At 36.8% G+C, this 108,650-nt stretch overlaps 5 protein-coding genes across 5 annotated transcripts; 1 reads left to right on the forward strand and 4 right to left on the reverse strand.

Moving 5' to 3' along the window:
- Positions 1–839: 839 nt before the first annotated feature.
- On the reverse strand, positions 840–15,719 carry LOC110378273 (synaptic vesicle glycoprotein 2B). Its single transcript, XM_064037907.1, has 11 exons — positions 15,562–15,719; positions 8,621–8,782; positions 8,019–8,181; positions 7,229–7,350; positions 6,618–6,853; positions 6,083–6,234; positions 5,600–5,732; positions 5,161–5,277; positions 2,152–2,318; positions 1,358–1,642; positions 840–980 (listed from the first exon to the last, which is right to left on the reverse strand). The coding sequence occupies exons 1-10, from the start codon at positions 15,677–15,679 to the stop codon at positions 1,528–1,530; spliced, it is 1,485 nt and encodes a 494-aa protein (XP_063893977.1). The 5' UTR covers positions 15,680–15,719; the 3' UTR covers positions 840–980; positions 1,358–1,527.
- Positions 15,720–18,146: 2,427 nt separating this feature from the next.
- Positions 18,147–24,657, reverse strand: LOC110378272 (uncharacterized). Its single transcript, XM_064037875.1, has 11 exons — positions 24,483–24,657; positions 22,723–22,853; positions 22,189–22,350; positions 21,542–21,704; positions 20,797–20,918; positions 20,465–20,700; positions 20,047–20,201; positions 19,662–19,794; positions 18,988–19,265; positions 18,498–18,625; positions 18,147–18,271 (listed from the first exon to the last, which is right to left on the reverse strand). The coding sequence occupies exons 2-11, from the start codon at positions 22,844–22,846 to the stop codon at positions 18,222–18,224; spliced, it is 1,551 nt and encodes a 516-aa protein (XP_063893945.1). The 5' UTR covers positions 22,847–22,853; positions 24,483–24,657; the 3' UTR covers positions 18,147–18,221.
- An 8,532-nt stretch (positions 24,658–33,189) lies between these two features.
- On the reverse strand, positions 33,190–64,190 carry LOC110378263 (synaptic vesicle glycoprotein 2B). The gene is made up of 12 exons (XM_064037886.1): positions 63,824–64,190; positions 54,340–54,393; positions 39,110–39,271; positions 38,531–38,675; positions 38,029–38,168; positions 36,834–37,081; positions 36,301–36,500; positions 35,790–35,922; positions 35,375–35,498; positions 34,919–35,078; positions 33,675–33,802; positions 33,190–33,313 (listed from the first exon to the last, which is right to left on the reverse strand). The coding sequence occupies exons 1-12, from the start codon at positions 63,837–63,839 to the stop codon at positions 33,255–33,257; spliced, it is 1,569 nt and encodes a 522-aa protein (XP_063893956.1). The 5' UTR covers positions 63,840–64,190; the 3' UTR covers positions 33,190–33,254.
- Positions 64,191–71,002: 6,812 nt separating this feature from the next.
- Positions 71,003–81,325, forward strand: LOC110378258 (synaptic vesicle glycoprotein 2A). The gene is made up of 10 exons (XM_049836858.2): positions 71,003–71,219; positions 72,638–72,841; positions 75,856–76,018; positions 77,353–77,534; positions 77,835–78,019; positions 78,378–78,529; positions 79,352–79,567; positions 79,966–80,151; positions 80,500–80,627; positions 80,881–81,325. The coding sequence occupies exons 1-10, from the start codon at positions 71,105–71,107 to the stop codon at positions 80,934–80,936; spliced, it is 1,587 nt and encodes a 528-aa protein (XP_049692815.2). The 5' UTR covers positions 71,003–71,104; the 3' UTR covers positions 80,937–81,325.
- A 2,667-nt stretch (positions 81,326–83,992) lies between these two features.
- LOC110378250 (mothers against decapentaplegic homolog 6) lies at positions 83,993–108,373 on the reverse strand. Its single transcript, XM_021337434.3, has 5 exons — positions 107,978–108,373; positions 96,187–96,240; positions 87,062–87,142; positions 85,425–85,618; positions 83,993–84,448 (listed from the first exon to the last, which is right to left on the reverse strand). Exons 1-5 carry the CDS (start codon positions 108,252–108,254, stop codon positions 84,104–84,106), a joined length of 951 nt encoding a protein of 316 aa, XP_021193109.2. The 5' UTR covers positions 108,255–108,373; the 3' UTR covers positions 83,993–84,103.
- Positions 108,374–108,650: the final 277 nt, after the last annotated feature.

Here is a 108,650-nt window from a genome sequence, read left to right on the forward strand (position 1 = left end):
TATTATTTGATATTCAAATGTAACTGAATTACCTTAAAACTCCAAAAGAACCCACATATTTACCTTCATGTAATGTACCTAACCAAGAAAAAAACAGGATATAAATGGAACCTACACTATTCATTTAGTTGGAAATGAAAGGCCTATTTCCGGGCATAACCACAAAATACCATGTAATAATTACCGGCGTAAATCCTTTAGTTTTACGGCAGTTAATCATGTGTGTAACCAAGAGACATTTCACTACAATATTCACATTTACTTGGGTTTGTTTTATGTTACGGTAACCCAAGTAACCATCTCAAAAAGCAAAAAAGGCATGTTTTTTACCTACTTATTGAACTTGAACTCAATGCAGAGCTTAAAATTCAAGATTAAATAAAGATACCTTCTCATAACGGTATCGCAGTGGGTCGATATTCATTTGAAAATTATTACCTTCTTACACGATTTTCCTCAATCATTGTTCATTAATTCAATATTTTGTTGCCCTTAAGTATTTAAGAACATGTGAGTCATCTGAAGGGATAAACCAGTTTTAAGGCTGAATATGAATGTAAAGCCCGTTATTTTTGGAAAACAAACCTTTCTAAAAATTATTGTTGAATTATATAGTACAGGTATGTGTATGTAGGTTATTGTAACAGTATTTTGAATCTGGATTTAAGTGCGCTTTCACACTTATGAAGTTTTTTACGCTCGACGTGTTTCGCGCGTTTAGAAGACGTTGCAGGTTTTAGGATAATCTAGTATGTAGTAAGTAGGTGCACTGTCGATACAATGAAACTGATTACTTTGAACAAATAAAAACCACGTAAAATAACATTATTTATTTTTATAAGTAACTAAAAGTAGTAAATAAATGTGTATAAATTTTATATTTTTTATAGAGACTATAATAACAGGAGGGTACCTACTTAATTACTATCAAGAATGTATCTTGCTATCTGAAGGTAAAAATAATGCAGCTACAGCACCGCCTGAAAAAAAGGAATATTTAAATAAAAACTAATTTAAGTAAAAAGTGTAAAACTTTTTTTACATTTGAGCAATATTTATTATTAAAATACCTTCCGATAAAATCGTCAAAAAATATATTTCAAAAGCTTAATTAACTTTTACGACTAGTAAGATAAGATAAAGATAAAAAGTCATTTATTCAAAGTAGGCTGAAAATCAGCACTTTTTGAAGGTCTTTGTAAATGACAGCTCCCAGAACGCCTGCCCTTCACCACTTCGTGTGTATTTTTGTTTGGAAGAAGAAGAGGTGGGATACAATTCTGTCTGTATGATTTGAAGAACCAGTTATATACAAAACATTACAATACAAAATTTAAAACTGTTGAGTGTAACTTACTGAGTACGATCCCTGCGCCTGAGTACAACGCCACCGAACAGTGATCTGTCATGGCGCCGCTCAGTATGTTAGTGCCGGCGAACGCGCTGAGCCGCGCCACCATCATGCCCAGGCAGGCTATCATGCCTCTGTAATGTTCAGTTAGTGTCATATATCATGCCCGAGTGTATCTACGTATATAGATAACACACTGAGCAATGATCTGTCATGGCGCCGCTCAGTATGTTAGTGCCGGCGAACGCGCTGAGCCGCGCCACCATCATGCCCAGGCAGGCTATCATGCCTCTGTAATGTTCAGCTTAGTGTCATATATCATGCCAGAGTGTATCTTCGTATATAGATGAGCAATGGCACCAAATATCGAGCAAAGTTTAAAGAACCAAACAAGCCCATTTGACAGCTCCTCTCTAGAATGGGCCTATATCTGAATGACTACCTCGTTGGTCTAGTGGTCGCAAGCGCGGCTGCTGTGCTCGAGGTCTCGGGTTCTATTCCCGGGTCGGGCCGAAATCGCTTTGTGGGTTTTCTTAAACTTTCACTAAGCAGCCCGTAGTCTGGAAGTTGGTGATTGATTCACCCGTGCATCGTAGAGCAGGTAAATAATGTCGGTCCTGCGCCTGATTTCTTTCCGGTCGTCTCGGATTGCCGTCCCATCGGGTTATGAGAGTGAAGGAATAGGGAGTGCACCTGTGTCTGCGCAAATGCTCGTGCACTATAATATGTCCTGCGCAGCTGGCTGATCTTAAATGAGAACAGCCGCCGTTTTTCATATCCGAATATTACCGTCAACTCACCTGTAAGACGTAGGATACAAGTCGACGAAGTACGAGGATATGACTCCGAAGACCATGGCGGTGGTGAGGAAGATGTAGAACAGCACCAGGCCTGACAGTGCGTCACCAGTGTTGTTGATGCCGGCGCCTGCTGCCGCTGCTATCACCAGGATTATGATGGTCAGGGGCTGGGGAACAATCTTTGATTCATGTCTACTCAAAAGCTGGATAAGGTCGTAGAATAGAAATCTTAGTGGGTAATATTGCTTTGTAACTTAACATTGTCACAAGTTTTTAATTAACTACCTACTCATTGTTTGTTAGGAAAATTATTATAAGTATCCTTTTCCTATCTTTTAATTGACGGCATGTCACTGAATGTCTAATATCAGCTTAACACTGTATAATTGAATCATCTTTACAATCCTTTTACTTTAATAAGAAATACAAGTCACAGGGGCAGACGCTTAAAGCAATCAACTGCTTTTCTCACGGCCAATTATATGTTCCTTTATCAAGGGTCAGCAACGCCTCCGGTCTTTCTAGCGCCTGAAGGAAGAATCTCAAATATTATATACTTATTATATACTTTGTTATATATACTTGTTTATAAATAAATTTTTCGAAAGAATTTATTTTGGAAAATGGGTTCTTAGAATTCGACATCACACTTTGAAATCTTTGATTTTGGTGACCCCGTTATCGCTGGCATAAGCAACAGGATCCGCGTACGAAGTCGCGGGCAGAAGCTAGTAAGAAATATTTTTCATTGGTATTTTCTTTGGGATTCAGAAACTAGTGTTTTATAAATCCAGACTACAATTCACTGCTGGTAATAGCTAGCCCGATATAACGAACATTCCTTTTTAAAATGTCGCCATTTCAGAGATCATGAACAAAATTCAATTAAAATGATCCAACCCATACTTACTAATACTATAATTTTGAACTTAAAACTAAATACCCAAAGCCTAAGTAATCGATTCTACAGTAATCAAGTAATTTGACGGTCATTAGAACTAAATGATTGGTGAACCAGTTTCAAGGTAACTTACATATGGGGTCACTAGATCTAGCCCTGATCTAGCCTAACTTGTTCTTAGTCTAGATTCTTTAATGATTTTGTGCCTTAAATTGCTGTCTTCAACTTGATAGACCCTAATTGATGCCGTAAGTGGTTGAATTTTCGTATGCATTTGATTTGTGTAACCGAACCTGTTCTTGTGTTTTCAATTTATCTATAAGTACACAGAAGGGGCATATAATTGCTACTTTTTACCCGGTTGTGGGAAGTGAAGTCCCTGGAAGCGGATGATACCGTGAAGAACAAATAGATTCTTCTACATTCCACTCAACCCCACACTTGTGCAACAATTTTCAAGTACCTATAGATAGGTACATGAAAAGCATGGGCGTAGCCAGCTTTGGGCTCAGGGTGGGGCAGCAGTCAACCTATCCTCCGGGGGAGAGCGGAGCTCCTCCGATTTTTTGTATCTTGAGCCATTAATTTCAAACTTGTTAATCTCTTAATTTAAGAGGTTAATATTTTCAGGTACAGAAAATAAACAATCACACACAGGACAAAAGCCAAAAGCAAGGGCATATAGTTTCTGAATACGCGAGCGAAGCGAGCGCGAAATTTTTATCGGACTTAAACCAAATATTACGTAAAGTTTAGCCCAAACGTACTTAACTTTTTGTTTGTTGACAAATGCAAAAACAAGGGCATACAGTTTCTGAATAAGCGAGCGAAGCGAGCGCGAAATTTTTATCGGACTTAAACCAAATATTACGTAAAGTTTAGCCCAAACGTACTTAACTTTTTGTTTGTTGACAAATGCAAAAACAAGGGCATACAGTTTCTGAATACGCGAGCGAAGCGAGCTCGAAATTTTTATCGGACTTAAACCAAATATTACGTAAAGTTTAGCACAAACGTACTTAACTTTTTGTTTGTTGACAAATGCAAAAATAAGGGCATATAGTTTCTGTATACGCGAGCGAAGCGAGCGCGAAATTTTTATCGGACTTAAACCAAATATTACGTAAAGTTTAACACAAACGTACTTAACTTTTTGTTTGTTGACAAATGCAAAAATAAGGGCATATAGTTTCTGTATACGCGAGCGAAGCGAGCGCGAAATTTTTATCGGACTTAAACCAAATATTACGTAAAATTTAGCCCAAACGTACTTAACTTTTTGTTTTTTGACAAATACAAAAATAACATCGTTTCTGAATACACGAGCGAAGCGAGCGCGTAATTATTTTTTAAAACTTAAAACCAAAAACTACGTAAAATGTTACCCAAATATACATTTTTATGAATGGGGGTACTAGGTACGACACACCCGATTTACGTCCATACGAAAACCCCCTCGCTCGTATAGATAAGTCGATAAAATAAAGTTAGATACCTAACGTATAGCAACGTCGCGCAGCTAAGCTTCGCGGACCACTCGGAATGCCTCCAGGGACCACCAGTGGTCCGCGGACGACCGGTTAAGAACCAATGTGCTAAACGATCGTTCCATTGTACAGGTCGTACATGGCTGGGCAAGCAAAATAGCAAGCCCGGTTTTTACACTAGGATAAAATTGCATTTCCGAAATTTTGATCACTTTCACCAGTTCCATCTCCTTCAATGCAATATTTTTTGCATTAGATGACGCGCGCACCGCGCACGTTCGGGAACTCGAGCGTGTATTTTGTTTTGATCGCGCTCTTTTCAAAGTTGACAATTTTTTTGTGCAATAACTTACGGATAGTAAATATGATTGTTGAAGTTGTTAGTTAGAGTTAGTAAAAAAAACATTGTTTAATCAATCAGACACCTTATAGGTCAGAGCCAGGGCCCAGGGTGGGGCAAGTGCCCCAGCTTGCCCCAGTGTGGCTAAGCCCATGATGAAAAGCAAGATAATTACTGCCTTTTCTTGACCAAGTATAACCTTTTCGTAGGCAGAACGACATACGGAAGTTGTTACTATGTTCTCACTTGAGCGTATTTGACTTATGAGCAATGATACACACCTTTCTCCTGCCAGCACACTGTGAGATGATGGCATTTAGAACAAAGAATGACATGCCGTGTGCACAGCCCGCCCAGATGGTGTTGTCTTCTATCGTGTTCTTGCATTCGGACACCACCTGCAGAAATAAAGGAATTCTTAATAAATATTGTACAAAGATGAATTAATAAAATAGTTGCTAGAAATAAACTAGTTGTTAGAAATGCCAGCAAGCATCGTAAAAACAGCTGAAGTGCAACAGATATTTCTCATTCGAACACTGAAATTCGAACTCATTTCTATGTGATTGGTACGACGTGAAGAATATGTTGAAGATGTGTAACATACCGGCTGATCATCAGCGGCAGTAGTGTTGCTGAGGTGGAACAGGTCGCAGAAGGAGGCGTCGGCCACACTGGTGGCGTACGATGTGAAGAATATGTTGAAGATGTGTAACATACCGGCTGATCTTCAGCAGCAGTAGTGTTGGTGAGATGGAACAGGTCGCAGAAGGAGGCGTCAGCCGCGCTGGTGGCGTACGATGTGAAGAATATGTTGAAGATGGTCGGCAGGATTATTGCGAAGCTGTTGTTACTGAAAGAAAAACAATGGACATGTAGGAATAGGCAAATAATGATAAACAATAATCACCCTGAGGTTTAACTGGAGAATATATCGCTCATAAACAACTTGCTATTTTAACATAAAAGGCGCTTACAAACCAAATCTATCTAATAATGATAAAAACACTTTATTTCTAGATTATCTTTGAAAATAGAAGCAGCATTCAATAGAGGCAAGGATAACTAAAAAGCCAAAGATGATACAACCCTTGACGTAGTAGATATAGAAAACCATGAAAGCAGTAAAAGTAAGTAAATACAATCAAGTTATGATAACTCAAGTAAATATTACTTTACTTATGTTATTAATGATGGTCTTACGCGATATAAGTGACGAAGGTGAGGTAGTACAGGAGTGCAGTCTTCCACAGCAGAGGCGGTTTGAACAGAGGAGCGATTTGAGTCCAGAGAGACTGCAGGGAGAACACTCCCACCTCCTCCTTGTTGCCGTCTTCTAGGTAGATCTGTTTCACCTAGACAGAAGAAAAACATATTGCATAAAAAATATTTAGTGCCTAATTTAAGTTTCTTAGCAAAACATTGCAAAGGTTAAGTTGTGACAAAATCTTAGGAGCAATATTGACTGTTAATTCACGTAATACATGAATAGTTGTCCGTATGCTTTCTCCTATTCTATTGCGAAATAAAAGCTCACCTTATTAAAATTAAAGACACGGAAATTTAAAATCTTTGTTATAACATTACTGCTTTAGACTTTAGCTTGCTAATTTTTGCTTTAGACTCGTGAATCGTGTTGGAAAACCCTGTACAGTTAGTAAGATTTTTCCTCCGTACGTTCGGGTAGTTAAGATTCAATGCGTTAACCTTTAGTATACACTAATAACTTAATACTAACAGGAAACTTATCCCCATCATGTCCATTAGCCACATAGATCCTCTTCAGGACTTGCACAGCCTCTTCATTCCGGCCGACATTGGCGAGGAACTTGGGGCTCTCGCTGTAGAACCACAGCAGCAGCGCGCTGAGGCCCAGTGGGAGCGCCATGATCAGGGTCAGGAGACGCCAGGGTCGGTAGCTGATGCCTAGCAGGGGGATGCTGAAGTCCAGCTTCATTATTAGGAAGGCGGTTACTGGAAATGTAAATGGTGTGATTAGTATGTTATATTCTGGTGGTGGAATTTAAAAATGAGTGGTATATGTATAGGACACATAATATTGAGGACTTACGTTGGAATCAAGTATGTATGGCTATTGTTTAATCTGAATGAGATTTAGACCAAGGCTAGCGATATAGTAAGGTAGCGATATATTTAGTTACGTGAGGTTAGACATAGGTTTTCCGCCTATGAACTTAAATAGCACTGTTTATTTTATTTCTTTTCTTTATTTATTTTTATGAAATGGAAGATTTAGAGAATGGGGTGAAAACTAATGTAAGATGACTCTTGCTCACATTGAAACCACATTCCTTCCCAACAGCTCCATAAAATAAAAAAGCTACTCACTATAATACAGCGCAGGAGTAATCATAAGCGCACTGGTGATGAGCAGCATATACTTGGCGCGCACCCTGGTGCCGCAGCACTCGCCAATCAGCGCGTAAGTTGCTGACTCTGCTGCACTGGATCTGATTGAGGAGGAAGCAGATCTTTAAAGATAAGGTTGTATTGGAGTAAGTTCAATGTGATCAATGATTCGGGGGAGTTATTGCTATAGACACCTGATGAGACACCACACATGATGCCAGGAGTAAAAGTGATAGTCGAGCTTTGAGCAAAACAAGCACAACTTAACGAATAAAACATGTTGCAAACGTGTGGAAGAATCTAAATAAAATTTGGTTGTCGAAAATTAACATGTTTTTATTACAAGGACCAAAATTTTCAGCACTTAGACATTTTGAAGAAGTGGTGCTCTCTCACGTAAAGGCAATTTGGTTACCATGGTAACAATATACTCACAAAGCCGAGCTGATGAACCTGAGCGCAGCCAGCACCTGCCACGTGGGCGACAGGCTGCTGATGACGGAGCTGATGAAGCTGCCGCCCATGGCCCACATGAGCACCAGCTTCCTGCCTCTCGTGTCCGACAGGTAGCCCCATGGGTATGACATTACTATTATACTCACAAAGCCGAGCTGATGAACCTGAGCGCAGCCAGCACCTGCCACGTGGGCGACAGGCTGCTGATGACGGAGCTGATGAAGCTGCCGCCCATGGCCCACATGAGCACCAGCTTCCTGCCTCTCGTGTCCGACAGGTAGCCCCACGGGTACGACATTACTATTATACTCACAAAGCCGAGCTGATGAACCTGAGCGCAGCCAGCACCTGCCACGTGGGCGACAGGCTGCTGATGACGGAGCTGATGAAGCTGCCGCCCATGGCCCACATGAGCACCAGCTTCCTGCCTCTCGTGTCCGACAGGTAGCCCCACGGGTACGACATTACTATTATACCTGGAATGAAAGGTCAAACAATTTAGTTTTCGAAAGGTGGTTTGAAGATGCAGGAAGTTGTAAGGTAAAAGACGCATAAGAGTTGAGAATTAAGTATATGATACACGTTAAGGGAGCTCTCTAGTAAATATGCATTATGCTTACAATGATGATACATTCATAAAATTGGCCTGTTTATTGGCTGGATCCTTGATACCTGCTTACATCAAGTCAGTGATGAATTTTAAAGATTAAAAACTCTATCTGTTAAATGATCCGTTCGGAATACTAGCGGAATACTATGCGGTAGCGCAAGGGATTTTCTAAACCTACACAGATTCTACTCTTCTAATACCGTCAACAAGTGCACTAGTTTTAGTCATTGCACATTTTGAAAACTATTATTTGCATCCAATATAATTTTCTTATTGTTTAAGTTACGATTGAACTCACAACTTACCAGCAAAAGACATAGACGACAGTATCCCAATCTGGCTGAGCGTGAGGTCCAGGTCACAGGTAGCCGCTGTCACAATGATGCCCAAGCCGAAGATGTCGATACCCATCGCGATGATGAGCACGAAGCATGTGATCAGCAGCCCATAGTTGTATCTGCCATGACCTGAAGTCAGGGTAGAGTTTAGTCAGTTGCGTGTAACTAGGTAGATGATTTTATGTGGGTGTTTCTTTTTTTCCGATCTATCAGAATAAAAGATGATCCGTTGTGGGTTAGCAGCAGTGAGGGAGAGTCAGACTATAACTGGCTAAAAACCCATCGCGTTCCTTCGTAGGCCTTTTATGTACCAGGGCCGCGATAACTCTTTTGAATCATCCTGCAGCTCCAAGTGGGTGAAACTGCGGTGAAAAGCTAGTCTGTATTAATATTATAAAACTGTTTCAATACCAATATCAGATATCCCATTTATCGAGTAAAGCTATAGGTCTTTTATTTAGAACCCAAACTATCCCATAGTTCGGGTTACGCGGTCCCCTCATACACAAATAACTCCAGAAGGAATGAAGGTGGGATGTGGTAAAAGTCCAACATTTCCTTGCCGAATGGTCATTTAATTACTTGAATTTGGGATATTTTTATCCAGCGTGCAACAAAATGTTAAGTTCCTCAAAATATAGCTGAAACTGGAAAAAACTAATTTAGGCTCGTGTTTCGGAAGATAACATGTGAAAACAAAGCCTTTGATAGTATCGTAATCTTATTGATCAAAATGATAACTTCTCTTGAAACTGATAACCTGCTTGAATCACATGAATGATAAGTTTTTCTTTGTTATTAACCGATTTGACATAAACATCTTGAAATATCAATCTCTTAAAAATACAAAGTTCATATTCTTACTCGTGCCAATGAGGCATGTGTATCTGGTAAATATAATGTATCATCATCCTCCGAGCCTCTTTCCTAACAATGTTGGGGTCGGCTTCCAGTCTAACCGGATTTAGCTGAGTACCAGTGCTTTTCAAGAAGCGACTGCCTATCTGACCTCCTCAACGCAGTTACTCGGGCAACCCGATACCCCTTGGTTAGACTGGCGTCAGACTTACTGGCTTCTGACTACCCGTAACGACTGCCAAGGATGTTCAATGACAGCCGGGACCTACGGTTTAACGTGCCATCCGAAACACAGTAGTAAATATTTGTAAAAAGAAATATTATTAGAATTGGTAGGTAAATCGATTTAAAATCGTCAACCATCTCCCGAGCCTTTTTCCAGCTATGTTGGTGTCGGCTACCAGTCTAACCAGATTACCAGTGTTTTACCAGTAGCGACTGCTTATCTGACCTCCTTAACCCAGTTACCCGGGCAAAACGGTTCTTATATGTATGTCGGAGACGGTCATTAGTACGGACACTAAACGAGACGCAAGCGCGCCATCTGGTGGCGTTTCCGGTGAAACAACATTTTGGCGCGCTTGGCAGAGTCGTGGTGGTCAGCGTGGCGTCGACGGAGCTCAGTCTTCGTTGAGTCGTCGTGTTGCACACATCTCGAAACTGCCCTACGTCACGTCTAGTGCACCTAGTGTTATTGCTTAGTGTTGTAGTACCGTTGTAGATCCATATTGTAAAGTGTGTAAAGTGTCTTTTGAAACTAAAGTGTAAAGGTTCTTCTAACCTAACAGACAGACATGTGTTGCTGGGGAGTTTGTTCCGCCACTTCTTCTCCCCAGCCAAAACACATAGGAAGTGGCGAAGGGCGGGCGTTTTGGGGACTGTCTTTTGTTCTGACTAATTTGAATAAACGTTTTTGAGATTACAGTGTTTTTAGTTATCTCTTTGTGCGATTACCCTAGCTGGTGTCGGACATTAGTGCCATCCTGATGTTTCGTCGCCCAATCCGACATGTATATATTAGCAAATAAACAGACTGACTTGCTTCTGATTATTACTACTTTATAATAATTTTACAATTGTTCATTGATAACTTTACTGTGATTATAAGTACAATAAGCCGTCAGTAGGTATATAAGTTATCTCTGATAAAGGCAAACATTTACACAATGCAAGTTTAAGGATTTTCATTTAGCACTCCAGTGCTACAGGAAGAAAATAGGGTCATTTCGCCTGTTCGCGACCATCGCCCAGTTCGCGTCCATTTTGCCGATCTCCTTTAAAAAAACTTCGAAAACAAGATAATTAACACACCAATCAAACGAAAGATCATTACCGCTAATACGTTAATGTATAAGAGGCACGCACAGATAGACAAAAGTTCTGTGCGTCCAACCAATCCTTTTAGAAAAAATAATTAGTCTAGGCTCTTCAACAAGAAAGCGCAAACACGTTGAATTTTAGATAAAAATTAGTGTGCAGCGGCGTGTTTGATGGTAAGTTTTATATTGTTTTATGTGAATTTTAGGATAGATAGCTATTTCTACAGTTTAATGATGAATAAAGGTATAATGTTTTTTATGAATTTGGTAATGTTTTTTTATATTTAACGAATAAAATAAGGTGGACGCGAATTACTACATCGAATTTTACAAAACTTCCACTTTGCGTCCACAATGGACGCGAACTAAAACTATCCTCTATACTAATAAACCAAATTGCGTCCACTGTTTTCGTTAAATACTTGCTTATAAAAATAATTAAAACATGGGTACTGTTTAATATATTAAGATTAAACAGTAATTTTTTAATTTTTTTTTGTTATTTTAAATTAAAAATCAACATTATCATCATTTAAAATTCACTTTAAAAAAATAAAAATATTTTTCTCAACATTGGTTTAAGTAACTTAAAATTAGGCAATTAATTTTGCAACTTGAAAAATAAACAGTAATCAGTTCTGTTAATTTTACCCTAAAATCACAGGGAAAGACCCGCGTTGATTATAGTAAGTTTTGGCCATATTAAATTAACAAAACAATATAACAATTTTGTCTAAACATACAACTAAAAGAATTGTTGAGTCAATAAATTATCAGACAAGGCATATTCTTTGAATATTTTTTTTATCGATTTATTCTTCTCTCGAATATCATTTAATGCTTTCTTTAAGTCTTCTTCTGTGTATGTTGTCTTTTCCTTCTTTTTTCCTGTATCCGAAGAACTTATCTTAAATGAAATTACTTAATATATTAAGATTAAACAGTACATTTTTTTTATTAAGATATATACGTGGTTATTATTAAATTATATTTTTTTTATGAAGATATATACGTGGTTCTAATTAAATTATAATTTTTCTATTTTTTTATTAAGATATATATATATATATATATACGTGGTTATAATTAAATTATAATTAAATATTTAAATTATAATTATAATTTAATTATAACCACGTATATATCTTAATAAAAAAAATTACTGTTTAATCTTATTTTAAGTTACTTAAACCAATGTTGAGAAGAATTATTTTTATTTTTTAAAGTGAACTTTAAATGATGATAATGTTGACTTTTAATAATTAAGTTTATTGTTAAATAAAGAAATTGATCTAATACAATCTTTCTTTATTAATTCTTAAAAAAATCACCCCTATATTCCTTTTCTAAGCTACTGGACGCGAACTGGACCATGGGTGGACGCGAATTGGATTTTGTGGACGCAAACTGGGTAAAACGCCTAATTTTGAGGTTTATCGATTTAAATAGAAAACGTAAGATATTTCTAATACAACTGAAAGTTAATCTTAAAATAGAGTATATAAGGAATACATTACACAAATTTGACATGGAAATGAGTGCTGGAGCATTTTTATTATCGCCGTCAAACTTGCCAACTGCACTAAATGGTCGCCAACAGGCGAAATGACCCTAGGTAGGTTCTTGAAATAATCTTATTTCTTTCAGTTTTCAGTTTAAATTGTGTTCGGATACCACTTCAGTACCGAATCACTACAAAAATAATATTCATTAAATCAAATCTATCTTTCGAACGTGGGTCTCATCAGTCATCCGTGTGTCACACCTAGTCATGTTGTTCTGGTAACGAAACCATAGCGCGATGCAGGAATCACACGCTTTGTGACAACGCCATCTAGCGAACTCAAAAGTAAACTTGACTTGCGAATTGTACCTGTAATTGTGTTGGTAATATTGATAGCAAATGAATTAAATAATATTCATTAAATAATATTTTTCAAATAAAAAATCCTAAATAAGGATGTTCTCAATACGACGTATACACGACGTATAAACATTAGCACATATTATAGTTTCAACCATTTATTCACAACATTAAGTTTAGTCTTATTATCTAAAATCGGTTGCTTAGATTTGAAGATTTAAGCCTACAATGGGACATAGGGACAGAAAAGGCGACTTTGTTTTATACTATGATGATATGTAGTTCTAAAATCATTACAGCATGAACCTTTTATCAGGTCCTTTTTATTTTCTTTAAAAATATAGTATTTAAGAAAACAAAATTGCTAAAAACGTATTCTTGACTTTTCATTACAATATTCGTTAGTTGAAAACCTTGACACATTAGGCACGGTTGTTAATGGCGTTCTTTACATAACTAAGAAGCTAAAATGTATCTTTTGTTGAGGAAATTGATACGTAAAAACAATAGTAACAAGGCCGGAAAATCCACTACACATCAGTATAATTTTTGCAAATCTGCGGCTTCTACATATTATATGTGTCTTAGTTTGTTTTTTACATGGACTGTTCAAAAACTGTTCTCACATTAATAATTTGATTTGCAAAGCAATGACGACCTCTGCGCTACGTCTCAAAAAACTAGTGCGTCTTTTGAAGGTCGTCAAATTAGATAAACTAGTTGGAAACCCGAATCAACGACTATTCAACATTAGGAATACTTTTGGAAATTGTGAGATCGCGTATTGGTAGAGCAAAGGTGGCAGAGTATTAATCACTTAACGTGAACTTTAAGTGTTAAGTATAAAAATATGTTTGTTTCTTCAATTGCTTACACTATCTTATGTAAGTATTTAAGTAACTGATTCAATAGTTTTTGTGCCTGTAATCGAGGTCGCCAATTCAACGTGCACTGCATGCTACAATGCTACTTAATTCGCAATGGTAATCTTCACCGTTTATACCAAGACTAAAAACTTTATGGTTTATACAGAGATTGACTAAAGAATAGTAGTCCTACAGTTAAATCAGAAGCAATATTCCAATTAAAATGCAAAAAAAGTCTAAACATTTCATACATTTTAAATATTTTTAACTAATTGAACTGGCTTTAAGATGTATTTTCAATTAATCGTCATTCTACGCTTATTTCATAGCAGCATTTAATTCTTGTCTGAGGTCATCTCGTAAGTACCTAGGTACCTAACGTTCTTTCTATCCGTGGCTTTTCATACAATCTGTACAGTTCTGTGAATGATAATATTTAGCTTAATGTTTCCTTTTCTATTGGTTAAAAGGTCTATGACCAGTGGCCAATCATTGCAATTTTCATCTAACCGCGAGTTCTAACTCGATTAACTTCATATTTCTTATTGTTCATCCCCTTATCTCCCCTCGTGATAGTTTCGTGACCTCTCTGTCTGTCTGTATGTCTGTTATCAGCTAAGTGGGTACTCATCTCATCGAATCTCTTGATCTGGTTTTGTTTAAATCAATTGATTTGTTGTCAAATATTTGTTTATCTTATCAATTGTCGATTTGTTTGAGATGTTTGGTTTATATGTCGTAGGCCTAAGTTGGGAACAGAATTCAGTGCTTATGCACCTGGGCCTATTGTTAACATTATAGTTATACTTTTTTGTTCTCGTGGCAACGCTTGATGCTGACAGTGCGTGGAGTTGACACTTCTCGTCATCTTGTCATGACGAGTTTCTTCGCACTCAACTACACCCGTTTAGCTGGAATGTACCTACTGTTCTTATCCTAGATTTGATTTCCAGGCTGGACATCTAGGTAATATAGATTTGTATATTATAAAGAATGGATGTATTTGAAATATTAAAAAAATAAATGGTCAATGACCTATTAACTTTTTATTTCGAAACATATCAAAAAAACTTGAAACCAGTTTTTGCAAATTTTCCTTGTTTTGTATGCACGTGTTTAGAAACACGATATTCACAAAACATTTACATACAAACTTACTACATCTCTGTTTTCGCAACTCTGTTTCATTTTTGGTCCGATTTTGATGTTTCTTGGCATACCTCGATGTTTGACTCCGGCGTTATCAAAGTAAAGATGATGGAGCCCCGCTGACAGCGACGAGGTATTGGTTCTAGGTTCGTGGGTAAGTACACAAAGGATTTCAGAAGGAATAAAAGGGAGTTTTAGTCAGTAAAAGTCTAACATTCTCTCCCTTTTGCTCTCACAGTGTGAGGGGTCGTTTAATAGTTTATAACGTAGTTGGATAATGTAGTTGGCTGCAATATTGTTTAATTATTAGTAATTATTTTTGTAACATTTATATTGTAGCTGTTTATTGTCCCATGATGAATAAAAAAAAAATAAATAAATAAAATAAAACGTCTTCTCAGTTTGTTCGTTTGTTTGTACCCTAACAGCTCCGAAACTACTGACCTGATTCGAAAAATTTTTTCACTGTTAGGATGCTACACTTTTTCAAATAACATAGGCTAGCCTAGGCTATTAACATATCCCGGTACGGTGGCAGTTCCCACGGGACGCTAACGAATCCGCAGGAAAACGACTGTAAATGAAAAAAACAGAAGGACCTTTTCCGACTTTCCACAGAGAAATGCTTTTTCTGACCAGAAAAAAATGTATAAGTAATGGTTCAAGTTGTCCTTCTCCGTGTGAGAGGAGGCCTGTGCCCAGCAGTGGGACGATAAATAGGCTGTAACTAACTAGAACTAGAATGGTTCAAGTTATAATTAAATGTTTGTTTACCATATCTACACAACTTATTGATATTTCCCTGTTAATAATACCTTGTCTACTTAATTATCCAGTAATTTATTAACTCACCGGTGATTTCCAATGCTTCTTCGTAACTGTATTCGATTTTGCTGTGATCTACAGAATTCATTTCTATATTGTTTATATGACTTTTGTTAATATTATAACTATTTTTTGAAGGCGCCATTTTTATTGAAGATTTTAAATTTTAATTAATTTTTTAGAGTAAATCTTGTTGTTAAATACTGTTTTATTGAATAGTTAAAGAAATAATAATCTGGTAACCATATTTATTGATTTTAATTAACTATTTTACGATAATTTTCCTTCAATACAAAGTTAGAACACTAAAATCTTAATCTTAAGTCAAGTTTTTATCGTCATAATCACTGTAACACAATTCTGTGGCCTTAAGCACTATTGTTGATGTTTTTACAATGTTTTTGTTATTAACAATAAGCAATATAAGTGTTTCTCAGTGTGCACTGAGTTGGAGACTGATCAGAAACTCAGTATTAAGTGGAAGGTCGGCTTATCTCATCGTTGCGATATTGTTTTTGTAAGAAATGGCGGGGTTTTGTTTCTTTCTACATAAATTATTTTTTTATTTTAAGTACAGTAATATGGTATTATTAATTTGTGAATTGTATAAGTGTCGTTGGCTCTTTTTTTGCGTAGTAGCTGAGTTATATTTTTGTAACAAAAAACACAAATTAAGAAACCATTTGCGATGCAAATGAATTAGCGTTTCAGCCTAGTAAACAGGTAAAACAGGTTTACAATAATTTCAATTTTATTAAGACCCGCTGTCTCCTAATCTATTCACCTGCACATTGGAGGAGGTTTTCAAGAAACTCAGTGTGCCGTGGACATCTAAGGGTATCGTCATCGGAAACAAAAGGCTGACCAATCTGCGGTTTGCTGACGATATAGGTAGTTCTTTTTGCATCTACATCAGCAGAGCTCCAAGAAATGCTCCAAGATCTGAGCAGGGCAAGCCAAGAGGTTGGACTTTAAATGAACATGAGCAAGACACACACAATGACCAACAGCACGAAACGTAGGGTCGAGGTAGATGGGCAAGCTCTACACTATGTCGACGAGTACATCTATTTGGGCCAGATAGTTTCTTTCGACAACAGGCAGGAAAAGGAGATCGATCGCCGCATAGAGAACGCCTGGAAAAGCTACTGGTCCATGAAGCAGTACATGAAAGGGGACCTTCCCCTTTTACTCAAGCGAAAATTAGTCGACATGTGTATCTTGCCCGTCCTAACCTACGGTGCACAAACCTGGTCTCTCACGGAGTGTCAGAAGTCCAAGCTCAAGGTTTGCCAGAGAGCAATGGAGCGTAGCCTTTTAGGCATTAAACGGACGGATCGCATCCGGAATACCGTTATACGTTCCAGAACAGGAGTCGCGTGGGCCGAAAGGCGGTAACATTGAAGTGGAACTGGGCCGGACACGTTAGCCGTATGCATCTGGAAAGATGGCCACTATTGTCACCCAGTGGACACCCCAGGATGGACACCGCAGGCGGGGTAGGCCCCGGAAGAGATGGCGTGACGAACTCGACGCCTACTGTCGGGACTGGTGGACTCGATCGAGGGATCGAGAAGTGTGGAAGCGGGATGGGGAGGCCTTTGCCCAGCAGTGGGACATTATAGGCTAGTAATAAATAATTAAGACTCAGACATCAGAATAAAATAGAGCTGGATGCGAGAAGCCGAAAATCGATCTCTGTGGCGTGCACTTGGAGAGGCCTATGTCCAGCATTTCCCAATTTTTGCTATATATTTATTTAGGAAACATAAGTATGTTAAAACAAGAGGAATGAGATTATCTTGACATAATAGTGTTAAGCATCAAACTGAGATACTTCTGAATCTAATAGATATGCGGAGAATTCAATTTCTGATCGACAAATGAACAATCAGTCCACTATGATATACTATATTGTAAAATCTAGACTATGTCATCTCACAAAAAGTGGACTTTTAGGTCACTATAGAAACTGGTAGGTATCTCTTCTATTGTTATATTTTTTCTCCAATCCAGATTCAAGAATAGTCTATTGAAGTAATGGTATTTTTCGTGCAAGATCTCATATAGGTGATCAAAACTGTATACTTAGGTAGGTAGTTAGTTTCTTACACACATGCCCTTATGTAGCTAACCTACCAAAAAATAATAAATTATTAATAAAGAGTCTAGTTGCCGATCTATGAAAGATAATTTTATTAGGCTGCAACTGTTTTCTGTGTCCAGCTACTTAAGTAACTAGAATTACCTATTGTTTATTTCAAAGACAAACAAATCGCGGACGTTTATTTTGTCGGTGAATGAGTGAATGGGTCTGAATCTTCTACGTAATCTGTAAATAATCATTTGTTAGGTTTTGTCTCAATAGTGTAACAAAAGCGCTCAATTTTACACAGGCGTTGACGTACTTAGAGGTCTTATTTTGATCTTTTCAAAAAGTATTTGTCTGAAAATACACGTGTTTCCGTCTTAGTTACGGTACTTACATGGCAAAATTAAACGTGACTAATGTGTATCAAAATATCCTGTAATAAATTATCCGATGATTTAAAAATAAAAACAATCTAGCTAGACAGTGGAAATTGTGAAAGAAAAAAACAATCAGATTGGTCTGTGTTTATTTATTTACAAAACAAAAGTAAAAAAATACTTAAAAATAAAATACTATGGAATATGTATCACACGGTTTATTTTTTCCGTATATCTGGCGGCAGCAGACAAGCAAATGCGGCTGCAACTAAAAAAGAGAAATAGAATACATGTTTTTTTTTTGTCAGTAAACATAATACATGGGTCATATAACAGCAGCCAACTAATATATCCCAGTTCCAAGACTTATTAAAATTTGATTTGCAATTAAAACCAATATATTTCTAGAAATCAATCAAGATCTCAAGGCTGATCATCAGCTTGTTTCAAAACAAAATACACTCTCGCACAGTAACAATAAAGTATAAACTTACTCATCATCAGTCCTCCGCAGACATAGAACACGGAGCTGCAGTGTGACATGATGAAGGCGCCGAGGACGTTGACCCCGCCCAGCGCGCTCAGCCGAGCTACCATCACGCCTATGCAGGCTGCCATACCCCTGGATATGGAAGATAGGGAAAATTAGACGTGGTAAATTATTGTATTGGTATAAGGGTAGAAGTGAGAAAAGTGATAGCAATTTGTTGCTTCCTGGATAGTTCGGAAAAGAAGGTAATGTGAATTCGACAGGCGTAAAATAATGTCAAAGATCTAAAATTAGTTACACGAGTACAGACTGAAGGGGATATCTTCTTTTAAATAGCAACTGATGTCTGAAATATTCAAAGTCCCAAAGATGGGAGTCTAAAGTTGGTACGATACTGACGACGAAGCTGAACAGTGCGTCAAGATGTATCTATTCAAAATCGAAAATGTTAAAGTGAAAAATTGAACCAAAGAGTAAACAAAAATAGTACTCACCTATAAGAAGTAGGATACATATCAACAAAATACGTATAAATGATCCCAATACACAGCTCATTGGTGAGAAGCCCAAAGAACATGATAAAGCTAGTGATATTATCCTTCACAAGGGGAGCTCCCACTGAGGAGACGGCAGAAAAGGTCATGATGATGATCATGAGAGCTTTCTTCCTGTGCGCCAGCTTGGTGATGACTAGCATGATGATGACGAAGGTGACGCCTTGCGCGAGGCTCGACCAGACTAGGCTGATGTCCATTGTTGATGTGCATTCGAACTGAAATATTAAATAGACTCTTTAGTCAAGTCAAAGTCAAAAGTTTTTATTTCATATAAACCTATTGCAGGTGCTTACGAAACGTCAAGGGCGGTTCCAAAAAGTGGGTCTTATGGAGAAGAACCAGCAAGAAACTCCATAGTGATATTGTATTGTCATGTGGAATACTGGTATACTTTTCCTGACGAGAAATACATCGCCCATATGCGTTCTAACATGACTATTTTACATTTAAACCTGAGAGTATATGACGAACTTGTCAATTCTAACTATATGTTACAGAATATGTAAGTTAATTCGTCACATTTAAAGCCTGGATTAGCACATAAGAGCTATTTATCTAAATATCTAGAAAATTCTACAGTTACACAATAATGACATAAAATTAAATCTTACATCTTCAGCAGTATTATTGCTATTGCTGGTGATCATCTCACACATGCCGGTTGCAGCGCCGGGATCCTGGGAGTTCAGGCCCTCAGAGAACTTCTCCGCCAGGTAGGGAAACCAGATGAAGAAACTGTTGTTACTGAAAAGTTTAAAGAAGCTTGAGATTTAGAAGGTCAAACCATAAGAGCATTTACTACAATCATGTAAAGTCAGAGAAAACAAAATACCTTACTATGAAATAAACTTAGAATTAGACCCTCTGGGAATTTAGTGAAACCTACAAGTATGTATCTAAGTACTACTACTGGCGATCGTTAGGTAGATATCACATTGGGAATGTGATGAACAGTACTTCATGTTGTTGTTAAAGAAACCGATGATAAATACTTACGTGCTAAAAATAACTGCAGTAAAGAAGTACAACAGAATACTCTTCCATAACAGTGGGGGTCTGAAAAGTGGCACTATCTGCTCCCACAAAGACTCCATTAAAGAGGCATCCTTACGACGATCATTGCCTACTTCATTCAGAATTATTTTCTTGCACTGAAAAACGGGAATAGTTGTTGTAAATTCGTGAAAAACATCTGAAACTGTATCAATTATTTGCGAATATGATACGTCAAATAATGCAATGGAAAGTATGATACAAACTGTTCATATCAATCTATCAATATCAACAATTATTTTCTCATTAAGTGTTTAAATAATAATCAACTACAATAAGAAAACCGATATGAAGTCAAGTTAGTGAAACAGAAAAAAACGTAGATAAAATACACAAGGCTATAATAAATAAAAATACTAACAGGATACTTCTCTCCCTTTCCATTATTTCTCTTCCATATCTTCCTCAGACAGTCCACAGCCTCGCCTTCCTGGGAGACATTGACCAGGAACTTGGGGCTCTCGTAGAAGAACTGTGTGCCTAAAGCTCCGATGCCCAGGGGCAGAGCCAGGGTGAGGGCTAGGAGACGCCAGGGGGTGAATTTCATGATGACCATGTCGTAGGAGAAGTCCAGGTTCAGGATCCAGTAGCCCACGGCTGAAAAGCATGAAAAAGGTCATAGCACAGCAGAACAACCAGCACGCATTTTAGTTATTTATTTAGTTGGTTGCTTCATTATTTATTTACTCTTACCAACATAAGCAGCTAGGCTGAAGTCTAGAACACTGGTCATGATGAGCATGTAGGAATCTCTCACTCTCTCTGCGCAAGATTCACCTAGCAGCGTGTACGATGCTGACTGCGCGCAGCTGCAACTGTAATGTTAAGTTGATAGGGTCATTGATATAATTTCCGAGAGTCCTATTAGAATAAAGCTTTAGCACCCTATTACTTCATAGATAGAACTTTAGCTAAAACATAGATCAGAGGATCTACTTACTTAACCGACATTGCGGAATTTAAACTATTTTAAGAAGTTAATAAATTAAACAAACCAAGTTATATAAAGCAAAAGAAAAAAGAAATAATAATGATAACAACATGATAGAGCAAGAACATTAATGAGAACAGAGATATTCCTAGACAGCCTGCCAGTCGCCAGGGAAGCCACTCGTGCAATGTAGGACTAACGCCATACATCCTTGTCGTCAATATAATCTTTGATTTTATAGTATGCTCTCTTAATAAGAGTAGACTTGACAACATTCTTGAATTTTTTATCAGTAAGGTCTGTTACACATTTAGGTAGCTCATTGTAAAACCGAACAATATTCCCTAGAAACGATTTGTTTGTTTTGCTTAATCTAAATTTTGGGACGACTATTTTATGCTTATTTCTAGTTTCATCAATTGTTCAAAAGAGTTACCGCGGCCCTGGTACACAAAGAGCTCAAGAATGAAACCTTAAAACTAAACGAGTTAATTGAAGAATACTTACAGACTAGTACTGACAAACTTGAGGACTGCCATCACCACCCAGTTGGGTGAGAAGGCGCCGATGGTGGACACCACGAAGCTGGCCCACATGGCTATGAGGAGGCTCTTGCGACGACCCTGAGTGTCGGAGAAGTAGCCCCAGGGGTATGCCATTACTATTGGTCCTGGAATTTAAAAGACGTACACCTTATAAAATGTACCACTTGTATAACATATGGATAGAATGCTAATAATGAATTGAGTATTGAGTATGCAAGTGGGATACTTAAAACATCCATATACTTAATAAACTTATATTATAAAGCTAAAGAGAGTGTTTTCTTGAAAGCACTAACTTCAGATTTGAAAAAAATATTTCAATGTTTTATGGCCCATTCATTGAGCAAGGCTGTGTCGCTAATTTTATCCGGATGTGGGAAGTAGTTCCCACAAAGTTAGTAGGTGTACATATACTAATCCCATAGATATGATAATTCTCTGAAAAGTATAAGCGGGTTCTCCCTCCCTTTAATTTTTATGACATATCAATCTATCAAAATTACCAAAACAACACAATGAGATGTTTGACATGGTGTTAAAAATACTGCAAGTCAAAACCATAATGTTCAGAACTGGTAACAGCTGTCTGCTATCTATCTCTGCACGTACCAACAAAAGGCATGGACAACAGCACACTGGTCTGACTGATATCCAGCAGGAAGTCGCAGGTGCAGCCGCTGACCACGACGGAGAAGCCGAACATGTCCACTCCCATGGCCAGGGTGCACGTGCTCAGGGTTATCAGCAGCCCGATGCTGTACCAGCCGTTACCTGGAACGAGGGGTTTACGGAGTTAGGAAATATTGTTTGCTTTAGTTTAGTTAATATTGATGGTTGTTTTCTTCGCTTTTTCTGGAGGTCAAAGGAACTTGTAGCATCAGGTTAGTTTATACAAAATTTCGTCTGATTAAGACAAACCAACATCCCGGTTGGATACCTGAAATGTCTTAATAATGAATACCAGAGATATTAAAGAGCCAGTTTTAACACTGGCAGACTAAAATTTTAAAGTGTGCGAGGGCTAAAGGACCGGCTTTAGTGATAAGTCTTCTATTCTATTATCTTGAACTAAGAATAAGAGGTTTAAACCTAGTCTAAAGCCGGTACTTTTCAAAACAACGTTTTATTATAAGATGTACTTACCAGCTAAGTTTATAGCTTCACCATAAGTGTATACTCTATCTTCTTGTGCATTGCTTGTGATAGTTACAATACTTTTAGGTAAACTGTCTCCTCTATTCTGCTTGGTGCCCGTTTTGTTTTCCATTTTCACTCTAGAACATTAAGAAATTAAAAAAAATCCTTGTGTAGTGTAGAACCTTAACCAAATTAGTTCCTAATTATTTGTTTGTGTATTTTTGATTTAAAATTAAATGAATTTGTCAGCCTTTTTACCATGAGTTATATAGAAATAATAAAAAAGGGGTATATAAGCTACCTAATATTTTAAGAATTTGTGCCAACAATTCGATAAGCACATACATTTGGTGCTTACGTCTTTTTAGAATACACCGAATTTCAATGATGAAATTATGAATGAAACGAACATAAAATATGGGTGCCTTAGATTTTAATATACTTTTATGTAAAGTAATAATATATGCAGGTTGAAAATACTTATGAAATGTTGTCAATTATTTTATTTAAATGCTGTGTTCATTCCATAAAAATAAAATCTATTATTAACACATAATAATATGTACATATTATATTTAGGAGAACACCTGTCTAACGTCAATACATAAATTTATATTATTCGCCTCAGAGTTCAAATATTTCATGTTATGTATAAAATAGGCTTTTCAATTAGTTTCAAAGTGGTTTTCAAACTGGCGTGACTGATGATATAATAGAGCATTTACCAAAATAGTTATTATTTGAATGACAAAGAGCTGTGGGTGTTAATTAGAACCGTGTTGTATCTCAAATTACAGGAGTCACAATAGTACAGAATGATAGTAAAACCTCCATTCGGCAGTCGAGTAGGTAAAAGTCTAAATCGATCTTTGAGAGCTTATTTCAGAAAATGGACTTTTGAAACCACGGGAAACAGCTAGTAAGTATGAACTAAGCAAAAATACGTACTTTCAGAAACTAAACAAAAAACCTACCAAAAGTATCTTATCATATTGAATGGGAACAGAATTAGAATATAACATTGAGTTGGTAGTTAAAAACGTTTTGTATAACTTATAGCAAAGTGGATTAACGTGGCCTACAGAAGATAAAACAGGTCTTGACAGTATTTCTAACACCTGAAAAAATAATAAATAAATACCTACTTATCCTAATGAAATAAAAAATAATAGAATTTTATAGTATGTATTAGTTACTCGAATAAAAAGCCCTATTGTACGTTTTCACCGAGGCAGGTTACATTTTTATCATTATCTACAACAATACAACCACTAGCTGTTTCTCGCGGATGTCCGCATCCAGAAGAATTACTACTCGTACCCGGATAAAATATAATTTATGTCATTCAGGGGTAGTGTAGCTTTCCAATAGCGAAATATTTTTTCAAATCTGTTCTACTCTGAGCCTTCAGGACAAAAAAAAAATATTACGAATAAGCATTATTATGCGTAAAAACTTGTGACTTTAATAATCATAACATAGGTAAATGTCTTCTAAAACTATTGAATAACTAGCAATTAAAATATAATTTAACTGTCATATATAGACTAATAACAAAATCAATTAGACTTGGTCATGATAAAATATGACATAATGATATTATCACTTATAATACAAGTTCATTTCATATTATTGTAAAAATTTTCTTAACAGCCTTGTTTTTTCAAGTGCAATATTTTTTCGGAATGGCAACGATAAACAATTAAGAAACAAGGAAAGTCTTTATTAAGATTGATTAATAACAGACCAAATTATTTAATATTTACCTGAACAAAAACACGTTTCGTCAAACTTTAATTAAAATTAAACTTCATACATTTTCAAATTCACTGACTTAAATCACAACACACAAATAATTTAAAAAAAAACACTAAAAAAACAAAACAATTGTTCTAAATTGGAAAATATCCGCACATTCTAGGCACCGACTCCTGCGCACTGCGTCATGACAACGACTGCGGTTACAAATTAAAATTATACTTATTAGCGTTTTCTGAGCAACCTTTTAACTTTTGTTATCAGGTATTTATTCACCTTAGAATATATTTATTTATTATAATTATCCCTATCTAGGTATACCTAGATACTTTTTTTTGGCAAATATGTTTCTGTAATTGGGCGCCAAAACCGGGTATAGACCTAGGTTAGTAGTGAGGCCTTTCATAAGAAAAATCTTTGAAGTGTATCCATACTGCAGACTAAACAGTCGGCCGACAGTTCACCCGATGGTGGGCAATTTTTTAAAAATAAAATCTTGATTCTTAACTAAGTTTGTCGGCCAAATACCTGATCTTAGCTATGTGCGTCTCCGTATATTTAAATAAATAATGTCGGGACACCTTTTCACACACGGTCGGTTAGCCCCATGGTAAGTTATTAATTAACTTGTGTTATAGGTGCTAACACAACTGATAAACTACACATAGCTACATATATACATATTTATAAATACATATTGTAACACCCAGACCACGGTAAACAAGCATGCTCATCACACAAATGTCAACCGAACCGAGAATCGAACCCGGGACCTCAGGTTCGGCAGTCCGGCATGGTGACCATTGCGCCATGGAGGTCGTATATGATGCGCCCGATCTAACTGCCAGCCAACTTTAACTATGCAGTGTGCAGGTACACTTGAGGCATTTTTCTCCACATTATAGTACATTTGTCAAGGTAATTGTTTCTTAAAATGGATTCGTTTCGTTATTAATTTCCAATCGTCCATAGCAAGAATACTTTGAGATTTTTACAATAGAACTACTAGTTTAGATTATTAAGTCAAAGCTATAGGATCGGTCGATCACAAAGTTAAGCAACGCTTGGAGCGGTTGTTCCGTGGTTGGGTGACCATCTTGTCATAAAGCGTTCTTCCGTGTATCGGAAAGCACGATAAACTGTAGGTCCCGGCTGTCATTTGAACTTCTTTGGCAATCAAAGCCAGAAAGTATGACAACCAGTCTTAGCAAGGGTTGGCAAGGGTTGCCCGGGTAACTGGGTTGAGGGAGGAGGTAGATAGGCAGTCGATCTTGTAAAACTTTGGTAATCAGCAATATCCGGATAGACTCAGAAGCCGACCCCAAGATAGTCGGGAAAAGGCGACCCTGGGTTCCAAGTTAGATATATTTGGACCGAATTTTATCTAAAGTGATTCTGCTAATTGTAGTTTGGTGTATAAGACAGACATATAGATAGATAGTTATTTTCGCATTGAGAGATAGTTATTTTGGAAGGATAAGGAAAGGTACAATGTATTCTTTGACAGTGACAAATGAAAGTAAAAGATAATTGTGTACCGTAGCACCGTAGGTCATGAGCTAACTTATAAGAAATGTATGAGTCACATCACATCTCAAAGAATTTCAAAACATTCGTAACATTTATTGTTCTGAAGTTAATTGGCTTTCAGTTTTGATAATATAATAAATTCCTCTCTCCTACAAATTCCCCGACATTCAGTTATCCTGAACGTATATCAATAAGATTTTTCATTCATCTTCATTCTTCATAATGATAACGATTAAAGCAAGTGAACTTGAAACAATGAGTGTTATTAGACTGAAAGTTAAACAAGAATTAATATAATGCTGTACGGAAGTGGCTACTAATTAATTACAAATATTGCTTAGGTACTGATCTCTTAAACTTCCTGTGTAAGTTTGAAAGAAATGTAAGTAGGTACCTACTTAGGTACATGGTACGCAAAGAAAAATATTTTATCTTCATGGAAATATTTTCTATCCCTAGAAAAAATTAGTTCAGTAGTATAAACAAGGCAGGATTATCTGCTTAAAAACAAGAAGCTAATCTATTACTCACTTTTGGTAAGCTCTGCTCCCAAGTAGACCAAGAGTTTGAAATTCGGCTCGAAGAAAAGCAAAATACATTCGGCGGGAATACAATTTTGTTATCGCTGCTGAATTGATGAGCACGTAAACAAAGTTTTTTGCATGTCATGCTTTTTATTGTATCTCTCGATTCGCTCGGGATACTAATATAGAAATTGCACGCTACGTTCAAGATTTTCGTTATTTTCAAACAATGTCCTCAGTTTCTCCGGTATTCAAAATCGGCGCTCGAAGCAAACAAAAATTTTGCTCGCTTGTAACACAAATGACTTTAGAAGGTTTTGTTTGTTTAGAAAACTAAGTAAGTATTTATATCTTATTTATTGTCTGTATTTATATTTGTTAAGATTACCTACTGTTTTCTTTGTTTATATAACATTTTACCAAAACCTTGTCCTACTTTGTTTGATAGTCAATCATGCTCCATTTTGGTCTATAAAACTGATATTCTTAATAAGTATTCCTCCACTTAGATAATTTTCTTTTTCGTAATAGAATATGTGCTCGGTGGGAGGTGGACTGTATCAATAGTTTGCGGTAAACACCGGGAAAGAGGGAAAACCCCGGCCTTAAATTAAACAACTAGTTAAAGAAGTCAAGGAAAAACGAGAGGGCGGCTCGCTGCGAGACGGCGCGATGACAACTCAAAAAACAGAAACAAAAGACAAACTAAAAAGTAAACAGCTAGTTGCAGCCAGTACTGCAAGGAGTTCGGAATGCGTACGAGCCTCGCCCTCGTTGGTCAATTTATTAGTTTAATGAAATTAAAAATATTACAACAAAAATCAAAAGGTAAAAAATACAAAAGATAAAATAACAAAAACTAATTCCATCGTTAACATCCCCCACCCCAGTGCGTCAGCACTCATTCCCGATAGCTATATACACAACTCGAGCTACCGGTCGTCGCAATATGCCCGACTTTGTTTGCACCTCGGCGACTCTGATGCGGCCGTCTTGGCCTGGCATCACTCTTCGAATTATGCCGCGTGGCCAAACGTTTCGTGGGGATGCGGGATCGACAATTAAAACGAGGTCACCCACTTGTAAGGGCCTCTGCTCCTGCTGCCACTTCTTTCGCGGACGCATGTCCGGCAGCACCTCCTTCACCCACCGTCGCCAGAATGAGTCAGCCAGCTGCTGAGCAATCCTCCACTGTTTGCGCAAGAATGTATCTGACTCATCAAAGGTGCCCATAGTCGGTAGGTTTGAGGATGAGCCAAGGAGGAAATGGTTGGGTGTTAATGTCTCGTCAGTGTTCGGCTCAACGCTCACATGGGTGAGGGGCCGACTATTTACCATCACTTCAACCTCTGTCATGAGAGTTTGTAGAACAGCGTCTCGGGGTGCTCGCTCTTTCAGCACGACCTTCAGTGCGTTTTTCACGCAGCGGATGAGTCGCTCCCATGCCCCACCCCAATGTGGGCTGGCAGGGGGGGAAAACGTCCATGTAGTGGTCATGCTGTAACTCTGTACTCCGTCAGCTAAGAGTTTCTCATCCAATTCGGAGACACACTTCTTCAACTCCTTGTCGGCGCCTCTCAGATTAGTACCATTATCCGAGTAAAGGTGTCGCGGCCACCCGCGTCTGGCTGCCATTCGTCGGAGAGCCATTATAACGTCATCGGTAGTAAGGCTTCCTACGAGCTCAACATGTATAGCCCTCACAGTGAGACAGGTAAACAACACGCCGTACCTTTTTTCTCGGCGGCGTCCTATGGTCCCTTCCATAGGTTCGAACAGGTCCACTCCAGTGTGGGTAAAGGGACGCTGATGATGCGCCAATCGTCCCTCAGGTAAGTCTCCCATTCGAGGAGGTCGAGGCTGTGCACGCCTGATTCTGCACAGCATGCATTTTGAAATAACATGTTTAACAGTAGGTCTAATACGTACAATCCAGTACTTCTGTTTCAGCTCATTTACCACCATCTCCTGGTGGCCGTGGAACGCTCTTTGGTGATAATGCTTCACAATCAGCTGATTAATGTGACTGCGACCATCTAGTATAACAGGTTGTTTAACATCTGGAGTTATTTCAGGAGCAGCGTTGATGCGGCCTCCACATTGCAGGACTCCGTGCTCATTTAGGTACGGAGATAAAGTAAGTAGCTTACTCGAAGTAAGGTAGTGCCGTAGACGCTTGAAATAGCTTAATCTCTTTTCCAAATGATAAAGCTTGTGAGTGCTTTATTAGTAAGCGTTCAGCCCTGTCCATCACGTCATCATTCAGATTACAGGTGGAAGCTATCTGCTTTCTCTTATTGATGGCATTGATAATGTTATCAACGAAGGTAAGTTCTCGACTTGTTGTTCGTAGCAAGCGTAGCCATGAAGAGAAGCGTGAAGGTTCAGGTACAGGTAAGTTACAGGTTTCTATGGTGTTATCAATTACTGTTACACATTCTAATAACTCTTTGTTCGCAGGTTCAACAACATCTAACGGCCAATATTCCGGATGCTTATACAAGAAGGTAGGTCCCTGTAGCCACTCATCTTGTAACACCGAGCAATCGTAGTTTTCTCGTGTGGCTATATCTGTTATATTTAGCTTAGTCGGTTCATAGCGCCATTCATGTATTCGAGTCAACTCGTCAATTTCTCCCAATCTATTGGCAATGTACATCTTGTAATTACGAGCGTTATTTTTGATCCAGTGGAGTACCGTCGTTGAGTCACTCCAAAACACTCTCCTTACAGCTTTCATCTTGTGCTCGTTAGTAATAGTGTCCGCGAGTCTGGACGCTAACACAGCGGCCTGTAGTTCGAGACGCGGTACTGTAATCGGTTTATTCCCCGCAACTCTGCACTTGCTAGCAATGAATGCCACACATATGTTATTGTCGTGATCAATCCATCTCCAATAAGCCACAGCGCAGAATGCCTTAACAGACGCGTCACAGAATACATGCATCTCGAGTTCTCTATAACCATTTCTGTTCACAACAGTTTGGTTGAACGTCGTCAACGGCAGCGGCGTAGCACTGGTGTTGTCCGCTACGGTCGTAGCGCTGCTCGTAGCGCTCGTAGGATCGACGAGGTCATTAGCCGACAGCTGATGCTTTGCTGGTGAGGCACCCATTGGCTCCAGCGTGAAGGAACGTCGCACGTCGTCATGCAGCTCGGCGGTCGCGGAGACATCGGCAGTGGCGTGGCGACGACCGACACACACAACGTGGTGTACTCAGTGTGAGTACCCGGTACTCTGCCGTGCAGGCACCAACCCAATGGTGTGCGGGTGGCGCACGGCTCGCCTGGCTTGCCTACTAGTGTCTCGAAAGGAAATAATAAATGGTAATTATCTTGCCCTATCAGTAAGTCGGGTTTTAGCGACGCAAAACACAGATCGTCTTTAATGTCGCGTAAGTGGTCATAGGTCTCGCACTTAAAGTTCAATGACCCTTGTTCAGGCAAACTCAGTTCGTTGACACTACGCGCACTAACATGAAACTTCTCACCGAGTTTGTTAGACACGATTAAGTCCACTAGTTCTGCCGCACACACTAGCTCGTTCTTGTCCCATGCGCCACGAACTCGCATGGTTTGTGTACGCCCGCGCAGACCGGCGCGCGCAGCCAACGACGCGCTGATCATTGAGACGTTGAAGCCGTCGTCAAGAAGTGCACTTGCACTGAATGCACCCATAGGTCCGTGAATAAGTACGGGAACCACTTTCAACTGCACTGACCATTCGTTGTGGTTGGTGTTAACGTGAGTTACCACTTCAGTTGGTACACTGCTAGATTGAGTCGCCGTGCTTGGGGCGGCGACGACTTCGGCGGCAGCGGTCGGCACGTAGTGCGGCAAGCGATGATGCGGTTGTCCGCACGCAGTGACGTCACATAAGTTTTCTCGGCCGCTAAACTTGCTGACTTGAGAAGACTCTTCATATGCTTGCTTAAACTGTAGCCAATCAAGCGGGTCACCGTCAAACTTCGGTAAGTCTTTTGGCATAGACAGTCGGTTAAGCAGCTTAGTTTCTGCCTGGTTGGCGTTGGTGGTTGCGGTGGCGGCGGCTAGGTCCTTAAGCACACATGCCGATTGCATGTGCATAGTGCCGTCGTCAGTACCGCTCTGGTTTGGTTGCACGTTCCCGAGCTGAGATGGGCCGGCGTTTTCCAATTGCTGCAAGACAGCGTCTTGCCGTTGTGCCGGGCGCAGCGCATCGTCGTAACAGCTAGTGACGCGCTGTGTCTTCACCCACTCCTCGATCCGAGACGCATTTTCCTCTTCACCAGTTTCACCATCAGCTAGCGACTGCGAGCCGCAGCTGTCCAGCTTCGCCAGGTCGGCAGCCAGCTTCTTTTCAATGAGTTCCATTTTCAGAAGCGCCATTTGTTCCGCCGCCTCGAGTATCAATCGTGCCCTCCTCGCCTTCACTGAAGAACTCGCAGAAGGAGATTTTACCAATGGTCTTCTGCTAGCCTCGGACTTCTTTACATTAGTAGGCGTAGGTTTTTCAATATCTTGTTCCCGGCGCGCCGCGCTTCGCGTGTTCACCATTTTTTTTTTCTCAGTTCGCGGTGTACGAAGTATCCAAGTTGCTGGAACGATCCGGGTCGAAGGACCAACGGATGTGCTCGGTGGGAGGTGGACTGTATCAATAGTTTGCGGTAATCACCGGGAAAGAGGGAAAACCCGGCCTTAAAATAAAACAACCAGTTAAAGAAGTCAAGAAAAAACGAGAGGGCGGCTCGCTGCGAGACGGCGCGATGACAACTCAAAAAACAGAAACAAAAGACAAACTAAAAAGTAAACAGCTAGTTGCAGCCAGTACTGCAAGGAGTTCGGAATGCGTACGAGCCTCGCCCTCGTTGGTCAATTTATTAGTTTAATGAAATTAAAAATATTACAACAAAAATCAAAAGGTAAAAAATACAAAAGATAAAATAACAAAAACTAATTCCATCGTTAACAGAATAATTCAGAAGACTCTTCCTTAAATTAAAAATTCGTTCAATATTTTTCATGCCAGTTATGATATAGGTATTGTGTGTATATTTGGAAAAAAAAGTTTATAGATATCTAGTTTAATGCCGTGCTTTACAAGTATTACAAAAGTCATCGATTTAATCCATGTTATAAAAAATTAAAACGCCATAAATATCCGAATACAAATGACAAAGTCTAGGACAAGATAACCCAGCCACAATGTCACACCGGTAACATAAAATTAATTAAATAAGTATTATAATTATTAAATAAATATATTTACTTTGTAGGCAACAAAATTTAAGCCTTTGGTAAATATGTACCTATGTAATTTTGAGGTAAAGAGCCGCCCGGAACCCATACACACTGCAAACTTAATTTAAACTGTCGACCAATAGTTGGCTTAATGGGTGGTGGTTCTTCGATTCACAAGGCGGTTTTCAGCAGTTTTATACCTGAAAGGTCGTTAACCTCTTAAACTGTAAAGTGATAATATCGTTATTTTGTAACTAATTATCCTATAGCAGTTTTCCTCGTTCCCCACTTTTTTTGCTTTGGATTTTTATCAGCGATCACATGAATATGCGAAGAAAACGAAATTTATTCAATTTCAAGGTGTCACATCTAGATTGACAACTATGATAAAATCTGTGACGATAGAAAAATTACGAATTAATTACTCTTCGTTTTGACTCTTCTTCGTAGCCGGAGATATAGGCGAGCAGATACTAAAATTTACTTTAACATCTGTCAATATTACAGTTATTTTGGCATCCCGCAAACATCTACAGTAGTTGTTATAAAATCTACATTATCATAAAGTAAATTAAATAATAATTGTAATCGTAACTGTTTGCAAATGAAGCAGATATTTGCATTATTTGTGACTGACAAATAAACGAGAAGAGATACTGTTTCATAATAATAATATAGGCATTGTCTCCCCTATTGATGGTGTGCAAATAATAGAAATACGATAACTCTAATATACGCTATTTTAGAAAAGGTATCACAGCCTGCCTGCCTTATTGCATTTTTGGTCACCAGTCATGCTTATTATCGAAATGTTGTTGTATGTTGTGTCTGTTAAGAATAATTAACAATAGTTCCAAGAAAAGTACCGTTGTTTCGAACGAATGTATCAGGAGGTCATTGACAAGAAAATGTAAAAGGCGACTGCATTTTACATTCCAGACTTAGCAGCTGGTAAAGAATAATTGTAATAAAAATAGTTCTATTAATGCCATAAGCTAAGGCTGATGCACTGCTTCTAATATTGTCCTGCTATTTAATAAACCATAACATAACAATGTTATTGATGTTTCAGTTTTTCTTTTTATCCATTTACTTTATGGTTGTTTGCGAAAAACTAAAAGATAGAGAGCGCCTAGTTAAATATTTAGAGCAATAATGTACAAATTGGTGAACCGCAAGTGGCAATATACCAACAGCTAAGGCGTAGTAAATTTTAATCTAGACGTAATACCTCTAAGTATTAATAACTTTAAAGCTTTGATAATGTTAAATCCTCATTTTTCAGTGGTTGGCGGTTACCTACACCTTCACCCTTGAAAGGTTACCCAGTAGAAATTGTTGCAAAATTCCAAATCAGAGGCCTTCAAATGGATTTGAGAAAAGTCTGGCAGTCGGGCCTTTTAGGTGATCACTCAGTAAGAAAAAAGTAGAAATAAAAAGCTTTATGTTGGTTGTGGATATAATTATTTAATAGATATAAAAATATAACAGTATGACTACGGGGCCTCACGTGGGCCGCTCCGGGCGCGTGCTCTTCGGAAGTATTATACACAGCAACCCGCTCGCTGGAACAGACAAACACACAGTTATATTACGAAAAATATAACAAACGCAGACTTAAATGTAGGTACATAAAATATAAATATATTCTTTCTAGTCAGAAAATGTTGTGGAAGTATGAAGTTGATGAATAACAAAAATAAAGGAAAGCCTTTTACTCGACTGACATGAGTGGTTAAGTTTTTGAAGTTTGATAGTAAACATATAATATATGTATATGCAGCATTCAAAAGTATATTAAGAACTTGTTATTTAGCGGAGTGTTCAGAACAGACCACGCTGTTCAAACAACTGAACCTTAGTGCCAAAACATCAAAAGGACGCTAAGAAAAAATGACTAAGGGTCGAAAGACACAGATTACTTACTTATAAGCAATGTTCCGAACATATATATAGGCACTACGCAGTGCTCGTCTACTAGCGCTCCGAAGACCACGTTGCCGACTATGGCACCTATCCGGCCACACATCACCGTCACCGCCATAGCTGTGGCACTGTGGACAAAAAGATATACTTTAAAATGGAACGAATATGAAAAATTTTAAACACCAAACAAGTAGGTACCTAAGTACCTGAGTTGGCTCTCTATCTACCTAAGTATCAAAATGATGGGCAATTACATCTATAGCATACACAGTCATTTAAACAGCCTCCATCAGAAGATGAATATTAATAAAATCTACATAAGTTGGAAATCTGGGCTTTTAGCCATTACCATCGACCAGTGAATAGTAGACACTTCTATGATAAAGAAGGTATTAGTTATATCAGAGCACCAAGTCAGAAACTAAGTCTATGTCCACATGTATTGACCTATATCCGGAGAGCAATTTAAAAACTACAACACCATTTAACAAGCAATTTAAAATTGCCGATCATCATTCTGATATGCAATTCCTTAACTGACTGCGTTTGCACGTCATCATATAGCACGTGTTTCTAACAACCAGTGGTCTGATGCATGACGAGGATTCCATCTTCAGTCTTCATAGATTTATTTATAAAAAACAATACGTTAATATCATGTGACAACTTTAATTAAGTGTACTAATGACGCTAGTCGAAAGCGTGGGCGAGTGGAGGCGTGCCCTGGGTGTGACTGTGGTGCAAACTGGGTGACTGATTAATGTCATCTCGTGATCAGGGTTTGAGGTGTCGGGAATTTGACATGTGACAGAAAAAAGAGTCACACCCCCGGACTGTATTTTATGATAGTTGAACTTGATGACGGATTTTTAATTCCTTTGAAAAACTGGCAACTTTTTTCATTCTTACATTGTGCCACAATGTTGTTCATACTAAAGTTCAGTTTGAGGTTTCAAATTTTAAGTAAAGACATCTAAGAGTCGTTTCAATTGTGTTTTTTTTTCTATCCCAGATTCTTTGTAAAACCAATGACAGTACGAGATATGCTCTAGTAAAGAAACACCCAACTGTTAAATGTTAAATTCGTTAAGTCCGCTAAATATGCAGAAAGTATTAAATAAAGAATACAGTTATAGCCTTTTTATCGTTCCACTGCTGGACACAGGCCTTCTCTCATACGGACAAGGATTGAGCATTAATAAAGAATAAATTAACATTTAATGCAAGCGATCTTTAATACTCACGCGACTTTAGTAGGGAATATCTCGCAGATGACACAGAACAGCACCGCCTCGGTGCAGCTGACGATGGCTTCGAACACACACGACAGGATGAGGTTCTCCAGCGAGGAGCGCACCAGGTTCAGTCCTAGCGCTGCCAGCCCGGAGCTGATTAACATCATCACTGGAGAGAAGAGGAGATTTGTTAGTATTGGTGTAATTAGCTGCTGAGGAAGAATTTGAAAATAATGCATTTGATCATCCTATGTACTGTATTTCAGCCTATGTACTCCGTAAATACGTTGTTAAGGAAATGCTGTGACTATTCCAGCCACTTGGACTACTATTAGAACGAGATGCTTCCCAAATCCTGATATTTAACACAGAAGTAACAATGTATATCATTTCATATAACATGATGAAGGGTTTATAAGAAAGGACACGAATTAAGATTCTGGAAATTACCAGTGATTAACTTACCCAACATAAGCTTCTTGCCGACTACGTTGATGGTGAGACCCACCCACAGAGCAGTTGGCACGCAACTTAACGCTACTACCAACGTATGGATGTACACTCTGTCATCTAGTGTCTGTAATTTGCCCTGGAAGAAGAAGACAAATATGTTTTAGACAAAATATCCTATCGATTTGTTAAGAGTTGAAAATGCTGCTTTTAAAGATCCTACGTTTCATGGTCAGCCCATTATTTAATCGGTTGACAATCCTGTACGTATTCGGCATTTGAAAACATTTCGAATGTTAATTAATCCCATCAATAAACCTACCATTGAAAATTACTGAACAGTAATTCAAAGAATCAAAATTTTAGCATAGGCAAACTTTCTACATGACTTCATAAGACACGAAGTAAATGAAGATAAGATGATACTCACAGTCAACTCAGCAGTATCATTAGCCAACGCGAGTGACACCTCGCACACGCCCGCAGACACGTCAGGGTACAGAGACGAGAACTGGCTGAACCGCTCGAACAGGTCCGGGAACCACATCATCAGTGTGTAGTAGCTGGAAGAAGAAATTACCTTATTTTATAGAAAGAAAGTGGGAAAGCGCAATAAGGAACATCCAAATACTGTATTTTTAAGCACGGTCTAACTCTCCTATGGAAAGATATGTTATTTATCAGTGAAACGGCTGTATCAATTGATACTAAATGATATATGGTTGTATGATGGAATATCTCATGGTTTGTGAGTTAGTTTTTATCCGGATAAAAGAGTAGTCCCCTCGGGACACAATTGAAGCTATGGAGGACGTCTCGTTTATAATTAAGCTTCAACACAATTCCTTTATACATAGATATATAATCAATGGTTTATAGCTCTTTCTTCTTTTAGATCTAGACTATTCACTACGTATTTAAATATCAAGTTATTGTAGTACCTGAACATAAGCCCAAAGTCCACAAAGCAGCACAGCACCAGCAGGCCAATATACGGAGGCATGACCAGCATCTTCTTCCTGACCCAGAAGGCATCCCATCGCTGCGCCCACGTGAGCGGCGCCTTCGTCTCGTTGCCGTTGTTGTCGGCTGACACCACCTCTTCTTCTTCACCTTCGTACGCACTTATCATTGATTCTACCTGAAAAGCAGAATCATATTTTAGACCCAATAAAGATTGAAGATTTTTAAGATTGAAGATTCTTTGGAATCTTGGTGGGTTTTTATAGATGTGGGCTTTTGGGCTTTATGTATTACAGCGTATAATTGTGTTAATGTTGAGATTTTATATGACAGGCATGTCATGTAAAATATTTTAAGATTATCATCACTTCAGTTACATCTTATTACTACTACATGTTACTTGAAGACATTGGTCACTAAACCATACATGTAATGTGTAAATTTAACTAAACATAATCAAATTACAAATGTTCTCGAGGTGATTAAAATTAAAATACCAAATCCAACTTACAGGAAAGTCCTTCTCACTAAGCTTAGTATTGACCACGAATATCCTCTGCAGCACCTGCAAGGCCTGCTCCGCTCTGTTCGCATACAGCAGGTATCTTGGACTCTCCGGGAACGGTATGAGGAGCAGCACCACCAACAGGCTGGGGATACCACAGGCTGCGACGAAGACTCGCCAGGAGGTGTACTGGAAGTCAGCTCCGACAGCTGTCAGGTTGAACCTGGAGTCTGGGATGATGAGGAATGCGATACCTGAAGAAGAAGATGTAATTTAAGGATTTATATTGTTAAGTATAGCGTATGTTATGTAGGACTTATTTTATTATTAGCATCCAGTGAAATGAATGGATACAGTAGTATCCTTTTGTGCTTAACATGCTTTTTTTTATTAGAGCCGTTTTTTCTTTATGGCATGGTCAAAATAATTAATTCCATTTTGCGTTTTTCCAGCTTAATTATTATTAACAGCATTTGAGTCCGTTTTGCTTTGCAGGTTTCGTACATGTTTCAAATGTACTTAAATACTCTCACGATAAAATATGTGACCATTTTTATATATCGTTCACAATTTTTTTAATACATACAGGTTTTTATCGTGTAAAACGCTATTAATCTTAATAACAAATACACTAGTATTTAAGTATCGTTCGCTACACAATTGGCAGTCAATGGCAGTTCTCTCGTGCCAGCGATATCATTCCGGGTGGCCTTACTCCGGCGCTGACATTCAGATTCCTGCTCCTAATATGCGACATCATCAATTGTTTGTTTATGTAGACTTTATTGCGAATGAACATTATTAAGGAAAAACTTAAAAGGGACTGCTTTAAGGCTTCACAGGAAATGTATTAGTTTAACCGAAGAGGAAACTCACAGCTACCTAAGTTAAACCGACCGCAAAAAAAAATCCAGTATATCTTAAACACTGTTATATAACTGAGAAAAGATGAAGGAAAACATCTTAAAGGAAAACCTGGATTTTAAAGTTTTAAATCGCCATTGTCAGGCGTTGTTAACGCTTATTTCTTCATTTTCATTGTTCAAGAGAGGCCTCTAGTAGGACTATAAAATGGTTAATGATGATAATGATTCAGAGAAGTACATAGATGTACTCATCCCATTAAAATGTTGAAACTGCATTTTCTCACCACGTCTAATTTCCAATAACATTATTCAAACTTAATGTCTCCAACACTTACCTGGCAACAAAATAGTGCCAAAAGTCCAGAAGACCTCAAGCCTGCACAGCATGACATCCCGGTGCCTGAGAGACAAGAAGTCTCCGAAGTAAGGGAAGATCAGCCCCGTGGCTCCGATGATGCCGAAGCCGGAGAAGAACCTGCAAGAGGCACAAGTCTACAACGAATAGTTACGTCAAGATCGGTACAAATACGATTCAAAGTGATTGATTAATTAACGCCTTTAGTACATCTACCTGAAGATATTAAGTCAGGGCATTAAATGTGTTATCGCCCATTTAGATAAATCTAAAATTTAAGATTTTTTTTTTTTGGTCCCGTTGGAATAACCAAATTAGACCCCAAATGTACACTCCATAGGTACATATCAAAATGAAATTATACGGAGGAATAAAGTTCTGAGTCTTAGATAATATTTCGTAAGGAACTGGGCCATGAAGTCCCAGACAGGATCTCCAAAATTCCTCCCCGTAATTTGTAGTAACAGATAATGTTAAGATACCTGCAGGCTAAGAACGCAGGAAATGACTGCACGACGCTGGAGAGGAACGCAGCCAGAGCGTCCAGAAGTAGCGCTCCGATGATGGCCTTCTTGCGTCCTCTCGCGTCTGCCAGGTTGCCCCAGAAGTAAGAGCCTACGCACATACCTGGAAGGAGAAGTAAGGATTGCTTGTGAGGAGTTTTAGTGGAGAAATCACCAAAGACAAAAAGAATTCTGAGAATAAGTTTCTTTTTGAAAAATGAATGATTTGGAAAGGCAAACCACACTTACTTAAGCATTAACATGATGTAAGTAACTGCTATGCATAAGAATCAAAAGTAAATGGCGGGATATAGACGTATAGAATAAAATAGAAAATGAAAGTAAAAGCTCTTGATACGGTAAGCTAGATAAAGATGAAGACCTTATTTTGAAAACTAGTACAAGGGAAACATAGGTATCTAACTAATATTAAAAACGCAATATAGCCAATATATCAGAATAACATAAAGCCTACGGCCTAAGCCTATAATTTATCCGGAAGACGTTCACCTAGGACGCAGAAGAATTTTCAAAGCAGCTATTCATTATAGAACTTACCAATAAGAGGCGTAGCAGTAAGCCTGCCCTTGTCACTGGAGGAAAGGTGGAAGTCGTACTCCGCAGCCGGCAGCACGAAGCTGAGCGTGGTGGTACTGAGCGCGCACACCGCGTAGATGGCGCCACATGACATGAGGAGGAGCCATTGGAAGCAGCCGTAACCTGGAATGAGAAATATAATTAAATTAACACTTACTGCGTAGATTTGGAGGTGCTTTGAAACAAACAAGGATGTAGGGGTAGAATACGAACACACTTGCAGCATTTCTTGTATTGCTACCCTATCGAACTCTTTTAACGAAACTACTACATAAAGGTAGACCTCAAATAGTATAGTAGTATTTAATTCAAACTCCATAGCAATTGCTAGAATATTTATAGCATCATTATAAAACTCAGAAATCAAGGACAAAACAACAATATATTTATATCTGTGACAGTCTTTTTTAAAACCGATTCCAGACGCTTGATCTAAATTGACCGGGTATTGAAAACACTTGGACTAATGATCTTCAATAGATACAAATGCATTACGTACATAAATATGGACAGATTGATATAATGTTATGTGTATGTAGGTGTCGAGACGAGTAATGGCTTTCAATCGATATGGCAGATTAAGGTGGTATTTCAAGGTTGGTTTGTGGATGGGTGGCTGTAGTAGATGCAGTAGATTCGTAAATGTGGTAATTTAATTACATTTATTAGGTGCACAAACAATAGGGTAGTGTCCAGGGTCGAAATAATGAAATAATATTTAGTCCGCTTTTTAGATAATCAAAAAATATTGGATACGTATTTTTTCTTTTTTTAATTAAACATAAAATGTCAAAAATTAGGAGTGGGGGCCTTTTACGTCACAGTGTCCTGAAAATTGTAGCAACTTGTGACGTCACACTCAACTTTAACACGCTATATCTTAACAAGTTCTGATCCGATTTAAAAAAGAAAAAATACGTATCGCTTAATTTTGGACAATCTACAAGACGGACTAATTATTATTTTTTAGGAAACTAGCCTATTATAAATGCCGTTCTAGAGAAAAAGTATATTTAAAGAAAGGGATTTTCATTTTTCTCCAGCTAGTGATTCAATCACTATGTATAAGACAAAATATCTAAAGAGTGTGCTTATGTTTCTCAAGTGAGTGTTCTTCCCCTGCTCATAAAAGGGTTGTTCACACCACTTAAAACTAAGAGCCAATAATATTTTCCGATATTTACCATCTACTTTAATATCGTTATACATAGTATGCAACTTAAAACGCTCTTCTTTCGTGTTGCACCCTATGTTAGTTGAAAATAGTTTATTTTTAACAAAATTACAGCCACATCTTTCTTTCGTGTTAATGCTTATATTGTTCACATTCAATAAATTGAATTAATCAACGACATACCATTTTAAAGCCCAAATAGATGACTTAAAAGTAATTATCGAATCTAATAAGTATAAAAACCTGTGACATAAGCAGTAACTTCGCTAAGTCGGCTAAGCTAGCTAAGCAGAGCCACAAATTAGATTTGTGCTTGACGAAACCGAATCCAATTAATAGTGTAAACGCGACGGGAGGGCGCCTGCAACCGCTGGACTATGGGGGAGACTACGCAGTTGTCGTTTTACTGAACAATAAAAGAAAAGTGGAAATGTGAATTAAAGCTAGCGAAAAGCCAAGGTTTTCAGGAGACTTCCGATTTTATTTTTATTTGAAATAAAATACGTTCAGGGTTACCTATAGTAGATACCCTAATAAATCATTTTTTTTCCAAAGATTGATATATTATATTACTAAGATTAAACTCGGAAGGACCGACAGACAGACATGTCAAAACTACAAGGGTTAGTAGTTTACTACGGAACCCTACAAAGATCTACCAACATTACGGCGCGCATTCGCTGATAGGTTTACCAAATATTATATCACAATATTAGAGCATAGCAACATAACTTTACCAATACCTGAAAATATTTAAAACATTTTTCGTACTCTTCAAATTTTTCAAAACAAGAAATTCAGCGCTACCAAATTGTAAGTACCTCTATATTTACCCTTGAACGAATTCCATTAATTAGTATGTCACACAATACAGTTTCGTTTTCAAGGTCAATACGTATCAAAACATACAAGTACGTCACTGTTATCCACCCTTACAAGGTCGTAGTGCAAAACAACCTTATTGATAAGTTACTTGTATTAGTGTACGAATAAGTTCGTTTTAGAGTGCTGTAGAATTATATTGTGTACTCATTACTTATGTAACTAAAAATAAATCAAACCTCTTGAGGTGGAATATCCTAAAATGCCAAATTAGGCCAGATAGGCTGTATTTAACAGTTTATATTCTATATACCTATGCCTAACTTATCAAATTTTATACACAATGGTTTCTAACCAAACTCTTAACTGTATTGGGATAAACAAAACGAATTACCTTCGCCTAGACAGGCAAATAATTAGCCCTTGGTCGAAATACGAGCTTACAATTCACCAGCAAATTAGTTCCTTTACGGGAATCATAATATGGGCGTTCCATATGATCCGTTCGGAATAACCGAGGGGAAAATACACAAATGTGAAAGTGTTGTAACGGAGTGCACTAAAAATAGAACACATTTCATAACAAAAGCGACAGTACAACCACAGTTTAAATATCAATAACATCGTCAAAATAAAACCCAAAACAATGACAGAATAACCTCATAAGAATGTTCAGTAGTCACTACATGAACTTGGTCGAAGCATGGCGGTAAAATAGTAAATAAATAAATATTTGTGAAGACGTAACAGTCTATTTGTACATGCGCAGTGTCACGGGAGACTGTGCACTTTGTACTGCCCTTCCAAGCTATTTTCGACGTAAACAGCTCTAAAATTAACTCCATTAATACTTTGTCTTGTTTGTCCTTTAAAAATGTCACCATCGGTCTCAGACGTAGGTACGCCAGGCTCCAGAAAGATGAGAAAGGTTCTTCGTATCATTACATCCAGCAGTAACATTGATGGATGCAGTCACCTACTTATTACCTACATTTAACAACACACCAAGTTTTACAAAATTCGGTAGGTATACGCGTAGTAGTGCAGCGTAGTATAGACGCCACAAACCATATTTCTATCCTCAAAAATGACATAAATATACTGTATTTCAGTAGGAAGACGCTCTAACCTCACCCAGGGCCACACAATTAACCGTGGCCCCTCTGAAGTAAATTCTTGGCAGAGTTTCCTCCTCAGATATCTGACGCTGCTCACGTCACAGCCCAGCTTTCATCTGTGCACGAGTTCGCTGGCTCTCGTCAATGCCAAGTCACTGGGTGATGAGGAAGGGTTAAAAGTCAATATTCGAGACTGTCGAAGTCCGTAAGATACGTCAAACTGTTCTGTTTTTGGTGGTTGTCGACTTGGAAACTATTTTGACGCAGATCAGTTAATAAGAATGACATATGGGCTAAAAGTGTATGGCGTAATCTTAAAATGCCTTTCCATAATGCACAATTATTGAACGATGGAAATATTTCTGGTAGTTTAGTGGATAACTAAAACTTGAATTTGCCAGATATTTATATTAGCGAGAAAACAAAGATGTGATCAAAAAATTGTTGTTGTGTCAGAAAATTTACTAATTATTTCTACCTTTAAGTAAGTTAAAGGTCAATAGGATGATTCAATACAAATAATACTTCTTTACAATAAAAGACTGAAAAGTCGCATCGTTTCGGTCACGTATCGAGCACGTGTTCTTATTATCCTTTGAATTCCATTCTTAAAGAATACTTTGTTAACATTCTATGTTTTTTTCAATGGAAAATGCAATACATATTACTAAAAAGTTTAGATATTATTTGCCATGCTAATAAAAACAATAGTCTTTAGTTTGTTTCATAGGTATACAAATATATAAGATTTTATAGATTGCAACAAGATAACAAAAGAAATCATAAAATGTAAAGCATTGGACACAATGCTTAGTGGTGTGCCATAAGAACTGTTACACACGGACTCGCTTTAAGAGTAACAATGGTGATTTTATCGCTGATAACGATAGCAACAAACAAAACATTACAATGTCTCAATAAGAAAAACACAAGAAATAGCTAAATGCCTTTTCAAAATAAGACTTGCTTCTCAAATCCAAGTTCCAAGTCCAACGTTTTAATTTCAATAAAGACAAAGTCTAAAATAAAAGTTCATTTTTTGTAGATTAGATATAAACTTTATATTTACACACACAAGAATCATGAGCCAAACCTATTTATCAAAACGAACTCCAAAGTGCATTGACCCTCAAAATTAGAACAATCAAATGTCATATTGACGTAAACATTCTCATAAAATAACAAAAAAAATCTAGACGAATATTCTTCAAAATAGATAAACAGTGGAAAATGAAAAATAATGAGTTTACCCTCATTTTTCTGTTGTCCCGGAGACTTCTGAAAATAGCCGAGCAGTCTGACCAAGATCAGACGGTATCTGATAAAGACTTGGCAGTCTGACAATTGTTATGATGGAAACATGTAAATAAAGGTTAGCTGGCTTTTTGGGAGAATTGGTTTTCTTAAAATTTTTGTTTATAGTGTTTGAAGGAGTTTTCTAGTTATGATCAATACCTATTTTAATGTGAATTATTTAATTTGACATCATTTGATAACTACTAACTAAATTCTTATTTAATCAATGAAATAACATATTTTAAGTAATTAAAGGAAAACTGCAATATTTTTAATTTCAATTTTCACTGAAATCACGAATATTTTCCACGAAGATAGGGATTTTCGAAATAATTTCCTTTATCAAATTGAATTATAATGATAGACTTCATTCGTAATAGGTATCTCCCATTCACACAAATATTAACGATATCAAGCAATAAAGTGCAGTCCATTAATTCGCGAAGTAAATACGAAGCACTTCGTGCTGTAAACGGAATCGTAAACTCATAAACAAGTCATAAACTGTAGTTAACGATCATATACAAATGACAAGGAGTCTGACATCTGTAGATAGCCATTTGTTTTTTCTAGATATTTTTAATTGGGAGGACTGGACCTAGACATAGCACTTGCTTTTCAATTGTAAGGTGAATACATTTTATTCAATGCTATCTTAAAGTTTTACGCAAAAGCATGAGGAATAGCAATTCACATTTATGTGCATTTTATGACACAAACAATTCGAACCAATAATATAATTGGTTCCTTAGGGATGTAAAAATTATAACATTATAGCAATTTTAATGATTTCCAGGAAACCATCCTGTGTATGGAGTTTCTTGCCTGCTCTTTTCCGTGAGACCAACTTTTTGGAACCGTGCAACTACTGTGACGTTTCATAGGAGCCTGCAAAGGCCTATTTGAAATAACAACACTAGATTTCTGCGAAACATGAAAAAGTACACTTAAGTATTTTAAATTACCTATGTGTTTCGTTATTTATCTATCCGCCTTCCCAATTATCTAAACAGCTGAGTACGTTTTATTCTGAATAAATGTATTTTTTATGGTTTTAGGAAGAGTCATAAAGAGAAGATTGATCCACTTTTTTTGGCACCTAGTTTAATTGTTCCCAGCAATGTCACTAAATAGGTCAAACACTTTGACTAAGTATTTCTTTTATATTCAATTCTGATTGTTACTGCGCACATTTTCTTAAATGATAACTGTGGAGACAGTATTTTTTCATAGATTTTTTATTAAATGACCCAAGGAGCTACGGATCTTCTTCTAGTAAAAAGATAATTCAAGTAATTTCCTTTTTTTCTACGAGAGGAAGGATTATTATCATTTTCAGACCAAAAAAAAAAACGTACCAAAACAATTTTATCCGTCTTCACTTGCATAAAAACATTAATACCTACTTATTCATCATTTCATCAATTAACATATCTATGCTCCAATTTCTCAATGTCAGTCCAAGGAAAAATCATCAAAAAATGTTCAGAGGATATTTCCTTCATTTGTTATTCCTATCAATGTTTATTTGTTCGTCTTTTTGTTCAGAAAGCGAAGAATTCTCGAAGCTGTATTTCTTTTAGCGATTACATACGAAATGATTTGCTTTTGTCTGCAGATTATTGCAGTATGATGTAATTTTGAAAAATAAACTGTGAACTGTGAACTTGACTGAGAAGCTATGATTGGTAACCTACCGTAACCTTTGCATTTTATGTCTAATAAAAAAAGCGCAGAAACTGTTAAGGCGATTTGAAAAATTCTTTCACAGTTGGAAACCTGCACAATCCCACAGCACAGGCTACATTTTCTTCCGATACGGGAAGAAATTCCCTCTAATAAAAATGTGGGCCTGAATCATCATGTTTACTATAAAACATCACCTAAATTAACCAATAACAAATCCGCCTACTCTTTACTTTCCAAAGTTCAGCCCAAAACACCAAAATAAACCACGCTGTGTTTTATATAGGCCGTTAACAATTTATCTGTGTGCCCGGGCACTAATGACGGACAGGTGAGGTCTTTGAACCCAAATATTTACGAAGAAACTAGATTTTATTCTAGTACACATATTTTTGCTTATTTTTCAGTGCAAAGATACCACACATTACAAATACTAGAATGCCGTTCTTAAATCTAGTTCTTATTAAAGTGAAAACCTGCTGGTTGACAATTTCAGACAGTGCTGTTTTTTTTAGGATTTCAAACTTATACGCTCAACTCTACATATTATTTTTTATATCGCAACTGTAAACCTGTACATTATTATCTGCTTAGTCGTTTCTCAAATAATTGGGGCGTCTTATAAGTGTCTTCTGATTTCCTTTACCCGAGCAATCCAACACACCTTGGAAGGAACTCCTCGTGAAAAGATTGTCACCCATCCACGGAACGTACCACGCCAAGCTTAACTTCATGATCAATCGACATATGCGGCTGTCACTTAGCCACGAGCTTGCTCTCTAGCTCTCTACACGCTTTATATGTATAGTATATTGTATAATATCTATAGTATAAAGTGTGCACGAGACAGACAATTAAGCTATATCTCTACAGCCCAGCTATAACGTCGTAAACTGAACCATATACTGTAAATTGAACTCTCGATGTCACCACTCCAGAAACTTTCCGTCTAATGAAAACGTTTCAGCTTAGGAAAGTTTTAAATTGAAACAAACTTGATTTAGACATGGTTTTTTCTAATTATTAACTTGCTATCCAGTCTTTTAAAGTCACACTTAGAATTAAAAGAAAAATTAGAACAAGAATTGATTGCTTTTTTTCAAGCACTCAATCCTGGATGTATGTATTACAATTACGGAACTAATTTCTTTTTTAAGTTCGCTTTACTTAAGACCGAACTATACTATACTATATTTTAACATTTATCTACTCTATTGTAACAGCACTTAAAGAGGGCTTTAGGGAATATACCTATAAAAGTTATTTTTAGCAATGGAAGCAGACAATCTATCGTAGATAACGTTACAGGCTGTCTCGCACGTCTCCATTAATCGATCGATTACGATAAAAACGAAACACCAATGACCAATGTTAGATAAAGGAATAAGTTTTAACTAGGTAGATGCAGCTAAGTGAGAAATTAGATATCGGGTTGCCAGAATCTTCTAAGCGAAACGACACTTTTCTTGGTAGTAGTCATTTGTTTCATCCCTTCACTAAATTAATCATCGACAATGGTTTTCCTCAACCCAGTTGTATGGGTATTTAAAATATTTCTTATAAAATCAAGTAAGCAATGTCCATACTTCCCAACAACATAGTATTCTAACCTCATTCATTAATTCACTCCTAAATATGTTTAGTGTTAATTAATGTAACGAAGAAGTGGATACTTGAGTCATTTGTTTTGAAAACAGTCGCCAAACACGGCACTATGTGGCGCTGGCTATGCGTGGAAAACTACTCCATGGAATCGCTGTACTAATAACAAATTATGACTGAAGGATGCATTAAGACTGTCGTTTATTCAGACATAATAGATAGTCATGTTTTGAAAGAATTTTTCATGGTAGTTCCTATTCCTAAAGCTGAACCTTCCAACGTCGGAAAACTGGTACAAGACGCTTGTAAACATTATTTTAATTGAAAGGCGATATCAGTTAGATATCTTTCAGTTTAGTCCAACCAAGAGCTTTCCGAGTAACTGAAACGAGGGGGTTTATAGATACATAGTCTTTTCGGAAAAAAAACTGATACTCAACTTCATTAAGACTGGAAGCCGACCCCAACACAGTTGGTTAAAAGGCTAAAAAAACCTGTCAGTTTTGAATCTAGAAAGGTCTAGCACATCAAAAGTACAAATAGACAATATCCAGGAAGCTTCGAAAGCTATCAATGCGTTGCATATTGTATGTTATCATACTTATCATGACGTATCAGTATATTGTCGATACTACAATTATGTGATATCGGTCATACAGTAAACTTGCCGGTTTAATCTGCTTTGTGTCGGAAAACTGTCAGCTTATATTGCGAATTATGTCAATGCTCTGGATGTTTATACTTAGTCCTATCATAAAAGAATAAAGTGCATATTGTTGTACCCTTTGGGTCTTCTTGGGTTTGTCAGTTATCATATGCATACCTATGGTCTTACTTGACCTTCCGAATATTAGTAGCACAAAAGTAGCTGTATCTGTGAGCCTGTCGCGTTTTCACGCCAAACATCAGGAAAGAATTAAATTAAGGGTGCATATAGACAGTCCAAAGCCTGAGAAAGGACCACTTTTTATCTATGTGCGGGAAGTAGTTCCCTCGAGAGACTGGTATAACTACGGGGAAAAACTAGTATAAGTGAGGACGAACGATTGACGAGCCAATTGGTATATAGTGCCAAATTACTTTACTTATAATGTATCCCATCACGCGATATTCAATCTACAGAGCTATATAAAATACTAGCTGGGTGCGGCTAATCGCTATATCATAATGGTTCCCGTTAGAAATATTGTTACATCCATCACTTTGTCAGTCAAGTGGGCCATGATGGCAACACTGACACACTGGCGGCGGAAATTCTACAACTTAGGCTAAAATATTTTAAAAAGTATGGTAATTCCAGTAGGAAACGAAGTCAACTTTTAAACGCAATGCCAGTTAGATACCCTAATAAATACAATTAGCACGGTTTTGATTACCAAATCGTTACCATTTTTACAAGCTTTTATTTTTAGTATGTGTATAAAATCTCTGTTTTAATTTCTAATTAACTGTTAAATAGTATTAATTTAGTGCATCGTTTTTCGATTATTCTAAAACTTATCTACAATCAATAAGATCGCTTGAAAGAAAACAGCTCCAGGCTTATTGCGCCACTTAAAAAAAAACTAGTTACAATGTAGTTTTTACGTAACAGTATGTAAAAGTAATAAATAACAAAGAACCAGATGAAACTACAAAAGTATCTTCAAAAGAATCGGCTAAATAAAAGCTACACTTTGATCGCAATGACAACGGTTGTTTTGGCGGCAAAACTTATTTTCGGTGACGTTTCACGGCCATCTTGGATTGCGGACAGTCGGCGACAGAGTATATATGGCGCTTTGTACTTTGTTGCATGAAATGATACAAGACATATTTTGCATTCCAAGTTAATTTTACATTTGTTTTTATCAAGCCTGCGAATTTTTCGATCTCAATTTTTTTAATGTGGTTTCACCCACGTCCCGGGGGAACTTCTTCCCGAACCTAGATACAAATTGCCCATGTTACTCGGGAATATTGTAGCCAACACTGAAATATTTTTTAATATTTTTTTAGTAGTACTCAAAAGACCTGCTGTCTTTTGAGTCCAAAAAAAAAGAAAAAGAGCCTCTTGTAACACTGGCATAAATACAATAATATAGTATAGATTTGATAGAGGATCACTTCATTAATCACAAAACATTTAACTTAATTAGCCGTCTACGTTTCTAGAACGATCCATTTGATTCAAGCAACAAGTATAACTACACATACGATGCGCAACAGGTCCTGAAACCTTAAAAACTGCTGTGTAATACGTTTCATTACTGAAGCTATATCAAGGATTTCAGTATCATTGCTATAAATAGAACACTGGTGGAATAAGGCATCTTTTATTATAGGTTTTATAGTGCTGTATATCATGTCTAGACCGCACGTAGGTATTGTAAAAATATCTCATTATTTTATAGACTTGATCTAAACCTTTTTCTTTTTAGCACTCTATTCAATAAACAGCAACCTTAATTATGAAAAATAATTATTTATTTCTAGTTTACCTATAATATAATTTAACGTACCTCTATATCCCAAAGGCATGCATGTTTCTAAGGTATTGAACAATATTATTATCATACACGTCACCTTTTCTCAGTTGGAAAATGTCTACTTTTATTCAGTACAAAATCAGTTACCACACACATTTTGAACTTCAACCTTCAACCACCAAATACCATAAAGAGACAGCCATCTATATTTATCAAAGACAAACCTCGAGTTACACTAATAGCCGGCCTTGCCCCATAACCTTGATGACGTCACGGGCCCACCCCTAGTTAGCTAAAAGCTTACGCTTAATGTAATGAGTGTAGTTATGACCACCTAATGACTGGATGATTGAAGGCCAGCCTTGAGGTGAAGCAAGGTCTACCTGACATCGGATGCTAGTTAATTACGGGCTATCTTTAACCCCGGAAATAGATGGACTGCTAATTTTATTGGTGACGGGCGTTTTAGCTAAATTGGTTCGGTTTATTAGGTGGTTATTGGTTTTTGAGGGATTTTGTTGTACTTACTGTCGGAATATTGACCTGACATAAAATTTTATGTGATTTACTGCCGTGCTTACCCAAGAATAAGAACTATGAAATTACAACACTTTGAAAGTCATAGTTTAATATTACTCTTGAAATCTTTTAGCCTGTATATATTTAAATCTAGATATTTAGTTAGGTATTCCTGCATTTTTCGGGCCATTTAAATATTTGAAATAATACTAAGTGGCTTCTTCTTCCGAGATGATGCGTTTTCGACACTCATATGTTTTATAATGGCGTCTCAAAGTAAAATTGCAGATTTTCAGCCCCCATAATTCCCCCATAATAACGTTCCCTCAAAATTCTTCATCGAACAACTTCCCCATACATATCTTCGTTCAATTTTCACCCTAACACGAGGTTGTCACGCATGGTTTTCCCAAACACCATGGGTGGAAAATCCCATAAGTTGCGACAATCATTACTTTACGTACCATAGCGCCCTCTGGTGGAGCTTTAGTGACAAAATTGTGTATTTGTATGCTAAAGGACTATTTGTGGTAGTGACGTGTATGTATGTTTATGTATGTGTAGGATTGTGAAATTGTTTTTGTTGTTTGTTTATTTAGTTGTGAAGTTTTGTAATCCCTAAAGATTAAAACAAAGTTTAATGTGAAAGTTTACACCTATCAATTTTATTAACATCAAATTTTCGGTATTTTTGGTGAGCCTAATGTTTTTGGGTTTTAAATTATCTACATAGTTTGTGATCAAAGAAGCTCCTTCATAAGGAATATAAAATTTTACAGTTTAATTCGATGTCAAATTAGTAGAATTTATTAGAATCATTTAAATAGTAGGTACCTATCTTCAAACATGAAGCAACTACAAACCCTTATATTAAATTTACACATCAAGGAAAGGAAAACCGAAAAGAAAAAATATGCAAAACAAAAGATTTTCCTCAAAAACGAATCCATCTAATTAATCATAGTTATCACCGATAATAACAATAAAAGAATGACGTCACAGCCAAGATGGCCGCCCACAAACATAGTAAAATAGATTTACAATGAGAATAACAAAGAATATAAACATTTGTGAATGATTGACAGCCGCGGTAGGCTGGCTACTATCAACATTTACTACTTAGGTTAATGTTTAATTAAATGGCTCAAACTGTATTTTAAATTTTCAAGGTTGCTGTTAAAAGGCAGTACGGTACTGTCAAACAACTAAGCCGTTCTGAAGTTAGTAAATAGCAACTTTACAATACTTAGTGAAAATGTATAAACTTCAGAAATGCAAAGCACTTTTCTTACTCGAAGAAGTTGATTTCTACACATCCTTATGCATATACCTACATAGCTTTGTTATCAAGTTGTTTATAATAATGGCGCCTAAGGCCAATTGTCACTATGTACACGAGAATTTGCGCAGACACAGGTGCAGTCTCTATTCCTTCACGCACATAGCCCGATGGGACAGTAAACCGACACGACCGGAGAGAGATCAGGCGCAGGACTGACATTTACGTGCTCTCCGATGCACGAAAAATTATTTATAAACCTATTTGACAATAAATCCCACAACGAGCTTAAAAATTATTTAGTAATCAAACAGAAGTACCTACCTAAACTATAAATAAAATTATCTAATATTATTTAACAAGCTTCTCAGTCCGCTCTTGACCGATTCTTTATTTAGCTCAAAAACAATCGCAGGCACGTTAAATGCGCAGAACATAATATTTTACATATACAAATATGTTTACATGTATTACTGCTGAAAACAACGGGTTACGTGTAATTATAAAACTAAACAGCTTTTTGATTTGTTTATTTATTAACTAAACAGCTTTTTATCAAAGCTCCAGATTTCTTGCAGTATGCCAAAGGTAATTAAACTACTTTTGTCTGAAACGAATATATTATAAATGCGAATGTAACTCTGTTTGTCTGTCACGCTTTCACGCCAAAACTACTGAACCAATTTAATTGTGTTTTGGCAGACAAATATTCTTATGCCTGAGAAATGTCATAAGCTATATTCTATCCGGGTACGGCAAGCAGTTCCTACAGGGCACGACTGAAACTGCGAGAAATATTCAGATCCAAGATAATGAATCTTAATTTCAACTCCCATCCGTAACCTTCTATATAGGGTAACTATTTATCCAGGTATTTTGATCCAATTAACACCACAATTTAGTATTAAAACAAGCACCCGTGCGTCACTTGTACCCAGAATACCGTATTTACCTGCATGTTCGGTCAATCCGTGACATACAGTGGAACAAGGTTAATAGCTGCCTGAGACCGATTTAGACGCAGACAGACAAACAAACTGAACGGAGAAAATGTAAGTAGGGGAATTGTGTGATTGGAGTTTTTGGGTGTTACCTATTCGATTTTAAGCTGGTCGACATGGTTCCACACTTGACTCCAGGGAAGTTCTTCCCGCACTCGGATAAAAGTCCTGTCTCAGATTATAAAATCTGTGTAGGGAGCCTTTCATTTACATCGCCTCTGTAGTTTTTGCATGAAAGTCTGGCGGACAGGCATTTATTACTTTTGTATTCATAATATTTACAGAGCTTAGGGTGTTCATATGTCTATGAAACATATTTTTTGTCAATTATTTTATAAGAAGGCAATAAAATGCCATAATTTTTTATTAAGGTATTCATGTCCAGAAAGCACATAACTTTATACCTAATTCTGAAAATGAAGCCCGCAAGACCGAAAAAACTCAGTCCAAAAATAAAACAGTCACAAAAATATTTCACCCGCAAAGGTAAAAAATGCCAAATCATTTCTTTCAAGGTCCCTTTTGTATGCGCAGGAGTTCGCGCATTGTCGCGTGCGTCTGCGCAGGTCATTGACCCCGTGGTTCCCGATATAACGAGACATGTGAAATGTGCTGAAAGTGTTATGTCCGCTGAAAATTATTTTTTTGTGAAAATGTGAAAGAGTTTAATATGTTTATGAAGTTAGATGTTGATATTTTTATTGATATTTCTTGGCCTATTTGTTTTGATATTAATTTCAAGTTTTTGTCAATAGAGCGTTCAGTGTGTAAAAATTGCGAAAAGTTAGTTTTATTTTAATTTATTTAGAGCACTTCAGGCGATTTGACCACTTGCATACCGGTGGCGCGGATCCACGCAGACGTAATTGATTTTCTAATGTTCTCTAATTAGCGGCATACAAGAGGTTAAAATCCTAGAAGTTTGTTGAATGTTATATTCACAATTTCGCATAAAATATGAAAATTCCTTGCATATCTATGTTCATTATAATGTGTTTATATGTATAGCCTTTTACCTTTGTTTAAATAGCATACAAAATACATCTTGTTTTCTCAAAAAAAATCAAACACAAATTAAAAATAGTTCACACTGGCCAGCCTCAAACGAAAATTACCATAGAAATACAGAAGCCAGACATAAACAAACGAACCAGAGAGACAATGTTAGTTTTTATTGGACATTGTTTATGCTATGACGTACATTAGCAGTCTTGCTTCTTGTCTTGTGTATTGGTAAATCGACTTGACTACTAGAGCATAGTTTTTTAATTGGCAGGAATTATAGTCTATGTAGAAGACTAAAGTGAAGAGTAAGGCACTTAAAACTTTACTACAGCCTGCCATCTTCCTGCTCTTATCCCAAATTGATTTGTGGTCGACGGAGCATGTTTTTTTTTGAGTACCTATCTGCCGTCATCTCTCAAGTAATGTTCTTTCTAGCTATATCAACTTTCACTCAACCCTCTGTCGTTTATTAGGTCGTCCCCGTCATAGACCTTTATACATTCATGTTTCTGATCATGCTACAACTCTAATAAAGTTTTCAGTAATGCTAGACTTTATGTGACAGAAAATCTTCCATAATCTTATTTATTGGTAGAAGGAACTTTACACAATATAAGTTATGAGATATTTTCAATTTTTTTTATTAATAAATTTTTCATAAATAATTTGGTAATAGAAGATCTCCCTTTTAAATAACACTGTAAAGCCTATTGAAATCGTACGGGCTATAGTAGGTTTGGATTTCCCATAGCTAATAGTCCCATCGATCCCCCGTCTAGCCGACTAATCGATGGTGTCGACGCGTCTGGACCGGGAAGGCAATTCCTATGATTTCCTCTTTAATTCTAGTCAATTTTAAAGCTTGTGAGCATAAATATATCCAACATATTGATAACTCTTATTTCTTCATCCTTTTATCCTTTCTTTGTTTTACAATGACAACCGTTTTTCATGAACTCTTCAAGCTATGGCATAAGCCCATCTCAGCGCTAAAACTTGGAAAATTTACTAGAGATAAATTAGTTTTTCTATAGGCACTTTTAGGAATTACCTTTTCCCCCGTGATTTCCGAGTAGTAAGTAGCTTTCCGAGCATAAGTACGTACATAAGTAATTTTTTTTTGTCAGTATCAGCTCTAACTTACCCTCAATTTTCCCAAGTTAAAACTTTCTTACCTTTCTCCCAACCCAACATTAAAACAGTAGTCATTAGCACACTCACCGGCGTGATGCAGAGCGGTCTCGAAGGGCGCGCGCTGCACTCGCTCCTTGCTCTCTGCCAACAATATATAAATACATCAGTATTGCTGCCAACAGCTGATCGGGAGTGCTTCTCGTTACGGCGGATAAGGAAAATTTGTCATTTTAGTATTCGGTGTTGTGTTGGTACATTTCTATGAAAAATTAAATGGAGGTAGAGAGAATTACTTTACTATTTTGAATATCTACATCAGGCTGTTGAATGTTTCATAGTTAAATAATATAAAAATTTTGCGTGGTAAAAAATATTATAGGTATAAAAAATAAGAAAATAAATTGAAGCGTAACTTCAAATGCAGATGATGTTACGAGTAATTATAAAGTTAGAATAAGATCGTTTTTATAAGAACTAAAACAAGAACGTTAAAAACAAAAGACTAATTATAACAACGAAACCGTTTGTAGAACCATTTCAATATCGAATTAAAACAAATGACTACTCTTAAAACGACAATTTACAACTTTCTAGCTTAAGAAAAATGTACACAATAAACTGCTAGATAATACTATTTTTATCACTTTACGACCCTAATTACGAAAAGGCTAGGCTTTTAACTAACCAACTGACAAGAAAAAACAGCTCAAACGCCCCAAATAACTTAATAACCCAGTTTTCTAAATAAACTGAATATTTCTTGTACGGTGAGTTCAAGAAACTCCAATGTTTTCGTTCATAAATAAATACTCGTTTTTCTCGACGATAGAGAATTTATTTAAAACTGCATAAATTGTACTCGTGTTGAAATGTGTGAGATACACAATATGTGTTTCGGTTTAGATCTTATTTATTTTAATAACAGAAAGACAGACTGGAATGTCCTTTGTAAACATTTGAAAGTATTGAAGATGCATGGGGTCTGCAATAGTTCTAGATTCTTAATTATTGGTGAAAATACTACGAATATGTGAAGACATTTTTATAATTATACTGTGATAAGATGTTACCAAGGGGTATTGGGTTGCCCTGGTAACTGGGTTGAGGAGCGTCAGGGCGGTCGCTTCTTGTAAAGCACTGGTACTCAGCTATATCCGGTTAGACTGAAAGCCGACCCCAACATAGTTGGGAAAAGGCTCGGATGATGATGACTGTAATGAGATGCAATGCATTCTTTAAAAACATAAAGGTATGGTGCTCCTTGGCCCTCTTCGATATTAATTTTCTCACTTTAATGACTTTCATTTTATTTGTGTTTATTAAATTAATTATTAATTGCACAAATAAACAGTTGTTTTTACCTTTAACTAAGATCGTGACGCATTATAATTATATGTATATTGCGTTAATTAATTGGTCAATATTGTGAAACGATAGATAACGACATATTTACGTATTATTTCATTAATGGCTACTATGTTTTGTTTGACACCTGATATTGCTATCGGTTTCAAGTCAATGATCTTAAAAAAGAATGTTTTAGTAAACATAGATTATTTAATTAAAATAGCATTGACACAATTCAGGATATCTGGAACTCGAGGCTCGAAACATATATGAAAAATGTGTATTTTTTGTATTGGTAATTAGATTCTAACAATCATAGCCAATTAGATAATGTAGAAAATGTTTCTATGTTTTATAACTGGTGAAACATGTGATGCCGGCATTATCAGTTTTACAGTAAATTACACATTTAATCAACATCCTAGTATTTTTTGAATTGCAGGGCATCGACAGCTGCGATTTTCACCCACTGTCTTTAAAAATCTAAGGTACCTATTTAAGTAAAAATTAATGAATTTATGAGGAAGTCAAATAGGCAGTCGCTTCATGTAAGACACTGGTACGCAGCTGCATCCGATTAGAATGGAAGCCGACCCCAACATAATCGGGAAAAGGCTACCCAGATGCTAAGGTATGTATCTATGAAATTTACTTCTTAATTGATACATGGAAGTTTCTAGAACCTGTAACCTTTAGATTTAATTAGGTTACATGACATACAGCCCAGCAATGACGTAGTTAGCACTATTTCGAACCGCGGTCTTTATCAATGACAGTCTGTCTAGGTCGCCTTAACGTCATCACTTGCGGTCAATGAACTCTGCGCGAAAATTATAGTGTTAGCCTAGGATTTTTGAATATATGTTGAGGTTGGCTTTCAGTTTAATTCCTAGTAATCAATACTTCTATAGGTACTTAATATAACAATAATAAAGTGGAAAATACTCTGAAACTACTGAACAGATTTTGAAATTATTTTCAATATTGGGAAGCTACACTCTTCCCTAGTAACATAGGCTATATTATTATATGTATATTATCCCGGTAAAATGTAAAATCGCAAGTATACCTATTATAAAAGTCATCAAAGTATGCATTATCTAAATACCTAAGTATTTAGAATTTATTATGTAAGATCACAACTGTAAAAGAAAAACCAATGTATTTAACAAACACTAAAGATAAGGACACAATAAAACTCAAGGAAGGAAATAATTAGAAAACAATATTTTACGATCATGTACAATTTTATAGGTTTATATTTAATTACAACTAACCTTCACTTAGAATCATCGGTACTTTTCAAGGAAATATTACCCACAGTTGAACCACAATCATTATTTAAAAAGACAGAAATGAATTGATGCTGATAATTGAAATCAATACTTAAAGTACATCCAATGCAGATTAATGACTACGATTAATTTAACCTACAACGCCAAAGGCACTCAAAGCTTTTTATTAAAAACAACTTGAAATAAACTCCCAACCTTCAGGATTACCCAAATGACGCAAACACGACCTTATCAATAAATCCTGCCATAACAATCAAGTACCAGATCATCTCACTAAACCTCTTAACTGAATGTTAATTGAAAACAAACTGTTTCATTAAACGACTGTTTAACTAAACAACGTCCACTGTTTGCCCTGCGGCTCCTGTTTAATCTTAGATTAATCCCATGTCATATATATCAACACCAATTGAAGTTTAATTGCAAAATATCTCACGACGCTCAAAAAAATCCAGATCACACTGGTCGTATCTCGATTGATCCGGTTCAAAGTGGTTCTCACCAGTTTGTGCGAGAATTGGTTATGCTTGAACGATTGTCAAACAAAATATGATGATTGGTGATATCTGGTAATGATTAAATGGTGATGGAATCAATTGGTGACTGGCTGGTCTGGGAAGTGTAGACTGTAGAATTGCTTATGGGTCAATTTGTAGACGGGAAAAGTGTAATGTTATTGCGAAGTTGCGTAAGATTTAGAAAAATGGCCTTCAGTCATAGCAAAAGGACAATCAGTCTTACTAAGAAGTGCTTATTGCGCCGCTTCTCCTTCCCAGCAAAACCATACAGGAAATGGAAAAGAGCAAACATTTTTAGGGACTGTCTCATAAAATTTTGACATTTGAAAAGTGCTAATTTGGCATAAATGCTTTTTGATTTTGATTGAGATGCCTGGATAACTGTGTTGAGAAAGTCAGATAGACAGTTCAGAGAAACATACAAATGGACATTCAGCAAGCAAATTAAAATTAATGAACCAATCATCCGTACATTCTCCATTAATGAAGACGAACCATGTCCTACCACAACAGCTGTATTACGCAACTATTCTAAGAAGTCATTACAATGGGAGAAACAAAGGAACTGCCTGCGAATCTTTCCATTGGACGCATTATACTGAAATTGTAGCAAAAACTCATGATGTTTATATTATGTAAGTTCAGGCAATTTTGCATGAAGATTGAATGATTGATATGAATGACTAGCTTTATATCCATCTATACTTCTGTACTGATATAATAAAGAGGAATAACATAGTTTGTTTGTACCCAACAGGCTTCGAAACTACTGGACTGATTTGAAAAATTATTTCACTGTTTCGGAATTTCACAATCCCCGAGTAACGTAGGCTATATTAAGTTCAATGGGGTTAGTCCTATATATTGTGATGAATGTAAGTTGATTTGCTGTTTATTTAGTAAATAGGCGTAAGTAAATACATTCTACCAGGAGAGTTTGAAACTCTATACTATAAACACAGGTTATCAATGACCACAAAATGCGCACCGTCATACATTTCATATGCACCGTAAGATTAAGAGTACCTTCATACTGCAATCTTTTAGTCGGCCGATAGGTTGGTTTGAGCTCTTAAATCAGTATAAAGATGAATGGTAGCACGCACATATTTACGCAGTATTTTAGCGGAATGTGTGACATGAACGTGGACGGATATAGTGGTAGAGGATGACCAAAGAAGATGGATGGATTGTGTGAAAGTCGATATGGTCAGAATTAATGTTATGAAGACCCCAAAAAAAGGGGAAGAGGGCAGGATTATGTGCCCTCTTCCCCTTTTTTTGACGATGGGGTATTTAGTTGGTATCAGACCGACTGAAGACTTTGGAATAAAGATTTTCTTTAAAAAAAAAGTACAACCATTAGGTTAACTATCGGCCGTATTTAGTCTGCAGGGTACTCTTAGATTAACCCGAACTGAAACAATACTGATTACACGTTACTAGCAAAAGTTAAACGTCAGCAAAACTGGTTTGTTATCGTATCGGTAGAGTGGTTCAGTTATTAACTGATAACTTTCGCGTGGATCTAGATATTGTGGCAATCACCTTGGGAACTTCAATGCTGTGTTACGTTGTATGTACTTCCTTCTTTTTGAAAAAAAGAACCGGCTATGTATTCGGTTTTGTTGTAATGGGAGTCCCTTAAAATGTGCTAGGTTTCAGCATTTGTTGCTATAGCAGGATTGGAAACAGAATTTCTTATATCATTATGCTGTGAAAATTTCAACTATCTACTTAACTATCATGGTTCATGAAATACAGCCTCGTGACAAAAATACAGTGAAGTCTCAGCAATTTGGGTATTTCCTTTGGGTGCGGAACCCTAAAAATCGATGATAGTCATCATTCTTCTTGTTGTGCGTGCAATAATTAAAAATGACTGTGCTTTTACGACCTTCCTTTGGGTAAGTACATAGTTTTCAGGCCTTTATCTATGCCAGTTTAGGAATTAAAATACACGAAAACCTAACTCTCCACAATTCTTAATCTACTTAAGTATGTATTTCAGTCACTTACATTAAATTAAAAGATCATAATAATTATCTCAATTAAACCAACCGACCTTGTATTATGTCAACCGGTGATTCAACTATTGTTTATAAGTTAGCGGTTGCATCAATATTATTTTGTTTGTAAGGGTCGACGTTTGGGTCACTTTCGGTGCAGACAGTTTAACGACTTGACAATTGATAGGTATTCAGTTGCGGCTGGTTATGAGGTCATTAGACTGAGCTTTCGTGAATAATCTATCTTCTGTTGAGTATGTTTATAAGTACTCTTGTAAAGAGGATATGAAATAACGAATAAGAAGCTTATGGCATCGGGCTCACCCGCGTCCCAAGAAAACTAGTCGGAAAAAAGTAGCTTTTGTGTAGTTCTAATGTTTTATTCTACTCTAATCTATTATTATACACTGCCAAGTTTCGTTAAAATCCGTTCAGTCATTTAAACTTGACAAAGATACACACTCACAAACTTTCTCCTTTATAATACACTAGCTTCCGCCCGCGGCTTCGCCCGCGTGAAATTCGATTATAGCGCGTTTCCAAGAGAATTCTTCAAAAGTCCGCTATAAAAACTATCCTATGTTCTTTCTCAAGGTCAGCTCTACCTCTGTACCAAATATTAAAATCTGTTCAATGGTTTCGACATGAAAGCGTAACAGACAGACAGGCAGACAGACAGACAGACAGAGTTACTTTCGCATTTATAATATTAGTAGGGATTATCAATACATATTGCGAAGCAAAATTGTATTAACCGAGTATTCTTCACAACTTAAGCAATTACATATTATTAAACAAAAAAAACAACAGAGATAAAAACAATGTTGTGTAAAAAAGTGCATTCACAGAAATGACTCACTGTAATGGAATACTGCGTAAATAATTATCTAGAACGCATGTCGTATAAAAGGTTTCTTACTTCAGAACTGAATCAATAGATTTTTACCCGACTGCGTGACGCAAAAGAAGACTATATTTTAATTCATTCATTTGATTGGTTAGTTTAATAGGACATTGCAAATAGGACTTTTGTATGGCATTTTCTATCCGGATCAAAAGCACCCTGGATTGATTTCTTAGCCTGATAATGTGGGCTACAGGATTGTTCAAAAAACTTTCCGCGGCTGTCCGCGAAGGTCTAAGAAAACACGAAAATAAGAAAGTACAAAGGTGGGTTTTATAATGGTTTTATAGTGTCAGTCAGTAAAAGACAGACTCGCTCCCACTACACCAACCGCGGTAAAGGTCATCGAATAATTTACCACCTCACGAAACTCAGAAAATGATCAATAGGAATATCTTCGGCAGTACGTATATGATAATGTCCAGTTCATAAAATTCATAGAATTCTGAATGACCTTTTTATCATTATACATATTTATTAATATCACTAAAGGTGAGTATAGACTACAACATTTTCTGGAGCATTTCTGGGTAATGTATAGTTTCAGCGAATGGTACAATACAGGCAAAAGCTCAGTCTCCAAAGCATTACCATGTAATGTAATGTTCGTGCGAATGCTCGGCGTTATGTTACGGGTAAATGCTAACAGCGAGTGTGCATTACGCAAATCCAGAATTCATTAAAAGTTCTTAGTCGGTCTGTTATCAGCCAAGTAGATACCTGATTGCTATGTCCGTACAACCATTCATTTCCATACTGATGTATGAGCCAACACAAACTATCGGCCGACTAAAAGTTTCCAGTATATTCTAAACATTAACGAGCCATGGTCACAGTTTGTCAATAAGTCTGTCTTGTTATTTTTATCCGGGAACAGCGGGAACATCAGTGAACACAATCAATTAAGAGGTTCAATAAGACAGGCGGCGGCCATGACAGTTCCAAGCTATTTTTATAACTAACAAGGAGCATTCACATGTGTTTATTTACTTTAATAACAGTTTTTTTCTTAGTAAGTTTTGGGGTGAAAACTAGGATTACACTTTTAAGACAGATAAATATGTCTATATTTTCGTTTATTTTGCTGAATTAAATTATAAACAGGGAGGTGATATTTCGTACTGATTATAAAGTAAGTACTATATGTATGAAAAGGCTAGGCAGATGATAATGATGTATGAAACTACTCAAAACAACTTGTGTTAAAAGTACAAAAGGCTGACTATAATATGCGCGAACACAAATTGTTACATTAACACAAATATTTATTAGATAACGTTATTTCCGTTTCCTAGAGATTGTATGTTTGTATGTATTGGCACATCTGTACAGGTAACTCTAACTACTAAACGTTTGTTTGTTTATTTACAATATATATCAAGAAAGACGTCACAGTACGGTGTACATAGTTTCTGTGAACTGTGTGAATATAACATGGATACAAGTAAGTTATATAGATTAATGCTCAATCCTTCTCTGTGTGTGAGAGGAGGCCTGTGCCCAGCAGTGGGACGATAAAAAAAGCTGTAACAGTAACAGCAACAAGTAAGTTTTTAGTAGGACTATCTTATTGACTAAATTCAATTGTAACGGGCTTTAAGTAAACACATCTTTTTTTTAACGACGCCAAAAATCATTAAATGACCCCTTCCGCCGTGGGTTAGCAACGGTGAGGGAGTGTCAGATTCTTACTGACTAAAAACCGTCGTGTTCCGTTGTAGGCCTTTTATGTACCAGCGCCGCGGTAACACACCTTCTGTGCTATTCAAGTAACTGCTTCTGGCTCTTAAAATAAAAACTATTTTATCAAAGCATGTCTTGCCCAAAGCAAAGGCTGGGCCATTCAGACCTATCACTGCGTTTTACCTATCGCTTCATGGTCGCCTATCGCAGCAGCATCCTCCGAGCCTTTTCCCAACTAAGTTGGGGTCGGCTTCCAGTCTAACCGGATGCAGCTGAGTACAAGGAGCGACTGCCTATCCGACCTCCTAAACCCTGTTACCCGGGCAACCCAATACCCCTTGGTTAGACTGGAATACTGGCATAAATGCGGAAATTACTAATTAAAAATGTTTGCACACTCCTTAATAAAAATACCTTTAAGTCCGATTTAAATGACACTTTTTCTCATATCTGTGTAGAGACGTGTCTTGAAAGTAATTAATAACTATGATAATGGCTTTAATATAAAAATACTCGTTTTATTATGAAAATGCACGTTATGAGTTGTTAATAGTCATCTTATCGCGGCAATAAAAGCATAACTTCCTGTTAATTCCCTTCTTATGTCTTTTGAAACGTTGAATGTTTCGAAATGCTTTTTTTTTAACCGACATCTGAAAAAGGAGGTTTTCAATTCGAATGTTTGTCATTGAAAAAGCTTTTTTCATGTGCTTATCTAGACTAACTTTTATAGCCATATTTTTTAACAAAGGATGACACTTTTTGCTATGACTACCTATTGACTGTCTCTAAATGATTCAGACACTTTCAAGATCTATTCCAAGCTATTTTCATAATTTTTCTACTATTTTTACCACCAGACTTTTAGCTGTTTTTACCATTCCACCAGTAATATTGGTTCCACACTGGTTATAAGCAACAAAAACTGCCCTAAAGCAGATATTTCATCAACCATATTATTATCAATGAGACACATAACAATACTATTACAAATGATTGAATCCGAATGTGTTCTGCCAAAGGTTAACAAAGCTTGGATCTCTGCCCACCCTACCAGGAAAAAAACACCGACACAAATAAATAAACAACAAACATTTAAAGTTTTAAATAACAATGAAGAAATCAAAAAATAATTTTGATAAAAAATAAATAAAAGGCCAGCTGTTTCACCCACATTCCCATGGAAACTACATCCCTTGACAGTATAAAATGCAGCCTATGTTACTCAGGGATAGTGTAGCTTCCTAACAGTCAAAGAATATTTCAAATCGATTCAGTAGTTTAAAATCATTTAAGGTACTTAAAGAAACAAGCAGTGTGTCAGTTTTCCTCATGAAGTTTAAAAACAAAAGACACCAGAACCTTCCATGATAAGGAAAACTGAAAACCTAACTGAAATTGGATGAATAATTTTGAAGATTGACATTGACATACATATTCGTACATATATTATAGTAATTTGAAAACTATTAGTATAATTTCAGTACTGAACTTTGTACTTAAGCTGATTGCTTATTTTATAAAAAGCTTAAGTTATTAGTTATTTATTTGTTAGTAAATATTGACCTTTATATCTATTAAGAAAAGCTATTACACTAAAAGATTGGTTGTAGTTAGGGAGTGTCTCAGGACTCCTTAATCAATTTGCTAATCCATGACGTCAGAGAATAAGAACAGCCGTTTTCAAGATGCTTCAGCTTATAAAAGCTTAAGATAATTGCAAAGAGCTTTAATAAAAAAAAATGAAAAAAATGTTGCCAAAAATATTTTTTAAAACTTTTTTTTTCAATAAATAATTTTAAAAATTAAACTCACCTCCGTGTTCTTCCATAATTAAAAACTTACACTTACACTAACAACGAAAACGAAAGTACCTAAAAACTAATATCACACGAAAAAAAATCGTTTGTCGACAGATCACCAAGTTTTAACACAACTTACAAGTCAATCACCACTTTTTAACACCAGTTTATTTATCCCATTTGTTGTTGGGTATTTTTAATTTATATTTTTACTTGTGTATTTTTAATTTTACTCGAGTGCGGTAAGTTGGCGGCATTGGTTGGGCACGAGTGAATTTCGTGGCGAGTTGGGCGCGACTGAACACTGCTCGCGGCGGTTGTCCACTGTGCACTGAAGTCACTGAATACTGAAAGACAGTGGGAAATCAGCTAGGACAAACCCTTGAAAACTGTTGCGCTTTTGAGGTGATATTTTGCAGTTCCGTTTTGTTGTTTTTTGGGAAGAAAATTAGGTTTTCGGTTTTTCGAGTTGAAGATTTAGAATTGTAGATTGTCGTAAACGCTATATAATGTATAGAAAATAAATGAATTTTTCGTAGGCACAATGCGCTTGATAGATAAGGCATTTTTGCATTTAATCAGCATTTTTTTTGTCAAACTACATTGCACGGGCCGTTTTGCATACAGAGAAAGAATGAGCGTTAATCACCACGTGCGAACGGCAGCTTTTCGATTTTAGACTTAAAATTCCAGGTCTTCTCAAGATATGTTCTTTCACCTTACTCAATCATTAATGTCCAAGAAGAAGAACTCCTTCTAAATTTACATTTTACTTAAATGACCTGATATCGAACTCGTACATTCATACTTGAAAGGCACTTAAGGTACTCACTTCCAAACCAAGAAATACAAATAATAATATCCAAAATAAACGTTCTGATAATGATTTAAGTCGACATAATATAAACGACGAGCTCAGCTCACTAATTATAATGCGACCTTCACCTATTTTCCTAACCTGCTGATAAAGATACCCTCGCTAAATATATTTAGCACTGTCCTTCGTCGCGGGAGAAAGTGTAGGTATGTATTGATGAAAATCACATTAAATATTGATGAATCGTTTTCTATATTTTTCGGCGTAGGACTTGTTTTTTAGAATAAGGTCATATAGTAAAGGATATACAATAACAATGTTTCACTAACCGTTCTCATTTTGTTTTTCAGGAATTTAGTGTTTCCACCAGTTTCACACTCGAAAAACTATAGCCTATAAGCCGTCCTCAATAAATGAGCTATCAAATACTGAAAGAATTTTTCAAATCGGCAATTTTTCAGCTATAAACATAAGTATAGATGTATTTCTTGGTAACTTCTACCTGTTGCGAAAACTGAAGATCTTTGTACTGCTAACTGGCAAGATGCCAAGCGTAATTTATAACATAGTTAAGTAGTTTACTTATTGACTCTGACCTTCACAACTTGTTGCTTAATACATTAAATATGCTTGAAATAAGCCTGTTGCTTACTACTGAAAAGGCAATCACTACATGAATTAAATTACCAATGACCAGCAGTTTTGACTCCATAAATAAACTGGACTGTCATACAGACATCATTTTGTCTTCACGGACCTGAAAAAAAATATGAAATAGACTGTAAGGCGTTCATTTTATCTTGATGAAAACTATTAAGTTCATCGATTTTTCTTTATGTACAATCCCTAAAATAATATACCCTTTGTTTCGCTTATCATATAATATTATGTTTCTGAAATATAGTACTCCCCCTATCTCATAAACCTTACCTACCTACATGGAGGTATTATACCTTGACAGCCAAAGCCAAGGGCATACCATTGCTAGGCCATAGCGGCTGGAGGGGTGGGGGGGGGGGAGAGTCAACAGGCACAGCTATGTCATCTGACCTCACCACCCCCTGGGTTGTAACATGTAGCCATTACCCTTGAAAAGTGGGTAAGACAATATCTATCTATAGTTGTTTTATTCTGAGTTAGCTTTGGTCTGAGAGCGTTAGTTTGAAAACTGTTGATGCAGTATGGATCTTGGCGACTTAAATACCTGTGTTTTAAATACAAATACATAAATGAACTACTTCGAAGACAATTCTAGATCTAGAAACATTTAAACCTGTGCTGCTGTTAAAGGAATTACGAAAACAGTTTATAAATTATACCAGTCATATTTTATTTTAAAGATAACTTATTTTACTTTCTAAATTGGTCCTTTAAAAAAATGCTTTCCAGCCTCCTTCCACTGTTAATATTATTTTAACATAGTATCTACTTATTTCCTTAAGAAAATAATGACCAGGCTATTTAACCCACCGCCTGGTCACCCATCCCCCACACCCTTTCATACACCAGTCCCCTGTTTGCTTGACTCGTTTGGGCTGACCGTCCTACGGTATCTTTACGAGCCTCACCTTCCCAGAATATCTTCCTAACTGGCTCTAGCTTTTATAGCTAAGGGTCATATAATGACTGGTATTCGCATACTGGGCGAAATACGACCGGATTTTTTGTTTAGCCCAATAATACATAATGTATAATGATACAGTACTGTTTTATATGTGTGTTTTACTGTCAAATACCAGAAGCAGTATTTTTAAAAAGGTATTCAGATTTTTTGTTTTGCTTAGATTACTTTACTGAAGTTTATACTTATCTAAACTATAAAGCTGAAGAGTTGATTTTTCTATTTGCTTTAACACTGTAATCTCAGGAACCACTGGACCGACTTCAAAAATTCTGGCAATTTTAGATAGCATAAGTATTGAGGAAGACTAAAGGCTACTTTTATCTTGGTGTCCAAAGTACTTGATCCCATGGAACGCTGACGAAACCGCTGACGGAGCTAGTCGTTAATATCTGTAAACGTGCTTAAATAAGTAATTTTTAGCCCAGCGACAAATAAAAAAAAACAAGATATATGTGCTATAAACTATTTTATTATTAAATACGCCAAGATCCGTATTTACCGTGTTTACAGAAACATGGAAGGATCTCGACCACACCATTTACGGAAAAATCTCCGGTCACTACTTCCACAAGTCACAAAAGGACAAAATAACTAAAACAAATAACCACAAAATGTTTTAACAATCAATATTACTCTTCCACTCTAAACATGGTTCGGTAATCCATGTTAATAGTTACAAAATATGAAGAAGGATGAACCTTGTTTATGTATGTATTTATCATGTAAGTTACTGCTGACTTTTTGTATAGACGATAATTTATTATTGGTGCTACGCGAAAACAATAATTTGTAAGAAAATGTTTTGTGTCAATACTTTGTAGTTTGGAATATTGTAGCTTAAATAATACTGTCGTGAAAATCCTGTAAGGTTTTATAATTTCATGGATTCATTATTCTTCTTTCTAAACTAATAATAGTAATACTTTGTAGAAAGTGTCAGAATTTCCTCATATTTGCACTAACAACTAACGGTTCGTCTTGTAAAATTATGCTATTTGCACAATTACCGAGTTAAATAAAAAATCTGCATAGCAATGATTCTTTTGTAACGAATCATCGAAACGCCTACTTAATGTTTGAAAGCAACCTGTTTCTTATCAGGAAGTATACTCATAATGTAACGTTTCTTAGTTATATTGTATTCTAAATGTGTGTTAGACCAATAACTGCGTAGGAGTGCAACATACTGAAATCGCCAATCCGCCTAGAGAACACGTGGTAATTCACACTCATTTCTTCTCTGTATGAGAAGAGGCCTATGTGTGCCCAACAGTGAGACAATTTTTCTCTCAAGTGCTTACTGTCTATTATATTACATATAATTACATATCATAATAATGTAAAACATATAATAAGGCTGCATAATCAATGCAGCTTACAACAAGAGCAATATTATCGTTCACCCGTAGCGTCAGCACACACAGTCACGTTGGCATCGCGTGGTACTAACAATCAACTTTGTTCGGCTTCGCTGTCACCAGTGACAGTGATTCCTTGTACCAACAGCAGAAATGTCTTGATTAATGAAGTAGATTTTTTTATTTGTGCTGTTTTATGTCAAAACATTTCTGTACACACTCTACTGGCGTACTGGCGATGTACAGAAAGTAAAGTGGTACTTTACTCTTTGGAGCAAAACTTTTCTGCCAAACTAAGCAATCTACTTGATATTTAAATTCTTGAAATCTAGAAATACTTACATCAAATAATTTAGGTAAATGTTATGAAATGCTTTTATTTGAAAAGGCAATCAAAAAGCCCTCCTATAATGTTTAATTAAAGGTTGGAACACTGTGGTTAAAAGAAATAGCGCGTTATCCCCTTAAATTTGATTCCACATCCCCGTTCTAGTACTTATGAAGCAGGTTCCAAACGAGCGGCACTACAAAAATAAACTCCTATATAGAGTATCTTTTTCTGCTATCCCTACATGTGGACTTTACCCACGCGTCCAAAGGTTGTTTCAGCAATGTTTACTGAAGGGCGAAGTACGAGGAGACTCGACCCCATGGCTCTATGTGGTTAAACTTATACCTTTGTTATTTGATAACATTCCCTTCATTATGCTCCACTATCGGTAATGGATTAGGTTTGAAACTATGGAGTTTCTTGCCCGTTCTTTTTCATAGGAGACTACTTTTGGGATGGGCTACTAGCTTATTATATTTTTGACGTTCAAAAGAAATAAAATACTATGTTTTGACTTTGTTTATAAATAAGTACTTATAATGTTTTCAGAAACAATTTTAATCTTGTCGGGAGGAGAATCATAATATATTATTAATAGTTTAGATTAGAGCTTTTACCATACCCGTTTACTCTAAATCTCAATAATCTCATTAATAATATTCACCCATTCACGGCTGGCCGAGCCAAGCATCGCTTAACCTTATGATCAACCCGTGGGGCTATATCTCAGCGTATTTCACTCAGCAACCCTTACAAACAAAATAAGGCCATTTTAACCCCGATAATACCGTACTTTAAACCTCGCTACATCTTCCAGAATACATACAAAGTAACATAATGACATTGTCAAGTTCTGCAATATTCGGTCATCGTCCGTTATCTCGCGTCATGTGTTGCGCGCGCGCACGTGGACGTCACGCTTATCTGGGAGGTGAGCGCACTTGCGGGGTGCCGTAGTCGAGAATATTGGGATGGGTAAGTTGGTTGGAGTATACTGTGAACATGGCTAGAAAGTTTCTATTAAATTCTGTCGAGAAGAAGAGTAGTGGAAGAAAAAGTTATGTGAGCAAGTATTGTAATAGAGGTGCTGTAGAAAAATCTTGTACAGCAATTATGGAAAATTAGGTATCCTATCATTGTTATTCATAATTATCCGCCTGGATTTTCCAAATTATGTTGGGGTTGGTTTCCAGTTTAATCGGATGCAGATGAGTTCCAGTGTTTTACAAGGAAATACCGCCTACCAGACAAATTATATAACTAATTAATTCGTCATATACGACGCAGGAGTCGAGCCTACAACCTGATGACAAAACTACTGCGTAGAGAAGTGACGAAATCTTCATTTGTCATTGTGAATCATTCATTTCTTTTTTGACAAACAAGAATGCTAAGATTTGGGGTTCCTTGTAATACTTCTTTTATAGTTTAATTTTAATTTTGTTTCCGCACCAAGCTTGGAGCTATCACCCGCTCGAGTCAATCGATCATTTTGTATAGGTCTTAGACACCAATGGCTGATAAAAAGGTGAAGGAAAACATCTTGAGGAAACCTGGACTATATAGTCTGAAATCACCAACCCGCATTGAGCAAGCGTGGTGATTAATGCTCAATCCTTCCCCGTGTGAGAGGAGGCCTGTGCCCAGCAGTGGGACGATAAATAGGCTGTAACTAACACTTGCCACAGTCAGTCCGGAGATGGGTGATGATAATCTATGTTACAACATTTGTATTTGTATCATCTATGCCGTAAACAATTCTTCAGTGTTTCGGAAGGAACGTTAAAATTGAGAGTTTCGTCAGTCATTTTATCGACAGGCTTTAAAACAGTCGGAAATGCGTTGCTCAACCTTATGATCGATCGACCTGTTAGGCTGGTTCTTAGCTATGAGCTCCTCTAATCAATAGGTACGGAACCCCTTGTGTATAAATCTTTGTCACTTGCCGCATTAATGGGAGCATTTATGTACATCATGAATTCATGACTTTAATGTGATATTACATGGTTGTTTACATGTCACAGCTTATTTACTTTGCATCAGAATCATCAGATCTCACTGATTGCCATCATTAGCAAACGTTGTCGTTCACGTTTTTGGAAAAAGTACGAATAAAAAATTCAGAAGTGCAACTTTTAATCCATTTATTTTCTTGGCAGTTTTTAAAGGATAACTAATTAATAACCATGTTTTATTTTATATCATAGTCTCAAATCATGAGATCGGTTTAATTTTTCTGAAAGACAACTTTGTGAAATTGAATTTAATGAAAACCCGTAACAAATTCAAATGGATTTTCTAACTTCATCTACCATCCCATGTTTATACAAACCACGTTTATAGAGATGATTGGATTTGAAAAATTCAAAATATCTAGGTAATACCTATGAACGTATTGTTGATAACATTCTCAGATTTTTTCCTACTTACTACATCTGAATTAGTTTCGTACTGTACCTGTGTGTTATTTCCTACATCTTCTATTTATAAGTAGATGGTATTTACTCCTGATAAGCCAGTCTCATGTATCGGCTTGGCTGCTTCCACTTTCATTTTGTTTACATTTAATGATGTTGTGACGTCATCATACGTTGTATTATGGACTAAAATTAAGTCTCCATCTATTATAACAAGGTTGTTAGAAGAAAGGATTTAAGGAACTTACAGAAGGTCGGTGCGTAAAGAGAGGATGGTCTTCCATTTGATAAACCTAGTCCTGGCAGCTATTTTGGAGGATAGTAATAGCTAAGTTTCCCAACGTATGATAACTGAGGTACAACCATAGTCCCACCGTAAAGGCAAAAAATAGATGTTGCATCACAATAATTAGAAATCGAATGCCTTTCAAAAAAATGCATAAAGCCTAAAACTACCATAACCCCATCGCATCTAAAACAATCCAAAAACGCATAATAAACAGACAAAGTCAAAGATAAAGTCTAGTCTTATCACTGAACACATAACACCGAACTGTTGTCATAGATACCAGCTTCTATATTTGCTGAACAAACTCTTTAATCCTTAACAAACCGAACGATACATAATATATTCTGGTAACTTTGTTATTACCTCATTACTTCAAGAATGGTCCTTTCGTATACTCGTAATATACATAAACAATTAGATATACGGTATTTTAAGAATATATTTAGAAGTATATCAAGATGGTGGTCGTGAGGAGTGAAGCCGGAGTGACAGGGGCCAGGGAGGAGATTTCCCATGACCATCTCTTCAAGGTGACAGGATTATCTTCGACGAATTTGGAGAAGTTGGCCCAAGGTATGTCGTGTGCTATTTTAGGGATTATGACGCCGTTGTTTGGTTATGTTTTCGATTTTCTTTGCGTTGTTCGCGCTTAAGATTAATGTGGATGTTTAACAGTGATTTCAATGTTGGCGGACCTTTAATACATTTTCTTTAAACATCCGTGATATTTGAAGAAAACTGGAAGTTTTTCATCTCTTCACCCTGTTTTCCAAATTTCATTAGGGGTCGTTACAACATGTTTTTCAATTGTATTCCTCTCTGTTGGTATCATTGTAATATTCATCCTCTTCTTGTTCATATCATCCTACTTTTATTTGGTCTTCTTTCTCCTCTCCATTTATGTACTTGAAAATTACTATTCAATCTTAAATTCATTATTCATCTTCTTATGAGAATAAACGCTTAGACGATGACAAAATCTCTAAAAACAAAATCTAATCGTAAATCATTCTTCCTTCATCGATAGAAAACTCATTAGAAAAGACCTTGAGTACCTGAATAGCTTTAAATATTGTCATAATTATATTTGAAACTAGGTTGTTCCCACGGTTTACTCGTTTATATTTTACACACTCGGATAAAAAGGCCTGGTAAAGAAGAACTTTTCTCAAATTTCGAATTCAGCTTCCTGTTTAAATGGCCAATGATAAGTTTCCATTGCTTTAAGATTAATTGTATCTCTATCTTGTATATACTAATATGTTAGCTATCCCTTGATTACATTATTTCCTGACTGTCAAAGATAGCAAATGTGAAGAACGTTAGCATTCTTTCAGGGGTGCGAAGATGGTCACCCATCGCCCAAAAGGATGACAAACAAACGAACACTACCATTTAAAATACAACTAAAGATCAACCAGTACTAATAAAACTAAATTGAGTGACATTTATTGGTAAAAGACGCGAAGGCCCAAACTGGCACAGGTCCAAAACTACGGGTTATAACCAGATGCCTGCGCGTGAGACCAAACTGTTTTGATCTCGACGTATTTTGGCGTATTTTAGCAAGAAATATATTCTGTTATTGTACTGAGAATGTTGCTATTTGTTTTTCAGAATGATTTTCTAGTGTTTAGGTTGGTTCTGCTGAATTATAAGACGTTTTTCCTCATTAGTTGTTGCTTTAATGGCGGTTGCTATGAAATGCTGTTCAGGTCTTTCTGTTGCTGACCTGTCCTCAAGTCACTAGTAATACTTGCCTATTTCGTTATTCTTGAAAGATTAAATACTTAATTATTTTTTATCTTTTGTTATGAGCCAGAAATTAAAGAACAAACATCATTTCACTTTCATTATATTCCAACTTTTGACTTATATTTTTTACAGGTAAACCATCCATTTACCTTCTGACAAAAAACCTACCTTCTTCACTATCACATAGGTACCTTTTATTATGTCACCATTTTTCAAAATTCCTCCCCATCTTCCAGAGCCCGAAGCCTCCGACTTCGAGGAAGCCATCGCAGCGACCAGCTATGGCAAGTTCAACATAGCGCTGATGCTGTGCACCATCCCAGCGTTCTGGAGCTCCGTCTCCGTCACCAGTTCCATCAGCTACATCTTCACGAGGGCCCAGTGTGATATGGGGCTCAGTCTGCTGGATATGGGGACTATTACTGCCATGACTTATGGAGGTAAGTGGAAGAAGATACTTTGGAAGACGTTGTGATTCGAAAATTTCATAAGACGCAATTTGTAATCAGGTAATCGATAAACTATAAGCTATATCCTTAAAGGACTCGGGATATATGTAGCCAGAAAATTCTCATTTAGTACATTTTCTTATGTAAAATGAAGACTTTGGATTTTTATCGACAAAATTCCGCATGAAAATACTGTTTCTGCGGTAAAATTGACCTAATGTGAATTCGATCTTGCCACAAGATCAGTTAGGAAGTCATTTCAAAAAAATCATGACATACTAGGTATATTACCGACATATTTCATCCTTACCTCTTGAAATATGTATTTCACTTGTCAATCAGGAGTTCTGTTTGTGTGTTTTATACTTAGTGAAATCTCCTAAACTATGGAGGTGTGTCACTCCATTTAACAGTGGCAATCACGACACACCCCACTTCTCATAAAACTAATCTTATCAACTAACTAATGTTTATTGCCTAAATAAAGTATACTGACTTTCTTACTGACAGTCAAGTTAAATATATGTAGACTGATAAAACATGTTGTTAGGGGGATGAGCAATTTTATTTGCAACATTGCAGACTGTTTAGTGTGATGCAAGAAGTGACTGATCAGACTAATTAGGGGAGATAAAACGGTAGTTCAGAAGAACAATTCTTAATCAGGAATATAGTAAAATGAGTTTGAAAACTCATCATCTACCTAGCCTTTTCCAACTATGTTGCGGTCGGCTTTCAGTCTAACCAGATGCAGCTGAGTACCAGTGTTTTACAAGGAGCGACTGATCGTTTTTCAACTGTTTATTTGATGTGTTAAAGAATAAAATTATGAGGTCATGAACGCCGATCATGACCTACCACAACAAGTAATTGAATAGTAGATACTAAACATAGTAATGTACAGTACAGTTTTTTCAATCAATTTGGGAATTCCTGAGTTTACCTTTAACAAACATTGCCTTTTAAAAATAAGATAGTATACGTCCTTTTTGTCTATTGATCAGACGCACAAAATTGTGTAAATATGTTCTGTGTTTAACACTCAAACAAAGAAAGGAACACCTATAAATAATAGTTATATTTACTTAGTAAACAATATACACAGGATGGTGTAATTAACGTGAAATAAATGTGCATAGTTTAATCACTAATTGTGATATCAAGATGACACGAGATAATTGTGAAGTTTGCTGAAAATTATTATAGCACTGTCAGTTTGTTACTTTTATACACATCAGATGAAAATAATTTTGACATAATCTTAAGTTTAACTAGGTACTTCAGTATCCACTATGCAGACACAATAGTTTAAAATCGGTGTGTATCACATATGACTTGTGGGACAGACAAGTTATTAAAACACTTTTTGGTCCTTTAGTAGTAAGCGTTTATCAAGACGTGATTTTTTATTTCATATTTCTTTTTTAATTAGCCTAGTACCATCACAATTACCTTTAAACCTTTCTTTATACATGTAGGTAGCCCTCTTTTGATAATCATGGTTAATGTTTACTGTTTCTAACTCACGCGCACGTGATGTGGCTAATGTCATAACACATTCTGTTTTTGGACAGTTACCTGCGCAGGCGCCTGATAAACACTGTTTATAGATTTAATATGAAAATTCCGCACTATAGTATTATTTTCGGGTTTAAATTTTGTCAATAGGGTCACCTTTTCATTCTATCGAAAGGTCACACAGTTCAATTTCTCTACAATGTTATCCACATTACAAAACAATTACTTACATCAAAGAAGATAGACACCAAAAATGGTAATCGATAGCTTCTCAATTAGAAAAGTCATCAAAACAGAAAAAGATTTTACTTTTGTACCTAGTTAAATAATAAAATGTGTTTCTAAGATGTAGTGCACCAGGGTAACAGCAACTATATTTACCATAACTAAAATCCTAAAAACAACAAACAATAATTTCAATAACCAGACAGTATTCACACAGTAAATATGTACCAACATCACCTGTTCCTATCACGGTGACAAACAAACAAACAAACCGAGCAATTTCCACTCAAACAACAAACGTTTGTCTAATGACGACAATGTTATGTAAAATTACATTCATTAATACCGTGTTTGTGTTATTATTATCTATTTTAGTCACACATGTTAAGGGTAAAAACGTAAAGGTCGAATACTCTCTTTATCATATTTTTTGGGAATAATTTATCTGTTCAACTCAACTGTACCTATGCCAAAATTAAAATTAATCCAGCATTATTCAAAAAATTGAGTAACTTCTGCATTTATAATGATTATTAAACCATTTCTTGCGACTGCCTGCCCCATTGGTTAAATAGCCACTTGCACGAATACAAAGGTGGTAGGTTTGATTTCAGATCGGGTTACTTTAATGTAGGTATTAGTTACAGTCTGAAAAACGATTTCACATACCAACTACATGATGCCAGAGTCATTAAGTTTGTTTACCAATCACAGTTGATTATATTATTTTCCCCAAATGATTCACCAACTCTTGCGCAACATTAACTGAATCTCTTCTTGTGGTCTCAAAACAAAAACAAAAGTCAATAACATGTTATTTGTTATTTTGAATCACGTATGGTATGCACTACAAAATGGGCAAAAAGCCAAATGGTAATGAAGTAACTTGTAACTAGTTAATATAAAAGTATCGAGAAGATTAATATAATTAAAGTATCTCTTATGCACCATAGAGTTTCAAACTAACAAATCATCTTTTTAGCTTTATAATATTAGTAGAGATTTAATTTAAAATATTTAAACGCTATCATACGATTAATGTTTTATCCTTCTCCGTGTGAGACTACTCTCAGGCCTCCGCCTGTCCCCAGCAGTAGGAAGACAAAAAGGCTTTGACGTTATCTTTCTCGATATATTTCCAAAAGACAAATGGCATCCCTACCTTGGTCTTACCCCTCATACACCTGAGAAATACTATGAAGACACACTACGTACCCGAACTGATCATCAATTTCCTAACTGCTCAAAACCAACTGTTCCAGGCATGATATCATCAGCGATGGTATGGGGTTTCCTGTCAGACACCCTCGGGAGAAGACAGATCATGGTGTGGGGCTTCTTCTGCTCGGGGCTGGTGGAGATGACGGCAGCCATGAGTCAGAACTTCGCCATGCTACTGGTGACGAGGTTCGCTAGTGGATTCCTGTGAGTATTGGCAGAAATATTTAACAAATTCTGCAAATAGAGCTACTACTATGAATGCAAAAAAGGAGAAAATTAAAGAATAATCTTTTACATACAGGAACTCGGAACAATCTTCTAGGATTATTTCAATCATTTTTATGATATAATTACTTAAATGCACAATATTTTGGTGGGATGTACTCTGTACGTATTCCAGTTTTTTTTATTATCCACCTACTTTTGTCAACCTAACGAGACTGACTTTGACATTAATTATAAAAAAGATCGTAATTAAAAACCAGTGAACAAAACAAAACTGTGGATCATCGTGTTAGTATTCGTGGAAAGATTTCAAACAACGACAAACATTTCCATTTAGTGTAGCTTCATTTACGTATTCAGTACTTAAAGCCTGGCAGTAGCACAGACTTTTATGAGAGTACTAAATATTAAAACTATAATAGAGCAGCAAAATAAACATTTCACATTGCACAAATAGTTCAGATCTTCGGGCGTCAATATAATAATGATGTCTTGTCTCCACGACGACTATTACCTAGTGCAAAAGCTCAGTATATTTTATATTTCGTCGCTCTTAACCTTTATGGAACTGCTATCTGACAACCAGGAAAATGTAAGGAATCTTTACTTAGGCTTTAGTCATGGTATCGATGTTGCATGACAATAGCTTTCTCTACTTATAACTGCAACTAGGGCAACGTGAACTTTCGTATCTTACGTTCATGTTATATCTATAAGCTGTTCTCTTGGTCTTCCGCAACCCAAGGGATCTTTTTCCTTTTTCTACACCACAAATTCCACAATCAGTTCAACCTTTCGAAAGCGTAAAAAATATTTGCTGTGGTTAATATTCTGAGGACAACTTTCAAGTTAATCTGATCAATAAGGCATATTTACGCTTCGATTAAGATACAAGTGTTGAGCACATGCTCTTGTCTGATTTATAGTACATACATTACTAATCACTGCGAGTAATCAGTGTGTAAACAGACTTATCTGTTTATGACTAGAAAAATATCGTATTATCTTTCGCGGAAATCAAAGCCTCCCCGCTTTTGTCTAACCACGTAAAAGGGTATACCTAAAGATTTATTTGTTCAGGTGTAAAATAAGGTTTCCAAAAGGATATTCTGGAAACCAGCTTTTATATGGATGCTTTTCTCTTTGAAGGGACATCAGAAAGTCAAGGTTCTTCTTCACTCTAAAGCGTCTTACTTCTAGCTCAAACTCCTCCATAAGAAACTTCAAGAACTCTTAACTTATCCTCAACAGGCTCATAATCCATAAACTCTAAACAAGTTGCCTCGCCTCATTGAAATAATTTGCACTTTCAGTTTCAACGGTCCCTTCGCAGTCCTGATCTCCTACCTGGCAGAGCTCCACCGGACTGAACTGAGGGCTCGAGTAATCCTCCTCACCAGTCTATTCTACACGTTCGCCAACACCACCCTCCCTCTGCTCGCCTGGGCAATCCTCACTAAGGACTGGGACTTCAGTATATTTGGAGATACTATTGGTGAGTAAAATGATGCTAAAACTTAGAAAATTGCACCATCGTTGCGTTTTATAGAATCTTGGAACTTCAGTATCATGTTTGGTAACAATTAAAATCATCATGTTCATACATTGAAACTGTTTAAAATGCCCAACATAAAATCACCCGAACCAAATATGACTTTACCTTCAAATTCTTAAACTGCAAACACAAAAAAAATCATATGATAAAATATAAGATCTAAATAAGCTTAAAGTGAATATATAGTGAGTGGTATGTCACTCACATAAAAATTCAAAAACTCCAATCGTAATATTTCAGTAATCCACTCCTGGAACCTGTTCCTCTTTGCCACGGCGCTGATGCCTCTACTGACAGGCATCGCATTCCTCTGCCTCCCCGAGAGCCCTAAGTTTCTCATGTCCAGAGGGAGAAATGAGGAAGCCATGGCTGTCTTCAGGATTATCTACCAGATGAACACTGGTAAACCTGGTGAGGAGTTTCCGGTAAGTTACCTGGCATTATCTACTTTTACGTTGGGATTGATGAATGGTATATTAGTGTTAGTAATACGGCGCTGGTTTTAATATACCTCGTCTGCTTAATAAGCGGGGCTCACCAGAATTAACAAAAATAAATAAACACTTGATGTATTGTTAGTTGGTATGTGAAATGGCCACACGTAAATTTCATGCCCTTGCTAAACTAGTCTTGCCCTTCAGCATTTGGGTATCTTTGACAGTCACAACAGGTAAAAGTTAAAAGTCAGAAAGTTTGCCATTGAGTCTCTCAAATGCATCATCACAGGATGGCTGAAGACTATCTCGACCTGATAACTGAAGGCTCTATCCCCACCTCTTCCAGGTTAAAGTCCTAGTAGAAGAGAAGAACGAGCAGCAGGGTCGAGGAGTGGCAGCTCTGAGGGGGGGCTGCGCGCAGCTGGCGCCGCTGTTCAGGCCGCCGCACGCCAAGTGGCTGTTCCTCATGTGTGCTATACATGCCGGATGCATGTTTGGGTACGTTGAACGAAAGAACAACTTCTGAGTTCATCTATTTCATTCTGATGTATGTATATGCTATTTTACTGCTAAGTTTCATTAAAATGTAGTGGTGAAGACGGTGAAAACGTCAGTAGTAAGCATTTTCAACCAAGTTGATTTAGCAGATTTATAGTTTTCTAGTAGTTTTTTATTTTCAGAAAGGCTAGAAGGGCCTGTTATGGATAGATTTATCAAGCTGCATGTTAGACATGGGACTTGATAAATCTTCTAATAATCCTGGATGTATTGTGTGTATTATTTTATATTATTTTGTACTTGTGTGTTACTACTAACATAGTTTGTAAGTTTGTACTGTTTACTAACACGCTATGGGCCGTCGATGCCTGAAAATAAAAGATTTTTATTTTATTTATTTATTATAGTAAAATTAAAGCACACACAGACATTAAAGAAATACTACTTATTAAGAATGTGCTGCTTCTAACAGGACAAGCCCCAAAGCGTCGTATGACTGTTATTCATGTAATTCATCTGTGCCGTAATTAATTAATACTTCACCCAACTAACAAAATCTAGACCGTTGTCTGTTATGAAAAAATTATGGTTTTGCTTAGTTTCAAGCGGTTTGAACATGGAAAGTGCTGGGAACAGCAAGATATATTTCAGCTAATTATTACTACAATCGAGAACACTGGCAACACGGGTCATATCTACTTCTTTGTTGATGACTTTATATCTGTTATTTATCTCATTTTCAGTAATTTATTAGTGTTTCTTCAATATGTAGCTCTCTCTTATCCAATACATTTAGTAAATCTAAACTATCTCTGTTCCCAGTTCCAACACCATCCGCCTCTGGTACCCCCAACTGGCAGCCATGATCAGCAACGACGCCAAAGGTCTCTGCTCAGCCATCGCTCCATCAGCCACGCCAGTCCAGGTGGATGACATCTGCGTGCCCATAGTGACTGATATGCTGACCTACCTGCAGAGTGCTGCTGTGGGCGCGGGGTCCGTGCTCACTTATTCTATTGGAGGGGCTTTGGTTAATAGGTAAGTTGGGTTTTGAAGTCTTGAAGTTTAGGATGAATTGATTTTAAAGACTTTCGGCATACATTTAATAAGTATTTGACAACCGTAAAGCTTTTACACAATTAAATGCACTGGCATATACATATATTAATGCACCATTGATATTTCTACTTCAGAAACTTTTGCTAATTACCTCTAGCTAAAACTTTTTGACTATAAATTGTTGCCAGCTACTCCTAAACTTACTGAACTTTTTACGCCTTGTACGCCTATCCTAGGCCTAAATATATGAGGGCGTATCTATTATTTATTAATTACTTACACCTTGTGTTGAAATCCTTTATTTATGTACACACACCCCTACACTTACATTACATACATTTTCACAAAATAAATTACCCTGTCTTATCGTTTCGTAGATGTGGCAAGCGCCTAGTATCAGGTTTCTGCGGAGTAGCCAGCGCATTCCTGATCGTGCTGCTGCCATTCCTGGGTACTGACGCGTATGCAGTGGTTGCCATGGTAACGGCAGCATTGGCCTTCACTTCACTCTGTGGTGCTTCGCTGTCCAGTACTACGGTGGACTTGTTCCCGACTTCGCTCAGGTTTGAATTTTAAAGCTAGCTTGTTTTGAAGGTATCACCACGGAAGGACCACTGAATAGGTTGTCTAATGATACAAAACGCACTAAGTTCCTCGCCTTTTTCGTTTGTTCGCTTCTTCTTCTTATGATCATAGATCAGTTTACTTCCCAAACATATTTGTACTACAGTAGTTATAAGCAGTTTATGGAAAACATCAGTAATTTCTTAGACATGGTTCTTTATTACTAGGCATTAAAATTGTACAATGTGAATGTACTTAACCGAATAGGTAGATACTCTCTTGCCATTAAGCGCTATGCTAAATTAGAAATAGTCTTGTTTATATTAACATTAAGGTTCATTTTCCAGAGTAATGGCGATGGCTACATTCCTGATGAGCGGTCGCCTGGGTACCATCACCGGTACCGTCATCTTTCCCGCACTCATAGACTACGGCTGCCTCCCGCCTTTCATTACTATAGGATCCGTTTTAGCAGGTTAGAAATAAACCCTAGAAGGTTATTCCTTAGAAGGCATAATGTTTCTCATCACGGCTATGAAAAAAAATAGATTTGTATTTGTGGCTGCTATGTTTAGCGCCCTCTACCCAGACGTAATCGAATTTGTGAACTAAAACTAAAATGTTGCCAACCAATAGCAAGGCAAGGGTAACACAGATCGTAGGCAGCTTTAGTACGCGTTATTATAACTAGATGGCGTTGTTTTCAATTTTGTTTTTTCTTGTTTCAGTGTGTGGTCTGGCGTGTTTCTTGGTACCAAATACCACTCTCAAGAAATTAGAATAATTTGTATTTAAATTCTAAGGAAAACATCATTGTAAATATTATTGTTGTGGCTGTTAATTTGTGTCAATGTTCTTTTGTGAGTCCTATTGTTTTTCGACAAATATTTATGTAAATATTCTTATTATTATCTATTTTCTATTCAAGGATGTTTTTGTGTTAAAATATCAAGGCAAAAAATGCGTATTGACTTGATATAACAGGTTTAGGAACTTAACATTTGCCTGTTAATACATAATATAAGCTCGATTATAATTATTTTGTATAAATTATGCAGGTATGTTGTAATACTGTCTCGTCATGTTTGTGTCTTTGTCTCTAGTGTATATCTATGTAAATAAATTGATAAATATATAAAAAAGGATCGAATGAAACGGCGAAAATTTTAAAAATATTTCTCTTTTATTTATAATTTATCATAACCTAATCTCATCCATCTTCTCAGTCAAACTCACAACAATTTACCGGCGAATCAGGGAGAACAATTACTATCTATATTATTAAATTTTATATTATTTTAGCTTTTGACATATTTTTAATCATTTTTATAATTTAATGAATCACGAAACAGTTGAAAAAAAAACAAAAATAAGCAAAATTTTGAGAAAATACTTAACAGTTTATTGATCCCAATATTTTTTATGAATGAAAAATAATTAAAAATATGTCAAAATATATTTTGTTTAAGGCGCTACATCAGTCTAACGCAATGACTAAACAGCTTTTACCCAAAACATTAATAAATAAATCATAATTATGCCTTTGTGACTGCATAAAATACATTTTACTGTGAACAAGCTGCCATTCGCATTATGTACATTAATTTAAGAAAATAATGCTATGCAGTTTTTTTATACAACGTGACCAACTGTATAGTACTTACTATACAATACAAAAAATGTATAGTAACAAAACTGAAGTGTGAAAACTGACCAGAATTTTTAAATTGGTTTAATATTAAGTACATTTCACAAAAGAAAAAAATTTTTTTTTGGTCACGGTGTATACAAAATTTGATAGACAATATTTCAGAATGTCGGACTTTATCCTATCCCAACTCGCTGCGATTAACCAACGATTGACAAAGCACAGTTGCTATATAGACTAGAATTTACTTCTTATTGTCCAATCACTTTGTCTAAGCGATTATACACTTAAATTCGAGGATTTTTACGTGCCATTTACTAAAGCGTAACAGAGTGGACATTTTTTGTAACCAAGTGGTCATTTTTTGTAACATAGTAGACTATTTCGTAACATAGTGGACTTTTAACAATGTTTTACTTGAAAGAAGGTAGGGGAATTTTAAGTATGGGATGGTTTTCTATATAAAATTGTTACGCTTCAGTAAAAAGCACGCTTCACAATAAAAATCGTAATGTATAGAATTCTTATAGGCCAGTGAAATTGACTGTTACTTACACACGACTCAGGATTACCTCATTAATTATATTATTATTTATTTCATTATAACGCAAGGCACATTTTTATCTGTTATTATAACTATATAATTCAATAAGATTGCACTTTTATAAAAGTATTATATCGGCAGATCTTTTTTTTAAACATAAAATTGTTTAAAATTCTAAGCTTCCGTGTTGCTCCCAAAACTCACAAAACTGAGATAAATTTGATTGTTTTCAAGAAATTTTTAATCATCTTCGTAAAGACATTTTTTATAACATTATTCCTGATTTATGTGGTCAAATAATTTAAAATATACAGTTTTGTATTGTCAAATTTCTTTCATATTTCATCCAAGATTAAAAAACCAAGATTATTAAAAATCTCTCAAAAATGATTTTAGATTTTTTCCCATTTGAAGTCAATAAAAATGCTTTTCACACAGCCTTCTTCACTTTTAAACGAATTCTCCAAAAGTTGTGTCAAATTATATTTCAATAACGCATATATTTTTGTAAAAAAAATGATTGAAATTATAAACTAACTCTTAAATAATTTACTTGCTAAGGTAAGGCATATTTCATAATTATAAATAATTAATTACAAATATTTATAGTACATATATGTAACATTATATATACAGTCTCGCATGTCTTAAAGCCGAGTTTATACACTATGTACAATTTTAGAAAACTTGTATAGTTGACTATACAGCACGAGTTAAGGCCTCAACATCGATGGTGTAACGCGCATGTGAACAACTTGAGGGTAAGGGGACTTGGTACTCCACAACTAAATTGGCTAGCTCCAATCTAAGAGAGTAGCTTAAATGGCACTTTGATAACGGAGTCATGAATTTAATGATGCAATGAAATTACTGAATAAATGAAGATAATGTGATAAACGCGATAAGATGGAAGTAAATCTTACAAATTCCTCAAATTCTTCACATGCACATCAAAATAATGGAATCACCAGCAATAACCGGTCATTTCGCGAAACAAGGCCCCTTTTATTTATTACGCACAGTAACCACCAGTATTTACATTATTATGGTAATTGTCAAAAATGACTATTTAAAAAAGTACGCATTTTGCCGTCTTGATACTTTTATACGCAATATGGTGTAAAAGTAGTTGAATATCAAGTAGACTAGTTTAAATAAGTCTCTAAGAAAAAACGGCATAATGAGTAATAATTTAAGTAACAAATCCATAATGATAACAAAACATAATGTACCATTATTCCCAACAATGTATAAACATTACCCAGCAGTAGGTACTGGGTTCAATGTGCATCGCACAATCTACACTCAGGGCCCTGAAAAATTGGTAAGCTAGAAGAAAATATTTTCATAATTCTATTTGTTAACTAGGTACTTCATAAGTATGTATGTTCGTGCTCTATTATTTAAAGGGAATGAGCAGATTCCCTATTGCTTTTTTATTTCTAGACAAACATTTTTCCGCGGCAATGAGTGTACAACATATTTTAATAGTGTCCGTAACTTTACAGAGTTCATTAGAAATGTTCACTTCACTTGTTATGGTCCGTTTTCCACTTTTTTGAGTTCATAATATTTTTGTGCCACTATTTGTTTTGGGAGATGCGGAAGAATCGATGGCGATTATTAAAATTATGTTGGTCCTTTTTCCTTGCTGAATAAGCTACATACAGCGTATGTAACAATTGGCCACATCACCAACAACTTTCCGCAATCTCCCAAAATCAAATAGCAGCACAAAATCCACAGCACTCTATTTGCGTCAGCTCGGGGGGGCTAACAACACCTCCAGCCAGCATGGGCACGCCGTCACATCCCTCCTCGAGTACTTTGGACCCCAACCTTTTGCGAACGAGATCCTGACCGACCTGGGGTCTACAGGACCGATGTGGGGCAGTGAGACCGCCGGAGGGGGGCAAGAGGGGTCGAAGATGCAGAGACAGTGGCCTGGAGCGACCCTCCAGACTAGGAGGGCCTTGGCTGCAGCAGCGTCTAAGGCTGGGGAGCTGACGAACACAGGTTCTTGGCTCCGGTTGTACAGCCAGACCCCGTCCGATTCTAGGGACAGGGTGACGCCTAGACCAATTTTTGCTCTTGTTTTTTTCACCTGTAATGAAAAGAAAAAAGTGAATTAATGTCATGAGTTTAAATAGGTTTTGGTGGCTTTAAAATGTAGATGCTTTTCAAAATATTGTACTTTAGTCACTGCTGTTGTTACTTTAGCCAACTCACTGTTGACAACTACCACTTATCCACAGCTACTTACACTTTGGATTAGATTAGATAAAATGTCAAAAGAAAGGTGAATTGTGTTGTTGTTGAAAGGTGACATCCCCTTGTTACCTAAGTAATTATCTGCTATCTAAAATCGTGTGCATATCTTTTATCGGGACTCGCCTATTTTCATTGCTTGAGATAATGGCTTAATCATCATATTATCAGCTAAAAGTCGTCGACTCCTGGTAAAGACCTGAGACCTTGCTAATACTGCAATAAAAAGTCTTTCACTATCAAAGTTCGATCAAACTAAGTATAGGCCCATTTTGCCATAAACCAAAATCTTTACTGGATCAAAGTCCACTGCAATAATCCTCAATAATGTTTTTTTATCCAATTGAAATGAGTGAGATTTACTAAAAAACATTTTCAACATACTTCTATATGCGCATATATTTGCTAAAATCGTTGGAAATCACTTAGAATATCGCGTTAAGTCCGACAAAGATTCTCTGTTCTTACGAGAGGCTATCAGGGGTTATCGCGTCGCCTTCCTACTCTCAATCAATGTAGCTATCTGCTGCCGTTGTAATCGAGCCTTTCAAGCTTTTGCTTTAATTATTTACTACAATCTTATTGAATTATGCGAAAAACTTTGATTAAAAATACAGTTTTTTTTTGCTCAGGGTCAAATATATTATCAGCTATATATTATGCTATTGAATCTATATAATATAAACTCTTCACACATGTTTTGCATATTCAGTAGTTTTTCATGTTAGAATATCTTTCGATAGCCATAACTCTAACTCGGCCATTCCACGCATATATTTTCTACCAGGAATAAAATATTTTGAAAAACCAACCTGTTCAGCCTGCGGTGCATCTCCCCTTTGGTCCAAAGCATCTAGGCACAGCCCATGCCTCCCAGAGCCACAAGCCCCTCCTCCCCCTCCGAACACGTCCACTGCCCTCACTCGGACACCAAACTGACGACCCACCCGCTGGGTCAGCTCCCAGTACGCGAGCCGACACCATTCTGACTCCCAGCTCTGGCGTTCTGGAAAAAGGATAAGATGGAATTTGAGATACAGAAATTAAAACAGATCATTGGATGAAGACAGCTGATAAAGTAATCTAAAATCAATGCCAAAAGATTTAAACTCTTGCCTCTAATAATTGAACAGCCACGGTTTTTAGTCTAACAATTATTGCATCATCCAAAGAGGAATTGATAAAATCATCCAGATTGTTCTATTCACAATTCCCTCACATGTAAAACTTGGCTCCAACCAACCGTTCGATGCCAACTGACTAACGCTGATATATCTGGACAGTTACCCCGTAACCTGATGCCAGTGCTGATAGAAACCTATTGTCTTAAAACCATTGTGTATGCCAAAACTTGAGGAAATTACTATTTTGCTGAAAGTGTTGATTTCGCATCCTATTGATGAAGTCATTGATGTTTTCGAAATAGACGAAACGATTTGTTTTGAGCTCTGAGATAATGCTTTGAATACACTCAAGGGGATGTTGTTAAATACCAAGGAACTTTAAGAACAAGAAGGCGATAAGACAAACCGATTGACGTCTATAGCGAAAAAAGTTATCAGAAATTAATTCAACACGTGAGATCTACATCAGCAATCATGCAGATGAGTATTGGCCAACAAAATAACACCTGAACATAAATTAAAAAAGTCCAATACAAAGCAATCGATAAGTCTGCTAGTATTGTCCTTGATATTAACTCAATAATTTATTTATTGTAACAAATCGATATTTTTATGCATGAACTTATAAATGTTTAATTACACATGTCTGTCTGTCAACGGAATGTCGAAATCGTTATCTAAATGACTGTGCAAACACAGATCCAGTTCTAACGATTCGTTCTGGTCTTCAATGTGATTCGAGAAATGCCCAGGTGTCTAAATCAGGCATTTTTTTGCCTTATGTCTAGCGTCAACATCACAACATTCCGTTCCTACAATATTTCTCACCAAAACCTTACAACCAACAACCAGTATCTTCCCAAACAAACTCAAATTCATTTCGCAATGAACCAAACCCATTTCCCCACTCATATCATCATAACCAAGACAATACCATCACGATTCGATCCCATGGCTAGCATGGCGCCGTGGTATGGGGCGGCGCCGCCGTGGCGGGCCCGATCGATCGTCAAGGTTACCGCCATCAGACATGGGTTTGGGACACCACTTAGCTAACTGGTGGTGTTTGTGGTGGGTTCATGTAAATACGGTAGGCTGGCATTTTGTTTTGTCGTTGGGTTTTTGGACTAATGTAAGTAGTATTTGATTTAGAATCCTGTTTGTAGCTGCTTCTTTAGCTACCAGAGGTTTCTTTAAATTACATGGGCATTGTTTGCCAAAGTATCGACGAATCGTATAGCAGTAACATATTTAGGCCTATTCAATCTTGCTCAGTTACAGAATAGGCTTGGTATTTAAAAGTGAAAAGCCTTCAAGATATTTACCTTCTCCGTCAGTAGCCAGGGACGCTGACACAAGCCGCTCGTGATCCGTCCTCCTGGCATCCTCTGTACTCTCTCCATGCTCTGAGGACAAAAAGAACATGATGTTAGTAATGCCATTGATTTTGGAAAGCATATTTTTAAGAAAAGAAAGGAGATTAAGAAAAAAAAATGTTACTGACAAAGAAAGGATTTGAATAGCTATGGGACATAGAGAAAAGCTTTTATTATTTCAAGAAATTATGTATCAGGTCATGATTAAACATTTAAAATTAAAGTTCATATTCAGGAGGATGTAATAATTAATGCGGTGGAAATTAAGGCACTTCTATTTAACTAAAGAACTTAAACCTAACACAGTTAAAAAATAAACTAACAGTTATGTTATAGTAACTTTCCTAATCACAGAAAAGAGTCAGATCATTAAACATTTCCTACTACAGAACATGTTTGGACAAGCTTCTAAACTATTAAAAAATAATGGCGATCCTGACAGGTTTGAGAGTGACATCACAGCTTCTCACACAGACACACCTATGTATCATAATTTATTATACACATGTATGTATCATGTTTTAGTGTCAGTGACAATTCAATTTGGATATCTGAGGTCCTTGGAAGGATAGCAAAATCTGCTGCAATTCTTTAATCCTTCCTTTTGAATTTATCAATATGGATCTGGGCATTACCTCATTGGTAGATGTATTACATGGAATAGCTAATGAAGATCATTATTTTGTAGACGAAGATGATTAAAATTCAGGGTTTACCCACAATAAGGATTAATAGTCTAAATGAGTCGGTGATCGCTTGATTGGCAACCACAAGTCCAGTCACAATATTATTAATTAATCAAATATTCATCACATTAAACCCTACACTTATAATAAAGCGCCATAAATTATTGTGCATACATTTGTATTTATAAACGCGTACGTATTTAAATTTTAATAGTCAGCTATAGAGTGGGCTATGGCGCCTACTGTTTATCTTATGTCTGCTACAGAATTATAAATAGTTATCACAATTATAGAATTTACTAGTTGTTTCCTGCGGTTTCATTTGCATCCTGAGGGAAGCATTTCTTGTACCCGGTCAAAAACTTCCTTTCTTTTTTGCTTTAGCACAATCTAACGCTCTGCATTATTTGGACACTCAATATAATCACTATTATGACCTGCGTCAGCTATGTAATATTCAGTAGGACTGATAGTGTCGCAGCCAGACATACAAACAGACGAAGCTACTTTCGTATTAACAAGCTTGATACCATCCATCACGCTATTTGAAGTGAGGTGAGCAGGTTTCAAAGGTAGGTGTTGGCGCCATGCTGTAATATGCGGAAACAGTACAAATGCTTTGATATGGTGATAATATTTGCTTCCGACAGGGTAAAGGGCGATTCTCTTGGCAAGTCTGGTTTTGAGAAGGTTATTATTGTCGTTATGTCTTAATTAGGTGGCATTCTAGAGGATTAAGGAGTGTTATGTGCTCAAGAAGGTGCAGAACAGTTAATATTTTTTTAATCTTGCGTGCTAGACTGTTGGTGAGAAGGTTGCAGATTACATAGAAGTTCCTTATTACTATTTCTTTCTTAGGCTTGCTTGACGATTTCGTCTTGGATAAATCTATTTTGCTTGTAATATACAAGTACTAAAAAATATAATTAGCTGAGCAAAGGTTTAATTAGCTGTTGTCTACATCTTACAATCATCAACGAAAGATCGGCCTTTACTTGTAATAACTTTTTCTAAGAAAAAGATGCCGATTTAAAGAATCTTATATACCATTCGCCATAGGGTTCCCTAAAGAACTTATCATAGATATAGATTTCAACCCATTTCATTGGTTGCTTCGCGATTTGAATGGAAAAATCGAGATCTATACTAAAAAAACATTCTAAAACACCGGCTCACCACACTGAGCGACCGAATCTCTAGGTAGCAACAAGTCCATGTTCAAACTATGAAACATAATCTTCATTTTGGTCAAGTATATAAATAATGTATAGCTAGGTATGTGTAGTTGTGTATGTAACTTAGCTGTGCGTAAGATAGCATACATTAGCATATTGCCGATCAAATCAAGGTCGTATACAAGCCGCGTTGTAATTATACATATTTATGTATACCACTCGCTAAAGAAATACTTTAGAAGGCACAGTTTCATGTATTAGTAGAGGTAAAATATGGAGTAATTGTTCAGAATACTCTTGAAAACATTACGCTTTACTGAGGAAATTAAAAGAAGATAACATAAATTATGCTGACTCTATGAGAGCAGCTTTATTTAGTTTTTTTTATTAAGTACATGAACTTTCTGAAAGTCTCAATGTAGACGATGTTGAGGATGGGACCAGATCGTTTGGTGCTCAAAGTCTTGACACCATGATCTTCTTAAGACTAAACCTAGGTCCTGCCCATACTGATTCAGACTCACAAGTGACAGACTGCCCTGATTATATCACTCAGATTGTACACCATTTTGGAATTCTTTTGAATAGGTTTATATTTTTAAAAGATTCTTCAAGATGTTTGATTACTTTTTCGTTTGTAGTGAATCTTCTGTCCACCAATACTTAGTGGTCATGCCACACTGGTCGAGAAAGATATCCTATTAAATGAAATGTAATACTTCGCTGTGTTTCTGTGGAGATGAATGTTACCGTCTGTCCGTGTAGTCTTGTGTGGTTAGACGGAATTAAATACTTTAATGGAAGTTGATTTTTGACTTGTCTAAATTCAAAACTCTATAATACTTTTTTTGTAATTTCAATAGTCTAGTGTACCTTATTTCTAATAAGTGGGTCTCAGGGCTTGAGAGCTCATGCTTGGTACATCGGCTTCCAGAAACCTAAGTTTTTTGCTATTTTCCATCGAATTAGCCGCTGTTTTAAGTTGTAATTTACCTCTACTATGTCCCTCCTAAAATCTAAGCACCAGATATTTTACTTTAACACTAGAACAAAATTTTTCGTGCTTTGAAGAAGAGAGAAGGGGCATAACCAACTGCCCAATAACATGCTCTTTCATTTGTTTTACCTACAGAAAAAGAGATGTCATCACTACCTAGTATTTCAAAACAACAATAAGATCTACCAAACAAAAGTAAAGGAAATGTTTCTTCAATGACTTAGGTATATCCTCATAATAGTGTGTCGCATAGCAACCATTGATAGTTACAATAATAGTCGATGTTTGTACACTGGACTGGCTGCTTCCACGTGCATGGAAGTTTACAAGTTATCGCGTTCCTTTGTAATAACAATATTTAACTTTATTCATTCAATAGATGACGGTCTTCGTGTTAAGAGTTACTATGAGAAGATTATGTTGGTGAAGCTGGGTATTTTATACTTTAAGAGTAATGGCTAGTTAGTTAATGTATAAGATGGTGTCTTAATGATGAGGACTCCAATTTTCTCGTGCTAAACTTCAGAATATATAATATAGACTTTAGGCCTATTTAAATTAGGTACCAATAGTGTTCTGCCTATGTTTTGGAAATTTGCAATAGTGACATAACTACTTAGGTACCAAATACCAATGTAACACTAGTTCGGAGCATATTATGTGGTAAGCAATGAATCCGGGTTATTTACATAAATCTCAATATCTTCGATCCTATGAATGTTCGCTTAATTATGTAGAATCATGTTTAGCGTATATTTTAGATAATACAATATTTAGGAATTTATTATAAAGTAGTGGCCGCTCATTGGTCGGAATCCAACAGTAATTCATTAAATTATAAGTTCGATAAACATATCTACATATTTTAGAATTCTGCACACCTCCAAATAAATATATACGATTCATATTCTCACGCTCCTTCTTGCTCTAAATTACATTAATATTAATACAGCATAAATAACTTTTAGTATTTCCTAATTACTGCATGCATAAAAATAGTCGCATGAAGGCCTGGCCACATTTTATTGGCCTCAAGTGTACAACGAGATAGAAATTACTGTTCCTAGCATCTTAAAAGTCATAAAGCTTTTATAATTCTTGCAGTATAAGAACATAGAATACTTTCTCACAGTCATTTAGTTGTAAGTACGCCAGTTAGTGGAAATATCTAGTGAAGATTGTTGGTAATCTGTTTGGTAGAAAAAGATGAAGGAATTCGTCAAGTATGCGGCCTGATAGGCGAGCGTCCCGCCGAATAGTTGAAAGCTCAATGACACCGCTACGAGGCGGTTTAGACCTCACGACTCGCGACTCAACGGGAAGAATTTTTAAAAACATTTTGAAAGTTATTATTGAGAATTTTGAAAAAAAGATGTTTGCTTTCATTTTCTTTATCTACAATTTGTTTGTCTGTAGCCAATATGACACTACAATCTTAGAAGTTAAGAGACATTTTGGAATAGAGAATCTTTACTTTTTTTAACTTTAAGAAGGCAACACTTTTTGGAACTGGCATGAATTACCCAGTTTTCAAGAGTAACATACTTAGCCATATTTTTACTTAGAATAATAACACATTTATTGAAGGAAAACTACAAATTCCCCACACATTCTAAACCTATCGTCTCGTTCCCGCATCGTAACATCTAACGTGCGCAAGCGCATGACACAGAAACGCGAGCGTTTTATACAGCTTGTTTACAAGCCGACGCTGCACGGTTCCCGAGCTCTGTGCCACGATACAAACACACAACGTATAACGTGATATAACGCAGTGATGATGCACAGAAACTCTTGAAAATTAACAGTGAAAACATTGCGTGATCTAAGAGAAAATCAGCAAATACTATTTTGTCAGGTATTGTAAAATAAGTTTGCTTGTAAGAAGTTGGGTGCTACTGTCTTTATCAAAGTCGAAATAAACGAACAAAACACTACTGTACATGTGCAAGGCATCATAGCTAACTTCAGACTTGACTGCAAAGCTGACGACTATCTTATTTGATTAGAACAACTTGCTACTTTCAAGCTTGACGATAATAAGGTAGAAAAAGCAATGATTAACACTTTGGAACACTTATCAAACACATTACAGACACATTACGTTCTCTGCTGTCCCCCATATGGCCCAACCGTTAAAATACCCAAAATCACTTTGAGAATACCACTCACCAAGATAACTTAGGAACCTGATACAGCAACATGGCAAGCTAAAACGGACCTTATTATAGTTGAGAAAGGATTCAAAGTTGGATATCAAAGAAACAATCGTAGGTAGAAGAAATATGATCCCTTAAATTAGTTATCGAATTTGAACTTGCTTTTGTAGGTACGTGGTTTCGTTTGTGATTAACGTATAATAAAAACATTTGTTTTTAGCTTAGTATTTAAAGACGATCTTTTTTCTAGAGTCCTAATACATAGATGTATGTAATCGTTAAGTTTATGCCTAGCCTGATGATTATTTTTGGGTCAATTTCTTGCTTTCTTTCTTCTTTTTTCAATATTTGGCCCAGATTCTGAAGACCACCCAAACACAGTTACATAAGTAGGATTAATGTACTTCAAAGCATTTCCCAGAACTGAAGAGTTACTTTTAATAATCATGACTAATAAATATGTACCTGATAACACTCTTACCCACGTTTCACAACATTCCCTTAATGACGTTATATTTTTGGACGTAATCAACTGCTCAATCAAAGATAATAATTTTGAAGTAGGGTTAACGATAGTCAATTGCGTCTATTACCAGCTGATTGTAATTATCGCACTATTTTTATGTATATTGGCGTCAGAGCAGCACTTGAGGTTGAGTACCTATTGGTGTCACGCTGCCATGCTGTCGGCCTATTAATGGTCATTGGTTGTAATGAGGCTGTTGTTACGGGGAGTGATTCACGTAGAATAAGTGGTGTTGGTGATAGTTTTGGTGAAATACTTGATACTGATACACAGAATGATGAGAAGAAAGCTGTTGACACGAAAATGGGAAAGTATTTGGTGACTGATAATGAGTTTTAAGGAATTGTGATTACATTAATGCTGATTGTAGATGAAGTCATAATTCGTGTATCGTAGAATTTAATACTCACAAAAAAACGTGTGTTTATAAGGCGCAAAATATTCAAGATAAGATAAATTACATAATAACGAATAACGATGAACTAATAAAATACAGATTTTGAATGGAAACGTTTATTTCGACTCAACAGCGTAACGTTTTAGCACATTACATAACGGCACTTAAACTTCTGTTTACCCCAACAGTGACATAAGCTTGAAGGCACACACACTTACTAACTGCATATAAGAAAAAGACAAATACTAGCAGTATATTTGTGTCACCCGAGCGGCGCCGGCGCCTCGATAAACGCAACGATACCGCCACGATAACATTAATGGACACACTCTTTATCACCGCACACACACACCGACGCACCACCATTAAACCTACCGAAAATAACTTCTCCACAAACCAAGAGCGAACTACAGTTTTCAAAAACAAGGTCCAAAATTGAAGACCCTAAGATTGAGACAAGAAAATTTTCATACGCGACAAATTGTGACTTATCGAGCAAAAAGTAAGGTTTAAAATCAATTGACAGGGGTGTTGGGTGATTTTAAGGTATGAATGGATTCGGGGAAGTACGGTAATGGGTTCGACCGGAATGTCAATGTCATTCCTATCTGGAAAAAGGATGGGTAGAGGTCCCATTCAAAAAAATCAAGGTCCGAGCCGTAAGTGGTCTGATATAGCTAATGTATGCCAGGTCCATCGCATTTGTCTTAATATGTAGTTTGATGAGGATTCCGCTACTTGGCCAACATCCTCCCTTTTCTTGAAATGAGATAAGAGACCCAACATCTGAATGAGAAATATAATTTTATGCAAACATGTTTAGCCTACCTGAAGGTTTAAATGAGGCTACATATACAATTATTGTGTTTATAAAAAATGAAACTAATCTTCACATTCAAAAAGAAAGTAACATTTCTCCACAGTATTGTATTCTAAAGTTATCTCCATCAATTTGTTCACAACATCCGCACAGAATCAATGATGTAGGTAAACCTACGCAGTAGTTTGGTTATCCATCAATGGATTAAGTACAAGAGCCAAGATACGTGTATCATAAGTTCGGTCAAAGATCATACGTAGGTAGTAACAGGTTGCCAATATTATCTAACTATAAATTCTAATAAATGAGGAAGCAACTTCTTTGAAACCAGAAAACCCTTCAAAATTCGCCCCCGAAAATATAAATCATGGTCCCAAACCTGTCACTAACAGGGGAACAAATCTTAACCCTAAAACGGAAGCAAACACAACACGGATTACGTCGCGACAGGCGCCAAAAGCAATGAAAAACGAGGGGTTAGCCAGGAACCATGGGAAATCCTATGATGAACGCTGTAAGGGAATCCCGCCGATAAAGAGTAAATTTCGCACCCCCATGCTTGCATGCATTGATTGCACAGGGATTTCCGGGATGACAGTGTTTAAAGGGTTACGCCTACAATTAACGTTATGGAAATTGTGACAGGAAAAAAGTGGGTAAACTGGTCTTTGAATCGATTGCAGTTTTTTCTGTCGGTCCTATTAGACATGTTTTTGTTTGGACTTTGTACCTACTGTGATCAATTTTAAATAGATCCTCAATAAAACTTGTGATTTATTCATAGAACTAAAAAATCCCCTAATCAAAGACAAAGATCTAATTCCTAATCATAATTCAATGACAGATCGAAGTTTAGAAGCACGTGCCTCCCTCATTATTCAAGTCTAAATCCCTATTACCGAAAATAATACGGAAACATCAACGCTGGGGTCTTTATTATAAACAAATAGCTTACTCCGCGTGGTGCCTTCAAAGGGACGTGGAAAAAACTCCGTCCGTTTGCCGAGCGGCGCAAGCATTAATAATGTAGTTTAAAGATGGCGCTGGAATGCGCGCGCAGGCTGAGACGGTGGGGATGCGCGGGAGTCGATAGTGATGTGCACTTCGAAAACATGTTAAGTTTTTAAAGCAAGGAATTTTAATAAATACGGAGGTTTGTAGAAGTAATTCTACAAACATAAAATTAAAATGCAGGTCACCGTCGCATTGTTTTTCACAAGAAAATGAATCATCGAATAATTGTAATTGTACAAATAAACATTATGCTTATTGGTAACGTCATTACAGATTTCTCATTATCAAGTAATTAACAGTACACTAGTTCAGAAACAATCGCCGAAATCATAGAGCATTATCTTATGAGCGCAGGCGCACGACCGCTGCGGACCCCGTGTCTATTAATTATAGTATTTAATTAGCGCTGATAGGTGTGTTTGCGAACTTCGTGGTTATCGCGTCCATTATCTGTTTGTATGACAGAAATTACGTAAACATGTGATTTTTTGTTACCAAGATTGTCGTTAATTGGTCACGGTGAATGAAGCGTTGATTTTTACTCTGATATTCGGCTTTGAATGAAGCTTTGCCGAATTATCTTGTGCCTCTATAGTGCATTCTGTGTTCAAATATTAATTGGAGTTTATGGTTATTAGAAGTTTGATAAAATCATACTTATTTCAACCAAAGCAAACGTGTTCCCTTCCTTTTCATTCACAAACAATCTTTATTGACATATTATCGTCCTCTAAACATCGATACAGTCAAAAATGCGTCACAGGTACAGCCCTACGCATCCCTAATTTCCAGGAAGCTGCGCGGGCGCCGCCCGCTCCGGTGCGGTCGGATTCCACGATCTACCGACTTTTGTCAGTGACCATCTATGATCTATGATTTTATACTGATCGAACAATATTTCTATTAGGAAACTAGATTATATGACGGATGTTGTAGCTTGAAATGATATCGTCCATGTACGGTAAAGGAACAATATCAAATTAATTAAGGTTATAGTTTTATAGTACTACATACACTTTCGTGAAGAGATGATGATAGTTATGTGTACTGCTCAAAACATATTTTATATCATCTGAAAAATACATCGCGCATTTACAGGATTGTTATTCAAATGATCATCTACACTTGACAGTATCTATGCGTCGAGTCAATGTGTATTTCGGAATTTTACTGGAAGAGTGTACATTTAAGCAATTCAAGTCTGTATAAGACTCTACAGTTATACCATAACATAATTATTATTCATTCTAACCAAATACGCTTCATAGTGTTTTAAAGTGAATAGTTATTAAATGCTCACCTTTAGGTTTGAGGTCTTCCATTGCGTAACGACTGTAAGGTGGAGGAGGGGTTTCTGTAAACAAAGAGAAAGTATTGTTATTAATCAATAATAATACTCCATACATAACTTACAGGCTACAGCTAGCAATCAATAAATATTTAAAAGATGAAGCTTTAAATACGCCTAACTATTTACAACTGACTATTGCCCTTGATTCTTCGATAACTTGCTAAGCAAAAAAATATGTTAACCAGTTTTTCCTGACATAACTTGTAACATAATTGAAAGAGTCTTTTTTGAACTCCTCTAATTCTTAAAAGTCTATTATTAAAACAGACACGAATCGATCACCAATAAAGTTGTGATTAAGTAACATATCAGGTTCCCAAGTTGATTCAACGGAAAAATTAAAAGTGGAATGCAAAAAATCGTTCAAAACTTTTTTCAATCGCCACTAATCACCGCGTTACCCGTCTCGACCAAAAAATAAAAGAAATCCAACTTAAAACAAACAACACGTAACCGGATCAGGTAAAAACGATCCCAGACCGCCCGCAATTATGTCCAGGCGGGGAATCGAACCATGATCACCGGCTAAATAATGACTAACCTATATTTTGACCTTATAACGACAATTTTATACGTTCCTTTGAATCAAACGCCGCTGTCATTTGTGACGGATGTATAATTTACTACAATCAGAATAGAATTCGTCCCAACATTTGATTGCCGCGTTTTTTGTGGGACATTATAACGACCAAATAGATTTCCAATTCAAGTAGAGTTTAAGAGACAGCTAGGAAAGGAATACCAAAATAGAATAAAATACACCAAAGTAGAATTTAATAAAGCCGTTTGAATCCGGAGCGCGATCTATTCCATTTACGAACAAACAGGCACGCGCTATTGGTCATTTAGAATTTCGAACGCCATTAGTATTTTCGAATTCTGAATGTGAATTGTGCAATTGTCATTTGCAATTCGGCGCCAGGCGGCGGTGGACGTGTCAACATTGTTTTTCAACTGAATCGATGCCGCTGGACATTTTGAATACAAATTATATGACCATTATTATCACTGAATTCAATATGATTTTATGATGTATAGTGTGCGCGCCGTTCCCAGAAGTGTTTAACGGCGTTTGCACAAGAAATTTCAAAACAATCGTCGTGCATGCACCTGCATATCGAATGGATGATAAAACTTGGAATTTTGGAAGATGCCACATAAATCATGTGAGAGTTTTATTAGATTTTTATTGCGAGGTACAATCGTTAAGTGTGCTTAAATTCATTTTATTATATCAAAACGGTACGATTTTGTTGACAGCTACATAGATTCGAAGTGCTTGTCGACAGCATCTCAAATAAGATTAAAGACTTCGGCTTTCAGTGTTATGAATATGATAGTGTGAGTCACATGTTTTCGACGCGCTCCCGGCACATTGCAGCTGAAAAAAAGAGTAAACGATGCAAGAGTAAATGACCCTAAACGCCTAGCGTACCATCTAGCAGATATAAATAATATCGTTGTTGAACTTTATGTCCATACGAGTGCGCGCGAGAACAACCTTGCAGATGCCGAACAGCCAAAACAAACTCTAATCTGTCGCGATAAAACTGATATTTAAATCACCGACGCCAGCGATATCTCACCTTTTTGCAACAACAAACCATCACATATAAATATATAGAGAGTGGCGTGACTGAAATTACTTTTACAACTGTTACGTCATAAACACCATACATTATTAATGAAAAAAAGACTTTGCCGTGATCAATATAGAGTGCAGTTTCCTAACAGCTTTAATTATTTATTATTTTATTATTTATTATTTATTTATTTATTATTTCAAAAATGTACAGTTTTAAAATAAACATTTCCCCACAAAACCGGTTTATCGGTTTGACTGTGGGTGATGAGCCGCATTGTCTTACATAAACTTATATAAATATACATTTATAATTTTTTTAAACTACTACAATATATATTATAATGGTATTACGCTACTCAATTATTTTATGAAAATACTTTTTTAACTTAACTTTAAAGAGTTTTCTATTATTTTCTTGTCTGATGTCTGCCGGTAAACTGTTGAGCACATATGGTACACGCTTCTTTAAAGTTCTATCACCAAAATAATTATGAACCCTTGGAACATTATATTTACCGGCAGGCATAGACCGTGTATTGTATGTATTTGATACAATAGATAAGTCATGCTCTTTCCTGCCGTGCTGATTTATGGCTAAGAGATATCTATGTTTCAAGTGAACCGGTAAGATGTTACATATTTTAAATAACTTCTTGTAATCACCTTTGCAATTTAATTTGGTCTTTTTTGTAACTAGTAACTTGAGAAATCTTATTTGTAATGACTCTATTTTATTAATGTAAGTTTTAAAGGTTAGGCCATAGCTGTCAAGAGCATAACTTATTATTGATTCAACTAAGGATAAATACAGACTTCTTAAAATATTTATAGGAACTTTGTAACTTAAATGATAAAACTTACTAAGCAATATTCTTAACTTATTACAAATATAATCTATATGACAAGACCATGAAAAACTTTCATCAATTTTAACACCGAGATATGTAACAGAATTAACAGCTTCAATAGGCTTGCATTTACAGTTTTTCAAATCATTATGAAAGCATGAGTATTCATGAGTTATTAGTGTAGGAGTAGAAATAGACAGGTGTGTGTATGGTGATCTAATGACAAGAAGTTTGGTTTTATCAGCGTTTAAAATGATCCCATTGTCATGTGACCATTTGACTACCGCATCTACGTCTCGTTGGATTAGCTGACAAGTTTCTTGGATGTCGGTTCCGGCGCGGAGTATGCAAAGATCGTCTGCGTACATGTATGACGAGCAATGACGCAGCACTCCGCATAGGCTGTTGACATGCATGAGGTAACAAATAGGACCACATCCAGATCCTTGAGGTACCCCGCTCCGTACCTTCACACTGTCACTGAAAGTATCACTCACCTTTACACGGTAGGAGCGCGCTGTGAGGTAATCACTAAACCATTATTTTATACTAATTAGAAATCATTAGTTCATTTGCTTCAAAGCTTAAACTTGCAACGAGTGCAAATTGATTTGTATCGAATGTCGAGGGGCGAGGGTTTACATTTCAGTGCTACGTGGTGGTATATCGTGTTTCAATTATTGAAGGGACCCGTCAATGAAGAATGGATCCTGTACGAATTTAGATAGAGTTTAATTTTGATGTGCACATGATGGAATGCTGTCTGATGAGGTAGATAAGTATTACGGTAGGCGCGTATGGAGGCCCGGCATGTGTAATTAATCTAAACATTCAATCTATAGCAATAAATACCGTAGGTTGTCAGTTTGTCCTTCGATTACTATGTAACTGGCGAACCGGTCAGCGTGGCCGGCTCCCTCGGCGTCTATTGCTCTATTCATAGTATATTCTGCAACCAGTATGGCGGCGATAATAAATATCAAAAAATTTATTCAATTGCTTTGATCAGTGCAGGACAGTTAGCCTATTAAATGGTACAGTTATTGATAAGCCTGTTTTCTTGGTTTATTGCAATGGCTTACAACTTTATGTCGTTCGGACAGCAATGTGAAGTGATGTTTATTTCTACACTTTAGTCTAGTCATAAAATCGATCTATGTAATCTAAAATTGCAGCAATAGTATTTGATCCCGCTGGTCGATGAAAATTACCTTTACCTAAATCACGAGTGGAGTAATCGAGAATAGATAAGACAGTTTTAGAGACAATTCCAAGTTGTAGCATTTCAGATATAATGGTAATCAAAGCTTCTATAAAGGCAAAAACTGTGCAACCGAATAAATCAGAACCGGGTATAGAAATAGAGTGGTACGATTTATAAGTGTTGTACAATCGAGTAACGTAGATGGGCTGCCAGCTCGGCGCCGGCGCACCGCTCCACCAAATTGTAAATATGCACTGATTCATAGTTATGTTTAGAAAATTATTGACTTTGTTATATTGTGGAATTCAAGATATTTCTACATTTGTTTTAGGATAATGGGTTTCTGTGGCGTTACTTTGTGTAACTGTTGATTATGTAGGCTTTGGATTCCAGTGAATGCATTTCTTGATAAAAAAGTAAATCTACGAAGGTAAAAAGTCATTCCTTTCGTATCTCGTCATCTAATTAATCATGCTCATAAATATATTCCTCCTGATTATTATTCTCATCTAATGTATCTTTTTGACTTTAGCTTTGTTCATGGTGAAATTCTTATTTTTCAGTACGATATTTTCCTCTTAAAAAGTTTCATATGTTATATGTATTTTGTCTAGGAATGGCGTCAATGGCGTCACATGGGTCAAAAAAATTAAGCTAACTACGGCATCAAACATTAATATGCTAAACGAACATTTCCTGCGTTTAACACATCTTATAATAGTTATCTCAGTCGTGCGAAGTCTCGATAAAGTTCTTCGTAATCACTTATCCTTTGTAAAGAAACTAGCTTCTGTCAGGACATTGTGCTCAATGCAAATTCATAGAAAACATCTCGTGATAAGAACAGGAAAATTGAAGTGAAAGAGAACATTTCAACTGAAGACAATCTTGCCGATTCAAGTGAAGATCTATTAGAAAATAATGATATTATTTCAAGTCCTAACACTGTACATACAGCTGCAAATACAGACGAAATTGTCGTACTAGTGTTCTTAGCAGCAATAATTTATAGCAAGCAGGAAACTTGTTCACTATTTTAATTCGGAGCTGTAGTTAATCAAATAAGAAGCGGCACGCTCTGCCAACATGCGGACGGTAGAAAGGTGTGTGACAATGTCCCCTGAGCAGAGAGTACGCCCATATTGTTGACTGAATATTTTCTACATCACATTGCGTATCGAATGACGTCGGTCGTCGTACTGACGTGCCGTTTGGCTCAACACCACATGTCATTGCTAAAATAATTACATCTATTTGTTTTTCTCTTTCAAACTTTTATATTTCTGTTCTAAACTCTGTTGTTTTGTTTTCATAACGTCACCCGAATTATATCAGAGATAAGTGGTCGCATTGAGATGCAACACTGGTTCCGGCTCTCGCCATCCATCTCTCATAAATATTTTCATGTAAGTCTATCATAGAAAAATAAACATTGTTTACATTGATTGATAAACAGACTGGACTACAAATCTCAGTCTATTACTTGAGAAATCTAAATCGAAAACAATAAACAATCAATAAATCCACTTTAATACAGCATAAATCTGCCAGAAAACTGTGGAAACGCGTCACGGCGCACCATCACGTACTCGTCTCAAGGACGGAGCCACGCGCCTCTACATTCTCGGGACACATCATTGTGAACACACTAGTGAGAGAATATAGCACTGAAGATTTAAGATAATTACCGCACAAAAACAACCAGGAACTTCAAGGTATTTTCAGTGCTAATGATGATTTTTATGGCACAAATCATTGCCAAATGGGACAAGTGAACAACAACAAATTCGCAGACTTACTAGTAAACGAATTACGACAACCTAACACAATACAAATGTTTGACGAAACACAGGAACAGAACTATTCTAGATTTAATGCAGGAGTTTAAGAAGAACAAAGGACTAAGTGCTGTAGGCTGTGTGAAGACAGTGCCAAGGAATTTAGGGTCTTAACCTAGCAACAAAAGTCTAAAATTTAAAAAAAGTCGGTTATACGCATGGAACGTGGCGCGCGCGCGTGTGAATCGACGAAAATAGCCCGCCCGAATTATAACAAGTCGGATGGCGCCTCTGACGGCGCCGGGCGGCCGCACGTCGCTCCCACGCGGCTGCTAGGATAAACCCTAGATACCATTGGTTATTCATCAAGGTTCTTCTGGTTATCGCAAGCCTTGCTCTCAATGAGACCTTAGATAAAAACTTCTGGACTCTATATCTTCTAATTGGGTGAGCCTTGTACTCAATCATCAACGACTATGCTTGCATATGATTGTTGTTCAAAAGGCAGTCTTTTAAATTGAAATTCTCTATCAACGATGACTAATTTCAAAATTCGATTAGTTTACAACTAGCCTTTAGTAATTTCAGGATCATTTTGTATTGATTTAATACTGTCTTACCGAATAGTTAACGATATAAAAACTAGATGGCGTTGTAAGCAATTGACGTCAGATGTCACAGTGAACCTTGCTTGTCGGCACTAGGAAGGACCGGAAGGCAATGACGTACAAACAATACGAGGTGAATTTATATGATGCAAATAGTCGGGCGTTGATTGATCGGTAAAATTAAATGCAGGTACAGCCAATTGTAGAATGAGCACGTGCAAAGCTTAACAATTATTAAAAGTACAAACACAGAATAAAATATTCAACAATAACTCGGTGAAATGCTTGGAAATAAAATGTTGATTCCAAAGACATCATTCTAGACCGTGATGACGTCAAAGAGACACTTAACCACAAACAACAGTCGACACGAAAAAAGAACCCAAAAATTAAGATGATTGTTGTTTTTTCAGCAATAATTAATGAATATCAAGGTAAGTCTTACACGATTTAATTAATTATAATGCCACCTAAACTGACACTGAAGAAAATAAATTATCCTAAAATATTTTCACTGCCTTGTCAACCAAAACAAACATTGTTAATGCGACACTAAAAACAGAATAAAATATTAATAAAAATCTAAAAGTTCAAAGAGCCCTTTCTGATTGGTCCATAAACAAATTATACCCAATGATAGCTATCAAAGCTATGGCCATCATTAGTTTACATATTAAAGCATCGGCACTTCTGATGATATAATTAACGCTCATTAGTGAAACTTAAAACGTAAAGTTAAGCAGGCATTCATTGAAATGGTAACGTGAGAGAACTTCCAAGGTTCGTGCTGTTTCATAATCATCAGATTCATTTCATGGGATGCTCATGTTTCTACAAATAAATTATTCTAGACTTTGCTTCTGTTCATCAAAAGTCACAGAATATCACAACCATGCAGCTGGCATTGAGTAACTGGCTACAACAACAAAAAAATCGGAAGATCAAACAGGTGTTTGAGCAAAAAATATGGACACTTAATAAGCATTATTTAAGAATAATTTGATTTCAATATATTATACTCAATTGGTAACGGTTCCACTAATCCCAAAAAAGGCCTCTCGTAAGAGATAACCTGCCGTGCCGCCGAAATACTTGTAACATTACGAAAATATTTATTAGTGTGACTCAGGTGGCTATCACCAACTGTTTTAAAATTATCTGCAATCTAGTCCTCGGCTACCTCGCCAGGAACTGATTCATGAATCAAATCAAGACTTTGAAGAGCCCATAAATTAGCAAGTAACGGCACGTTGATAACAACGTGACACAGACGACCAAATGGCAACATTTCTTCCTAAGTTGCAACAAGAATTATTAGAGAATTTCAACTTGCCAAATTGTTGTGATATATCCTCAAGGCACTCAAATAATTCCAATGCGGCAAATATACAAACAGTAGAAGGTGAAACATTAAGTAGCCGAGAAGCTAATGAAAGATCAGCACTAAAACATGGCGAATTGGCCAAAAGACCTCCTAACAAGCAGTGAAATGAGCGATCGGCAACACGTCGGCTCCGGTACGTGTAGGTAATAAAAGACGACAATTTTTCCAGTTTCGCAAGAGCCGCCGACGGGAGCGACCGGTTCTGTCACAGGTGCCGCCAGTCAATGGGCTATTTTGTGACACAGTCTGCGACCACGTACTTAAGTCGATAATATCAAATCTGAAAGTAAACTCGCCTGAGATCAATTACGTTTGTCGTTCGTTTATCAGAAAATGTTTAATGTGCACGCCACTCACTTCACTACTAAAAGCTTCGCTGTGTTATTGTACTACTGTATAAACAACCATCGATAAGCAACCTCAAAAACGTTAGCTGTAAACGACTTGCTTTAATGCAAACCTATTCTCTGGCGGGCATAATAAGAGAACCATTCACAAATTCAACAAAGCAACCCAAAAACATGACCAGACTACAATAAAACAAGAAAAAAACCGATCACGAAAATCGAGTTGAGCTTACGCAGTGCGGCGGGCGTACCTGCGCCGGCGCAGGCGCGCCCCCGCCCCCCGCGCCGCCGGCCCCCGCGTGCGCGGCGCGACACGGCGCCGGCGCCAGTCAGCCGACAAGCAATTATGGCTAAATAAATATCGGCCATGCCGCCGCCTCCGACGCGTCGCTAACATCAACAGATGGATTCTCATGCTGCTATCTAGACGACATCATTAAATTTTGGACCCCACTTGTAATGGCCCGGTGAAATGGCGTGTGGGCACCAAATTACTTGTAAATGGTAGTTAGAATTCTTCGTTAATGTTTGTCCGTCGTGGATGTGGGTTTAATTGCCGGATGTGGGTGACTGATTTCCGTAATGGGTATGAGATGTCAGACCGGTGGACAGTCATGGCGAATGTGGCCGAGCGACCGCGAGTTCGTGGCAATCTTTGATCCTGTGAGTCGGCGGCGTCGCGTCGACGCCTGCGCTCGATAAGATAAGACCCCACTCCTCCCACCAGCAGGCGTACGAAAAGTTATAAAAACATTCACAGATAGAGGCCGCGGCTTGATTGCTGGTGATTGGCGACCACAAGCCAAAACTGATCGGCGGGGATAAATTGATGCTAGCAATCTAGACTGCACAAGGATTTCCTGTTCGTCCAAAAAAACTTGTCTACAGTCAAAACAACAAAAAAGTGATGAATCAAACGAAGCAGGTGTGCGACAATAAACATATCGATGATTAAATTTACGATGAGCCGTATTACGATCCACGAGCTCGTAAAGCCAAAATCATTACCCGTATTACTCGAGTTTATAAAAAAAGCTTCACTGTGAAATTGCGTGGAGAATGTGAATCAAATGTAGCGAGCAAAAATGTATTAATTGTTGCAGATCAAATTAGAACCAGACCAAAACACGAGAACGGTTGATTGTTGCGTCGGTTGGCAATGTGCACACAAATCAAAAGTGCGACTAATAATGGCGACTATATTTAGTGAGCGCGCTGTGGGAACAAGACGGGAAAGTTGACAAAAACACTGGCGTCGCAAACTCGTCGCGACAGAACGCGGAAAAAGTTCACCTGCATTCGTGCCGTCTGGTAACCGAAGCCAGGTGGCGTAACTAACTTACTGATGATCTCTTCATTAGTTCAACGCAAGAAATGAAAACAAACGAAGCCGAAATCAGGAATGCAACCGTAAGATTTTCAAACAAACACCATTTCACGGATGTTAGTGAAATTGGAAACAATAGCAATAACATTGTTTTCGTGAGTTCCAAAATTACCTCGTCATAAATGCAGATTTTTGGCCGTAGCGTTAAAATTTTAAATGCTCTTAGACAAAAACCAGTATAAATTCTGGATTTGATAGAGTTGTTGAATTGATCCAAAAATCAAGGATCACCCAAAGTAAGGTAAAGCTGGTGTAATAGAATAATTTAACAAATTACGCAACCTGTAATGCCTTTGCAAAACTGATTTGACCAATTTGATGTCCATTTAAGGCGATTCTGCAGCGAAAGTGAACGGCAAAAGGACTAGATGCTCAGGTATCGCGTTAGTCATGTTTTTGATGTAACTTCAGGTACATTTCTTGGTCACCAGCAAGGATTTAAATAATGTTCTAGTTATTGTAATTCATGGGTAAGTAAAAAAGTATATTTTTGTACTACCACGACCGAAAAATATTCGAAGAAACAAAAAATTAAGAACACCTGCACAATACCAGAACAAAACGCGAGAATCATGAATATTTTTCGAATTACAGGACACCTGATACGATCGAACACATGTACACTAAAGGTCACACAAAGCTTCCAGCCACTAGCCGAGCCTTTCCTCATAAGGAAACATAAATATTCATATTTTTAGTTGGCTTTCTTCTTAATTAATATGCTAACAGGCATTGTCAGCACACCCACGGGCAGTGAGAAGTATAAAGTGGGCGTCGATCTTAAGTAGGCGACGCGACTTGCGCGTGAGTCGATGTCATGGTCACTCATTAGTTTCGAAACATGAGTGAATCTCTGTTACTTCACTTGCCTGTTATGGATGATTTTTGGGAGATTTGGTATTTTTGTGTTTGAGAAAATGGAAATATGGTTGAAGCGTTTTAGGAAGTGTTGTAGGCATAGAAAAATTAATGTTTTGTGATAGATTTTAGAATAAGGAAACGACCTTATATCCCGATAAGTATATTTTGGGAGATATTATGGATTAAAGTGAAGAAAATGTTTTAGAAGTTACTGCAAGAATTGTGGAATCTCATAATTCTTGTAAACCAAAAGAAGAGGAAGCAGAATGGGTTCAATCCAATTAGTTTTCAAATGACGTCTTCTAGAAAGACTTATGTCTAGCTATTAAAGTGAGTTTGTATCTCTTCTAACACAAAGTTTACGAGCTTATTGAACTCTTATATGAATGAGAAATAGAACATGAGAAATTAAGATCAATTCGATAAAAATTAACGAAAAAAACACAAAGTAATAACTATTATAGGAGATAAGAGGAGCGAAAGAAACAAGTTTAAGTCACATCTAAATTAAGACGCGATTAGGTAAAAGGAAATTTACATAAATTATAACTAAAGTGACATCACAGAAGTGATTGTCAGTCTCGGATTGGAAACGGGTCGAAAATATGATCACGCCCAAGTATCTACGATGATATCATGTAAGGGTCATTTGTTCGACCTCAGGAAGCGCCGGGCGGCGGAATGTAGCTATTTACCTAACAAAGGCTGACGGCGGTAGCGCCATTGCCTGACGAATTAAAAAGTTAACGGGCTGCGCGCGCCGAGCGTCGCGGCACGCCGGCGCCGGCGACTCGACCTTGTCTAGTTATCGCGAACGGGTGACCCTCGCAACGGCAGATTAGGCGAGCCGCTTCTTACACACCCCGAGTACGCAACTGATGCTGGACACTATCTTAATCATTTGCATACACTAGTTTTGGAGAACTTTTACTTTTTCTTTCAACTCCAGATTCCAAACATTCTTGAAGGATCATACAAGAATGCCATTATCAACTTTAACATTTCGCGTAATATAGTAAGTATCCTAAATACTTTAGCATCGAAGGAAAGTGTTGACCTTTGAAATTTCATACAACAAATCCAAGAAACTACTGCTGATGTCACAGCTATAAATAGATCGCCGAAGACTAATGTTTACACTAACAGTCTAATGTAGGGATGGTGTTATGTATCGTACTTGTGTCAGATGCCGGTGGAGTATGTGACCAGAGCCGCCTGACGTCACTGGCAACGTAACTATAGATACAGAAACAAACAGTAGCGATAATACACTGATAACAAATCGCACTGATAAATAGGTGCAACCCGCGTGAACGAATCTACGTAAGTAAGAAGCACACGAATTTGAAGATTCTCCAGATTCCAAGGTTTGATCATCACATCTAACGAATGCCAACACTTATTCCGGAGCACAAACTGAAGTAGGTGATAGTAACAAGGCAGTAGGACCATTATAAATGCAAGACAATCTAGGTTATGTTAGGTTAGAAGAGGTTAGGTCGAATTAGAAACGCTTCGACGGCCGAAAACATCCAACAAACTCGTCGCAGCGACGTTCTTGATTCAAATCACAATCTTTGGCGACCATTCATTCGTTTGATCATCCATTCACATAAACTGTATGAGCGAACACGTTCAAAACACGGCATAGGAACACTGAGCCCGAGATTGGTACGACATCGATGTTTACTTGATGCACTTGTTGCGCGGGTCAACGTCCTGATCACGTCACACATACCGGGCTTGCAGAGGCGGCTCCAGTGGTACGGGTTGCAGCACTGCTGGTCGGAGCAGAGGGGCAGGCGGCGCAGTTCGCTGGAGTCTCGTAGGTCGGGGAACCTGAAGGCGCGGGTGACTGCGAGTCGGAGTTGTGAGGCGGCGTGACCGGCCGGCACGCACTCCCCGCCAGTGGCGCCCGCGTCCAACGCCCTCGCGAGCCGCCGCAGCTGGTCGTCCGGCAAGGAAGGCGCGCCGGCCGCCACCAGCCGCCGCCGCAGCGCGCGTCTCCGGAACATCACATGCCGACGACGGGGTCACAAGTCGCGCGGCCGTTCGCGCCACGCGACACACTCACGCTGGCGGCACGTCATCGCTCGCCGCGTGCGGGCACTCGACTGGCGGACACAGCGTTCCGCCGGCTAGTGCAGTGACGCGGCCTGGTGTGCAACACCTGAATACAATTTACCCTCAGTCTGATACCCCGCTTCACTCAATCATTTATTTTAAAGACAATAATCTTAGTTATTTTATTGAAAACATGAAATATATCCTTAGCCAATATGTAGACAGAAGACCTTGCATCTGAAAATAGGCTTTTTACCTGTTGACCAATTAACTGATCTTTCAGATTTACAGGTCGTATCACAAATTATTTCGGTTCCTTTATAGTTTTTGGTACTCAAACTGAAATA

Source organism: Helicoverpa armigera, chromosome 14 (assembly GCF_030705265.1).
Source record: "Helicoverpa armigera isolate CAAS_96S chromosome 14, ASM3070526v1, whole genome shotgun sequence".
NCBI classification, from domain to species: domain Eukaryota; kingdom Metazoa; phylum Arthropoda; class Insecta; order Lepidoptera; family Noctuidae; genus Helicoverpa; species Helicoverpa armigera.

What these genes read in the sequence shown, in the direction of transcription:
- LOC110378263 (XM_064037886.1), bottom strand. An exon ending in GACCGCTCTGCATCACGCCG is followed by an intron (nt 39,272 to 54,339) that starts GTGAGTGTGCTA and finishes TTCTCATTCCAG; the next exon opens with GTTACGGCTGCTTCCAATGG. An exon ending in ATGATACTGCTGAGTTGACT is followed by an intron (nt 35,499 to 35,789) that starts GTGAGTATCATC and finishes TTCTTCTTCCAG; the next exon opens with GGCAAATTACAGACACTAGA.
- LOC110378272 (XM_064037875.1), bottom strand. Translation starts at nt 22,846, where the DNA reads ATGGAAAACAAAACGGGCACCAAGCAGAATAGAGGAGACAGTTTACCT. An exon ending in TGAAGCTATAAACTTAGCTG is followed by an intron (nt 22,351 to 22,722) that starts GTAAGTACATCT and finishes CCCTCGTTCCAG; the next exon opens with GTAACGGCTGGTACAGCATC. An exon ending in ACTGCAGTTATTTTTAGCAC is followed by an intron (nt 19,795 to 20,046) that starts GTAAGTATTTAT and finishes TAAACTTTTCAG; the next exon opens with TAACAACAGTTTCTTCATCT.
- LOC110378258 (XM_049836858.2), top strand. Translation starts at nt 71,105, where the DNA reads ATGGTGGTCGTGAGGAGTGAAGCCGGAGTGACAGGGGCCAGGGAGGAG. An exon ending in AACCTGGTGAGGAGTTTCCG is followed by an intron (nt 78,020 to 78,377) that starts GTAAGTTACCTG and finishes CACCTCTTCCAG; the next exon opens with GTTAAAGTCCTAGTAGAAGA. An exon ending in GGAGGGGCTTTGGTTAATAG is followed by an intron (nt 79,568 to 79,965) that starts GTAAGTTGGGTT and finishes ATCGTTTCGTAG; the next exon opens with ATGTGGCAAGCGCCTAGTAT.
- LOC110378273 (XM_064037907.1), bottom strand. Translation starts at nt 15,679, where the DNA reads ATGGCGCCTTCAAAAAATAGTTATAATATTAACAAAAGTCATATAAAC. An exon ending in CTGCTGCTGAAGATCAGCCG is followed by an intron (nt 5,278 to 5,599) that starts GTATGTTACACA and finishes TTATTTCTGCAG; the next exon opens with GTGGTGTCCGAATGCAAGAA. An exon ending in AGTGTGCTGGCAGGAGAAAG is followed by an intron (nt 2,319 to 5,160) that starts GTGTGTATCATT and finishes ATTGTTCCCCAG; the next exon opens with CCCCTGACCATCATAATCCT.
- LOC110378250 (XM_021337434.3), bottom strand. Translation starts at nt 108,254, where the DNA reads ATGTTCCGGAGACGCGCGCTGCGGCGGCGGCTGGTGGCGGCCGGCGCG. An exon ending in GAGCCGCCTCTGCAAGCCCG is followed by an intron (nt 96,241 to 107,977) that starts GTATGTGTGACG and finishes CTTTGTTTACAG; the next exon opens with AAACCCCTCCTCCACCTTAC. An exon ending in GGAAGACCTCAAACCTAAAG is followed by an intron (nt 87,143 to 96,186) that starts GTGAGCATTTAA and finishes TTTTGTCCTCAG; the next exon opens with AGCATGGAGAGAGTACAGAG.